The sequence below is a fragment of the Tursiops truncatus genome, chromosome 6 (assembly GCF_011762595.2).
Source record: "Tursiops truncatus isolate mTurTru1 chromosome 6, mTurTru1.mat.Y, whole genome shotgun sequence".
Lineage (NCBI taxonomy): Eukaryota > Metazoa > Chordata > Mammalia > Artiodactyla > Delphinidae > Tursiops > Tursiops truncatus.
Window position 1 is genome coordinate 33,841,936 of NC_047039.1, and position 123,021 is coordinate 33,964,956.

The window sequence follows — 123,021 nt, forward strand, 5'->3', positions numbered from 1 at the left end:
CTTTGCAGATGCTTTTAAAATAAGGATCTCAAGACGAGATTATCTTGGATTAGGGTGGGCCCTAAATCCAATAATGAGTGTCTTTATAACAGAAAGAAAATAAGACACACAGGAGAAACACAAGGGAAAAGGCCAAGTGAATAGAGGCAGAGACTGGAATTATGCAGCTACAAGGCAAAGAAGGTGAGGAGTTGCTGGCAGCCAGCAGAACTCTCACCAGGAGAGAGGCATAGAACAGGTTCTCTCTTCAGAGCCTCCAGAAGGAACCAACACTACTGATACCTCTATTTCAGACTTCTGGCCTCCAGAACTGTACCAGAATAAACTTGTTGTTTTAAGCCACCAGGTTTGTGGTAATTTGTTATGGCAGCTCTAGGAACTAATAAAATAACATAGGCGAATATCTTCATGACCTCAGGGTATCGAAAGTACAAAAAAAGCGCTAACTATAAAGGAAAAGATTAACTATCTTAAATTAAAACTAAAAAACCTCTTTTCATGAACAGATACGATGAAAGAATAAAAAGGCTATCAACAGAGTGGGGAAAGCTACTTGCAATATATATAACTGGCAAAGTAACAGAGTCGCAAAATGGGCAAAAACCTTGAACAGATAATTCGCAAAAGAGGAAATCCAAATGGCTAGTAAACATATAAAAAGGTGATCAGCTTTATTAATAAAGGAAATAAAAATTAAAACCAAAGTGAAATACCATTACATACCCAGCAGACTGTTAAAACCAAACAGAAAAAAATATGCCCCCTGTATCAGGCTCTTTACATAAAGAGAAATCCAAATGGCCAATAAAAATAGGAAAATGTGTTCAGCTTCATTTAAATTCAAACCACAGTGAGAAACTATTTATACCTCTAACCAAAATGACAAAATTTTAAAGGTCTGATAATACCAAAAGTTTGTAAAATTTGGGGTTAATCAAAATTCTCATACAGAGCTGATGGGGGGTAAATTGTTACAACTGTTTTGGAAAATATTTTGGCATTATCTTGAAAAGCTGAAGACCCACAGACCCCATAGCCCAGCAATTCCACTCATAAGTATATATACTCTTATGCTTTATGTGTATAAGAATATTCATAAAAGCGTTGTTTGTAAAAGGGAAAAACTGGGGGAAAAAATCCATCTGAAATGGATTAAGCCCCACTCATACAAAACACCATGATGGATGGATATCCCAAATGTAATCCTAAGTGAAAGAAGGAAGACAGAAAAGGATACAAATAGTGTGATTTTATACATATGAAATTTGAAGACAGACAAAATTAACTTAATTGCATTGATTATCCTGGAAGTCATTTTATTGTTTATCTCTAGCAGATCATAGAGGATTATGATAGGAAGAGACACAGTTAGGGGGTCTACTGGGATGCTGGGAATGTTCTATTTCTTGACCCTGGATATAGTTATATCTATATATAAAAATGTTTCTTAAAATGTATATATAATGCACCTTCTATATGTAACTGTGTATTACATATCACAAAATTAACTGGTATAAAAGGGGAACTGTTTGCAAGTATCTCTTGTTTTAATATTTCCCACAGGGCAATTCCATGCTACGTTAGAAAATGAAAAGGATCCTAGGATACCAGCCACTTAAATAAAAGTAATTATTTAAATTCTTCTAGGGGGACTTCCCTGGTGCTCCAGTGGTTAAGACTCTGCGCTCCCAATGCAGGGGGCCCGGGTTCCATCCCTGGTCAGTGAAATAGATCCCCCATGCCACAACTAAAGATCCTGCATGTGGCAACGAAGATCCTGTGGGCTGCAATTAAAAGATCCCACGTGCCGCAATAAAAAAAAAAAAATCCTGCACACAGCAACGAAGATCCTGCGTGCTGCAACTAAGACCCGGCACAGCCAAATAAATATATAAATAAATATTTCAAAAATAAACAAATTAATTCTTCTAGGAAGAAACTAGGCACTTTCCTCTTAATGACTTATGTATATGTCAAGGATTCTAGAAGATTCTAAATGTCTATTTTGCATTTTTGTGATTTAAAAAATATTATCAGGGAATTTTTTAACACCATGTAAGTTTTAAAGGTGCACTTTAAAAAATATAGATACCAAAAACAAGAATACTATATGTTGGGTAGTAATCTATGACTTAAGATCTCAGTGATGTGTTGGTCATGACTTTTACTGGCTCCTGAGAGTTGACTGTGTGCATCTCTTCCAACTCTGCAATTAATGTCACTTCACATTGATAGCCTAAAATTGGTTATATTAGTGGGAATATTTACACCTTGGAAACTGGCAATGGATAAATGCTACAAATCAGCACCCCTACCTTCACCCCAACCGGTTTATCAGCACACTACTGCTTAAAGACTAAGAGTTCTGAATATAAATTTAAACTTTTCTTCATTAGCTTTCTTATCTTTAGAGAGGCTTAACATGTTTAACAAACAACTCTATCAAGACAGTGAGGTACTTCCTAAGCCTTAAATAAGAAAGCTGCGCAAACAAGAGAACTTAACTGACGTAAAACTTAGAAAATAAAAAATTGAAGAGTAGAAAAAACCGGAAGAATAGACAAAACTTGGCATGCATTAGACCGAGAACTTGACATTTTCTAATAGTGCTGTTAACAGGAAAAAGAAAAATCATTGACACAGTCCCCTGCTGTTTAGGTACTTTGCTCAACAGTTGATGTCTACTTCCAACTGCTCCATTCAGGAGAGAATAAAACTGTTTTGTTTCTTGGAAAACATGGATGCAATTTTCCTGTTTGGTATATCATTATATTTGGGGCTAATGTCTTCAGTATTTAATGTAAATCATTTCTCTTTGTCCTGGTTCCCTCGAGCTGTTTAATAAAGCCCCCTACAGTTTATTGCTCTTGTATTAATCAGAGATTGAGAAGTATCAATTATTCAGTCTTTCCACTAGATGGGAAACATAGTAACTTTTCTGAGGTGAGATGTAGATACTGGTGAAAGGCAGTACCCTTTAGTGAGCAAGGCACACTTGAGAACTCAAAACCCAAACTGCATTTCATGTGTTGACCATTTACCTGATAATAATTACTTAGATGTTCATTGCCTCAGTCTCTCCTTTCTAAGTCTTAGGTTTTAAATACTGATCATATAATTCGTAAGGGTTTGCATTTATCCTTTAGAGCATTTTGGAATAAAGGCAATGTTGAAGAATAAAGTGGTACAATAGATTTAATCCTCCAACTGTAAACAAAAAAAAAATACCTTTTGTATTTCAGTGAAGCCTATATTCTCTTCCCATTTACTGCAATGTGACCCGTTTCTTATGTGTGGTTAGTACACTAAATCCAATAGATTCAGTTACTACCTTGGAGAGAAGTTACTCCTTTTGAAATACTTGGTTTTTCCCCAAGTGACCAGCAGCCTACAAAGCATGATTCCCCTCCTCCTCCCCCATCTCTCTTTCTCCTTCCATCTCCATCTCTTCCTCTCCCTTTACCTCTCCTTCTTCCTCTTCCTCTCGCTCTCTGTAATCCTTCCTCCTTCCTTGTACTTGCTTGTTTAGGTGATTTTACTTTATTTTTTCATTCTTTCACATTTTGATTTTTTTAACATCTTCATTGGAGTATAACTGCTTTACAATGTTGTGTTAGTTTCTGCTGTATAACAAAGTGAATCAGCTATATGTATACATATATCCCCATATCTCCTCCCTCTTGCATCTCCCTCCCTCCCACCCTCCCTATCCCACCCCTCTAGGTGGTCACAAAGCACCGAGCTGATCTCCCTGTGCTATTCAGCTGCTGCCCACTAGCTATCTATTTTACATTTGGTAGTGTATATATGTCAATGCTACTCTCTCACTTTGTCCCATCTGACCCTTCTCCCTCCCCGTGTCCTCAAGCCCATTCTTTATGTCTGCGTCTTTATTCCTTCCCCACCCCTAGGTTCACCAGAACCATTTTTTTTAGATTCCATATACATGCGTTAGCATACAGTACTTATTATTCTCTTTCCAACTTACTGCACTCTGTTTGACAGATTCTAGGTCCATCCACCTCACTGCAAATAACTCAATTTCGTTTCTTTTTATGGCTAATATTCCACTGTATATATATGCCACATCTTCTTTATCCATTCATCTGTCGATGGACACTTAGGTTGCTTCCATATCCTGGCTATTGTAAATAGTGCTGCAGTGAATATTGTGGTACATGATTCTTTTTGAATTATGGTTTTCTCAGGGTGTATGCCCAGTAGTGGGATTGCTGGGTCATATGGTAGTTCTATTTTTAGTTTTTAAAGGAACCTCCATACTGTTCTCCATAGTGGCTATATCAGTTTACATTCCCACCAACAGTGCAAGAGGGTTCCATTTTCTCCACACCCTCTCCAGCATTTATTGTTTGTAGATTTTTTGATGATGGCCATTCTGAGTGGTGTGAGGTGATACCACATTGTAGTTTTGATTTGCATCTCTCTAATGATTAGTGACGTTGAGCATCCTTTCGTGTGTTTGTTGGAAATCTGTATATCTTCTTTGGAGAAATGTCTATTTAGGTCTTCCACCCATTTTTGGATTGGGTTGTTTGTTTTTTTGATGTTGAACTGCATGAGCTGCTTGTATCATTTCCCTGTTTATAACCAATCTCCCATGGATGCTGCCATCCCCTCCATGTGGGAATGCCCTTGTCATCTTGCTCAGGCTATAATGCCTACCTACCACCTAGCATCTTCTCCCCTATTCTCGCACTCACCTAATGATTTTAGGACTCTTTCAGGAAGAGAAAGAGGAAGGAGACTACTTCGTTTTGAAGGGTTTGAAAAGAATCTCTCCAAATTAATGAGATATGTCAGAGGTACAAAAGATTAGATAAAGATGCAACAAACATTTGTGTATCGATGTGCTTAAAGAATAAAACAATAGAGATAAAACAGAGCACCTCCCCCCACACACATATCCTTCCCCAATTATCATTCCTTTCCCTCCATCCCAGAGGTAATTACTATCCTGATGTTTTTGTTGTCGTGCCTAGGCACGTTTTTACACTTTAATGTAACATTGTTTTGCATGTTTTAAAACTTGATATAAATGATAAACTATAGATCATGATATGCAACTTGCAGCTTTTGCTCAATGTTTTTGAGATTTTACTCAATTGATACTTTATACATTCTGGATACTAATTCTTTGTTGGTTATAAGTTTCCCACATTTATTTTTCAGCATATAGCTTGTCTTTTCATTTTGTTTTGAAGTTTTTGATGCACAGAAATTTTTCATTTTAATGTAATTAACTACGTCAGTGTTTTCTTTATGATTTGTGCTTTTTGTGTTTTATTTAAGAAATCCTTTTCTAGCTGCTAAAAGCTATTAAGTTTTGCTTTTCACATTTAGATTACCAATTCCACACTACTCCCTCCCTACCCAACTCAGGCTATGATACCATCTGCTGACATGTATATTAATACAGTCATACTCTTTAGGGATTATACCTTGGTTATCCACAATTGAAACTGAGTGTTTAATCTTCCAAGAAAGCAAAAACTTTATCTTGTAAACAACTAAGCATTTCCCCTTAAACTTAGTTGAAGAATATTAGGAAGGCCTTATGTATTAACTAAGATAGTCATATTAATACATGGTCGAGTCTGTTTTCCAGAAAAATGAATATAAATATAAACAAATATATATATATAATATATATAATATATATATGTATTATATATTATATATATTATATATATATATAAAATCAGCTCATGCAATTACAGAGGCTGAGAAGTTCCACAATCCTCCATCTGCAAGCTGGGAACCCAGGAAAGCCAATGGTGTAGTTCTGAGAACTAGAGTGTCAATGGTGTAAGTCCTAGTTGAGAACAGTCTACCTGACTGTTTGAGCTGGTGTCTCAATTTGAAGTCAGGCAGGGGAGAGAATTCAACCTTCTTCTGCCCTTCCATTCTATTCAGACCCTCAAAGGATTGGATGATGCCCATCCACATTGGGGAAGGCCATCTGCTTTATTTATTTATTTTAAAAAATGTATTTATTTAATTTTTTAAATTTTTGGCTGCGTTGGTCTTCATTGCTGCGCACGCGGGCTTTCTCTAGTTGCGGTGAGCGGGGGCTACTCTTCGTTGCGGTGCATGGGCCCCTCATTGCGGTGGCTTCTCTTGTTGCGGAGCACGGGCTCTACGCGCACGGGCTTCAGTAGTTGCAGCACGCGGGCTCAGTAGTTGTGGCTCGCGGGCTCTAGAGTGCAGGCTCAACAGCTGTGGCACATGGGCTCAGTTGCTCCACGGCATGTGGGATCTTCCCGGACTAGGGATCGAACCCGTGTCCCCTGCATTGGCAGGCGGATTCTTAACCACTGAGCCATCAGGGAAGTCCCCATCTGAGGACTTGAGTCTACTGATTCAAATGCTAATCTCATCCAGAAACGTCCTCATAGATACACCCAGAAATAATGTTTAATCTGGGCACCATATGTCCCAGTCAAGTTGACACAGAAATTTAACCATCACATCCTACAATTAGCATTTTTGTAAGCCTCGGTACTTAAGTGGTTTTATTTTTCTGCAACTGTAAATTCCCCCAACTTGGGGAATAGGTACTTAGAAAGAAACAGATGAAAAATGTTGCCATCTCCTAATTGAATTCATGTCAATTTATGAGAATCTTATTCTTTTAAGCAGCATGGACCAAATCTGGCCTGCTGCTCATTTTTCTACCTATTTTTCTACAGCCTGAGAATTAATAACTTTTTACATTTTTAATGGTTAAAAATCAAAAGGGGAATAATATTTAATGACCCATAAAATTACATAAAGTTAAAATTTCAGTGTCTGTAAATGAAGTTGTAACACTTGATTGATTATTGTCTATGGCTGCTTAGTGCTACAACAGCAGTGTAGCTGCAACAGAGATTCCATGGCATGCAAAGTTTATCATCTTTACTACCTGGCCCTTTATAGAAAAAGTTTTTTGACATCTGTCTAATAGTCTTTTCTCAGATATGTCTCTAAGGATGGAGAGGGCTAGAATAAATATAGTCTCAAGAACTTTCCAACGCTAGAGAGTTTCAGGCAAATATAAATTGTTATGAGACTATGTTGGAAGACAATTCTCCATTGGTCTGTTGCATTTCTGCATGTCTGGTGAGAAGAGGCACTGACCCCTTTTATCTTTTCAATGATGCTTATACAGTGAACAGCAGCCTTGGAAGATATTGTGTCTGGCTCCTTCTGGATCAAAGGGCAGGTGTGCTTACAGCCTTGGACCATAGTGCTCCCCTCCAGGGCAAAGACCAGCTCAGTTTACTGCCTATTACAAAAGATTTGGGTTCTCTAAGCTCAGAGAACCCTGTCATGTAACACAACCCAGAGCAAGTACAGATGACACTGGTCCTCTTTGCCTTGCTGTGTGGGGACTGGGCCCTGGGGAAATGGTGCATGACAATGCTGCTCCTCTGCCTACTGCTGTTGCTGCAAGTAATAAAGTCCTTTGCCTATGACATAGGAGCCTTGTGTCTTCTGTCCACATCCACAAAACTGTGGCAGACTAATCCATTAGCTTGCAAGTAGGGCAAGTAGAGGCTGATACTAGATCAGCCTCAGGTTTACCCCACCATAACAAATAGTACTAAGTTTTGCCCTCTTTTAGACAACAGTGACAGAGACATGCACTACATTGAACATAAGAGGGAAATTTGCAACTGCTATGGCAGAAACCAGGCAAATTTTTAGAACTCTGGCTGGTTGGCTAGGGAGTGGGCATACAATGTTTGTTAAGAATGGCAACAGTTAAGTCGTTCTTTAGCTCATCCCTTCCTTGAAGTCTATCATGCTAATCTTAGATCTATCCAGAGATGACAGTAAAGGTTTTTTTTGTTTTTGTTTTTTTTTAACAGCACATCCAAACTGCTAAAAGAAGCTTTGGCCCTCTCAGAGAGATTTTCCTCAGGCAGACTAATTCCTGTGGGAAACCATAAATGAGGCATTTAGATTAAGGCTCTTACTGCCCCAGATTGGTTTACAACGCTGATGAAGTAACCAAATGAAGATTGAGAAACAGACCCAAAGAAATATAGATAACTTCTTGCAATCAGCCCTGATATCATGGAAAACTCCCCCTAGGACTTACATTTAATTTAAGATATCTTATTTTGATAATGGGGCAACAGATGGCTCAGATTAAGGTGGACTCCTCCAAGAAGGTTGTCAGCTGAAGGACACAAACTCTTGCCATAGCTGGAAACCGTGGCTGCAGCTGCCACAGAGCCTAAGGCTGAAATAATGTGGGCAAATAATGACTTTGGGTGGACTGAAACACTGGAAGTTTGCTTGGTTAAGCTGAGGTCAGCCACTGCACTGCTTAAAACAAAGTCAATGCACCTTGTTTTCCACACACGGTCACTCTCTCCTTCCATGCCTCTTACTCCCTCCCTTCTCCTCTACCCCAGTCTCAGCTACTTTAAGGGAAAGATGATTAGGGGAGGGGCCAAGGTTTCTATGTCAACATGGGGCACTGGAGGTCTATGCACCTGGCAAGTATGCTGGGAAACTTCGAGGAGGGGAAGAAGTCAAACTTGTATGGCTCTGCTGGATACAGGCGCCCAAGTCACCATTCTACCAGACCCACAGGGGAACTGGCTCCTGGATTCAGCTTAATGGGGTTCAGGCAGGGTTCACCTGGGGAAGGAGAGCTGACATGACCTTGTGGGTGGGGCCCTCCAAGCCAATTCAACTACCGTTGCTGTTACTTTTACATCTAAATGTACAGTAGGAATCAACGCGTTACATACTTGTGTTTCCTCATACCATAAATGCCAGAGGAGATTCTCCTGATTGGGAAGAGCTGCACGTAGAGAAATGTTAGTACTTTTTTTTTTTTATGGTACGCGGGCCTCTCACTGTTGTGGCCTCTCCCGTTGCGGAGCACAGGCTCCAGACGCGCAGGCTCAGCGGCCATGGCTCATGGTCGCAGCCGCTCCGCGGCATGTGGGATCTTCCCAGACCGGGGCACAAACCTGTGTCCCCTGCATCGGCAGGCGGACTCTCAACCACTGCGCCACCAGGGAAGCCCCAGTACGTTTTTTTTAAAGTAAGAAAACAATTTTATTTACAATAGCGTCAAAAAGCATAAAATACTTAGGAATAAATTTAATCAAGGAGGCGAAAGACATACACTGAAAACTACACAATGTTGTTGAAGGAAATTAAAGAAGACACAAACGGGAAGACATCTTGTGTTCACAAATTGAAGACTCAATATTGTCAAGATGTCAACACCACCGAAAGCAATCCACAGATTCAACGCAACCCCCACCAAAAGGCCAGGGACACTTTTTGCAGAAATAGAAAAATTTATCCCACAATGTATTATGGAATTTCAAAGAATCCCGAATAGCCAAAACAATCCCGAAAAAGAAAAGCAAAGTTGGAGGTCTCGCACTTCCTGAGAAATGTTAGTACTTTTGAGGCTCCACGATTTCAGCTGCAAGTCTACAGGACTGATGATTTTGCCCACTGGAGCCTCTGACAATGGCAACCTCCATTTGTAGGTGCTCCTTGGGTCAACTTGGACTGAAAGACACCAAGGAGAGAAGGGATCAGTCAGTCTCGCTTGTCAATGGAAATATGTTCAAGAATACCACTGTTCTGGCCCCAGTGGCATCTTGGTTTTATATGAAAAAGTGGTAGCTATCCCCCAGGAGAAAAGTTATCCTTCACCTTCTCCTCCCTCTGGCTTTTCTGCTTGAAGCAAAGCCACCGGCTCAATGGGATCCTCAATTCACAGTTTCCCCTAAATGCCTGGGTCTGATTCACTGATGGTTTGGCTACACCGAGACCTGATAGGAGTTCTTGGACCTGTTGCAGCCATTCAATCTCAGTGTTAACATGTAGAACCTAAAGTGGACAAGGTCACTATACTCAGTGGGCAGAATTCAAGGCCACTCTCTTATCGCTTACCAACAGTCCTCTTGATGAACCTTGTTATATTTGTATTGACTCTTAGGCTGTTGCCAATGGCCTAGCTCTTTGGTCTGTACTTTGAAAACTACAGACTGGCAGATTAAAAACACTCATCTTCTGTGGAGATGTGAACTGTGGAAACAAACCACACCTGCTGACCCAACCACTTGGGTCTCTCATATAGATATCTATGGTGGAGCCATTCTGATGAGGCTAACTGGAGTCAAGCTGCTGACAGAGCTTTGCACTGCCTTTATTGCCACTACTGCTGCCTGTGTCCGTCATTGTACTGGACATGATCCACACTGATCAGAGTAGAAGAGTCTGTTTCTGATGCAAAGGCTACCACTGCATGTCAGACCTGGACTGCTGACAAAAGGTGACGCATTTGTCTCACAGAGAATAAGGCCACGTTGCATGAGTGTGGCCCCCACCCACTCCTGGCATTTTGAATACATTGGACGTTAGACCCTTGTCTCAGGGCTACTGGTGGTACCTCACTGCTCTTGACCTTTTTCAGCTTGGATGTTATTGGTCTAGTCCAATCAACTGACTATAACCACACCATTGTGGCCCTTGAAACTAATGTGTCATGTTTTTGGCTTTCTGGACCATTTACAGTCTGATAATCGTATACTTTTTATTGCAAAAGCCACTCAACAATGGGCTACTGGCCAAGGTACTTAGAGGACTTTCCATGCTCTCTATTATCCACAGACATCTGGTATAGTTGAGTGTTGGAACAGTCACCTCAAAAATCGACTCAAAAAGATCTCTTACTCTATATCCCTCATCCCCTCCTAGTTCACATGCTTCAGTACTAGGTATTTTGGTCACTGAATGGGGCTGTCTCCAGATAGGGATCATCTCCTCTTGCCCACTTCCTAGGTAATGATAAGGACAAAAGGGGTGGGGTAGGGGTGTATAAACCTACTTTGAAAATCCAGAATTCTGCCCTGGGCATGACACTTCTTTCTTTCCCCTACTGACAACTGCAGGCTGGCCTGGTTGGTACACCCTCTTGGTAGCAGCCCAACCAAATGGAGCCTACGGGATTTAAACATAAATCTGTTTCAGCTACTTGAATTCTATTGTGGGATGGATATAGTCCTAGCTTATAAGGATAATGACTACGTAGTTGAATACCTTGCTCCTTGAGTCCCCCTAACGTGTTGCATAAGGGCCAAAATGGGAGACATAATGGGTCCCTATATGTTTTATAAAAATGTTTTTATGCCTTTTGCACCTACCCTTCTGGATAAAAGGTCTGGGTGTGAGTAGGGGGTGACTGGGAGAAGGTGAAGTTATAGTTACTGGAATGGGACACACTGATTTTTGATGGGGGAGGTAAACAATCCCAGCACTAGGAGAAGGAACATCTTGGACCTTGGGAGGCACCGGAAAAGGAGAGACATCAATGATCTTCCGTCTTTCAGAGCTATCCCTGGGTCTTTCCTCATGAAGAAAAACACTTAGGTGAGGCTCTCCTAAACTAGAATACACTAAATTTAACTCACTGCTGGGTCTGCCATAGCTCACAGGATAGCTCTGACCACAATTGCCATTCTCCTTAACCTTAGTAAGAAGCCAATTGAAAATGACAGGGAATGGCCTGGCCCTTGCACCTCCCATGCAAAACATGTGTCAGTACCTCTGGATATCTTTCCCACTCCCATTCCTGTAGCCTTCACTAGTCACTCTGTGGGGTGGATGAATGCCACCTGGCGAGCAGCAAGAATAAACAGCACAGTTTGGACTGCCTGCCTATAGGCAGTCCCTCCATAAACAAGGACTAGACTCAATTATTCAAACTGAACTAGGAACCCTAAGGCCTACCAACTAGTTGCTGACCACATGTAGGGGGTTCCAATAATTATAAGCATTTTCTTTCCAGGGACACCATGTGCACCCCCAGGACTGTACATCTTATGTGGAAGTTAGGCATTAACTTTCCTCCTCTTAAAAACACAGTGGCTTGTGCTTTAGGGAAGGTCATATGAGACCTTTAAGAAACACCGTCAGTAGATCACAGAGCCCTCAGATTACTGGGAGGACTATCTGAAATGAAGCTGCTCTTGATAACTTGGGGGAGTTTCTCAGAGGGATTACTTACTTACTTGCTATCTATATGCAACCAGTGGGTAGTTATTCCTACAATGAGAACCACTGAATTAGAAGAGGTAGGACAAAATTTGTCCTGACTTCAGCTGAAAATGGATGACATCACATTGGCCCTAGAAGGCATTCAAGCCAGCCTCAGTTCACTGCTCAGAGCTGTTAGGATTGATATAATTGCCCTAGATTTCTTCCTTGCAGGCCATGGCAAAATACGTGCAATTGCTAAGACATCCTGCTGGAACTAGATTAATGCTTTGGGCCAAGGGGAAAAGTCAATACAGAAACAATACCTAGGAAGCAGCCAAAGTAGATTCTGATGGTTTATGGGATTTGTTCAGCTGATTGGGTCTGAAGCCCTGGGAGCACAGTAATTAATACTGCAGGTTGGCCTCATCCTGCTATTTGGAGTCTATTGATGGTACCCTTATTAAATGTTATATGAAACAAATTTAATGGATTTGGTCCCAGCCTCTGATGGTCAGATTAATCAGAATGACAAACAGAGTGGCATACTGATGGGAAAATTTGCCAGAAGCCAAGAAACTGTAGAAACAAGGAGTGGATATTATTGAGAGAAAATTTTTTATGGGTCTCTCATAATTCTGCACATCTTATAAATACAGGCACTGACTGCCTCTGGTGGGCAGAATAATGGCTCCCCAAAGATGTCCATATCCTAATCCCCAGAAACTATGACTCTGTCACCTTACATGCCAAAGGGACTCTGCAGATGTTATTAAGGATCCTAAAATGGAGAAATTATCCTGGATTATCTGGGAGGACCCAACATCATCTCTATGAGGTCTTTATAAGGGAAAGAGGGAGGCAGGGAAGTCAGAGGAAATCGACAATGAAGCAGATGTTCAAGTGATCTGGCCACATGCCAAGGAATGAGGACAGTCTTTAGAAGCTGGAAAAAGGAAGGAATGGATTCTCCCCTAGAGTCTCCAGAAAGAACACAGCCTTTCAATTTTAGCCCTTTAAGATCCATTTTGGATTTCTGACCTCCAGAGTTGTAAGAAAAATATGTGCTGATTTAAGCAACTAAATTTATGGTTGTTATAGCAGCAATAGGAAATTAACACACTGTCTTTGTTCTGGACCATTTTTTCAAGGATATTTGTACAGTGGTTTTTGAAAACCTAATATCTCCCTCCAGAGCAAAGGGCTGGAGGCTTACTGCACATTTAAAAGACATGGGCTCAGGACTTCCCTGGTGGCGCAGTGGTTAAGAAGGCACCTGCCAATGCAGGGGACAAGGGTTTGAGCCCTGGTCCGGGAAGATCCCACACACTGCGGAGCAACTAAGCCCACGCACCACAACTACTAAGCCTGCGCACCACAACTACTGAAGCCGGTGCACCTAAAGCCCGCGCTCTGCAACAAGAGAAGCCACCACAATGAGAAGCCCGCACACCGCAACGAAGAGTAGCCCCCACTGGCCGCAACTGGAGAAAGCCTGTGCGCAGCAAATAAGACCTAACGCAGCCAAAAATAAATAAATGAAATGAATTTATTAAAAATAAATAAATAAAAGACATGGGCTCCCCACGCTCTTATAATTCAACCCATTGCATGTACAGGTGTCACCTGGCCCCCTCTGCATCATTCTGCAGAAGTCAGGGATTGGGGAACCAGTGCAAGAAGATGCTGATTCACTGCCCACTGCTACCGCTGTTGTTGTTTCTAACATAAGAGTCATGTGCCTTCTGCAAGTATTCCATGAAACTGTTAGTTTATAAGTAGGAAAAAAATCTCAAACCCTTCACAATCCTTGTTAGATTATAGAACAACTCAGATAAGCTATGATGTTGTCTTCACCTTTCAACTCATTTGAGAACCAAGATTTTAAGAATTATTTGGATGAAATGAAAGGATTGGATGACTAAATTTTTTTAACACTTTTCATCTTCAAGTTGCCTTTTTTTTTTTTTGACTGCGCTGTGCAGCTTGTGGGATCTTAGTTCCCCAACCAGGGATTGAACCCAGGCCCTCAGCATTGAGAGAGTGGAGTCCTAACCACCTGACTGCCAGGGAATTCCCTTTAAGTTGCCTTCTTGAGTGCTACAAAACTCCCCAGCATCCGGAAGCATTCTTTTTTTTTCCAGAAGCATTATTATTCTCTGAAATTCCTAGATGATTTGCTTCATAGAGTTTGTACCCTTTAACTTACTTCTCTCTGCTTTCAGAGAACACCTAAAATTTCTCCATGGCTCATTTGGTTAGTTTATACAACAAGGTGGCAGACTCTTCATATAAGGTAACCTCCTAAGGTCAGGAAACACATTCCAAACACATGTGTTTGAATAAATTTGTCCTCTGAAATCATAAGGCTTGGAGTTTTACGCAGAATAAAACCAAGCTTGAGTCTAATTACAAAAATATTTATCCCTGTATTTGTATGTTTCCAGGAGAACCAGTCTTACCACTTCTGTAAGATATTCAAGGCTTGCCCTAGGAACTGTGTCTCAGGTTATCAGTAGTATCCTATTTATAAGAGAGGTCAAAAGAGAATAGTCTATGAATATTTTGAGGCATTTTCAGAAGGCCTGAATAAATTCAGACTCCTAATAAGAGATCAGTAGGTGAAATGTAATAACACTAAAAGCAAGTTTATAACAGAATCCTGGCAATACTTACCAATATTGGGGAAAATCCAAAGTAAGGTTTATCACGAGTAATATAATCAATAAAGAGACTGTAGTGAAATATGATTTTTTGATATTTGATAACATTTGCTATTCTACTTTGTGACAGAGGACTAGGAAAAATGTAGATAGTAGGGATGATCCCACCAGCTCTCTGTACAGCTTGGTTCCCAAGGGACATTTGGCAATGTCTAGAAACAGTTTTGATTGTCATAATAGTGGTGGGGTGGTAGTACTACTGGCATCTACTGAGTAAAGGTCAGGGATGCTGCTAAACATCTTACAATGCACAGGACCACACCCCACCACCTGCAAACAAAGAATGATCTGGTCTCAAATTTCAGTAGTGTCAAGGTTGAGAAACCCTGCTGTGTAGGAACAATAAAAAACAGTGAGACCAGTGATGGAATAGTTCTGTATCCTGGCACCTAGTTATGGTTACATGCATCTATACATAGGATAAAATTGCATAGAACCACATACACACATGCACAAATCAATGAAGATTTAAAAATATGGTGAAAACTGAATATGGTCTGTAGTCTAGTTTACATATCAATTCCCTAGTTTGATATTATGCAGCAAAAATTTAAGATGTCACCATTGGGGGAAGCTGGGTGAAGGGTACAAGAGACTCTTTGGAGTACTATTTTTGCTACTTCCATCGGAGTCTATAATTATTTCAAAATAAAAGTTAAAAAGAAATGGTGAGGGGGCTTCCCTGGTGGTGCAGTGGTTGAGAATCTGCCTGCCAATGCAGGGGACACGGGTTCGAGCCCTGGTCTGGGAAGATCCCACATGCCACGGAGCAACTGGGCCCGTGAGCCACAACTACTGAGCCTGCGCGTCTGGAGCCTGTACTCTGCAACAAGAGAGGCCACGACAGTGAGAGGCCCGTGCACCGCGATGAAGAGTGGCCCCTGCTCGCCGCAACTAGAGAAAGCCCTCGCACAGAAACGAAGACCCAACACAGCCAACAATAAATAAATAAATAAATAAACAAATAAAAAGAAATGGTGAGTGACTTCCCTGGTGGTCCAGTGGGTAAGACTCCATGCTCCCAATGCAGGGGGCCCAGGTTTGATCCCTGGTCAGGGAACTAGATCCTGTATGCTGCAACTAAGAGTCCTCATGCTGCAACTAAGAGTCCGCATGCCACAACGAAGAAGCCCGCATGCCGCAACTATGAGCCTGCATGCCACAACTAAAAAAAAAAGATCCGCATGCTGTAATGAAGATTCCACGTGCTGCAACCAAGACCCAGCACAGCCAAAATAAATAAATTAATTAATAAATTAAAAAACAAAAAAGAAATGGTGAGACTGGAGCAAAATAAGAACCACAGGTGTGTTCTTCAGAGAAGTTTCTCTTCCCTTGTGCCTCTGCTGGCCCCCTCGTTGCTTCTGTGTGTTATGCAGTGGCTGGCACAGCTGTGAGATCCTACTTAGCAGCTTGTATTCAAAGCTTGTGGTGGCTGTAGATGTATTTGTACATTCTACCCAGTGGTCTAAAGTTTTAGTTGACAAATTAATAAACAACCATCCTCACCACCTCTTCCGCAGTCCTAAGGCTCAGAAACTTATTGAACATTTTACCCTACTCCCTTTGATTTGGAAGTAGCCCTAGAGATATTTGTGGACTGTTCCTAGGCTGTGGACCACAGTTTAAGATCAGTGTCCTAGCAAAGTTTCTATTTCTCACCACTGCATCTTTCTCATGAAGTTGCCCCTTTCAACATACTTAACCAAATCATATCCATTCCTCAAGGTCTGGCTCAAATCATTTCCTTTAAAATCCTTCTCTGACTCTCTTTCCTTCCCTGGCACCAAGCAGGGAGTGAATAATGTTTCTTTCCTCTGAAACTATTGCAAAGCAAATAAGGCTCAGGTTATGTATGGTATGTATTATCTATCTATCATCTACCTATCACTGCACTATAAACCTTGGAGGAGACAAAGGAGTATAAAATATGATTTTTTTTTTTTTTTTTTTGCGGTACGCGGGCCTCTCACTGTTGTGGCCTCTCCCGTTGTGGAGCACAGGCTCCGGATGTGCAGGCTCAGTGGCCATGGCCCACGGGCCCAGCCGCTCTGTGGCATGTGGGATCTTCCCGGACCGGGGCACAAACCCGCGTCCCCTACATCGGCAGGCGGACTCTCAACCACTGCGCCACCAGGGAAGCCCTATAAAATATGATTTACTGATCTAAATGAATTTCTTCTCTAGTGGTAAAAATGACAGTTCAACAATTCATGTTAGCAGTAAATGCTCTCTTGCCAAGAAATTAGCTTAGGCGTTGTGTGGTACTAATGATGATTAAGACTTGATCCCTGTATTCAAGGACCTTGTCTAATAAAAGAAATATGCACATAATTTAAGTGTAACACAAGGCGGAATGTGATAAGTGACAGCAGAAAGGTAATAGTCATATGGGAATATATTTAGAGAATATGTCTGATCAAAAAATGTAATCAGGGAAAAATTGTTAGGGAATATCACATTTCAGGTAAGTCTTGAAGGATGGGTAAAACAAGTCAAAATGGGAGGGAAGAATTTCTACTTGCAGTGAAAATGTTGTGTTGAAACCTACAGGCAGGAAAGCACGAGGCAAGCTTGGAATGCTTAGTGGACTCACTTGGTTGAGGGTAAGATATGAATGAGGAGCAAGGTTTTTTGGTCACAGAGGGCCCTGGACGCTATGCCACAAGTTTAGATATTATTCTGAAAGTTTGGTGAGAGTTAATGACAATTTTCTGGGTGTCACAATGGAAGCTTAGTTCTGGAAGGATAACATATGGCACCAATAGAAAATAGTTTTGAGGATGGTGACTTTAGACTGAGGCAAAGGAATCTGTAGGAGGTTATTGTTGCAATCTAGGCCAGAATTAATGAGGGTGTGAACTAGACTGGTAGCAGGAGAAACAGTTTTAGATAATAGAAGGTATGTTACAAGTGATGAATTGTCAGGTGAAGTGTACAAATGATTATGATGGTCAGAGGAAAAAATTATTCTGCTTGGGTGTTTTCTAAGAGAGAAAGCAGCAATAATGGACACAAACTCAGGGGGTGTAGTGACTTGAAGGAATGATCATAGGTGAGAAAACTACAATGTACATGTGCTTCTAGAGATGAGAGTAAATATGTTTGACTGCAGCAGATTGTATCTATAAAGTAATGGGAGTGAAGCTTGAAAGACCAGGAGTTAGTTGTAGAAGGCCTTGCATCCAGTTAAGAAGCTTGGGCTTCAGTTTTGAGACAATGGGAGTTTAGAATGGATCTCGAGTAGGGGAGTAACATGATGAAGGCGTGTTATTTACACCACTTATTTGACATATGTACCATCTTGTGTTATTATGTAAGTTTAATCCTGGACACAGGATTAAAGTTTGCTCAATAAATTCTTGTTGATTGACTGAATCGATTGACTCATTTTGTCAAGGAAGAATTCTTCTACCACGTGAATAATAATCTCATTAATATACTTTAATTTTGAATATTGAGACTTATAAAAAGGGATCTATCCAGTTAGATCTGGCTCATATTGGCTTGTGAAAACTGAATGATAAATTTCAGGAATTTTGTGAGCAAGAACCACAAGTTGGTAGCTTGAGATTGGCCATTTTGCAAGTATTTACATCAAGGAGATTGGGAAATGCTAAAAAATCAAAGCTTGTTTTCTGGAGAGTTGGTTATTAAACATATATCACCACGGCACTGCTTATCTCCACCTCCCTTCATTCTTCTAACCCCCCCCTCAAGGTTTTTGAGGGCGGAGACTGAATCTTATTTGTCTCTGTATCCTCAACACAGTATTTGGACATTAACGTGCTCAATTAATGTTTATAGAATGAATGAAATATGCTCTTGTAATTTTTTTCCAGACTATTTAATAAACAAAAATCATTCAAAAGAAATTCAAATAGAAATCTAGACCTTGTGGGCCAAATCAGATCCTATGCCTGTTTTTGTAAGTAGCTTTACTCGGACACGGCCAGGCTTAGTCATGTATGTATTGTCTATGGTTGCTTTGTGCTACAAGGGCAGAGCTGAGTATCTGAGACAGGAAATGTATGGCCCACAAAGCCCAACATATCTACTATCTAGTCCTCTCTGAAAGTTTGCTGATCCCTGATCTAGACCCACACATCCAACAGTTTCTTAAAAGGTAGGATTGTTCCTAAAAAGGGCCATAATGAATTACTATACTGTATATTCTTATAGATAAATTATATTACTTCATAAATTGTGCATAGACATCAGAATTTTGTAGAAATTAATGTAGACACAGATAATTATAGAGCAATTTCATAAGCGTAGGGTTAGATATAAATGGTTTTCCACTGGTGGAATTTTCTACCTTGAGAAGTAATGATTACCTCACATGTAAACATAAGCAAACAGTCATCCTTTAGCAGAAAGCCTTGTGTAATTTGTTCATGTTATTGAACAATGCTGCCAGAAACATAGCTGATATGAAATGATGTCTATATTGCAATTTATACTTTAAGAACTTCTCTTAGACCCAGATTCCAAAATGGCTCTGCTAAAAAGTGGTCTTCATGCAAGAGTACTTATAGCCAGAACACAGTTGTATGGTTTAAGAACAGAAATACACAGTGTATCTTTGCATACACGGTGTGGTGTCAAGAATTTACATTTGCAATACTGGTTAATAAAGTTCAGGTCCAGTGTTGTACATTCCTTGCAAGTCATCTTTAAAGGCAAATGACGAGGTCATTTAAAATTTAGAATTCTCTACGGGAAAATTAACTTCTTGTTTCTTATTTGTACCCACACTACATCGATAATTTTTGAACAACTACCTTTAATGCCACCTAAAGTCTGAAATGGAGCAGTAACTTAATTTGATAGAATGTAAAATGAACACCTCAGCTACGTTAAACTGCCCCAGTTGGGTGGACACTCCTTGGGTACCCTGTTTGGGTACCCAAACATCCTGGGGAACCGCATTCACAGAGAATTCAGGGGTGGGCTAGCAGGGCTGTCGGCGCGGGAGCGAAGGCCATTGTCAACACAGGTGGCCTGATCACCTGACCAAATCGGGCTGACCCGAGGGTGGGAAGCTCTGGTCGTGGAGCAATGACTCCGCGGAACTGCGCAGGGTAGCTACAGGCGCGTACACCATTTTCCCTTCGTTATGATGAGGATTTTTTTTTTCCTCCATTAACCTTTCACCTCCGGCGCACCGGACTGTAAGAGCAAGCGTTTAAAATTTTTCAAGTATGCAAAACTTAAGCACATTTAAAAATGAACCACATAAAAAAAAAATGAACCACAAAAAACCCTCGCAGGCGTGTTTCAGACCCTCCTCCCAGTGGGGGTATGCGAAGCCAGCACAGGCGCGGAGTGGGTGCGCACCGTAACCGCGGGGTGTGAGATGACTGGGTGGAAGAAACTACCTAGCCCGCCAGCGCGCAGGCGTATTTCCGACCTCAGCGCCCAGTGGTCGAGCCCCCTTTCCAGTAATTTCGCTAGCCGTGACGTCATCCCTATGCGCCCTTACGGTGCCTCCCAGAAGCCGTAAATTCATTTTTTGGTAAAGGGGTAAAAAGGAATGAACTGACCTCTTCCGCCCCACTTTGTTTTTAGTCCTTCTCTCTGAACGCGCCTACGCTTTGCAATGGAACGGGAGAGGGAAAGAAAACCGGCCACAGCTCCAAGCGGCAGCAGGCAGGCATGACTCGGCGACGTCGCCAGCCACGTTACCCGGCGTGCCCCGCGCGGCGCCGGCGGAGGGACGTGGGGGGAGGGGCGGGGAGGAGGAAGCGGCGGCGGCTGCGGATGTCGCTGCGACCGAGTGGCGTCTGAGCACACGGCGGCTGCTGAGCGCCCGACCCGGGCCTGCGCCGGAGCCCACGCCAAGCTCCGCGGCTCCTCGCCCGTTACGGCGGCCTTGCGCCCGTTGTCACTGAGGCGACGTGCCCCACATTCTCCGCTGCTCGGGCTGGCCGGCTCTGGCGTCCCCTGGCTCCCCCTCGCTCGCCCGCTCCCTTCTGCGCGCCTGAGTCACCGCCGCCGCCATGGCCGAGAATGGTGAAAGCGGCGGCCCTCCGAGCTCCCAGGACAGCGCCGCCGCTGCCGAAGGTGCCGGCGCCCCCGCCGCCGCCGCTGCTGCTGCCTCCACGGAACCCAAGATCATGAAAGTCACCGTGAAGACCCCGAAGGAGAAGGAGGAGTTCGCAGTGCCCGAGAATAGCTCCGTCCAGCAGGTGAGGGCCGCCCGAGGCTCGGGCGGGGTGTGGATGGCGGCAGGACCTCCTCCCGCGGCGGGAGAAGCTTTTGCAAGGGCCTGGGAGGAGGGGGTCGTCCCCGGAGCTGCCCTCGGCTTTTCTCCCGGGCCTCCTTCCAAGTTAGATCACACCCAGGTTCGTGGGTTTGCACCTGGGGACGCCGCAGAGGTTTGTGGCGGGGCCGCGCGGCCTGTTTGCGGGACGTGCCGACGCCGCTTTCCACAGCGCCTTCCTCCTGCTCGGGCGGCCGCAGACCCCCAGCCGCCTCCCCCAGCTCCCCGCCCCCAGCCGCCTCCCTCCGGCTCCTCACAAAGGAAAGGGACCCGCCGCCTGGCTCCAGGCGGGGTGGAGGCTGGGCGAGGGTTTGCCTTAGCCTAGTCCGCGGTTTTGTCTCATGAAGGAAAAAAAAGAGGGGGTGCTCATTGTTTTACCTGCTTGCGGGTTAAGGTGGATTTTGGGGGGTGAGGATCACGTGTACCTTTAGTTCTGCTGAAATCTTTCCCACCTTCCAGTCTTTAAAGAAAAAATTAACTATAATGTAGAAATTGCTTTCAGCCGCATCTTAATAGTACAAGGCTTAAGGAGAAAGGTGGATGACTTTCAGTTACGACTTGCTGGATTTCTTTTTAAAGTATATTTGTTATCCCTTAGATGCTAATCGTTGGGGAGGATTTTGTTTCATTTTAGAGGGATAGCTATGTTCTTCAGATACTAGCGCTTGCAATCTGATAAAAGAGAACGAAATTGGAGTTACTGGAGAAAAATAAAAAATAACTCACGGCTTAAAATCTGTTCAGGAATATAAATTTTGTAGTTAATAATCTTGAGGAATTTAACAAATCGTTTTAGTTTGTTGTTGAATATACGTCCCAGGATATTGCCCTAATTATTGAATTGATTTCAGGCAATGTGAACAGTTTATGAAGAAGCAAAAATTCCTGAAATGTACCTACAGATTTCCCTAGGAGTAATAAATGATTGGGGTATTTTTTTATGTAATTCTGAAAGGTGGTGTGTAGTGAGAAACTTTGACTACCTATTGAATCACTTCTTTTGGTCTCTCAATTCTCCTATAAAAATTTTCCTTAACATTTTAATATTTTGCGGCCTACAGGAAAATTGAAATGTGCAGTGAACACCCATGTGTCCCTCACCTAAATTAGAGTTTTGCTTTATTTGCTGTATGGCACAATTAATCATTTATCAGTCAATTTTATTTTTTGGGTGCATTTCAAAGTAAGTTGCAAGTATTAGTACATGTTACCCTTAAAAAGCACTTAAGCAATGTGCATATCATTAACCTGAGTTCAATTTTTAACTTAAAATTTTTTTTTACGTAAGTTTGACTTGCAGTGAATTGCGCACGGTTGCCATTCCACGAGTTTACACAAATACATACACCTGTTTAATCCGAAGCCTAATGGAGTTGTAGAACTTCGTAATTAACTAGAAAGTTCCCTCTTGCCCTTTTCCAGTCAGTTCAGTCACGTCCCTCTGTCAACCAGTGTTTTGATATTTTTCCTCCATGGACTTGTTTTGCTTATTCTAGAATTTCACATAAGTGGGATTATATGGTATGTACTCTTGGGAAAGGCTTTTTCATTCAGCTTAGTGTTTTTAAGTCTCGTGTATCCTCAGTAGTTCTTTCCTTTTCATTGCTGTGTTGTCTTCTGTTGTATGAATATACCACCACTAACTGGGCTCTTTCCAGTTAGTTGCTATGAGTACTCTTATACAAATCTGTATTGTTGGACAAATGCGTTTATCTCTCCTGTTAGAAGTGCTTAAAAGTGGAATGACTGGGTCATAGCGTAGCTGTAGGTTTAGTTTCATAAGGAACTATGTTTTTTAAAAGTGCTTGTACCATTTTACAGTCACACTGACAGTACATGGGAATTCCCGTTGCTCCACATTCCTACTAACATTTGATAGTATCAGTCTTTTTTTAGTGGGTGTGTAGCCATATTAACTTTTGAAGCCCATAGTTCTATCTAGGATTCCTGGTTCAGGTCTTCACCATCCTGGCTGCTTTCAGTATTTTACTGTAAAAGATTAGAAATAAAGTCAATATTTTGTAAATAGAAGAATTCATTTAGTTCAGTTTATTATGCTTTTTATCTGTGAGGATTTTTTAACTTTTTGTGATGGTGAAACTAGAATTTCAAATTCTGTGGAAGTTTTAGTTTTACTCCTCTGTAACCAAAGTAAAATTTTAATAGATAAAACTAAAGTCTCTCTGTAGCAACTTTTTGTCATGGCAGTTGAATTTTTGTTTTGACGAATACTTTCTGTTGAAGCAGAAAACGTGATAAAAATTGAAGCTCATCACTGCGCCAAGAACCAGAAGACAAACTGAACTACTATGGGCTCTGTTAGGGGAAGTACATACAGAAAAATGTACAAGAATAAGAAAAGTAGTTTTCACATCGTTTGTAAAATTCTACCTGAAGCACACAAAAAAAGCATCTGTCATTTTATAATTTTAAATTTTTCTAAGGGTTTCACAGATTTAAACTATTTGCTACAGATTAAAATTTGTCATTAAAATAAACTTAATGACATTGAGATTTCACTAAAAATGTTTAGTAAAAAATTGGGAAGTATTTGGTTCGGAAAATTCTTATCTAATCTTAGAGGTAAAGAGGGTAAGCAAAAGACCTACAAAAGGATAATATTGAAAGCTTAGGCTTTCTATCAGGCAAATCCCATTTTCTGCAATTTAAAATTTCTTTCACTGTTTCTATATAACGTAAATTCTCAATACATTATGCTGAAGTAGTATTTATATGAACATGTTCTAATAATTGATGAAACTATATTAAATCTCTTAGGTATAAAAAAGTTGTAAGGTGGTTATTAATTTTCTTGTTTTTCCCTCAATTTCTGTTTGTGTATAACAGGCAGAAACAAGATACTTTAATACAGTTTGTATTTAACACTTTTAACTTGTTCAATTGATAATAAAGGTTATACTTTTTTAAAATTAAAGTGAAATTTATTTTTCATTGCGTACTCAGAATCAGTTGAGTAATGTTTAAATTTCTAACTAAAGGTGGTTAGAATATAAACTTCACTATGTTCCAAGATGATTTCATTAATAAGGGTTTTCATAATATAAGTAGATAGATTTTTAAAAATGTGTAATGGCAAAAAGTCCCTGTGTATGAGATTATGTTTTCTATTAATCATTATTTTCTATTGGAAACAGTTTGAGGATTTCTAAGTGTTAAACAAGATGAAGTCCAGAGGAATGTTGTCTGTGTGTGAGTGGTTAAAATTAGTGCAGAGAATGGGAAGGGCAGTTTTGTATACTGGCTCCTAACTAGCTTGTTCTGGGATTTTTGTGGCTCTCTAGATTATAGTGTAAGATTTTGAAATGCAGTCACCTGAAGTATTCAGGCAGTGTATATTGTAGTTTTAGAAAATACCTTTGTCACTTGAATCTTTTAGAAAAATACTAACATACTTAGACATAACGTAAATATTATGTATTGAATAGAAGTGAACCTTTCCTTGATAAGAGAAATTATATTGCGTCAGTGTCATCATCACAAACATCATTTAAAATTATACTTTATAGGGTAGATCTAGAACTCTTGTCCACAGTGGTGCCACCAGCCACATCTGACTGTTGAACACTTAAAATGTGGCTAGGGCTTCCCTGGTGGCGCAGTGGTTGGGAGTCCGCCTGCCGACTCAGGGCACGCGGGTTCACATCCCGGTCTGGGGGGATCCCGCGGGCCGCGGAGCGGCTGGGCCGGTGAGCCATGGCTGCTGGGCCTGCGCGTCCGGATCCTGTGCTCCGCAACGTGAGAGACCGCAGGGGTGAGAGGCCCACGTACCACCAAAAAAAAAAAAAAAAAAAAAATGTGGCTAGATGTGATTTGAAATGTGCTGTAGGGGTAAAATACACACCAGATTTTGAAAACTTTTGGCTTGTTTCTTTGGATAATGTTTTCAATATTTATCCATGTTGTAGCATGTATCAGTACTTCGTTTTTATTGCTGAATAATATTCCCATGTATGGATATGTATGTTACATTTTATTTTTCAATTAGTTGAGGGACATTTGGGTTGTTTCTACTTCTTGACCATTATGAATAACGCCTATGTGAATACTTATACAAGTTTTTTGTGGCCATATGTTTTCATATTTCTTGAGCATATGCCTGTGAGTTGAATTACTGGGTCATGTGATAGCTCTGTGTTTACCTTTTTGAGGGACTGCCAAACTATTTTCCAAAGTGGCTGTACCAATTTTTATTCCCACCAGAAGTGCATGAGGATTCCAATCACTTTCCATTGTGTATAACACTTGTTATTGATCTGTCTTTGATCCTAGTCTTCCTAATTGCTGTGAAGTACCTTACTGTGATTGCTTGGCTTCCTGTTGCTCAAGCAGCAGTTCTTAATATGGTCTGGGGGGTCACCAGGGCCCTTCTCGGAGGATCATAAGATCAAAATTAGTTTCATGATAGTTCTGAGAGGTTATTTGTGTTTTTCACTCTAATTTTATCACAAGCAGCGTACTTTTTCAGAATCTTTTAGATGTGAAAATCCAATTGTCTTCTATTATGAGACTAAAGTGATGTGCAAAAATTTAAAACAGTGCTATTCTTCAAACTAGGAAAATAGCTATTTTTCATAAAAAAGGTATTTAATGTAATGAGTTTGTTATCTTGAATGAATTTTTAAAAGATTTCTCAGTTTTAATTTCTAGTATATCAATAGATATAACCTACATAAACAAAAACTCTGGGGTTTCAAATTTGTAAGAGTTGTGTCCTGAGGTCAAAAATTGCTGCAATGGAGTATTTAATAGATTACGTAGATACTTACAAGATTGAGGATTGGGCTTCCCTAATGGTGCAGTGGTTGTTGGGAGTCCACCTGCCAATGTAGGGGATGCGGGTTCGAGCCCTGGTCTGGGAAGGTCCCACATGCCATGGAGCAGCTAAGCCCGTGAGCCACAACTGCTGAGACTGGCGTGCCACAACTACTGAAGCCCACGCGCCTGGAGCTGTGCTCCATAACAAGAGGAGCCAACTCAATGAGAAGCCCACGCACCGCAACGAAGAGTAGCCCCTGCTCGCTGCAACTAGAGAAAGCCCGCGCGCAGCAGTGAAGACCAAGGCGCCACAAATAAATACATAAATTAATTAAAAAGATTGAGGATTGACTGCAATAAATTACTGTTATTTCTTGCCTAGAAACTGTGGTAGCCTACTGGTCAGTCTCCCCCATTAATTCCTAGAGCAATCTCTGAAAAATAGTAATCAGATCATTTTATTCTCTACATAAAACTAACAGCTCCCCATTGATCTTGGACTTATGTAATGTGGCCATGAGGCCCTGTGAGATAAGATTCTATCCTGTGTCTCCATTCTGACACCATCTTTCCTCCTTGGCTCTTGCTTTATTGACTTCTTAGTTCCTTGACCTGTTAATCACATTTTTTTTCCTGCCTCAGGAGTTTTGTGCAGTTTGTTTTTGCTACCTGGAACGCCTCCTACTCTTTGCCCGTTCTCAGTGCAAAGGTCACTTTCTCAAAGAAGTATCCCTGATTTTCCAGAGTTGGTTGGGATTCCCCATTGTACTTTCTCACAGCACCCTGTTTTTGGTCGTAATTTATTACAATTTAAAGTCTATATGTGATTATTTGATTAGTGCTTTTTTTTTGCTAGAGAGGATCTGTGATTGTTCACTATTGTGTTACCAGAGCTTAGCACATAGTATGTGTTCAGTAAATATTTGTTTACAAATGAATCTGTCATATGCATGATAATGTGTAATTAATAATTACTACCAGTTGTTCAGTCATTACTGAATGCAGTACAGTTGTCCCTCGCTACCTGCCAGGGATTGGTTCCAGGACCCACTGTGGATACCAAAACCCACAAATGCTCAAGTTCCACAGTCGCCCTCTGCATTTGTGGATTTGGATGGCTGAGTGTGTACATAATCTCATTGGTTTCTAGCCCTCCTCTCACGGCTTCGTTTTAAACTGCTCTCCCCTTAGCTCACCACTCTTGACTGCCGCAGGGTGTTCACTCTCGCTTCTGGTTACTGGAACAATTCTTCTAGAATAGCCTTTCTTTTTTTTTCTTTTTTTTTTTTTTTTTTTTTTGCGGTACGCGGGCCTCTCACTGTTGTGGCCTCTCCTGTTGCGGAGCACAGTCTCCGGACGTGCAGGCTCAGCAGCCATGGCTCACGGGCCCAGCCGCTCCGCGGCATGTGGGATCCTCCCGCACCGGGGCACGAACCCATGTCCCCTGCATCGGCAGGCGGACTCTCAACCACTGTGACACCAGGGAAGCCCTAAAATAGCCTTTCTTAACAGAGGATCTTCATCTGAACCACAGAGCACAGCAGGGATTTGAATGACTGTCACTTTTTCCAGCTAATATACTTTTAAATGCATAGGAGAGAAGTTAATTTTTTTTTTTTGCGGTATGCAGGCCTGTCACTGTTGTGGCCTCTCCGGTTGCGGAGCACAGGCTATGGACGTGCAGGCTCAGTGGCCATGGCTCACGGGCCCAGCCTCTCCGCAGCATGTGGGATCTTCCCGGACGGGACACGAACTCGTGTCCCCTGCATTGGCAGGCAGACTCTCATCCACTGCGCCACCAGGGAAGCCCGAGAAGTTAATTCTTTACATAAAGTAGGGTGTGCTGCTAAATGTTTTATCAACTAGTTCTTTGGGAAAAAACAGCACTGATTTACTGTAGTGTTTGCTGATTTCCATTTGTAAATACCTCTCACCATGGAAGATTTTAGGCTACTGATTCTAAACTGGCTTACACAATTCCTGAAAATTCAGCAGTCTAGCTGGTAGGAGCCATTGCTTACAGTGGGTGTCTTAAGGCAGGTGTCAGCAAACTAGAGTGGGCCAAATCCACCATGCCCATGCACGTCTCTATTATCTTTGCTTTCAGGACAGACCATGTGGCCCACAGAGCTGAAAGCATTACTATCTGTCCCTTTACAGAAAGTTTGCTGACCCCTGCCTTTAGGGCATTAGGGCTTACTGGATCTCGATTTTGTCACACTTCCTCAAAACCCTTCTCATTGGAAAATTTACCATGACTTAAGTTTAACAGTGTGACCAATAGAGATAATGCAAGCTACATATGTAATTTAAGTTCTCTCAGCCACTTCAAAAATAAAATTAATTTTTATTAGAATATTTAGAACATAAAATTTACCATCTTAACCATTTTTGAGTGTACAGTTCAGTGACATTAAATACATTCATATTCTTGTGCAACCATCACCACCATCCATCTCCAGAACTCTGTTCACCTTGAAAAACTGAAACCCTGTACCTGTTAAACAATAGTTCCCCATTATCTCCTCCTGCCAGCCTCTGGCAACAACCATTCTACTTTTGGTCTCTATGAATTTGACTACTATAGGTTTCTCATAAGAGTGGAATCATAGTATTTGTCCTTTTGTGACTGACTTTCACTTAGCGTAGTGTCCTCAAGTTTCACCCATGTTGTAGCATGTGACAGAATATCCTTCCTCTTTAAGGTTGAATGATGCTCCATTGTATGTGTATACCATTGTATGTATATACCCACTTTGTGTATCCATTCAGCTGTCAGTGTCACTGGGTTGTTTCTATCATTTGGGTATAGTAATGTTAAATGTTTTATTTAACCTAGTATATCTTAAGTATCATTTCAACATGTAATTGATATTTTAAAAATTGAGATATTTTACTTTTTTTTTCATACTAGGCATTCAAGATCTGGTGTGTATTTTACACACACAGCACATCTCAATTTGGACTAGCCACATTTCAAATGCTCAATAACCACATTTGGTTAGAGACTTCCGAATTAGATAGCATAGCTAATAAAGTCTTCATGCTTCATTCCCTACTTACCTCTCCCCCTTTATTCACTGCATTTCAGCCATTTTTAAGTCTTTCCCTCCAACTATCACTAGCTCTTTCCCTTTCTGAGCTTTTGCCAATGCTGCTAATGACAGTAACATAACAGTACTTATTCCAGGCTTATCAAGGCATACTGCATTATTGTTATTTTTTTTAAGTTTCACTTTATGATGAAAGTACTATTGTTTCCTCTTTTTTAAAGTGAAGAAACCGGAACTCAGATTAGTAATGTGATTAAATTTATACGCCTGTTAAATAGTGCAGCCTAGATTGAAATCCAGTGACTAACTTTGGAGCCCACACCTAACCACTGCTCCAAGCTGCCTTGACTTTCCTCTGGTTGGCTTTTCAGCCTTTGGGTTTATTTAAATGTCAGTTCATTAAAGGTTGATTGGACTCACCAATCTAAATTAGATCAATGACTATAATCTCTTGATACCATTTTGTGATTATATGGACTTTCTCCTCTCCACCCCATACTGTCAGAATTTACAAAGGTAGGGGTGTTTTGCTTACCTCTTAATCCCATTGTACCTACCTAGTATTGCACTTGGCACACATTGAGTAATGCAAATATTTATTGAGTGAATGAACAAATAGTGTTTTAAAGATTTATTTGCAGTATTTTGTACTTAGTTGGGACTATTTTAACAATGTGATTTACTTAGAAAAATGCGACGTTTATTCGTGGTTTAATCAAATGTCTAAAGGCATTATTTTAGTTGTTTTTGTATCTGAGCAGCTTAAAAAGAAAATCCCATTAAAATTAGGATTGGGAATTTATTAAGAGACTAAAGTTGCTATCTTCAAATCTGTTTGATGCAAATATTACTGAGTTAACATACCGAACAAATTCCATTTATTATAAGCATAAATAAAATGTATATATATGCGCCTCTATTTTGCAAATACTTTCATTATAAGAAGATATGAACTCTGGTTTGTTCCAGGTAAGTTCATGCCATTCTGAGTTAGTTTGATGTTCTGTAAATATGACAACACAGACTGCTTGGTTTATTGATTAAGCAGCTTCTATACAGATTTCTAGACTAGTAAAATGTTTTTGATAAATTTTGTATAGCCTTTAAAGCTCTCTCCAGTTTTTATAAAGGATATGGCTTTATTTGTTTTTAAAATACAGACTGCAAAGAAAATGAAATACATTATGCATGCTGTTACTTTAGGAAGTTCAAATGATGTAGAAAAGTATGAAATAAGGGGACCCGTTCAAAAAAAGTTACTCTAAATGTGTATCTATCTATCTGATTCGGTCCGGAGAAGTGTTTCTCTATTTACCCATATATAATTTTCTGTTTATTCCTGTTAAGCAGATGGATTATTACCCACACTTTTTCCTTACTCTTTTTATTTGTATCTTTGCAGTCTTTCCATATTGGCATGTGTAGAGCTAACTCATTCCACTATTTATGATTATTTGTGTTTTTATATTAATATTTTGAGAAGTGGGGAAAGGGTGTTGTCATTATTAACATTGAAATGTGGTCTGCATTTTGGAGAGAGCATGAACCTTGGAATTTGAGAGATCTGACTTTGGGCAAGGCGCTTGACACCTCTGAGCCTCACATTGTTTTTTTTTTCTTAACATCTTTATTGGGATATAATTGCTTTACAATGGTGTGTTAGTTTCTGCTTTATAACAAAGTGAATCAGTTATACATATATTCCCATATCTCTTCCCTCTTGCGTCTCCCTCCCTATCCCACCCCTCCAGGCGGTCACAAAGCACTGAGCTGATATCCCTGTGCTATGCGGCTGCTTCCCACTAGCTATCTACCTTACGTTTCCTAGTGTATATATATCCATGCCTCTCTCTCGCTTTGTCACAGCTCACCCTTCCCCCTCCCCATATCTTCAAGTCCATTCTGCAGTAGGTCTGTGTCTTTATTCCTGTCTTACCCCTAGTTTCTTCATGACATTTTTTTTTTCTTAAATTCCATATATATATGTTAGCATACGGCATTTGTCTTTCTTTCTGACTTACTTCACTCTGTATGACAGACTCTAGGTCTATCCACCTCATTACAAATAGCTCAATTTCGTTTCTTTTTATGGCTGAGTAATATTCCATTGTATATATGTGCCACATCTTCTTTATCCATTCATCCCATGATGGGCAGTTAGGTTGTCTCCATCTCCGGGCTATCGTAAATAGAGCTGCAATGAACATTTTGGTACATGACTCTTTTTGAATTATGGTTTTCTCAGGGTATATGCCCAGTAGTGGGATTGCTGAGTTATATGGTAGTTCTATTTGTAGTTTTTAAAGAAAACTCCATACTGTTCTCCATAGTGGCTGTACCAATTCACATTCCCACCAGCAGTGCAAGAGTGTTCCCTTTTCTCCACACCTTCTCCAGCATTTATTGTTTCTAGATTTTTTGATGATGGCCATTCTGACCAGTGTGAGATGATATCTCATTGTAGTTTTGATTTGCATTTCTCTAATGATTAGTGATGTTGAGCATTCTTTCATGTGTTTGTTGGCAATCTCTATATCTTCTTTGGAGAAATGACTACTTAGGTCTTCTGCCCATTTTTGGATTGGGTTGTTTGTTTCTTTGTTATTCAGCTGCATGAGCTGCTTGTAAATTTTGGAGATTAATCCTTTGTCAGTTGCTTCATTTGCAAATATTTTCTCCCATTCTGAGTGTTGTCTTTTGGTCTTGTTTATGGTTTCCTTTGCTGTGCAAAAGCTTTTAAGTTTCATTAGGTCCCATTTGTTTATTTTTATTTCCATTTCTCTAGGAGGTGGGTCAAAAAGGATCTTGCTGTGATTTATGTCATAGAGTGTTCTGCCTATGTTTTCCTCTAAGAGTTTGATAGTTTCTGGCCTTACATTTAGGTCTTTAATCCATTTTGAGTTTATTTTTGTGTATGGTGTTAGGGAGTGATCTAATCTCATACTTTTACATGTACCTGTCCAATTTTCCCAGCACCACTTATCGAAGAGGCTGTCCTTTCTCCACTGTACATTCCTGCCTCCTTTATCAAAGATAAGGTGACCATATGTGCGTGGGTTTATCTCTGGGCTTTCTATCCTGTTCCATTGATCTATCTTTCTGTTTTTCTGCCAGTACCATACTACCTTGATTACTGTAGCTTTGTAGTATAGTCTGAAGTCAGGGAGCCTGATTCCTCCAGCTCCGTTTCTCGTTCTCAAGATTGCTTTGGCTATTTGGGGTCTTTTGTGTTTCCATACAAATGGTGAAATTTTTTGTTCTAGTTCTGTGAAAAATGCCAGTGGTAGTTTGATAGGGATTGCATTGAATCTATAGATTGCTTTGGGTAGTAGAGTCATTTTCACAATGTTGATTCTTCCAATCCAAGAACATGGTATATCTCTCCATCTATTTGTATCATCTTTAGTTTCTTTCATCAGTGTCTTATAATTTTCTGCATACAGGTCTTTTGTCTCCTTAGGTAGGTTTATTCCTAGATATTTTATTCTTTTTGTTGCAGTGGTAAATGGGAATGTTTTCTTGATTTCACTTTCAGATTTTTCATCATTAGTGTATAGGAATGCAAGAGACTTCTGTGCATTAATTTTGTATCCTGCTACTTTACCAAATTCATTGATTAGCTTTAGTAGTTTTCTGGTAGCATCTTTAGGATTCTCTATGTATAGTATCATGTCATCTGCAAACAGTGACAGCTTTACTTCTCTTCCGATTTCGATTCCTTTTATTTCCTTTTCTTCTCTGATTGCTGTGGCTAAAACTTCCAAAACTATATTGAATAAGACTGGTGAGAGTGGGCATCCTTGTCTTGTTCCTGATCTTAGTGGAAATGCTTTCAGTTTTTCACCATTGAGGACGATGTTGGCTGTGGGTTTGTCATATATGGCCTTTATTATGTTGAGGAAAGTTCCCTCTATGCCTACTTTCTGCAGGGTTTTTATCATAAATGGTTGTTGAATTTTGTCAAAAGCTTTCTCTGCATCTATTGAGATGATCATATGGTTTTTCTCCTTCAATTTGTTAATATGGTGTATCACGTTGATTGATTTGCGTATACTGAAGAATCCTTGCATTCCTGGAATAAACCCTACTTGATCATGGTGTATGATTCTTTTAATGTGCTCTTGGATTCTGTTTGCTAGTATTCTGTTGAGGATTTTTGCATCTATGTTCATCAGTGATATTGGCCTGTATTTTTCTTTCTTTGTGACATCCTTGTCTGGTTTTGGTATCAAGGTGATGGTGGCCTCGTAGAGTGAATTTGGGAGTGTTCCTCCCTCTGCTCTATTTTGGAAGAGTTTGAGAAGGATAGGTGTTAGCTCTTCTCTACATGTTTGATAGAATTTGCCTGTGAAGCCATCTGGTCCTGGGCTTTTGTTTGTTGGAAGATTTTTAATCACAGTTTCAATTTCAGTGCTTGTGATTGGTCTGTTCATATTTTCAATTTCTTCCTGGTTCAGTCTTGGCAGGTTGTGCATTTCTAAGAATTTGTCCATTTCTTCCAGGTTGTCCATTTTGTTGGCATAGAGTTGCTTGTAGTAATCTCTCATGATGTTTTGTATTTCTGCAGTGTCAGTTGTTACTTCTCCTTTTTCATTTCTAATTCTATTGATTTGAGTCTTCTCCCTTTTTTTCTTGATGAGTCTGGCTGATGGTTTATCTATTTTGTTTATCTTGTTAAAGAACCAGCTTTTAGTTTTATTGATCTTTGCCCTTGTTTCCTTCATTTCTTTTCCATTTATTTCTGATCTGATTTTTATGATAACTTTCCTTCTGCTAACTTTGTTCTTCTTTCTCTAATTGCTTTAGGTGCAAGGTTAGGTTGTTTATTTGAGATGTTTCCTGTTTCTTAAGGTGGGCTTGTATTGCTATAAACTACTCTCTTAGAACTGCTTTTGCTGCATCCCATAGGTTTTGGGTCGTCGTGTCTCCATTGTCATTTGTTTCTAGGTATTTTTTGATTTCCTCTTTGATTTCTTCAGTGATCACTTCGTTATTAAGTAGTGTATTGTTTAGCCTCCATGTGTTTGTATTTTTTATAGATCTTTTCCTGTAATTGATAACTAGTCTCATGGCGTTGTGGTTGGAAAAGATACTTGATACAATTTCAATTTTCTTAAATTTACCAAGGCTTGATTTGTGACCCAATATGATCTATCCTGGAAAATGTTCCATGAGCACTTGAGACACATGTGTATTCTGTTGTTTTTGGATAGAGTGTCCTATAAATATCAATTATGTCCATCTTGTTTAATGTATCATTTAAAGCTTGTGTTTCCTTATTTATTTTCATTTTGGATGATCTGTCCATTGGTGAAAGTGGGGTGTTAAAGTCCCCTACTATGAATGTGTTACTGTCGATTTCCCCTTTTATGGCTGTTAGTATTTGCCTTATGTATTGAGGTGCTCCTATATTGGGTGCATAAATATTTACAATTGTTATATCTTCTTGGATCGATCCCTTGATCATTATGTAGTGTCTTTCTTTGTCTCTTCTAATAGTCTTTATTTTAAAGTCTATTTTGTCTGATATGAGAATTGCTACTCCAGCTTTCTTTTGGTTTCCATTTGCATGGAATATCTTTTTCCATCCCCTACTTTCAGTCTGTATGTGTCTCTAGGTCTGAAGTGGATCTCTTGTAGACAGCATATATTTGGGTCTTGTTTTTGTATCCATTCAGCCAATCTGTGTCTTTTGGTGGGAGCATTTAGTCCATTTACATGTAAGGTAATTATTGATATGTATGTTCCTATTCCCATTTTCTAAATTGTTTTGGGTTCGTTATTATAGGTCTTTTCCTTCTCTTGTGTTTCCTGCCTGGAGAAGTTCCTTTAGCATTTGTTGTAAAGCTGTATTGGTGGTGCTGAACTCTCTCAGCTTTTGCTTGTCTGTAAAGGTTTTAATTTCTCCATCAAATCTGAATGAGATCCTTGCTGGGTAGAGTAATCTTGGTTGCAGGTTTTTCTCCTTCATCACTTTCAGTATGTCCTGCCACTTCCTTCTGGCTTGCAGAGTTTCTGCTGAAAGATCAGCTGTTAACCTTATGGGGATTCCCTTGTGTGTTATTTGTTGTTTTTCCCTTGCTGCTTTTAATATGCTTTCTTTGTATTTAATTTTTGACAGTTTGATTAATATGTGTCTTGGCGTATTTCTCCTTGGATTTATCCTGTATGGGACTCCCTGTGCTTCCTGGACTTGATTAACTGTTTCCTTTCCCACATTAGGGAAGTTTTCAGCTATAGTCTCTTCAAATATTTTCTTAGTCCCTTTTTCTCTTCTTCTTTTGGAAACCCTATAATTCGAATGTTGGTGCGTTTAATGTTGTCCCAGAGGTCTCTGAGACTGTCCTCAGTTCTTTTCATACTTTTTGCTTCATTCTGCTCTGCAGTAGTTATTTCCACTATTTTATCTTCCAGGTCACTTATCCGTTCTTCTGCCTCAGTTATTCTGCTATTGATCCCATCTAGAGTATTTTTCATTTCATTTATTGTGTTGTTCATCATTGTTTGTTTCATCTTTAGTTCTTCTAGGTCCTTGTTAAATGTTTCTTGTATTTTGTCTATTCTATTTCCAAGATTTTGGATCATCTTTACTATCATTATTCTGAATTCTTTTCCAGGTAGACTGCCTATTTCCTCTTCATTTGTTAGGTCTGGTGCGTTTTTATCTTTCTCCTTCATCTGCTGTGTGTTTTTCTGTCTTCTCATTTTGCTTATCTTACTGTGTTTGGGGTCTCCTTTTTGTAGGCTGCAGGTTCGTAGTTCCCGTTGTTTTTAATGTCTGTCCCCAGTGACTATGGTTGGCTCAGTGGGTTGTGTAGGCTTCCTGGTGGAGGGGACTAGTGCACAGGCCACATTTTTAACATGTGATGTAATATCTGCTTCACTAGATTGTTTGGAGGATTTCGTGAGATAATATGTAAAAGTACCTGGCTCAGAGTTTATATACTTTACTTTTATTGGTTTCTTTCCTCCTGTACGCTTTTGTTTGCCAGTGAATTGAGTCTTAATTTTTTTGTAGTAGAAGGAAGAATGCGAGCTTGGGTAAGTGAAGCATTTAGTTTGTGGATGTTATATTTAGGTCATAGAAACTCCTAGAAATTACATTTTTATTGATAATTCACTATAACATTTTTGACTGAGTGTTCAGTTTTATATTTATAAGAGGTGCCCTTTTCTCATATAGCTGCTTATGTCTCTAGTTTATCTTATACCCAACATCTTCGTGTAAGATTTATGCAATGGTTTTTTTTTTTAATATATATTTTTAAAATTTATTTTTGGCTGCGTTGGGTCTTTGTTGCCGTGTGCGGGCCTTTCTTTAGTTGTGGTGAGCGGGGGCTACTCTTCATTGGGGTGCGTGGGCTTCTCATTGCGGTGGCTTCTCTTGTTGCAGAGCATGGGCTCTAGGCTTGTGAGCTTCAGTAGTTGTGGCTCATGGGCTCTAGAGCACAGGCTCAGTAGTTGTGGCACACAGGCTTCGTTGCTCCGTGGCATGTAGGGTCTTCGCTGACCAGGGCTCGAACCCGTGTGCCCTGCATTGGCAGGCAGATTCTTAACCACTGCGCCACCAGGGAAGCCCCTATGCAATGTTTTTTAATGAGGGTACTTTAAGGTTACTCAGACTCAGGCATTTGTTGCAATAAGTTTTATGTTTCTGCAGACGAATAGTGTTTGTGGACTGCCTCTGTCTAAAGCTGCTTTGAGAAGTTTTAAGATTGCTAATTGTTTTTTTTCCTAAGTCAATATTACTTAGTTTCTGATTTTTTGTTGTAGTATTCAATAAAAGTGTAGTAGGTAAAACAGACATAGAAGTAAAGTTCAAATGTTAGAGATCAAATTTTGGAAAATTTGAAGCCACTGTAAGCTATTTCCTCTGCCTTTTTTTAGAGTGCAGAATAGAAGTTTAAGGATATATGAAGTATGTGCAGGATTTTTGGCTCTTCTACAAACACATAACATTGTTTAAGTTGATCATATTTGGATTAAAATTTTATAAAATACAGCTTATTTGGAAAAGTATAGCATATCTCTTTGATATGGTACAGTTAAAAACTAAGATTTATTCATTTTTGTTTCTAGTGGAGTGGCAGGCAGCTGAGCGTCATAATCCTTGGGTTTTGTAAGTTTGTTCCAAGCTTTGGATAACTTACTCAGAGTAAATGAATATTACATTAGTCTATTTGGGAGTAGTTCTAATACCTAAATTGTTTGACATCGGTTGTTTGAAATGTAAAACTTATTTGTATAACAATTAGATTATAATAAGTAGTCAGATTATACAGTTTCCCTTTGTATGGTACTAGAAGTATAGCTGTACCCTATCTGTCATAATGCTCTCCAACTTTCACCATGAAGTGCTATAAACTCATACTTTTGAATTGCCTTAGGTGCCCCTCAGAACCAAGAGTTCCATGAGGCTAGAGGATCCTAGTATCAGTGATGCTAATTTTCAACAATGCTGTGATTCTGTAGGAGGAAATTATTTCTTATGGGTCTTGTTAAGGACTTTGGTTTCTTGAGATTTTGTTGTGAGGATTGAATGAGATGATGTGGGGGTGTGGTTCCAGGCACAGTGTAGCTGCTAAGTTAGCAATGAATGTAAATGCTTTTTGAACTGTGTGCCTTAGGATTTTACTCTTTTGCATCTAGGATACCATAGAGAAGCCCCTAGTCTGTCCAGAAAGCCCACCTATCCTTCCTAACACTGACAACTCATGGCTAGTAGGATTCCAGCCCTTAAATATTACTAAGGGCTCAACTAAACTATTCACAACTGTTCTATAAGCATTTGATGCTAGATAATGATGTTCATGGATGACCGTCTCTTACTCTTGGGTGATCATCCCTGCTGTGATTTACACCTTATAGCCACTCTGGTCTGCTACCTAAAACTAAGGTATCTTTTCCCCCCCACCAAGACAAATTTTATTTATTTATTTTTAAATTTTTATTGGAGTATAGTTGATTTCCAGCAAAGTGAATCAGTTATACATATACGTATATCCACTCTTTTTTTACATTCTTTTCCCATATAGGTCATTACAGAGTATTGAGTAGAGTTACCTGTGCTATACAGTAGGTTCTTATTGGCTATCTATTTCATTTATAGTAGTGTGTATATGTCAATCTCAATGTCTCAATTTATCCCTCCCCCTTTACCCCCTGGAAACCATAAGTTTGTTTTCTACATCTGTGACTCTTAAAACTAGGGTATCTTCATCCCAATTTGCTTCTGATGACCTACCCAAGACAAGGTATATGATAGCTTTCTGGCTAGTTGAGTCACTTGAAATTGGATGCTCAGGAAAGTTGGTCATTTACGTTTCGACTTTCTGCTGTTTCTTATGTGTAGGGCATTCACAATCAACTTTTAAACCTATTTTAAGTATAGTACAGAAGAATGCACACATAAATGTACAGCTTCATTTATTAGCACAAAAGTTAGAAGCAGAATATTATCAACTTCCCAGATGTCACTTGTGATCCCTTACAATCATCACCTCCTCTTAACTACAACTTTTCTCACTTTTGACACTATGGTTTTTGCCCCTTTCCTCTCTTTTAACTTATGTTAATGATAACTTATGTTAATGAAATAACGTAGTTTATTGTCATTTGTGATTGGCTGCTTTTGCTCTACATTGATCCATGGTGACATATGGTTGCAGTTCATGTGTTGTCATCATGTGTAACAGTCTATTGAATATATCACAATTTGTTCTACAGTTGAAGGTTTGGGTTGTTTTAAGTTTTGGGGTAATAAAGTTTGAACTTCCTTGAACTTGTCTTTTGGTGTACCTGTGAACACATAATTCGTTAGATAAAATCCCAGAAGTGGAATCGTTGAGTCATACAATAAGCATAAATTCAGCTTCTGCTGTGAAATGTTTTTCTGAAATATGTGAATTTATACTTCTGTTTGCAATATATGTGGATTCCAGTTGCTCCAAATCCTCTGCAACAGTCTGTAACAGTCTTTTTAAATAGTACAACCACTTTATTTATTTATTTAGGCTGCATCAGGTCTTCGTTGCAGCACATGGGATCTTTTGTTGCGGCACCTGGGCTTCTCTAGTTGTGGCCAACGGGCTCCAGAGCGTGTGGGCTCTGTAGTTATGGCATGCGGGCTTAGTTGCCCTGCGGCATGTGGGATCTTAGTTCCCCCACCAGGGATCGAACCCTTATCCCCTGCATTGGAAAGTGGATTTTTAACCACTGGACCACCAGGGAAGTCCCTGTAACAGTCTTTATACTGGACTGTTCGGTGGGTGTGTCACTGGTTTTAAAGTTACCTGATGTTGTTAATTAGGATGAGTCCCCTTTGTTTGTATTATTGGCCATTTAGATTTCATTTTTGTGAAGTTCCTATTTCAGTCTATTGACTAGTTTTCAGTTGGGTTGTGTCTTGCTGATTTTCATGCTTTATGTATAAAATCTGGATTCAAGCTCTCTGTTGGTTTTTGGTATTGTAGATATTTTTTCTCTGTTGCTTATCTTTTTACTCTATTAATGATAGTTTATTGTGCCTTTTTTATGGCTAAATCTTTTTGTGTCCTGTTTAGGAAATCTTTTCCGATTGAACTAATATTTTATTGATTCATCTTTTTGGTACTGTTTAATTGCAAGGTACTGTTTAATTTGCATGTAGTTAAAGTACATACTCCATATGATTTAAAATTTTTGAAATATGTCGACTTACTTTATGGCCCAGTATATAAGTTTGTAAATGTATTTAAAAAGAACACTTATTCTGTAGTTGTTGGGTACAGTGTTCTATACATGCCAGTTGGGTCATCAGTTAATTTTGTTGTTCAAAGCTTTTATATCTTTTTTTTTTTGCCCTATTTTATTCTATCAGTTACTGAGGTAAATATGCTAAAATATCTTACTGTACTTTTGGATTAGTCTGTTTTTCTCTGTAGTTCAATTTGATTTTTGCTTTATGTATTTTGAAGCTATATTATGTACATATACACTTAAAGTTTTATCTTCTTGTGAGTTGAACACTTTATAATGTTGAAATGTCCTAGTTGCTTTTCTATTAAAGTTTGCTTTTTCCAGGGAACTATATTCAATATCGTGTGATAAACCATAATGGAAAAGAATATGAAAAAGAATGTATATATATGTATAACTGAGTCACTTTGTTGTACAGCAGTAATTAACACAACACTGTAAATAAACTACACTTCAGTGTAAGAAAAAAGTTTGCTTTGTCAATTAGAGTAGCCTCATTAACTTTATTTGGTTAATTTTTACATGGACTATCTTTATTCATTCTTTTTATTTTCAGTATTTCTTTTCCTTAGTAGTTTATGTGTATATCTTTTTTAAGCAGCATGAAGTTGGGTTTTTAAATCCAGTTCGGCAATTTTATCTTTTTAACACATAGTCTCTTATGTAATCACTGATACATTTGGTTTACGTTTACCATTATACTATTTGATTTCTGTTTTTCCTGTCTCCTATGTTGCTTTTTTCTCTTTGTTTTGTATTGTTCTGTATTATTCCAATTGTTCCCCCCCTTTTTCCCAGTTGCCCCTTTTATTAGGTTGGTAGATGCATGCTGCTTAAACTATTCTTTTAGTAGTTATCCTAGAGATTACTATATGCATCTTATAAAATGTCTAAATCAGTAAGTACTTGTACTTTCCAGTTAATTCAAGAACCTTAGAACAGTTGAACACTGTTCACCTGCCTGTGGACTACACTTGATCTTCCTTCCTTCCTTCTTTCCTCTCTTCTTTTCTTCCTTCCAACACAAGACATTGTTACTAATGCTTTATAAAGTTGGTTTTTATTTCAATTTATTCTTTCTATTTTTTTATTCCTTCATCTAGGAGAGGATCGTTTTCTTCTGTCTGAGGAACATTTCCTGTAGTCTGTATATGCTGGGTAACAAATGCTCTGTTTTTGTGCGTCTGAAAATGTCTATTTTGATTTCATTTTGAGGGATTTTGCACTGGGTATAAAATTTTAGTTTGGCAGTTAATCTTCCCTCTTTATAATTTTTTTCTTAATTGTTTTTTTCTTGTGTGTGTGTGGTACTCGGGCCTCTCATTGTTGTGGCCTCTCCCGTTGTGGAGCACAGGCTCTGGACGCGCAGGCTCAGCGGCCATGGCTCACGGGCCCAGCCGCTCCGCGGCATGTGGGATCTTCCCGGACCGGGGCACAAACCCGTGTCCCCTGCATCGGCAGGCGGACTCTCAACCACTGCGCCACCAGGGAAGCCCTTCTCTTAATTTTTAAATCATGGATAATTTCAAATATACAGAAGTAGAGATAATCGTAAGTTAGCTCCATCATGAATCCTTCACCCAGCTTTGACAATTAATTTTGGAGCCAGTCTTGTTTCAGGTGTACTTTCCCTTAAGGCCCCTCTACATAACGCATTATTTTGATGCATCTTTCATGCCTTATATCACTTCATCCTTTAATATTTCAGCATGTATCTCTAAAAGCTAAGGATCTCTTTAAAAAATGCAATATATTATCCTGCTTTACCAATTAATAATGTCTTAATTTCACCAGTCCAGAATTTCCCCATTGTTTCAAAATGATTTTTTAAGTGTAATGTTGGCATGGATTTATTATTATGTAGTTTTAACTTTTAAAAAATACTTTACTTTTTTGAGCAGTTTTAGATTTACAGCCAATTGAGCAGAAAGTACAGAGTTCCCATACTCCCTGCTCCCCCTACTTTAACCTCCCTCACCATCGACATCCTGCTCCAGAGTGGTACATTTGTTACAATTAATGGACCTCTATTGACACATCATTATCACTCAAAGTTCATAGTTTAAGATTCACTCTTGGTGTTTTGACAAATGTATAGTGTATGTGCTCTACCTTTAACCTAACTCCTGGCAACCACTGATCCATTTACTGTCTCTATAGTTTTGTTCTTTCCAGAATGTCGTCTAGTTGGAATTATACAGTACGTAACCTTTTAGATTGGCTTATTTGACTTAGTAGTATGCATTTAAGGTTCCTCTATGGTTCTTTTCATGGTTTGACAGCTCATTTCTTTTTATTGCTGAATAATATCCCATTGTCTGGATGTACCAAGGTTTATTTATCCATTCACCTGTAGAAGAATTTCTTGGTTGCTTCCAAGTTTTAACATTAATGAATAAAGCTGCTATATACATCTGTGTGCAGGTTTTGTCTGGACATAAGTTCTCAATTCCTTTGGGTAAATACCAAGGAGAGGGTGATTGCTGGATCGAATGGTAAGAGTATGTTTAGTTTTGTAAGAAATTGCTAAACTGTCTTCCAGAGTGACTATACCATTTTGTATTCCTATCAGCAGTGAATGAGAGTTCCTGTTGTTCTATATCATTGCAGCATTTGGTAGTGTTACCTGTTTTGGTTTGGCCATCCTAGTAGTTGTATAGCGCAGTCTCCTTATTTTAATTGGCAATTCCCCTAATGGCCTATGATGCAGAGCATCTTTACAGATATGCTTATTTGCCATCTGTATATCTTCTTTGATGAGGTGTCTGTTAAAATTTTTTGCCCATTTTTTAATTCAGTTGTTCAGTTTCTTGTTGAGTTTTAAGAGTTCTTTGTATACTTTGGGTAACAGTCTTTTATCAGATGTGTCATTTCCAAATATTTTCTCCCAGTCTGGCTTGTCTTCTCATTCTCTCGCAAAAGATTTTTTTTCAAGTGGGATCCAAATAAAGCTCACACATTGCAAGGGACTGATAAGTTTCCTATTTTTCCTTTTCTGGCAAGTATGCTTTTATTTCTTTTTCCTGCCTTGTTGCATTGGCTGATATTTTTAATATGCTGTTGAATAGAGTGAATAAAAAGCAGACATCCTTGTTTTGTTACTGATCTTAGAGGGAAAGCATTCAGCTGTTCACCATTACTACACCAAATTGTAGATATTTTGTAGATGCGCTTTATCAGATCTGGGTAGTTACCTTTTATTCCTGATTCCCTGGGACTTTTGTCATGAATGAATAGTTTCAAATGCTTTTTTACTATCGATTGATAAGACGGTGTGGATTTTCTTTTGTCAGTGTGGTGAATTATTGATTTTTCAAATGTTGACTTACTTAGCGGCACATTTCTAGGATAAACCTAACTTGGTAATGAAGAATTACTCTTGTTCTATATTGCTGGATTTGTTTGCTAGTATTTTACAGAGGATTTCTTCATCTGTGTTCATGAAGGATATTGGTCCCTAGTTTTCTTTTCTGGTTTTGGTATCGGTAATATTGGCCTCACAAAGTAAATTGAGCAGTGTTTCCTCTTCTGTTTTCAGAAGAGAGTGAATGAGTTCTGGCAGCTTGAATCTTTCAAGAAATTGGTCCGTTTCATCCAAGTTGTCAAATACTTGCATGTAGTTTTCCTTATTCTGTTAATAAAATCTGTGAGGTCTGTAGTCATTTCCTTCTGTTGTTCCTGATATTGCTAGTCTATGTCTTCTCTGTTTTTTTCTTGGCCATTCTATCTAGAGGTTAATCAATTTTACTAATATTTTAAAAGATTTTTCTCTTATTTTTCTGTTTTTATTTTGATTTCTGCTCTTATTTTTATTTTTTGTTGGGTTTCATTTGCTTTGTGTCCAATTTCTAAAGGTTGAAACTTAGATTACTGATTTGTGATCGTTCTTAAATTTAAGCCTTTAATACTATAAATTTTCCTAGGCATTGCTTTAGCTGCATCTCAGAAATTTTGACATATTGTAACTTCATTTTTGTTCAGTTGAAAATATTTTCTAATTGCTCCTCAAGACTTTCTTTTTGACCCATGAATTATTTAGAAGTATTTTGTTTAATTTGGGAGTTTTCCAGATATCTTTCTGTTATTGATTTCTAGTGTAATTCCATTATTGTCAAGGAATATACTTACATGGCTCAATTATTTAAAATTTCCAAGGTTTGTTTTTATGGCCCAGTTTATGGTCTTACCTTGGCTGAGTGTCCCTTGTGTACTTAAAAGTATCATTTCATCTATAGGTTCCCCTCTGCTTTTTCCCCATAGCAATTTATTTGTTAAGGACACCTTTTTTGTTGGCTTTAGTAGCTGTATCCTTTTAATGTCTCTTAACGTATTCCTTTGTTGCCTACAAATCTGGGGGAAATTTATTAGACCTAGAGCAGGCAGTGGTTCTTAGTAGTGTCCATCAGAATCACCTGGGAAGCTTGTTAAGCCATAGATTACTGGGCCCTATCCTCAGAGTTTCTGATTTGGTTGGGGCCTGAGAATTTGCATTTCTACCAAGTTAACCTGAGAATGGTGAATGTTGCTCACCTGGGGACAACACTTTGAGAAGTACAGCAGTTTCTCAATCTTGTTATTGATTACATTTTGAGTTGGAAAATTCTTTGTTGTTGGGGCTGTCCTGTGCATTGTAGGATGTTCAGCATCTTCAGTCTCTACCCACCAGTGGTACTTAAGCCCTGTTGTGACAACCAGAAATGTCCTTAGACATTGCCAAATGCTTCCCAGGGCAGATAGAGACCTCCATTCACTTTAGGAACCGCTGCTTTAGGGTGACTAACTGGGGAAAACTCTTAGATCTTTATCTCTAAGTTCTTTTATTTTAGCCTGTTTAGATTCTCCTTGGAGACACTATATATTACAGTCTTTCTGCTTGGATGTTGAAGGTCCAGATGCCAGCATTCTGTTTGATAGGTGTGAGGTGAAGGGGGAAAGGCTCAGTATCTGGTATGTCTCTGTTTACTTAATCTTCTGTTTTTAGTGTTTTATGTCTGTTCTTAATGTGTCTGGTGTGTTCTTTAGTTCAGAGACCCTCCGTTCCCCTTCCAGAGAGGAAAAAAAAATCTAGTCTTTTGTTGGGTTTGGGGAGGGACAGTTGCTTACTTAGTGTGCAATGAAGATGTGTCTGCTTCTTAGACTTTCAAATCCCGTTATTTTAGCCCTTAGGCACCTCTCACCTTATACCTTATTCTCAGCCTCTGGTGGTACCATGTCGAGTCTTCCAGGAATTCCGTAGATTGTGGGGATTGAATTAGCTTTTAGCTTGGCTTTCTGTATTGCCAGTTCAGGATTCAGTTCTCTTGGGTCCACTGGGTCCAAAGTCTGGGTTGAAAACTTTGTTCCAGTTAAGACCAAAAGGTCTCAATTTGTTCTGTTGTATGAGTTTCTGCTTTAAAAATTTCTTTGTGCAGATCGTATGTCTGATAAGACTTGTACGTAGAATATATAAGGAATTTTTACAACTCAATAATAGGAAGGCAAATAACCCAATTAAAAAATGACAAAGGATGTTAATAAAGTTCTCCAAAGAAGATATATAAATAAGCACATGAAAAGATGCTCAACATTGTTAGCCATCAGGGGAATGCAAATCAAAACTACTGCACATCTACTAGGATGGCTATTAAAAATACCAGTCAGGTAATAAATATTGGTGAAGGCATGGAGAGATTAGAACCCTTATACATTGCTGGTAGGATTGTACAATGGTATAGCCATTAGCCACTTTGGATAACACTTTGGTGGTTCCTCAAATGATTAAATCAAGAGTTACCATATGACCCAGTAATTTAATTCCACATCTAGGTATATACCCAAGAGAAATGAAAACATATGTCCACAGAAAAACTTGTACATGAATGTTTATAGCAACATTATTCATAGTAGCCCAAAGGTGGAAACAGCCCCCATGCCCATCAGTTGATGAATGAATAAACAAAATGTTGTATATTCATACAACAGAATGTTGTTTGGCCATAAAAAGGGATGAAGTATTGATATATACCATGACATGGACGTGCCTTGCAAACATTGCATATTATATGATTTCACTTATTGTGAAATGTCCAGAATAGGCAAATCTATTTGACAGAAAGTAGATCAGTGAGCGGTTTCTTTTTTTGTTAAATTGGTATCTGTGGAGTCACTTTTTTTTTTTTTTTTTTTGGCCGTGCCACGCGGCTTGCAGAATCTTAGTTCCCCAACCAGGGATTGAACCTGGGGCCCTGGCAGTGAAAGTGCCTAGCCCTAACCACTGGACCACCAGGGAACTCCCTGATTAGTGGTTTCTTATGGTTTGGAGTGATGGGAGAATAGGGAGATGATAGCTAAAGGGTACTGGTTTCTTTTTGAGAAGATGAAAATTTCAAAATTGACTGTGGTGATGGTTGCACGTATCTGTGAATATACTAAAAACCATTGTACACCTTAAATGGGTGAATTGTATATGTGAGTTAGTTATATCTCTATAAAGCATGAAGAAATCTTTCATTGTTGTTTCAGTGGGCATTTGAAAGGATGTAAGAGATGTGTGTCATCAATCTGGCATCTTACCTTCAAGTCCCAAAATATGCTAAAATGCTATATAATTGTATGTTAAACAATTAAATTATATATTTTGGAATGACATGAGGTGTATCAAGGATTCTGAAAAGGATTTCTTAGTTTAAGGTTAAGAAACACAAACTTAGATTAACCTCATTTTACATATGAAAATGTTTTGATGTTCTTGAAGTCAGACCTAGATTTCAAGCTTAACCTAGCAGTTTATTAGCTGTGTCACTGTGAGGGGAGGGGGACATATTGAACCTCTCTGTTTCTATATCTGAAATAGGATTAAAAGTCATCTTCTTCAGGGCTTCCCTGATGGCGCAGTGGTTGAGAGTCCGCCTGCCGATGCAGGGGACGCGGGTTCGTGCCCCGGTCCGGGAGGATCCCACATGCCGTGGAGCGGCTGCGCCCGTGAGCCATGGCCGCTGAGCCTGCGCGTCCGGAGCCTGTGCTCCGCAACGGGAGAGGCCACAACAGTGAGAGGCCTACATACCGCAAAAAAAAAAAAAAAAAAAAAATCATCTTCTTCAGTTACTGAGGATTAAAAGAGCTGGCATTGTAGTAGCTACTATTTATTGACCACCATGTATGTGACTGATGCTTGAATTTTACCTACATTCTCATTCAATCCTTATAAAAACATGTGTTCTGCTCGTTACCTTATGACTATTTCTAATAGCTGCCAAAGGGAGAATGAGATGTTTAATAATAGGAGAATGGTTAAATCATGGTTTGACTTACTTCTTTATATAGAATATTGTGCTAATGGTACTTTAAAAATATTTTTCTTGTTGGAAGTTGCTTACCTTAGGTAAAAGGGTTATATTTATTTCCTTTCTTTTTAAATTAGTTTTTATTGGAGTATGGTTGCTTTATAATGTGTTAGCCTCCACTGCACAACAAATTAATCAGCTATACACATAAAGATATCCCCTCCCTTTTGTACTTCCCTCCCATTTAGGTTACCACAGTGCATTAGGTAGAGTTCCCTGTGCTGTACAGTATGTTCTTATCAATTGTCTATTTTATACATAGTATCAATAATGTATATGTGTCAATCCGTCTCCCAGTTCCTCCCACCCCACCCCTTTCCCCCATACATTTGTTCTCTATGTCTGTGTCTCTATTTCTGCTTTGCAAATAAGATCATCTGTACCATTTTTCTAGATTCCATGTATATGTGTCATTATATTTGCTTTTCTTTTTCTGACTTACTTCACTCTATATGATGCTTTTTAGGTCTGTCCATGTCTCTATAAATGACCCAATTTCATTCCTCTTTATAGTTGAGTAATATTTTGTTGTATATATGTACCAGATCTTCTTTATCCATTCCTCTGTTGATGGACATTTAGGTTGCTTCCATGTCCTGGCTGTTGTAAATAGTGCTGCTGTGAACATTGGGATGCATGTGTTTTTTTTTGAATTATGGTTTTCGATCGTATATTTTCAAATGAAGGAAAGTCATATGGAAAAGGTCCAGAATATTTACTGCAGTATAATTTCGCAGTATCTGTATGATTTTTTAAAAAACCAGTTGGTTACATTGAATGTTGTAACTTGATTATGGAAAATTTCATTTATACACAAAGGTAGAATGTGATGAACTTTTGTGTACCTCTCATTTTCAACCGTGATTGACATATGGCCTGTCTTGCTTTATATTTGTATTCCTCTTCATCTCCCCTCCTGCCCCTGCAAGAAAATGTTAGATATCATTTACTGTGTCTTTCCACTTACTGTGACAACCAAAAATATCCCCTTTTATTTCCAAAACATTGTCTTGGTGATAATGCTATCATCTATTGAGAGCCACTTCTGTAGGGCATTGGGGTAAGATGTGATTCTTTGAATTTCTTTACCACCCTGAGGTTTCCTGACTTTGACAGTGGAGTAAAAAAACCTAAGTATACAGGTGATTTTGATGAAGGTTTGAGAAACTGATCTAGTGTAGAATAAGTAAGCCTTTCTTATAGTATGACACTCTTTTCTATTCTCTGTTTTTGCATTTTATTCTTGTCCCTGGGAAGCCTTTCTTCAGGTTTTCCTGGCTACTTTCTAATTAGTTTTCACTGGAAAACTTTCTCTAACTACCCTTTGTGCTTCCTCTGTACTTTGTGGTTTACTGACTGCTCGCCTTCAGGGAAAGATTTTTGCTTTCTGTCTTTGCATCTGCATGATACTGCTTGTTAATAAATGTTCAATGAAAGAGGTGGGGCATAAAGTCAGTATAATTGGCTTTCTTTATATTGAACTAGAAAGGAGCAGGATTTGAGATGGAAATCTGAGGAAAAGATTATTGTAAACTTGGTAAGAGCTATGTGTGGCTTGAACTACGTTTAGCACCATTGATATTAAAAGAATAAGGCTATGACAAAGAAGTGAATTATTGGATCTTAGCAGAAGATTGAATATAGGATATGTACACCTGTAATAAAATGTTTGCATTAGAGATGAGTGAGGTGGTAACACTCATTTCCCACTAAGATCAAGATACGGACACAGAAAGACTATGTCTTTATATTTGAATTGTTGCAGTATCTGTAGTGGGGGCTTCTTTTGAGGTACTTTTCTAGAAACTAGACTAGATGATGTTACGCAAACATCCGTAATACATATTTATTTTATCTTATTTAGTTCAAGGAAGAAATCTCTAAACGTTTTAAATCCCATACCGACCAACTTGTGTTGATATTTGCTGGAAAAATTTTAAAAGATCAAGATACTTTGAGTCAGCATGGAATTCACGATGGACTTACTGTTCACCTTGTCATCAAAACGCAAAACAGGTATGTTTTTAGAAGACATTCAACTTTAAACCATGAATAAATGTTTACATTTCTCTCTTAAAAATAACCAGTCTTGGCTTTAAATGGCTTTCTGTCATTAATATGTAAATGGATTAAAGTTCATTTATTTGCTGCTCACGTAGATAGCAAATGTTTTAATGATTCAGTAATGCTAATGCTTACACATCTGATATTTTAGAAGGTTTATCATTATTGAGTTATTATTTGAATTACAAAACAAGCAAATTAATGTTTTTAGCTATGTTTTTTGTTTAGAGAGATTTTTGGACAGAGATCAGGGGTGACTCATCTTCTTGGCAAACCACAAATTAGTAACCATGTTTCATTAAATCTAAGGCACCATTCAGTTTTTAAGAGATACCTTTATTTGTGTACCACTAAGTAAAAATATCTCCAATCAAATTGGTATATTTTCTTTTCACTTAAAATTATTTTATACTTAGTGAAAGAGCTCCTAGAGCTCCCTTAGACTTATTTAGATATGGTATTTTATCATCATTCAGATGAAATGAGGTTCAGAACTCTTAACTGGTGTCACATGGAATGGGTTTCCAATAAACTCTCCTTATTTTTTACTTAAGGATATTAAGTAATAATCAGTTATTACTTGTATTGATTTCTCAGCCTTCTTTTGGTGAAGTCTCTCTTTATTTTTTACTTTTAACTTTTTTAGTTTCTGAGTAAAAGTGCCCCCCCCAACCCTCAAGAACTTAGAAAGGAGTAGATAAAAAGTAGCTTATATAGTCAAGCTTTGTGATTGTGACCAGTCATTGATTCTCTTCTGTGAGGTGACCTGTCTCCCTCTCTTACATAATCAGTATGATTGAAAGTAATAAAATATTTATGACAGTATACTTCAGGAAGGGCAGTTGAAATATAATTTGGATTTTGTGGGGTTTCACTATGTTTCTTTATATTTGTGTTCCTAGTGCTTAGTTATTTCAGGGTATTTACTCTACGATAATTTGAGTTGTTCTGAAAACTTAAACTTTATTTCTGCATATTGGAGTTCCAGAGGTTCTTTTGAAATAATTAGCTCCGGTGTTTATACCATGATATAATTATTTTTCCTAGGCCTCAGGATCATTCAGCTCAGCAAACAAACACCAGTGGAAGCAATGCTACTGCATCATCAGCTCCTAATAGTAACTCCACATCTGGTTCTGCCACTAGCAACCCTTTTGGTTTAGGTAAGTATCTTTAGTCATTTTTTTTTAAGGATTTTTTAAAAACTTCCTTCCCCCCAGGGTAGTTTTAAATAAAATGATAGAATTAAACATTAAGTCACTTTAACAATGAAAACAAAAACTTGTATAGCTTATTTCTGTAGTTGCAGGTATTAAGGGAGTAGTAGTTGGAAATACAGATGTACTTGTTTAGCTTACATTTACATATAATAAGTGGTCAGTAAGTGACACATTTCTTTTCAATAATGAAAGAAATGTATTGTATGTATACCTGATCCGACCACCACATAATTGACTCTGGAGAGGATTAGCTAGTTGTTGATCATAAGCTAACCCCCTGAATACAATTTTCTTGTTTGTAAAATGAAGGGATCAGATTGCATTAGTGATTTCCTAACTGTTCTAAATGCGCACAAAAAGGCCTGGGCCTGGGAGCAAGCCCAGTGGTTAAGAATCTTCTGCATCAGCTAAAACTATCAATAGTTTTCTTATATCAGTTTTTACACTGAGGTTCTTTGGGAGGTTTTTTTTGGGAAAAGAGTAGTCTGAAGCTAACAAAAGTTGAACTAGGTAGATAAATGGCTTAATGCTCCTTTCAGTTCCGAAGTTGTATGACAAGTATAGTACCTTGAAATGACATTTAAAAAAATATGTACAGTTTTCACATATCGAGGATCAAACCTTCCACCTCTTCCAGAAAAAGTGTTTTAGTAATGGCATGGATTCACATTTGCCTTTTTTTAAATGCTTGATGCTCTTATTTTTTAAAATGATCTTGGGTTAAATGTGTCTCTTTTGGTTGAAGCAGATGAGTTTTAGATGGCAAAATTATTAACATGAACAATCTAGAGAGATTAGGATGAAATTATTTAGTGTTCGGACTCATGAAAGGTGTTTTTGAGGTAAATCTCTCAGTTAATTTGTCTGAGGCCATACATCTCCCTAGTCCCTCCATTTCTTATCTCCTTCCCACCCCCTCCTATCTTAGTTACTTTTCTCCATCAGTTATTCCATTTACCCTACATATTCAGCTTTTCTTTTGCTGTCTCTTTTCGTTAAGGTCTATTCCACGTTTAAAAGCCACAGAATCCCACTACCACCTTTCCTTTGCTTCCTTTGGAAAAGGAAGCTATCTTTGGAAAAGGCATTTTCTGTTTTCTGTCTATATTTCTCTTTCACTAAGTTTGCTGTGCTCCATTTCTTGTCCCCATCACTTTACTGAAAATTCCCTAGATAAAGTCGCCATTGACCTCTTAGCTTGCCAAATTTAGTGGACACTTTTTTAGATTTTTAGATACTTAGATTAAAAGAAAGTGATTTAAAATCTAATTCACTCTCTTCCAATGCATACCAGTCTTTCCTTGAAATTTTTTTTTTCTTTAATTCCTGATATTCTTTTTCCCTGGTTAATTTTCTGACCACTTTTTTTCTCTCTCATTTGTGGGTCTCTTCTTCCTATTCCTTATATTAGTATTGTTCCCCAGAGTTCTGCCTTTTCTTCTCTTCTTTTACTCTATTTTCCCCAAGTGACATTATCCTAACTATAACTTGTTGACTCTCAGATCTTTACCTCAGCCCACATCACTTCTGAACTCCTTGCCTTGTATTCAGCTCTCTTTGATATTGCCTGATGTTCTCTGAGTCTGTTAGCCTGTATGTGCCTCCTTAGAAAGCAAAGAAGAACAAAACAAATAGAAAAATTCATCATCTTGTCTCAAACTACTACCTCTCCCCAACCAAATCTCTTAGTCCATAAAATCTTCTCTATCCCACCCCATGCAATTATTCTGTTCTGTTGTTACTTCCTTTATGTAGCTCCTCAACTTTTAAAAATGTTTGCTCTGTGTCATTTCCACACTGTTATTAGAATATCTTAAGTGACTGTCTTGCTTTTAAAATCTTTCAAGACTTTGTGATGTAGTCCCCGTCTACCTCTCCATCCCCATTTCTTACCGTATCTCAACAGTTATACTAGTTAGGATAGGCAATCCTGTGGTAATAGATAACCCCAAACTCAGTGGCTTATTACCACAAGCTTAATTTCTTGCTCTAAAGCTTTTCTTCATTCTTCATTTTTAAAAAAAATTTATTTAATTGAAGTAGAGTTGATTTACAGTGCTGTGCCAATCTCTGCTGTACAGCAAAGTGACTCAGTTATACACAGAGACATTGTTTTTTTATATTCTTTTCCATATGGTTTATCACAGGATATTCAGTATGGTTCCCTGTGCTATACTGTAGGACCTTGTTGTTTATTCATGCTAAATATAATAGTTTGCTTGTGCTTCATGTTCTTCACTGGTCAGTGAGGCCTCCATCTACATAGTTCTCAGGGACTCAAGCTAATGGAATTCTGCCATCTTACAGCTGCACCATTTGGAATGTGGCAGAATAGACAGCTAAAGTGTCCCAAGCTGGACCTTGTATTCTGTACTTGGGCCAGAAGTGACACACATCATTTCTTGCAATCCTTTGGCCATAACTAGTCACATGGGCCTGTCCAACTGCAAAAGAAATAGAATGCTGCACGTGAGATGTTTGGTGAGCACTGCTGTCTGCCCTTTTGGTCATACTGAATTGTTTGTGGTTTCAAGAATACAGCAATTCTCACATTTATATCTGTGTTTTTGTATATAATGTTTGTTGTGCCTAGTATTAAATCTTCCAGCACTCCCTACTTCTTGCAACTTACTCATTTTCCAAGTTCATTAAATGTCATCTTGTGGGAAAGCAGCCATTTCACTTAGGTACTATATTACCGTGATATCCTGTGAATGTCTCTTTTGAAGTACTTATTCTGCATTTGTTTTCTTTGTCAGTCTTTCCCACCAGATTGAGTTCTGAGGGTATACTTGTGTCTTTCTTGTCACCTTATTCCCAACATGTAGCACAGTGCTCAGTAAGTGAGGAATGAATGCATTTGGCTGGTTATATAATTTTACAAAGTTTTACAATAAGCACTTAATCATCCTCTTGGATCTATTAGGTTTCTCCATGATTTAATTCCTCCAGAGAGACATCTATTTTCATGCATTGGCAGCAGCTCTGTTCCAACCAGTCATAGGTGAATTCTACTTGCTAAACTTAAAGTAGTCTTCTGGAAAGAGATTATTAGAAGTATAATCTACTGTATATTTTTCATTTCTTCCTTTGCGGACATATTCCGGGGTGTCTTTCTGACACCGGCCAGTTCTCCAACGCTGCCTGGGCGGGTATCCAGTAGTTCAATTCGGACACTACCTACTTGGCGTTAGTGTCAGATCCCACAAGTTAAAGGACTTAGTCCCCCATGACTGCTCCTACTTCAGATACCAGTCCAGGTCTCAGGCTACCAGTACTTCTGACTGGCAGGCTGTAAATCAGGTGTTCCCACAACCCCCTTATCAGGTTTGGTAATTTGCTAGAATGGCTCACAGAACTCAGGAAAACACTTTACTTAAATGTACCAGTTTATTATAAAGGATACATCTCAGAAATAGCTAAGTGGAAGAGAAGCATAGGGCAAGGCATGGGGGGTGGGGGAAGAGTGCGGAGCTTCTATGCCCTCTCTGGGCATGTCCTCCGAATAGCACCTAGATGTGTTCACCAACCCAGAAGCTTCTGAACCTCATTGCACAAGAGTTTCACAGAACTCCATCTCTATATCCTCTTCTAGTCCTGGATGGGGCTGAAAGTTCCAACTCTCAAATCACTTGGTCTTTGTGGTGACCACCCCATCCTGAGGCTGTCTAGGGGCTCCACCCTAAGAAACATCATTAGCATAAATGAAGTATGATCCAAAGGGGCTTGTTACAAATAACAAAAGACATTCCCTTCAGTCAGGAAATTCTGAGGGTTTTAGGAGGTCTGTGCCTAGAACCAGGGACAAAGACCAAATATATTTTTGTATTATACTACACATAGGATATATATATTTATTTGGTTTTATTACTTATACTTAAATATCAAAGTGAATGCATTTTTTACAAGTCTGAATTATAGAAATTAAACATGTACTTATGAAAGTAATAGGAATTCTATTTTTGCTTTAAACTGAATGGTTTTCTGTTAATAGGCTGTTGATTCAGTTAATATTTTTGCATCTTCATATTTTAGCCTAGTCGTATTAATGATAAAACTTCTGAATTTCATTTATGTGTGTTTTTCTCTTTGTCTTCTTAGGTGGGCTTGGAGGACTTGCAGGTCTGAGTAGCTTGGGTTTGAATACTACCAACTTCTCTGAACTACAGAGCCAGATGCAGCGGCAACTTATGTCCAATCCTGAAATGATGGTCCAGATCATGGAGAATCCCTTTGTCCAGAGCATGCTTTCAAATCCTGACCTGATGAGGCAGTTAATTATGGCCAATCCACAAATGCAGCAGTTGATACAGAGAAATCCAGAAATTAGTCATATGCTGAATAATCCAGATATTATGAGACAGGTATGTGGAAAGTTTCATTTAGCTAAGAAATTATATACTTACTTCTTCTATTTAATTTTCTGTATTTAAAGAGCTTGCCATATTTATAAGTAAAAAAAAAAATTCCTAATCCTTGTTCAGGAAAACTCAACAAAGCTGTAATTCGAACTATTTGAACTTTGAATTTTATGCTGTATTTTAAAGATTTTTGTAAATAGTTATTTTGCAGATTTAAGAAATAAAAAGAGTCCAATTCAAGAGATGGACAGTCATGCATAACAAAGTGCTTCTCTTTTGATGTTATTTGAATGTTAGCTTGCTTTTTGAGGTGATTTCCAACAGGAATTATTCAGAATAATTTTCTGATTTAAATATTGAAGATTGCTAATTCATAGAATTGGAAAACTTATGAAATTAACTGTGGCAGTTAATAGCTAAAATAGTTCATGTGTATTTCAGCGCCTTTTTCCCCCCCCGGAAATCTTTTTCTTAGACATTGGAACTTGCTAGGAATCCAGCAATGATGCAGGAAATGATGAGAAACCAGGACCGAGCTTTGAGCAACCTTGAAAGCATCCCGGGGGGATATAATGCTTTACGGCGCATGTACACAGATATTCAGGAACCAATGCTGAGTGCTGCACAAGAACAGGTAATAACACAGGCTCTGAGGCTCAGGCCAAGGCTCCTGTTTTAACATAAATATGTGTGTGGTTGAGTGTTGCCTTTATATGCAGAAATGTAATTTTCATTAACAAAGAGTTCCATATCTGTTATTTAAAACAAAAGCTTATTCTTTATAATTTTTGTGTCTTTTATTACAGTTTGGTGGCAATCCGTTTGCTTCCTTAGTGAGCAATACATCCTCAGGTGAAGGTAGTCAACCTTCCCGTACAGAAAATAGAGATCCATTACCCAATCCATGGGCTCCACAGGCTTCCCAGAGTTCATCAGCTTCCAGTGGCACCACCAGTGCCGTGGGGGGCACTAGTAGTGGTGCTGCCAGTGGCACTGCCGGGCAGAGTTCTACTGTGCCAAATTTGGGGCCTGGAGTAGGAGGTATGCTCATAACAACTGATACTTTTTCCCTTTGTTCTCACTTATTTGGACAATAAAAAACATTTCTTATACTGTTATCCTTAGTGCTTTTGTGTGTGTATGAGGAACAACTTTTGTGAACTATCTTTTCATGTTGCAAGGTGCTGTTTTTGTTTTTTAAGGATGCCTTAAATACATAAGAATTAGTATTAATCACTTGTGTGCATTTTAGTGCAAGAGGTTACTTGAAGGTTTCCAGAGGCAGTTTTGTGGTTTTCTCTTCTTATAAGATGGTTTGGGAGAAGTGGGTTGTCTTCTCCTTTCAACAGCATAGGAAATATGAAGTGTAGGGGTAACACAGTTACCTGTGTACTTAATCACTGGGACACATTTTCCTTGGCTTTAGTCCAGTTTTGTGTTCTTTTATAGAAGACAGTGGGTATCCACTCCTGACACCAGGACTAAACTAGCTGCATCAGAGTACCTGCCAGATTTGTTTAAAAATCAGATTTCGAAGTCTTAACCTCAGACCTTAAGGATCAGAATCTGCCACAGTGGAGTTTAAGATCTGTGGTTGTGTAAAGTTACTAGAGATTCTGATGTGTGAGCAGGTTAGGAATTTACTTTTGGTCACTTTTCTGTAGACCAGACTCAGTAAGTGGATATCCTTTTCAACTATTCAGATGTTTAACATGCTAAGAATTAGGTCCAAAATCAGTAGCCAGAATGATGATTTTAGTCCTAAAAGTTAGCATTTAAATGAGAAGAAATGAAAGCACGGAGCCATGTCCCTAAGGTGAGAGTGATTAGGTATGTTTAAAAAGATACCTATGTTGGGCTTTCCTGGTGGCGCAGTGGTTGAGAATCTGCCTGCTAATGCAGGGGACACGGGTTCGATCCCTGGTCTGGGAAGATCCCACATGCCGCGGAGCAACTGGGCCCGTGAGCCACAACTACTGAGCCTGCGCGTCTGGAGCCTGTGCTCCACAACAAGAGAGGCCATGACAGTGAGAGGCCTGCGCACCGCGATGAAGAGTGGCCCCCGCTTGCCACAACTAGAGAAAGCCCTCGCACAGAAACGAAGACCCAACACAGCCAAAAATAAATAAATAAATTAAAGTATCCTTAATTAAAAAAAAAAAAATTTAAAAAAAAAAAAAGATACCTATGTTTTGGCAGAGGAAATAGAAAAATGAGATGCTGGATGAGGAATTTTTAAAAATTCACTACTGAGAGGAAATAATCAGAATGGTCACCGTAGTATATATTCCTTTATAGAATACAGTGGATATCATCAGGTTTTTGGATAAAATATACTAAATGTTTTTATAAAAATTTAATACCATTTTTAAAAATTAAGGTATGATTGACATATAACGTATTAGCTTCAGGTGTCAGGTGTAAAATGTGATGATACAATATTTGTATAGATTACAAAATGATCACTGCGATAAGTCTAAACATCCAGATAATACCATGTTTAAAACAAGGAAAAGAATTATCCTGTTCTGATTCTACTTAATGCTTATTTGATTCTTACTGACAGACTTTTGAGAGAGATGCTTTATTCACATTTTAGAGGTCTAAGAGCAGAGACAGCAAAGGTTTAATTGGGTTTCCCCACTGATAGGCGAATTGTTTTTTTACTGTAGCGTGGTGTCTGTAGTAACAACTTTGTCTTACAAACAAAAAATGGTTTTGCAACTTCTTACTCAGATTTTTTATTTAATGGCTTAATACAGTATTTAAGATTTCATGTTAATATTTCCATCAAAGGAAAATAAGAAACAACAAAAACGAATGTACCCTGATGGCTTAACATTCTTATTATATTTTTTTTACTATTATAATGTTTACTCAACTCTTCATAGTTAGTTAGGTATGCATATATATTCATAAGTACACCTCATATACCTGAAAGGTGAAATTCGTGACTCTTCTTTTGCCCTGTAAGTGCTCACTCTGGAAGGTGAGGAAATCTTAGAGCAGGGGTCAGCAAATTTTTTCTGCAAAGGGATATAATACTTTAGGCTTTGCAGGCCAAGAGGCAAAATCAAGAATATCACATTATGAAGGGAATTCCCCAGTGGTCCAATGGTTAGGACTCCATGTTTTTTTTTGTGTGTGTGTGGTACGCAGGCCTCTCACTGTTGTGGCCTCTCGCGTTGCGGAGCACAGGCTCCGGACGCGCAGGCCCAGCGGCCATGGCTCACGGGCCCAGCCGCTCCGCGGCATGTGGGATCTTCCTGCACCGGGGCACGAACCTGTGTCCCCTGCATTGGAAGGCGGACTCTCAACCACTGCACCACCAGGGAAGCCCAGGACTCCATGTTTTCACTGCCTAGAGCGTGGGTTTGATCCCTGGTCAGGGAACGAGGATCCCACAAGCCATGCGGCGTGGCCAAAAAAAAAAAAAAGTATTACATTACGAGAGAAAACAAAGTTCCACAAGTTCTTTTATTGATGGAATTAAAAATGTAATAATAATTGGGTATAACATTTTCTTACACATATCAACTAATGATAAGAATGGAATTCTTTTTAGGGATAACATTTTGCTTAATTGATGTTCACAGTGTTTCCTTTTGTCAGTTGCAAATCATTTGCAAATGTTCATCTGGTAATACTGATAGGTAATGAGATTTTACTTATTTCATTCAAATGTGTGTTCATTCCCAAAATATATTATTATAGTAGCATATTCATCAGTTGGAAAGCATTTATAGGATTCTGTTAGATTCTTTTTGGCTTTTAGCATGTCATGACAGATTAATCACTTCCAATTGAAGATTAGGTGGTAGTGCCTCAATTATACAATTAAATGAATTTTAAAATGTGGATATTTCTTTGCACTTGCACTGAGGTCCAAAAAATGCTGTTGGAACAATACTGTGAGCTCAAAACTATCTTTACTGCACATTTGTGGGAATGGAGAACTTGCTGCTTGTTTTAACTTGACAGCACGAGAATGTATAAAGCAGCCTGACATTGCCTGTGATTCAAACAATTTCATTTGTTGTCAGAATGACTTAACCACAGTATGAGTTTGGCGTATAAATGCTGTTTTGCCTTGTAATTTTGGGAATTCATTGAGAAACATTACCAAGTCTTTAGCAAAAGGGAATTTCCAAAGTCATTTATTTATTGTTTGATAATGGTGGTCGAGTGGTTCAGAAGAATTTCAGTCTTAGCTCTGAGCTAAAAAAATTGCAGTAAAACTTTACCTCTTTAAACACAAACAAACAAAACCAGAAAACTTGACCTCTGTTAAGCCGTCAAACTGCTGTGTGTTTGGGCAAGTCAGCATATTTCTGACAAAAGTTCATGATACTGACTAGTTCACCGGAGTGAAGTGAAGTTCATCATTGATACTCTTATCAGTTGAATAACGTGAAAGTTCAAAATATGTTCCAGAGTACCTGCTGATGAATAAGACAGTGATTAACTATAGTCTTCAAATACCTTATAAGCATTTAAATACTTATAAGCATTAAAAATACTTTATAAGCATTATATCTTTGTCCAAGTAATTCTTTTAATACTCCACATGTGTTTTTATCATCATCAGATGTAGCACATCTTAGCAGATTCTACCTCAGGTTGTACCAAATGAGTGTTCTCTCAACTCTGAAAATAGTTTTGCCTGTTAGTCCATGCAGACTGTTTATAAAAACTAATTTTTCAGTTACTTCAAACTTGACATTGACTCCTCAAATACAGGAATTGAGCAGTATCAGTAACATTTGTCAAGAAGCAAGGAATACTACTGAAAATAATTTTCATTTTAAAAAAATAACATAGTTTCATATTCTGTATAATTTTTAAAAATATATTTAGTTATTTGGCTGCGCCAGGTCTTAGTTGTGGCACGTGGGATCTTCATTGCCACTTGTGGGATCTTTGTTGCAGCATGCGGGATCTAGTTCCCTGAGCAGGGATCGAACCCAGGCCCCCTGCATTGGGAGCACAGAGTCTTAACCACTGGACCACCAGGGAAGTCCCTGCATTGTTTTTTAATTGATTATTGATGTAGAGCCCAATGTCCTTTAACTCTTGAGAAACTGTTTTCCTTGAAATGCTAATGGTCTTAAGTTTATTTTCTCTGGACACATTTATTTGGCTGCGCAGTCAAGATTTAAATAATCATGCTAATTAATCACCACTAGTGTACTGCTTTCCTTGCTTGGCTAACAAAAGAACCATTTGGGAACCTAACTTTGGTTGCAGCCTTATTTTCATTTCTTATTTTTGTGAAGCAGTTTGGCTATGATGAGATAATTGTATTTTAGATTTTGTATTTTTCTGACTTTACTGTGAGTTGGGAATACTGTGATAAGTGTTGTAGCAGTGTTGAAGTGTATTGTATTCTTTTAGTGTCATTGCATAGTAAATACGGTTTTGCCATCTCATTTGATAAAGTAATCCATATTCTTCTGTGCCTTAAAAGCAGGGCATTCATAATCCAATTCTCCCTTTTCTTCTTGTTCTGACATAATTGGTATGCAGTGGTAATGAAAAAAGAAATAACAGCATGCTACAGTGATTCGTATGGCATGAGGTATAACTGACTCACTGATTTGTGGTATGCTGAACAGCAGTATAGAGCAGTATGATAGTGCCACGTGGAGCCTCTGTCGAAACGACTCTGCTTTTGTAGTGCAGAGCTATAGATAATAAATGAGGGAGCATGACTATGTTCCAATAAAATGTTACTTATGGATCTTGAAGTTTGAATTTCATACAGTTTTCAGATTTTATTATTATTATTTTTTTCAACCATTTAAAAATGTTAAAACCATTTTTAGCTCATGGGCTGTACAAAAACAGGTCATGGGCCATATTTGCCCTGCAGGCTGTGTTTATCAGCTATCTTTGAATATCCTTGGACTCTAGGATGTGGGGGGAAGAAACCTAAATTGAAATAACATGAGAGAATAGGAAAAGCAAAAATTATTACAGAAAAAGAGCAGAATTATAATAAACTAGAAAGGTAAGCTGGAAGAGTCACATGTTTTGAGCCCATTAAACTACACTGGGTGGAATAAGAACAGAAGGGAAATGAAAAAGCTAATCAGTTGTAAGTTTACTTGAGTTTGAGTATATCTAGCCAGCGGGTGAAAATCTGGATATATGTGGAACAAATTAATTAGTTTTCAAAGAATGTTGAATTCACGTAAATTTAGCTATAGCTCTCTACAAAAAAGAATAATAGTAACAAGCATCTACACATTAATTTAATTGTAAAAACCACTCTATCAGGTAGATACTGTTTACCCCATTTTACAGATGGGGAAACTGAAGTAAGAAGAAGCTCCCTTAATTTGGGGTTGAATTCATTGAGTGCCAGGAGTTAGTGAAAATGGGGTGGAGGCCTGGGCGAGAAGGCTTCCTTCTTAAGTGGGAACATATATTGAGTGCTGAATATGATTCTAATTAAGCGATCCTGGAGGAAAAGTTGGCTCAGACTTCTTCACTTAATGAGGTTTTTTCAGTAGTAATTTTTACCATATCAAATTTTTGCCTTAAATTGATTTTTTAGAACCTAGCCTTTCCATAAGATGTGATTTTCCTATAAATGCAACCAGAATGTTTAAAGTCCATAAACCCTCCTTTATTGGTATATGTTGGGCGTGTAGTTTTGGAGATCTTAGTTTTAAAATTCTTTCTTAGTTCAATTGATAAGTAATATGTGTATTTATCTGCAGTTGCTAAAATTATGCACAGTATATGTGTTTTAAAACTTTCTTTTGTGTATCTTTTCCTTGATAAAATGTCTTTTTTTTTTTTTAAACAAACTTTCAGCTAGTATGTTCAACACACCAGGAATGCAGAGCTTGTTGCAACAAATAACTGAAAACCCACAACTTATGCAAAACATGTTGTCTGCCCCCTACATGAGAAGCATGATGCAGTCACTAAGCCAGAACCCTGACCTTGCTGCACAGGTGAGTTTATAATTGTATTATAAAGGACTGAGCACTGTGTATTGAAGTGGCCTAATCAAATAATTGTGATTTTGGCACATTTGTGTGTGCTGCCTTAACACACTAGAAAAGTAGGCAAACTGCATCTCGAATTTTTTGGACAGTTTGTTTCTTTACAGTAAATTAATACTTCACAATATAATTAAAACAGCTTCATTTCTGCTGTTCACTCCCTTCAGAAAGAAGTGCAGGTTTAGTTTGTATCTACATATGTTGATATAGGAGATGAATACAAAAGTTTTGAATTGGTCTCCCTTTTGAAGCCTATTCTTTAGTGTAAGGTAAATCTTGAAGGTGATTTAGAAGTGTTAATACATTTGATACTTTTATTTATTAGATCACACAGATTCTGAATAATAGTCATGTTCAAAATGGCAGTTATAAAATAGCCTGAAATTGTTTACTATTGGTGAAGAGAGATTTGTGGGAACAGTATTCTCATTCTTTCCGTTACAGATCTCCACCCAAAGTTAGTATACTGGTCCTTTATTAAATAATTCATTTTCTAACTTGTTTCTGAACAGACTATAACTAAAAAAATGAGTGGATCTCAACCCTAGCTTGACATTTAGAATGACCTTGGGAACTTTAAAATTAAAATTCTTAGCCCTGTCCTGAGAGATTTTCGTATAACTGTATTGAATTTTTTTTTCCCCCAAGTTCCCTAGGTGATTCTGATATACCCATAGAGTTAAGAACCATTGGGCTTGAAAAACCTTGGAGAATGTGAACTAAACCTTGATCATCTGTGATTTGTATTTGCTATTTATTAAGAATGGCTTCCCTTCTGTGGAATGTTGGGAATTTGAAATAGTTTCCTTTATAGTCGCTTTCCATTTCCAGAATTTTAAAAGCTTTTAAAGTTAATCACTTTCTTCATTATGTCAAATGAAACAGTTTTTATACTTCTAAAATTTGGAACCATGTTGATTCAGGTATATAGCAGATACCTTTGAGTTGCAATCCTCAGCAACAGCTTCTGTCCTCTTAAAATTTGTAAAATAGGAAGTAAAGATTTTTTAGATAAATTTTTTGTATACTTTAAATTTTGTATATTGTAGGTACGTTTTATGAAATACTGTTTTATTCATAAGAAAATTGTTAGACTGAGTTATTACTATTAAATGCTTGAACTTACTGTGATAGTACTTTTGTTTAAAATAAATGGAAAATATGTATGCAGAGTGATCCTATTTGTATGATTTTAAATGTATATTTAGCTAATTAATAATAAGCATTAAATGTGCATCTTGCTTTAAATTTTGACTTTAACAAGCACATTCCCGGCCATTTAAACTAACAATTTTACATTTATAAAGTGACTTGAGCACTTTTGTATGCTGCTTTTTTACTCTAAAACAAAATGTTGACAAAAGAAAGCTAGATATGAATCGTCCTTTATTATAGACAGTTGTTAGAAATGCTTACAATGTACTTTGGTTACCAGCAATTAAAGTTTGTAGTTTCTCTATTCTGATTTTGATTTTTAGATATTCAAAAAAGTCTGATTGTAAAAACTGTTGTTATATACAGTCAGGTACGTTAGGAGAAATATCCTAATCAAATGAGATACAATTTTCTGAGAAGGAATGAATCAGTTTAAGATGACACACTTGTTCAAATAACATGAATCCTGAAAGATAAATGTGATAACTTTATTGATATATGTTCATAATAAAAAATATTTGACTGGAGCCGTTAAAGAAGCAGGTTTGTTGGTCTCAAGTAGGTTTTACTTTATTTACTGTGAACTTATTGGTCACTTTGAAATAAATGCTGTATATCCATAAAACATTGTCTGACTTCTTCCTACTTTATTTTGTTGAAATTAATCTACTTTGCAACAATTGATAAACTAAAGGAGGGAGGGAAGAATTCTCTCTACTTCTAGTAGTTAACACATAATTTCTCTCAAATATAGTTAATTACTTGAGGGCAAGGATCATCCCCCACCCCCCCCAGACTTTGGATGTGGACTGGTAAATAGGCTATCAGTAAATCATTGTTAGTTGACTTTTCACTCCATCTGGGGAAACTGATATAAAAATTTGTCTTTTTTGAAGCTATGAGAATTTACTAGTTTCTGGTTATGCTGATCGTGTATTGTAATCTTATTTTCAGGTATACAACATCATGTTAATATTGACCCTGACTTTTTAACTCTTAACACCCCTTTGAAGGTTAGGAGGCATGCCATTTTTCTCATCTGTGGTGGTAGTGAGGTGAAATCCAGAGGCTAATCTTCATGTTCTCAAATGGATTTACATCTTTTAAGGTCTTTTTAAAGCATTTTAATACTTTATCCCCAGAGATCTATCGGTGCTAGTCCTAGGCTTATATTTACCTAGCAGCTCCATTTCTCTGGCAAGTTGGTTGCTGTTCTGCGGTGTTATTTTTCTGGACCTAATATTATCTGTTTTGCAGTAGGCAGGTAGATACAGCAGTTCCAGATGTGGATTTTCTCTGTGCTTGCCACTTGTGTGTTGAGGTGTCTGTGCAAGCCATGTATAGTTTCATGTATTGATGCTTATGTTTATTCTGTCAGTGTAGCAGAAAATATATCTTCATGAATGCCAGTTACTCCCATTTTTCTTTCAAGGGCAAATACCTTTACTCAAGGAAAAGTCAAAGAAATGGTTGCTTTTATTTTTTAGGATATTGCATGTCATTATCATAATCACCATTCCCATTGAGAGAGAAGATGCCTCGTTTTTGTTTTGTTTTGGCAATCCCTTTTGTGGACAGTATCTTCCCTTTTTTATTCATATTCTACCTTCCTCCCTGTTAAGTGCCAGATTAGGCACTTGGGGGAAGATAGACTATTAAGCAAGGTACATTACTTGTTTCAGATATTTCCAGTTAAAATTGTTTGAACACTTGCCCCATAGATGATGCTGAATAATCCCCTATTTGCTGGAAATCCTCAGCTTCAAGAACAAATGAGACAACAGCTCCCAACTTTCCTCCAACAAGTGAGTAAGAAAAGATGCTAGCTATCTTCGGTAATGATTTGCTTGAAAAAGTTTGGTGATAAACATTTTCCTTGCTTTTCTCTGGCTGATAGCAAAATGTAGAATACAGTCTGCTGTCAATTTGCAGAGAATTCAGCTTGATCTTAATTGAGCCCCATTTCACTGCTGAACTTTTGCTTATATTTTTTAAATATAAATTCTGAGGAAAGGACCATTTGGTTTTTGCTTTTGAGGATTTAGGATTTTGAATGCTTCGTTAATACCATAAACCATTTCCTTTCACTTTACTAACTTTGAAGTGCTTCATTGTCATGTTACACTTTATGGTTTAACTAATCTCTAGTAACAGGAAAGAGCTACCCTATCCTATTTTACATGTTTGATTTCTTTGTAATGTTTCAGGTACTCCAAATTAATAGAATGCCTGTTTTCCAAGGGGTAGATCTCATTCCTCAAACTCGAATTAGCAAGATTAAAATTGTCGGTGTTGTCATATAAAGAAGGTTTTATTATTAGAAAAGTACTTGAGATGGCCATGGTAATTTTATTATTTAAAAAGAAGAGAAGTCAGTCTTGGCATTTTGAAACTGGTAGTTCTAGGGAGGGATTTTAAATATTATGCAAATGATCCTCAGGCCTGTAAACCATAATCCAAGGTTAGTGTCCTTGATCTATTGTAATGATGGAAGCCTATCTTTTTTGGTTAGTCATGTGGTGTATATTTGGAAGTAGGGAAGCTGAACCGGACACATGTATTAACTTCACCTTTGGAACTATTGTTTTAGAGTGTATCTGGTAAAATTGTTACATCAGCAACGGATAACACTTGGTCAGGAGGAATATGTGGCTTTCACCATTATTACCATGTTATATAAACTGTGCTTTTGGAGGTTGTCTCTCAGAAATAATACTTTTATCTGTTGGAAAATGGGGAACAGCTGCGGCTTCCAGAGGAGCTCCTGATTGTCTTTCATTATGAAAAGTGGCTTTCATGATGGACTTGGGAGGAGGTCAAGTAACGATTTGCACACTAGGTTGCTGTCAAAGAGGAGGTGCTTGTGTTTATTTTGGTAAAGAAATAATGGATTCACAGTGTCTAGGAGTAAGGTATTAGATTTTCTCAAGAAGCGTAGCAAAGAAAACATTTAAATTTTACCTTCACTGACTTTACCTTGTAACCACTGGTTTTCTTTCTTCCTTAGATGCAGAATCCTGATACGTTATCAGCAATGTCAAACCCTAGAGCAATGCAGGCCTTGTTACAGATTCAGCAGGGTTTACAGACCTTAGCGACTGAAGCCCCCGGCCTCATCCCCGGGTAGGTTTGGGGAAGATTATGAAAGTGCACAATGTTTTTTTTTCCTCTGAGAATTTCAGACTTAATGCCATCGTGCCTTTTTTTGGTTGAGATTGTTTTATTTAAGACAGAGTTTTCAAAGTTAAAAATGGTTATTTTAAGAAGATAACTTGGCTAATACTGTGTTGAAATGTAACTGATTTACCATCAGCTGGCCTGGTCTGGCCTCTTGTTTTGCAGGAGTTTAGGTTTACTAACAATTTACGCTTTTTCTAGGTTTACTCCTGGCCTGGGGGCATTAGGAAGCACTGGAGGCTCTTCAGGAACCAGTGGCTCTAATTCTGCATCTGGTGAAAACCCAAGTCCCACAGCAGGAACCACCGAATCTGGACACCAGCAGTTTATCCAACAAATGCTACAGGCTCTTGCTGGAGTGAATCCTCAGGTAATGATTCTTTTCTGCTCTTCTTAATGTTAGAAATTTAGAAATTTCAAGAAAAGAAGGTGGCCATCTTTTTGGTTTAGCCTGTAATGAAAAGTGCATTCTTAATTGATTCTAAAAAACAGGCATTACAAAAATGGTTAACTTTGGTACTATATTGGACACTAAAGGAAACGTTACAGTTGAAGGGAAGAAATGCTTTGCCTTAATTTTTGAAAGTTGCCTTTAAAAATGCATTCTTTTTTGCAGTCCCTGTTTGAAAATTATTTGAAATAGGTTATATTTTATAAGTTTGTCAGGGAGGAATAGAAACTTGGTTATTCTCAGTATCTCCTGAATTCTATCTAATCTTTGTACTTTGATGTAAAAGAATTCCTAACTACCTCACCCCACCCACTACTGCCTCCTGTGGTAACTTTTGCTACATATATACACCTCACAGATATGGCTAAAAAATGTGAATGCCTAATATTCTTGCATCTGGAATCATTTATTTACTAAGAATATGCCATTATGATTCCCAGTTCAAACCTATTACAGTAGATTGTCCTTAAACTTCTTTGTGGTGAAAATACAGCATAGTTTTTTTATTTTAAGCCTTATTAAATACAATAAAAACAGGTCAGAGTTTTATCTTATAAAGAATTTGTATTCCCGATACCTAGCATAACTTCTGGCTCAGTAAATATTCTTGGAATTAATAAGAAAAAACGATTTCATGTATTAGGCCAAATTGTTATCTAAGTTGAACAATCTACAGGCCTCGCCATTATCAGGTTGCCCAGAATTGAGTGATCATTTATGTATTTTTGTCTTATATCATTTCTGAAAAGGAGGTGGAGCTGAACAGTCAGAAGTGTAGTCTGTGCATGTGAAACTGGGACTGTTTTCTCAAGACTTGATTGGCTGATACAGAAATGAATTCTACATTCTAAGTCTCCTTAGAACTTTAGAATTTTATACATGAGGACACTGGCTTTTATAATTACCCAATTGGTCAGTAGCTACAAAATAAATAATCTAATTCTAAACTATTTGCATACATACTTTTTAAAGTTTGCCTATATGTTCATGAGCTTCTTAAGTAATGGTTGAGGTCTATTAAGCTTTTTTTTTTTTTTTAAAGCAGAGTTATATGATCTTTGACATCATTGTTTAGGTATAAATTAGATTGTTTAAAATAAAGTGCTAATTGAACTTTTAAATATGTTGAATATGTTTCTAGAGAGGCCAGTTCTTTTATAGCTCAGTAGTCTAGCATATGTTATTTTAAAAAGCAATTAAAATTTTTAAGATTATTTAGGTGTGACATGGACTGATTTTCCTTAGAGTTTTTGTTTGTTTGTTTTTCTTTAACAGCTACAGAATCCAGAAGTCAGATTTCAGCAGCAACTAGAACAGCTCAGTGCAATGGGATTTTTGAACCGTGAAGCAAACTTGCAAGCGCTAATAGCCACAGGAGGTGATATCAATGCGGCTATTGAAAGGTTACTGGGCTCTCAACCATCATAGCAGCATTTCTGTATCTTGAAAAAAATGTAATTTATTTTTGATAACGGCTCTTAAATCTTTAAAAAATACCCGCTTTATTTCATTTTGACTCCTGGAATTCTGTGCTGTTATAAACAAACGCAATATGATGCATTTTAAGGTGGAGTGCAGTAAGATGTGTGGGTTTCTCTGTGTTTTTGTTTGTTTTTTGTTTTTTCCTGGAACAGTGGGAATCAATGCTTTTTCATTTAAGGCTACTGCATGCATCAACCACTTCTGCATTTATTGTAATTTTTAAAAAACATATCACCTTTTATAGTTGGGTGAACAGATTTTTGTCCTGCATATGTCCAGTTTATTTGCTTTTTAAACATTAGCCTATGGTAGTAATTTATGTAGAATAAAAGCATTAAAAAGAAGCAAATCATTTGCGCTTTGTAATTTGTGGTACAATATTGCTTATTGTGACTTTGGCATGTAGTTTTGCAAAAATGCTGTAAGATTTATACTACTGACAGTTTTTGCTTTATTTGTATACAGAATGTGTATGCACATTTGGGACTGCATTTCTAGAAACATATTGCAATAGATCATCTGAGCAAAAACATCTGTAACCAAAAAAGTGAAGATAAGGAAATACTTTAAAGCTGAGTATTTCCTAATTGTGTAGAATCTTACAGCATCTTTGATACACATCTCAGCAAAAGTACCGGTTAGTCAGGTTTGTTGAAAATATAGTAGAAAAGCTGATGCTGGTTATCTCTTTAAGGACATTTAATTGTACAGACAAGATGATGTAACATTGTCTCAACATTCACAGATTGACTGTAAATTACCTTAATCTTTGTGCATACTGAAGGAGCACTGTAGTATAACCCAAAAGTGCATTTGCCTAGGACTTTTCAGCTTCGCCCATAGGTAGTTTAACAGGCATTACAATTTGTAATTGAAATGTTGCTTTCACTGAAAGTGTCTTGATGTTTCAGTTATTTTTAATTGCCATATAAAAATAGAACTGTCTTCTGGGTTTATCATTTTTCTTATGCACAGGCAATACATGAATTTAAAATGATTTGTGAGCCACTTGTTTCTGAAGTGTTTTGGTAGTTCTATTAAGAAATAGTTAAATATTGTGCTTTTCAGAGCCTGAGAGAGGGGAATTTTGGGGGTGGGGTGGGGATCTATCCTGGATTGGGCCAGCCTGAATAATACTGGCAACCAAGATTCTGTTAGGATTTCTGTGCATATAGTGTAGTAAAGAAGTATCTTTCAGGGGTGAAAACAAAGAGCCGTTTTAACAATGTTGAGTACATTTGGCTGTTCCACAGCTTTTTTCTTCCCTCCCCAAAGAAATTCTGTTTGCCTAACTCTCAAACTGTTGGGGTGGTACATTCCTTTAGGACCAATTAAAACATAACTTTGGGGTCAGTAATGTATTTGGCTGACCCTGGTTCAGTATTCTCTTAGGTCATTATATTCTCTCATGTACAGTTAAAGGATGTTAAAGTAACCTAAAGTGAATTCAGACCAGTAAAATCAAGGGGAAATACAAGTTGAATTCCATTACTTCTGTAAGTTTGCTTGCTATTAAAAAAGGTAAAGAGGCAGGTTGCCCACCATTTCATGCACTGTTCTGACACTTTCCCCTGGAAAAAAACATGTACAAAGGTCAAGATGGAGGCATGGCTAAGAGGAAGTTGTTAAGGATGATATTCATGTGTCTGCTGTCTCTGCCTTATGCCTCAGTATGGTTTAAAAACTTTTGTACTGGTGAATATGGTGGTATACAGTGTGGGATAGTGTCATAACCAATTTGACAATTTATTAATCACAAAATAACAATAAATCTCTAGCTTTTACACTTGTTTGTCTTGCCTTTTTTGTAGAAAGAAAAAGGTGTCTTCAGTTTACTTTCTCTAACCATGTCTTTTAAAGACTATTGGAGTTGGTTTACCTGATTTTATTACACTTGAGATTATTTTTCATTAACTTCTTGTTTCCTCAATCAAAATATGTGCATATATACTATGTTGTGTGTTAAAAAGAGAGCCAGCTGGGAAGTCAGGTGGCCTGGGCTTTGCTTGCTCTTTTTGGTACTTGACTAGTTATTTTTGAGTCAGGACATCATGATTTCTTCACTGAAAGTGGTGGTAAGGCCTGTGCGGCACACCCAACTGGGTGATCTCTTAAGTACCTTTTAGTTGTTGTTCTGGTGTGATTTTTGTTGTTGTTTGTTTGTTTCTAATATGTTTATCTTAGTTCAGGAGTTCAAAATACTTAAAATTCTCAAAAGCATTAAAAAAACTCTTGAAATAATACAGACTTAAATTGTTCTTATATTGGGTTATTACAAAGTGAATAAAGAATAGAGTGGTGAAAATAACATTTCAGGATTTTATTTCCCAAGTGGAATATTTGTGATCCTAAACAAAGTGCAGCAAATCAGATAAATGACAGCTGGCCTCTGTGTATTCAGAATTGGAGTTTCAGACTTGGCTTAAATATAGTAATGAAAGGAGTTTTTTGTTTGGGGAGACATTATTACTATGTTAATTTAATAGGCAAGTTACAACAAATTAGGACAGATAAGAATGTCACTAACATTAGTGATAAAAGTGAAGCTAGGGCGCATGTCTGTGTCCTTGTGCAAAACAAAAAAAGGTTATGTTGTTAAGGCAGGGAAATATTGCATACTCTATTAACATTAAACACGTTAAGTCAATAAGAAGTCCTGCATTAAAGAAACCTGTTTAATACAGCTTTGTCCTATCCTCTGCTGTCCTTTTTACTTAACTATTTTTTAAGGTAATGCTATATCCAGTGAACACACTTGGGGAAAACTATACTTAGTAAATGCACATGGTATTCTCTTCTCTGGAATTTCATCTGTCTTCTTTGGCTTATATAAAGCCTACCGTGCCCTCTGGGATCAGTTTTGTAGTCTTCCTAAACTTTGCTAACCAGTTGATATACTCTGAACTGTCAACTGCTGCATTCTGTCCCTCTCATTCATTTACAGTTTGGGGGATTTTTGTTTGGTTTTCTGCTCTGAAATTTTCTTGGCAGTTACTTAGGTAACAAGTGTTTCTCTTCAACTTCTTTATATCTTTCCTCTCATCAACCATAGGCAACCATTGACTCAAAGTAAATATTGAACATCTGTTGAGTAACAGGTTCTTTTCTAGTTGCTCAAAGTGTATAGCAGTAAATAAAGTCTGTCCATATGGGGTTTAGATAGTAGAATGTAGCGAGACAGTAAACAAAACACATATATGGCCCTGTTAGGTGGTGGCAAGTGCTTTGGTGAAAAATTAAGCAGAGTGTTAGTTCAGGACGAAGGGATTTTATTTGTTGTATAGGGTAGTCAGAGAAGGCCTCATTGAGAAGGTGACATTAAAGTAGAGACTTGAGAAATATGTGGGAGGGTGAACAGCTTTTCAGGAAGAGGGGCAACTAATGAGAATACCCTGTAATGTGAATGTTCTGAGTGTGTTTGTAGAATACAGGGAGTTTGGTGTGACTGGCAAGTGAGCTAGGGAGAAAGTGGTGAAGGGACTGTGGCGAGATGGGGACAGGTAAGTGGTGCAGGTGTTTGATGTGGAGGGCTTAATACTGCAATTTTTGTGTCCCATCCCCAGAGTTTCTGATTTACTAGTCTTAGGGTTGGAGGAGAATTTGCATTTCTAACAAGTTCCCAGGTGAAAACCATTGGACTAGGGGAACCAGGGTGGAAGCTGAGAGACTGTTAAGAGGTAGTATCTCAGAGATAATACCAACTTGGGCTGGATTGGTAGCAATGGAGGTAGTAAGAAGTAGTAGTCAGATTTGGGGTATGTTTTGAAGGCAGAGCCAGTAGGTTTTACTGATGGATAAAAGTGTGAGGTTAAGAACAAGAGAGATGTCAAGCAAGGTGAGTAAGGTACATATGGGGAGGAGTGTAATCTAGTTTTGATGTGTTAAGTGAGATGTACTTGATTAGATATATAACTGGAGATAATGAGAAGGCAGTTGGAGGAGAGGTTCAGGCTATAGACAGGTTATACAGCTGCCAGTGTGTATATAGATAGTATTTAAAGCCAAGGAACTAGATCAGTGGTTCTCACCAGAAGGGACTTTGCCCCCCAGGGGGGCTTTTGGCAATGTCTGGAGACACCTTTTTGACATCATGATTGAGGCTGCTGTTGGCTCTAGTGAGTAGAGGTCAAGGATGCCACTGAACATTCTCTGGTGCACAGAGCAGCCTTCCACAACAAACATAAATATCTGGTCCAAAAATGTTAATAGTGCGAAGGCTGAGAAATCCTGACTAGATGAATTTCAGAGATTGTTTATAAACATACTTCGGGAAGATTTGAGTCCTGTTTACTCCCAGTTCAGAGAGATGATAGGAAACCAGAAAAAGACATGAACAGGCGGGTAGGCTGAAAGCAAGTGGAGAAACTTTTTCACGAGGAGAAGGATGGTAAATGAAGTGTGTTAAATGCTGTTGCTTCAGGTACTCATCATGCATTGAATATTAACCTATGGATTTAGTAAAGGGAAGGACCTTTATGACTATGACAGGGGTTTTAAGGGTGATTAGCGTAAAATTCTGGTTAGAGTGAACCTAGAAAGTATCAGGAGACACAGAATTTTGAAGTAAAGAGAATCAGAGAAATGGGGGCAGTAGCTGTGGTGAGGCGAGTGGTGGTGGTATAGAGGAAGTTTGCCCTTTGTGTTCTTTTAAGATGGGAAGTACTGCTGCGTGCGCGCGTGTGTGTGCGCGCGTGCGCGCGCTTGTTTTTGGAGGACAGTATGGAATAATGGTTTTCTACCAAAAACTACAAACAGAAAGGAGTTACCACCACCTTTGATCCCCAGAATAGGTTTGATAGATAGATCCAGATAAGCAGGCAGACACATTTGTTACATGGGCTAAAGTGTGAGGGAGAGGGTTTCTTTGTCTTTCAAGCCATCATCTTCCTCAGCTAGGTAGCCAGCTGCCTTTCCTTTTCAGTAGGAGTGGTACCTTCCAGGCCCATCTGAACTTTTTGTGGTCAAGGAAATGGAGGAAAAGCAGCCCTCTCCCAAGATCTTTGCTTTGGTGAGACTGAATAGAAATAAGGTTGAGGTTTTTTCCAGAGCTGAGATGGTGATGAAGCACATTCTCAGTTTGTAATTCCAGTTTATACATGTTACCATTTGTGCCTCAGACTCCTTAATTATAATGTAACCTGTCCCAGATTCACAACCCAGTCTCTTGCTTACCACTCTATGCTTAGAACAGAACTAGGCACATATAGGAGCTCCCAGTATAGTTTCCCTCAAAAGACCGAAGCTGAATGTGGGGTCTGATTCTTTAGTGGGATGTATAGTAGTTGCTGTATATTCAAGCTAGATGTTTTTAAAGCTATTCATAGACCCATTCTCCACTCCTTATACTTTCTAGAGAGGGAAGGAAATTTCCACTGTGTTGTGGTTATCTAATGCTTCATAACAAACTACCCCACAGCTTAGGGGCTTAGAACAAAAATCAGTCACTAATTCTATCATGAATGAGCAGTTTGGCAAGGATTGGTGAATACTGCTGGAGCAACTTGACTGGGTCTGGAGAATTTATTTTCAAGAAGGCTTATTCACATAGCTGTTTAATTACTACTTTCATCTGGGAGTACAGTTGGGGTGTCAGTTCCTCTCCACCTGGGCCTTTCTACAAGGGCTGCTTCTGCTTCCTCACAACATGGTGGATAGGTTTCAAGAGCAAGTATTTCAAGAAAAATGAAAGTTGTCAGTTTTTTAAGGTCTGGCCCAATGTCATTTCTCCTGTCTTCTACTGGCCAAGCAGTCTTAACTTGCCCAGATTTAAGGTTCATAAGGCCCAACTGCTTGATGGGTAGAATGTCACAGAATTTGTGATCATCTTAATCTAACATACACTGTGATCCCAGAAGGGGAAGACTGTTGGAGGAACACATTTTTGTTCTTCAGTATTCACTCTTTTCCAAGGGAGAAGTAGTGACTTAACTGCTTATTGAATACTGTAGAAGAAACGAGGTACACTTGACCAAGCCCCTGTTCTTTGGGAAAGTCTGTCCAAAGGAAGCATGCATTCTAGTCGGCTGTCTTAGCACATATGATAATAAGGTTAGTGAGAAAGTTCTTCTTGTGGGGGAAGACCTGTGGTTTTCATTTTTGCTAAAAAATACAACAAAATTGACTATTATAACCATTTAAAAATGTATAGTTCAGTGGTATTTAAATACATTCACAGTGTTGTGTAACTGTCACAATCATCCAGAACTTCTTCATCACCCCAAGAGGAAACCCTATAGCCATTAAGCAGTCACTCACCATTCCCCCCTTACCCCAGCCCCGGGCAACCACTAGTCTGCTTTCTGTCGTCTGTGCGTTTACCTGTTTTGGATGTTTCATATAAATGTAATTATATAATACAGGCATACTTATATAATACTGGAGATAGTGTGGGTTCAGTTCCAGACCACTTTAGTAAAGCTAATATCACGATAAAGCGAGTCACACAGTGTTTGGTTTTCTGGTGCATATAAAAGTCATGCTTACACTATACTGTAGTCTATTAGTGTGCACTAGTATTATGTCTAAAAAACAATGTATATACCTTAATTAAAATATTGCTAAAAATGCTAATCATCATCTGCACCTTCAGTGAGTCGTAATCTTTTTTTATGGTGGAGGGTCTTGTCTCAATGTTTGTGGCTGTTGACTGAATAGGGTGGTGGCTGCTGAAGGTTGTGGGGTGGCTGTGGAAGTTTCTTAAAATAAGACAGCAATAAAGTTTGCCCCATTGATTGACTCTTCCTTTCACAAGTGCTTTTTTGGTAGCATGCAGTGCTGTTTGATAGCATTTTACCCACAGTCGAACTTCTTTCAAAATTGGAATCAGTCCTCTCAAACCCTGCCACTGCTTTATATTAGTTAATATGTGATATTCTAAACCCTTTATTGTCATTTCAACAATCTTCACAGCTTCTTTACCAAGACTATATAGATTTCATCTCAAGAAATCACTTTCTTTGCTTATCCATAAAAAGCAACTACTTATTTGTTAAAGTTTTATTAGGAGTTTGTAGCCATTCAGTCACATCTTCAGACTCCACTTCTAATTCTAGTACTCTTGCTATTTCCACCACATCTGTAGTTATAAGAGTAACATCAAAGACCACTGATCACAGATCACCATACAAATATAGTAATACTGAAAAAATTTGAAATATTTCAAGAATTAACCAAAATGTGACACAGAGATATGAAGTGAACAAATGCTTTTGGAAAAATGGCCCTGGAAGACTTGCTCAACACAGGGTTGCCACCAAGTCTTCATTTTGTAAAAGTATTTTCGAAGTGCAGTAAAGCACGATAAAACGAGGTGTCCCTCTATGTGGCCTTTTGTGTCAGGCTTCTTACCATGTTTTCAGGGTTCATTTAATGTTGTGGCATGTATCAACACTTCGTTCCCTTTCATGGCTGAATAATATTCCATTGTATGGACATACCACATTTTATTCACTTACGTGTTGATGGACACTTAACATCATTTAGATATTATGAATAATGCTATAATATTAGTATTTGAGTCTGTTTTTAATTCATTTGGATATATACCTAGAGTGGAATTGTTGGGTCATATGGTAATTATAAATATTTTTAACTTTTTGATGAACTGCCTGTTTTCCACAACAGCTGAACCATTTTACATTCCCATCAGCAAGGTACGGGTTCCAATTTTTTCTGTCTCCTTGGTAGCACTTCTCATTTTCTGCTTTTCTTGGTTTTAAACTTCAGCCATTCTACTAAGTGTTGGATGGTTATCCAATTGTGGTTTTGATTTGCATTTCCTTAATAACTTGATGATGAGCATCTTTTTTTGTGCCTTATTGGCTGTTTGTATGTCTTCTTTGGAGAAAAGTCTTTTCAAGTCCTTTGCCTTCTGAAAATATTGTTGAGTAGTAGGAGTTCTTTATATATGCTAGATATTAAACCCTTTCAGTTGCAGGTTGTTTTTTCACTTTCTTGATAACGTTCTTTGCACAAAAGTTTTACATTTTGATGAAGTCAAATTTGTCTGTTTTTTTCTTTTGTTGCTTGTGGTTTTGGTGCCATATTTAAGAATTCATTGCCAAATCCAAGGTCATAAAGATTTTTCCCCTGTTTTCTTCCAAGAATTTTATGGATTTAGCTCTTATGTACAGGTCATTGATCCATTTGAATTGGTCCTGTGGTTCTGGATTTGCAAAGAGAATATAGGAGTGTTTCTTTAACGCATTTTCATCCCGATCTTTCAAGTAAAAAAGATGAATAATGCCTCAAAGAGAACATGATGGCTAGATGTTAAAATGTAGTCGGCTGTAGACCATACTCTTGGCCAGTCTTGGTTTTCCCAAAACAGTCTTAGAAGTTCTTCATGTCCTCTTCTCATCCCTATTTCCACTATCACCCAGTATGACCTCCATCTTGTAGTCTCTTGATCGAAGTGTGATATGTGTCATATTCAGGCACTAAACTTAGTCTCATGTACAAACTGTGAACACTGATCGCAGTCTTAATGTGGCACTGTTGTAGGTCCCAGCATCAGATGTAAAGCAGGCAGTGGGTGCAAACCAGCCTAGCAATGGCATGTGGGTGAAATCTATACAGAAAGTATGTGTTCATTAAGGATTTCTTTTCAAGTGAGAAAGACGCGAAACATTGATTTAGACGGTGAGGCGTGTGGATGGAGATAGCTTAGTGGACATCCTCAAGAAATTGAGATAGTTGAGGGATGCAGAAGATGTTAATCTGCAAAGAGGAGGTGGTAGTTCTCAACCTTGGCTTCACATCAGAGTCAACTAAAAAGATTAAGAAATAAGCCCACCTCAGACTAAGTGGAATTGTTATATCTGTAAGGCTTAGGAATTTTTAAAAGCTTCTGAAGTGATTGTAAGGCCAGGGTTGGAACCACTGATTTAAAGGAAATAAGAATTTATTAGGTGGGGGGTGGGGGTGTGATGAATTGGGCGATTGGGATTGACATGTATACACTGATGTGTATAGAACTGATGACTAGTAAGAACCTGCTGTATAAAAAAATAAAATTCAAAAAAAAATTTTAAAAACTACCATATGCTCCAGCCAAAAAAGAAAAAAAAAAGGAATTTATTATTTAAAGCAATGCTTCTCACCTTCATTGTGCATAGAGATCACCTGGGATCTTATTACATTGCATATTCTGATTGAAAAACTAACTCTGAATGTATCTAAGACATAAAAGTTAGCTAAAACTGTAAAACTCTTAGAAGCTAGAAGAAAACATAGTGTGAATCTTTGTGACCTTGGTCTAGGCAGTGGTTTCTTAGATATGACACCAAAAGTACAAGCAGCCAATGATAAATAAGTTGGACTTCATCGGACTTAAAAATTTTTGTGCTTAAAAGTTGATCAAGGGCTTCCCTGGTGGCGCAGTGGTTGAGAGTCCGCCTGCCGATGCAGGGGACACGGGTTCGTGCCCCGGTCTGGGAAGATCCCACATGCCGCGGAGCGGCTGGGCCCGTGAGCCATGGCCGCTGAGCCTGCGCGTCCGGAGCCTGTGCTCCGCAACGGGAGAGGCCACAACAGTTAGAGGCCCGCGTACCGCAAAAAAAAAAAAAAAGTTGATCGAGTCAGCTCTCTACCCACATGCTGTTATCTATCACGTCCCCATACTTTTCTCACACCCTTCATCTCCTCTGACCCACACAACCAAACCTCAGCCTCCACTCAGACCCTTCTCTGTTCCCACGCCGGTCTCCTGAGGATGCTGAAGGAAGTTTCCCAGCCTTGCTGTGTGGGGCCCCATCCTGCCTGTGGTCCCCAACCTCGCTGGGCCCCCACAGGGCGTTGGTGATCATCCTTCTCAACATGTCCCACTCCTTCCCACACAAACACTCCTTCAAACCTTGCCCATTCCCTTCAGATTCCTTTCTCACCAGCCTCTTCTCCATTCTCAATAGATCTTCACTGGAAAAATCGAAGGCAGGCAGTAAAGTAAGCCTTCCCCAACTTCCCCCACGCCACAGACAATCTACATTCAGCCTTCAGTCATCCTCCATTGACAGTGGAAAAGACCTTTCCATCCATCCCTCCTGTACCTCCTCTTTCCCCTCTTGAAACAAATCCACGCACCAACTTTCTTGTGCCTTCAGGCTCTCTCCTCCCAGGCTCCCTGGGAGATCACACACTTCTTAAAATCTTCAGTGCTTAACTCCTTCCTTTCACTGTAAGGTTCCCAGAAAGAGCATCTCTATTCCCCACTTTACCTTCCTGACGTGCCAATCAATTCCTGACCACTGCTCCTGTCCCTCAACTGAAACGGCTCTTTCCAAGGTTGCCTGGCTTTACAGCGATGGCAATATTCTCACCTTAATGTCTTAGTATCATTATTTTATTTATAACATTGTTTACAAACTTGGCATGGGATGAGGCAGACTAAGAGCCAGTAGAGAGAAAGGGATAAAGAGTATAGGGGAAAAAGAAAGGTATCTGGGCATGCCTAGGCACACAGTAGGGGATTAATACTTGGCAGCTGTGTAAGTGTGAGGGGCACCTAGAAGCTTTTTATAAGGTGAAACTCAAACACTTCTCATTGGAGTTGCCTAAAATGCACATTTGATCACATCGCTTCCCTAAGGACAATCTTTCACTCACTTCCTCTACAGGATGAAATCCAGACTTCTTGACTTGATATCCAAGTACTTCGTTAATCCCTCCCCAGCTCCCTCACTTCCCAGAAGCCCCCGCATACACGCTGTGTCGCAGGCTCATCAAACTACTTACAGGCCACTTCTTGGACACATTACGACTCTTTGTTTCCACTTGACTCTTTTGTGTCTGGCAAACTCTGACTCATTCTTTAAGAATCAGCTTCAGGGTCAGCGTCTCTGGGCAAGTTCTGTCTCTCGGGTCCCACTGCATGTTCTGTCCCTTGAGTCAGCACCTACATCCTATATAGCAACCCTGTGCCACCTCCCCCGAGAGACTTGAGAGCCAGGGATGAGCACTGTCCACATTTGGAGCTCCATTGCCTGCCACATGGTTGCTGTCCAGTGCAGGCAGACCTCGTTTTATTGTGCTTCACTTTATTGCTTTTCTTTTTTTTTTAAAACAAATCGAAGGTTGTGGCAACCCTGCATCCAGTCCATCAAGGTTGTTATTCCAACAGCGTTTGCTCCCTTCATGTCTCTGTGTCACATTTTGCTAATCCTCACAATATCTCAAACTTATTTATTATTATTGTATGTGTCCTGGTGATCAGTGATCTGTGATGTTACTACTGCAAAAAGATTACAACTTGCTGAGGGCTCAGATGATGGTTAGCATTTTTAGCAATAAAGTTTTTTTTTTTTTTTTTGCGGTATGCGGGCCTCTCACTGTTGTGGCCTCTCCCGTTGCAGAGCACAGGCTCCGGACGTGCAGGCTCAGCGGCCATGGCTCACGGGCCCAGCCGCTCCGTGGCATGCGGGATCTTCCCAGACCGAGGCACGAACCCATGTCCCCTGCATTGGCAGACGGACTCTCAACCACTGTACCACCAGGGAAGCCGTAAAGTTTGTTTTTTAGTTAAGGTTAGAAAAAGTTGATCAAGTGAAAAAGACAACCCATGGAATGGGTGAAAATATTTGCAGATCGTATATTTGATAAGAATCTGGTATCCAGGTTATAGAAAGAACTCTTAAAACTCAACGATAAAAAAGACAATCCAATTAAAAAATGGACAAAGGATTAGAATAGACATTTCTGCAAAGAAGCAAATGGCCAATAAGCACATGAAAAGATTAGTGACATGCAAATCAAAACTTTAATGAGATGCCACTTCATATCCCATTAGGATGGCTATAATCACGAAGACAGAATAACATGTGTTGACTAGGATTGCTGGTGAGAATGTAAAATGGTGCAGCTACTACTTGGAAAAGAGTTCCGCTTCTTAAAAGGTTAAACCATGGAGTTAGCATTTGACCCAAATATCTATGAACTGGTGAATGGATAAATAAAATGTGGTATATGTATACAATGAGAATACTATTTAGCAATAGAAAGGAATGAAATATTGATACATGCTAAATCAGGAACAGACATTTTTAGAGGCCCTGAGTGTTCCTTGGACAAATGTGTTTGCTAGGTGGGATGAGAGAACTTCTCAAGGTCTTCCAGCTTTGCATACCCTAACCACTAGAGCCCTAGTTACGGAAGGGGAAGGTATGTGTTCTGGGAGATTAATCCACTAGCTCCCTGTCATTCAACCCTCTGACCTCAGGGTATAACCGACTACCACAATCTTGCCCTTACTGAAGGTGGAAAACCTACCAAATTCTCATTTCCTGAGAAGGGAAATTCAAGTTAAACCCTCTGAGCTCTTTGCTTATTGTAAAGATAAATGTTATAAGTTATATGTCCTCAACTATTTCAGATCATCGCATAAAAAACCTTAATGACAAGGATCTCTGATGATGAAGGAAAAGCAGTGCCTGTCATCCAGGAGCTGGCCTAGTACTAAAAGGTAGGCCTCTCCTGCTAAAAATAGACAATTTCACAGAACACCTACAATACTGCTCCGTGACCGTGGTCAAGACAAAAGACCATTCTGTAATTCTGCCTGAACGAAGAGAAAAACATGAACATTGTCTAAACCACAAAAATGACCAAATATTGGGAATTCCTCGGCGGTCCAGTGGTTAGCGCTCCGCGCTTTTCACTGCCAAAGGCCTGGTTCATTCCCTGGCTGGGGAACTAAGATCCCACAAGCCTAATGGCATGGCCCAGAAAAAAAAAAGACTAAATATTCTGTCTCCCTGTCCTGGCTAATGTACTTCTTTAAAAATGATAGTTTTAGCCTCACTTCATGCCTCTCACATTACTGAGATAGCCAATCATCCTGCACTTCCTCACAGCATCCATTTAGAGAGAGCCCTGCTTCTTTGAACCCTCCCCCAAATCACCTAACTTGTCCAAATCGTAAGTCCTTTGTAGCATCCTACAGAGATTTCCCCTCACGATTCTAAAGGTGTGTGTTCTCCCTTATGCAGTGAGCAATGAACCCAACTTGTTTAATGCAGGTGTGTTCCTCATCGTCTGGCAATGAGTAGTGGCTGCCCTTTTTAGATAAAGCATGGATTTTCCATTTTCCATGGTTTTGGCCTCAGCACTTTGCATGTGTTATATCACATGTGTTATATCAGTTCTACAACATTATGAGGCAGGTGGTGACCCCATTTTATAGGAGAGGGAAATGTTTAACCTGAACTTCCTCCAGTGGTGGGGAATGGAGAGAGGCAAAGTGGAGGGAGTGCTGCCAGAGGGGGTGGTAAGTGGTATTTGCAGGACTGAGGAACTCTTTGGTTGGCTTCTGTTTTTGAACCACTGCAAACGTTTTCCCGCCTGCCCCTTCTTCCCAGGTCATAGTGGCTGGGCAGGGGTGTGGTCAGGGCTGGGTGAGCAGCATTCCACTGCCCCTGACCCAGGAACTGACCCTCAGTGACAGAGGGATTCTCAGGGGTGGGAGAGCAGTTTGTGCTCGCTATGTCCCCCATGGCCACCAGAGGGCAGTACTGATCCACACCTTGGCCTCCCTGCGGCCATTCTTGGGAAGATTAGAGCCCTGATTCTCAGCCCCACCAGACTCCTTTTCTTGTTTGTTTTTTAAATAAATATTTTCTAATGCTCCCTTTACCATCATGAAGTGAAATTAACTCCGAATAAAACTTGCCTAAGCAAATAATATGATACTTTAACTCTGAAAGGAGGAAAAAAAAGGAAAGTAACGTAATAAACTGATGGGTTTCAATATGTGATGCTTGGACATGGCTACACTAGAAGAGCACAATAGAGTTAGTTTGATGCTTTGCCATCGGATCACTGAGAATGAAAAATTACAAATGCAGGTGGATGTAGGTTGCTGTATTTGACAAGTTCACTGTGATTTTCTGAAATGGTAAACAATTCTTGGTAAAGTTAAAAATAACATAGAATCCAATTGTCCCTTTGTTGCATTCTTGGAAATTCCAGTGTATATTAAAACTGCAAAAAAAACCCCACAAAGCTTTTATTTATGTATAAAATAAGAGTTAGATTCAATGTCCTATAATTATAAACACTCTTTTTCATTTGGTCCTACATGGAAGTCCAGCAGGATATTTGAAAATTAATTCTTGTGAAGAACTGCCTTCACTGAGAACTCTAGCTGGTACCAGAGGATATGAGATGCCCTCTCTTTCCACCCCAATTTAGGCCCCCTGAGAGCCAGAGCTTTGTGTTGCGGGTCCTCAAACCCTCCAGAGTGCCCATCACAGTACCCAGTACTTACTGAGTACACTGAAATGATTGAGTCCTTTCTGTACACCTGGGGGACTCTCGTCCAGCCAGAGTATATTGCCTGGACAACTTAAGGGCCTAGATCCTGAATATGAATGTTGATGTAAACCCAAGCCAGGCAGGAGGTGCCCCAAATAGTCTGGCAGCGACAAAAATCCAGGGCTCCACATTTTTTTTTTTAATTGGGTATAGTTGCTTTACAATGCTGTGTTTCTGCTGTACAGTGAACTGAATCAGCTATATGTATACATATATCCCCTCTTTTTTTGGATTTCCTTCCCATTTAGGTCACCACAGAGCATTAAGTAGAGTTCCCTATGATATACGACAGGTTCTCATTAGTTATCTATTTTATACATATTAGCATATATATGTCAATCCCAATCTCCCAATTCATCCCACCCCCCCCCCCTTCCTCCCATTGGTGTCCATACGTTTGTTCTCTATGCCTGTGTCTCTATTTCTGCCTTGCAAACCGGTTCATCTGTACCGTTTTTCTAGATTTCACATATATGCATTAATATACAATATCTGTTTTTCTCTTTCTGACTTACTTCACTCTGTATGACAGTCTCTAGGTCCATCCACCTCTCTACAAATGACCCAATTTCGTTCCTTTTTATGGCTGAGTAATATTCCATCGTACATATGTACCACATCTTCTTTACCCATTCATCTGTTGATGGACATTTAGGTTGCTTCCATGACCTGGCTATTGTAAATAGTGCTGCAATGAACATTGGGGTGCATGTGTCTTTTTGAATTATAGTTTTCTCAGGTATATGCCCAGTAGTGGGATTGCTGGGTCATATGGTAATTACACTTTTAGTTTTTTAAGGAACCTCCATACTGTTCTCAGTAGTGGCTGTATCAGTTTACATTCCCACCAACAGTGCAAGAGGGTTCCCTTTTCTTCACACCCACTCCTGCATTTATTGTTTGTAGATTTTTTGAAGATGGCCATTGTGACCAGTGTGAGGTGATACCTCACTGTAGTTTTGATTTGCATTTCTCTAATAATTAGTGATGTTGAGCAGCTTTTCATGTGTTTGTTGGCCATCTGTATGTCTTCTTTGGAGAAATGTCTATTTAGGTCTTTGGCCCATTTTTTGACTGGGTTGTTTGTTTTTTTGATACTGAGCTCCGTGAGCTGTTTGTATATTTTGGAGATTAATCCCTTGTCCACTGCTTTGTTTGCAAATATTTTCTCCCATCCTGAGGGTTGACTTTTTGTCTTGTTTATGGTTTCCTTTGCTGTGCAAAAGCTTTTAAGTTTCATTAGGTCCCATGTGTTTATTTTTATTTTCATTACTCTAGAAGGTGGGTCAAGATCTTGCTGTGATTTACGTCAGAGTGTTTTTCCTGTGTTTTCCTCTAAGTGTTTTATAGTGTCCAGTCTTACATTTATGTCTTTAATCCATTTTGAGTTTATTTTTGTGTATGGTGTTAGGGAGTGTTCTAATCTCATTCTTTTACATGTAGCTGTCCAGTTTTCCCAGCACCACTTATTGAAGAGGCTGTCTTTTCTCCATTGTATAGTCTTGCCTCCTTTATCAAAGATAAGGTGACCATAGATGTGTGGGTTTAACTCTGGGCCTTCTATCCTGTACCATTGATCTGTATTTCTGTTTTTGTGCCAGTACCATACTGTCTTGATTACTGTAGCTTTGTAGTATAGTGTGAAGTCAGGGAGCCTGACTTCTTCCAGCTCCATTTTTCATTTTCAAGATTGCTTTGGCTATTCGAGGTCTTTTGTGTCTCCGTACAAATTTTAAGATTTTTTTGTTCTAGTTCTGTGAAAAATGCCAATGGTAATTTGATAGGGATTGCATTGAATCTGTAGATTGCTTTAGGTAGTATAGTCATTTTCACAATATTGATTCTTCCAATCCAAGAACATGGTATATCTCTTCATCTTTTTGTGTCATCTTTGATTTCTTTTATCGGTGTCTTGTAGATTTCTGAGTACAGGTCTTTTACCTCCTTAGGTAGGTTTATTCCTAGGTATTTTATTCTTTTTGTTGCAAAGGTGAATGGGATTGTTTCCTTAATTTCTCTTTCAGTTTTTTCATTGTTAGTGTATAGGAATGCAAGAGATTTCTGTGCATTAACTTTGTACCTTGAAACTTTATCAAATTCATTGATTTAGCTCTAGTAGTTTTCTGGTGGCATCCTTAGGATTTTTTATGTATGGTATGATGTCTACAGTGACAGTTTTACTTCTTTTCCAATGTGTATTCTTTTTATTTCTTTTTCTTCTCTGATTGCCGTGGCTAGGACTTCCAAAACTATGTTGAATAATAGTGGTGAGAGTGGACATCCTTGTCTTCTTCCTGATCTTAGAGGAAGTGCTTTCAGTTTTTCAACATTGAGAATGATGTTTGCTGTAGGTTTGTCGTGTATGGCCTTTATTATGTTGAGTTAGGTTCCTCTATGCCCATTTTCTGGAGAGCTTTTCTCATAAATGGGTGTTGAATTTTCTCAAAAGCTTTTTCTGCATCTATTGAGATGATCATATGGTTTTTTATTCTTTAATTTGTTAACATGGTGTATGACACCGATTGATTTGTGTATATTAAAGAATCCTTGCATCCCTGGGATAAATCCCACTTGATTAGTGCTGTATCATCCTTCTAATGCGTTTTTGGATTCTGTTTGCTAGTATTTTGTTGAGGATTTTTGCGTGTATGTTCATCAGTGATATTGGTCTGTAGTTTTGTTTTTTTGTGATATCTTTGTCTGGTTTTGGTATCAGGGTGATGGTGGCCTTGTGGAATGAGCTTGGTAGTGTTCCTTCCTCTGCAATTTTTTGGAAGAGTTTGAGAAGGATGGGTGTTAGCTCTTCTCTAACGTTTGATAGAATTTGCCTGTGAAGCCATCTGGTCCTGGACTTTTGTTTGTTGGAAGATTTTAAATTACAGTTTCAGTTTCATTACATGTGATTGGTAATTATATTTTCTATTTCTTCCTGGTTCAGTCTTGGAAGGTTATACGTTTCTAACAGTTTGTCCATTTCTTCCAGGTTGTCCAATTTATTGGCATATAGTTGCTTGTAGTAGTCTCTTATGATCCTTTGTATTTCTGCAGTGTCCACTGTAACTTCTCCTTTTTCATTTCTAATTTTGTTGATTTGAGTCCTCTCCCTCTTTTTCTTGAGAGTCTGGCTAAAGGTTTATCAATTTTGTTTAGCTTTTAGTTTTATTGATCTTTGCTATTGTTTTCTTTGTTTTTATTTCATTTATTTCTGCTCTGATATTTATGATTTCTTTCCTTCTGCTAACTTTGGGTTTTTGTTCTTCTTTCTCTACTTCCTTTAGGTGTAAGTTTAGATTGTTTATTTGAGATTTTTCTTGTTTCTTGAGGTAGGCTTGTATAGCTATAAACTTCCCTCTTAGAACTGCTTTTGCTGCATCCCATAGGTTTTGGATTGTTGTGTTTTCATTGTCATTTGTCTCTAGTTATTTTTTGATTTCCTCTTTGATTTCTTCAGTGATCTCTTGGTTACCTAATAGTGTATTGTTTATCCTCCATGTGTTTGTATTTTTTAGTTTTTTCCCCTGTAATTGATTTCTAATCTCATAGCATTGTGGTCGGAAAAGATGCTTGAAATGATTTCAGTTTTCTTAAATTTATTGAGGCTTGATTTGTGACCTAAGATGTGATCTATCCTGGAGAATGTCCCATGTGCCCTTGAGAAGAAAGTGTATTCTGCCACTTTTGGGTGGAATGTCCTATAAGTATCAATTAAATCTATCTGGTCTACTGTGTCATTTCAAGCTGTGTTTCCTTATTAACTTTATGTCTGGATGATCTGTCCATTGCTGTAAATGAGGTGTTAAAGTCCCCCACTATTACTGTGTTACTGTCGATTTCCCCTTTTATGGCTGTTAGCATTTGCCTTATGTATTGAGGTGCTCCTATGTTGGGTGCATATTTATAATTGTTATATCTTCTTTGATTGATCCCTTGATCATTATGTAGTGTCCTTCCTTGTCTCTCTCTTTTTTTTTAAAGACTGGGAGCATTTTATTTTTATTATTTCCTTATTTATGGCTGAGTTGGGTCTTTGTTGCTGTGCATGGGCTTTTCTCTAGTTGCGGTGAGTGGGGGCTACTCTTCGTTGCGGTGTGCGGGCTTCTCATTGCGGTGGCTTCTCTTGTTGCAGAGCACAGGCTCTAGGCCCACAGGCTTCAGTAGTTGTGGCACGTGGGCTCAGTAGTTGTGGCTCGCGGGCTCTAGAGTGCAGGCTCAGTAGTCGTGGCACACGAGCTTAGTTGCTCCGTGGCATATGGAATCCTCCTGGACCAGGGCTTGAACCTGTGTTGCCTGCATTGGCAGGCAGATTCTTAACCAGTGCGCCACCAGGGGAGTCCCCTTCTTTGTCTCTTGTAACATTCTTTATTTTAAAGTCTATTTTATCTGATAGGAGTAGTGCTACTCCAGCTTTCTTTTGATTTCCATTTTCATGGAATATCTTTTTCCATCCCCTCACTTTTAGTCTGTATGTGTCCCTAAGTCTGAAGTGGGTCTCTTGTAGACAGCATATATATGGGTCTTGTTTTTATATCCATTCAGCCAGTCTGTGTCTTTTGGTTGGAGCATTTAAATTTAAGGTAATTATTGATATGTATGTACCTATTACCATTTTCTTAATTGTTTTGGGTTTGTTTTTGTAGGTCCTTTTCTTCTCTTGTGTTTCCCAGTTAGAGAGGTTCCTTTAGCGTTTGTTGTACAGCTGGTTTTGTGGTGCTGAATTCTCTTAGCTTTTGCTTGTCTGTAAAGCTTTTGATTTCTCCGTCAAATCTGAATGAGATCCTTGCTGGGTAGAGTAATCTTGGTTGTAGGTTTTTCCCTTTCATCAATTTAAATATATCCTTCCACTGCCTTCTGGCCTGCAGAGTTTCTGTTGAATAATCAGCTCATAACCTTATGGGGATTCCCTTGTATGTTATTTGTTGCTGCTTTTAATATTTTTTCTTTGAATTTAATTTCTGTTAGTATGATTAATATGTGTCTCAGTGTGTTTCTCCTGTATGGGACTCTCTGTGCTTCCTGGACTTAATTGACTATTTCCTGTCCCATGTTAGGGAAGTTTTTGACTATAATCTCTTCAAATATTTTCTCAGACCCTTTCTCTTCTTCTTCTGGGACCCCTATAATTCTAATGTTGGTGCATTTAGTGTTGTCCCAGAGCTCTCTGAGACTGTCCTCAATTCTTTTCATTCTTTTTTCTTAATTCTGCTCTGTGGCAGTTATTTCCACCATTCTGTCTATCTTGCAGCTCACTTATCTGTTCTTCTGCCTCAGTTTTTCTGCTATTGATTCCTTCTAGAGTATTTTTAATTTGTTATTGTGTTGTTCATTACTGTTTGTTCTTTAGTCCTTCTAGGTCCTTGTTAAACGTGTTGTTTTTGTATTTTCTTCATTCTATTTCCAAGATTTTGGGTCATCTTTGCTATCATTAGTCTGAATTCTTTTTCAGTTAGATTGCCTATTTCCTCTTCATTTATTTGGTCTTGTGGGTTTTTACCTTGCTCCTTCGTCTGCAACATATTTCTCTGTCTTCTCATTTTGTTTAACTTACTTTTGGGGGGGTCTCCTTTCTGCAGGCTGCAGGGTCATAGTTCCTCTTGCTTCTGGTAAGTCCACTCACAGTGGGTGAGTATGGTCCAGTGGCTTGTGTAGGCTTCCTTGTGGAGGGGACTTGTGCTTGCATTCCGGTGGGTGGAGTTGGATCTTGTCCCTCTGATGGGCAAGGCCTCATCAGTTGGTGTGTTTTGGGGTGTCTGTGAACTTAGTATGATTTTAGGCAGCCTCTCTGCTAATGGGTGGGGTTGTGTTCCTGTCTTGCTAGTTGTTTAGTGTGAGGCGTTCAGCACTGGAGCTTGCTGGCCGTTCAGTGGAGCTAGGTCTTGGTGTTGAGATGGAGACCTCTGGGAGGGCTCTCCCCAATGGATATTCCCTGGGGCCGGGAGTTCTCTGGTGGTCCAGTGTCCTGCTCTCGGCTCTTCCCACCTCAGAAGCTCAGGCTCGACCCCTGGCCACAGAACCAAGACCCCTGTTACATGGAGACTTTCTTGCCTTTCTGGAAGTCTGAGGTCTTCTGCCAGTGTTCAGTAGGTGTTCTGTAGGTGTTCTGTAGGAGTTGTTCCACGTGTAGATGTATTTTTGATATATCTGTGAGGAGAAGGTGAGCTCCACGTCTTACTCTTCCATCACCTTCCTCATTCTCTCCACATTTTCTTAGGCAAGATCTGTCCACCCAGAAGGGCCCTTTCTTTCCATTGGCACCCCACGCACATATTGTATTTTTGGTTTCTGAGACAAGGAAATGTATATCGTTGTGAAAGAAAACAGGTAATTGGTTCCAAAACTCACTTTTTGGCCAGAACCAACCAGTGGCCCTGCAAAGTGGCTGGGTCTTGTGGCCCTAGTTAGGATAGAGGGATAAGGAAGCTTCTTCCTGGAGCCCCATCACAGGGAAGGGCTCAAAGCCAACCCATGCTGGCCAGATTGCAGCTTTCCCTGCTGGTACCTGGTAAGGTGCATGCCAGCCATGCACCAGTGCCCCTAAGCTCCCCACAGCCTCACCCAACCCTGCTGCCACTGGCATAAAGCTGCCCATTGGAAAGTTTGGTTTCAGTTTTCAGCCATAGCAGCTCCTCTGGTGTTCCTTCCTAGCCTGCCTAGTGTCCATCATTGACAGCTTTTACGGCAGGAAGGTGGGCAGGTTGATAAGAGCCTCGTTCACAGGGGTCTCTAAAATGAGGTGGGGGCAGACTGAATCAGTGAGTCACGCATTTCATTCACTCACGTTCCACCTTCGCAAATTTTTTTTTTATCTGTGAACTGCGTGTGCTTTTTATTTACCTAGAAATGACTCAGAGAGAGAAATTAGAGGTGTGTGGTGTAACATGACTTGCTGGTGAGTGGTCAATTCTGTCCGCTTTTCTGCTCCTGAGACCGATCTCCAGAGGGTGCCAAGGATAGCCAGGTTTCATTTATTTGTCCAAGTACAGGCATGATCAAAAGTGTTCTAAATAAGTCATGGTTTACAGCATAGATTATAGAATTTCCTCTGATTATTTGATTGGGTCACACGAATTTAAAGTTCAATTGAAACTTCACTTTCAAAGTTTCCTCTCCTTTTCTCTGAATATGCCAGAGCATGATGACAAGAGTATCACAGATTCCTAAAAATCCACCCAAACAAGCATATCTCAATACATTATGGTTTATTCACCTTAAGAAGAATCTAGAATACAGTGTCAACAAGGATACTGGAACATGGTTTGGGATGGGGGACAGAGTTATGCCCAGTTGTGTTCTGGACCACTGATATAGATGATTCTCACTTCATTTTAGAGTTTCTATAATTGTAGCAATTATCTCTGAAAGATTTTTGTCCACACTGATTTGAATGAAATTTTCTGGAGCTGATGGGGGCTCCAAAGTATCAAACTGGGACTGCAATAACTCAGGGGACATAAAATGCCCTTTTCTTTTGAGTAAGCGTCCAGAGATGACCTCGAACGACCCAGTCAGATGGACCACAAGGAGCTTCACTTCAGCCAGCTTTTCTTCCTTTCCTGACTCATCACACTTCAGAGGTGCACCATCTTTTCCTTGTATTAAGATGTCTCTGTATACTTTCTTCAGAGCTGAACAGGCAAGAATTACATGCTGTCCAGAGGCTACATCTCTGTTAAAAAAATAAAGTGTGTGGGGGGAAGATGAGCGCTAGAGTGAAGACATTTAAAATAATTGGTGTCAAGTTTAGGTTGAGGACTAGAGTCCCACTTCTCTGACAGTGGAAGGTGTTACAAATGGTGGCCAAGTATCAGGCAGTCCTGGCTTTGAGGTAAAGATCTTCCACTAGTGAGGCATCTTGGGTAACATATTTACCTCCCCGAGCATCAGTTCATCATCTGCTAAATGCAACTACTCAGAGTACCTGCCCATAGAACTGTAATGAGTAAGTTTATCAAGGTGCCCAGCACACAGGAAATGCTTGGTAAGTATTGGCTCTGCCCCTTGGATGTAGGATGTGACTGAGCCACCACTTGTAGACATGGGTGGCTGCCGGCAGGTACCTGTGCCCCGCACACAGCACAGCTCAGGCTCTCCTCTCAGGTATTCAGGGATTTGAATTTCACAACTGGCTTCTCTCCATTCCTACTCTACAGTATGCTGGGAGTCTGGGGAAGTTACCAGTGCAGAGCTAGAGAGAGCAGGAGAAAAGGGAGCATCAGCCCCTGTGTGGTCAAGGTGAGAAGGATGTGAGAAGTTTCCAGGGCAGTGCTAAGGAAAAAAAAAAAAAAAAACTGAGCCAGAAATAGAGGTAGAGTGACAAGGCACCAATAAGGGAAAACCAGTGTTGTTCAAGACCATACATGAGGGTGAGCCCCCTTTCCACTAAACCTACATGTACCAGCCAGAAGAGGCAGTCATCTTGGGGCCAGGAAGGAACTGTATAAAGAGGTGAAGGGTCAAAGCTGGCTTGGGTACTTAGAAATTTCAGTTCAGAACTGAGAATTCTGAAGGGGCCTGCCTTGATTCATGGCCACTGTAGACTGGAGACCCAGTGGATGGAGTGTGTCATCAGCAACAAACCTATGTACCTGAGCCTTCTGGCTCTTCCCAAGGGCCATGAGTGAGAGCTTGTTTATTCTGAGCCTGGAAGTCTGATCTCTATTCTCCTGAGGATCTTCACTTCTGCTTCCATCACAGGTCAGTATGTTAGATCTCTGACAAGTCTGTTTATGTTAGAGACCCAAGTGGGCAGGAGTTCTCAACTCCAAACCTTAAACCCCTAAGCCCATGCAAAGACAGGGCTGCCAGCCATGTCTGTGCAGTCTAAAAAAAGTAAACTGATTTTTAATCATACGTATACTCTAATTTCATATGGCCCACATGATTTTAGATTTATAAAACATGACTTCATCTGAGACAGCAAGATTTAGAACCTATTCCCTGCCACTTCTTTATCTTCCATGTCCCAACCAGGATTCCCAGGGGTCTGGCCCACAGATGGGTTGGGGAGGACCTCGTTTGCTCAGAGGCATGCTACAGAGCTGAACAATTTGAGACTTCAATCCTGGTGGCCAGTTATCTGTTGACTTATGAATGACCCCAGATCTTCCTGGTTGTCAGAGTTTGAAGTAGGAGGCAATATAAGTGGTGGCTAAGGTATAGCTATACGTCATTATTATTTTTTTAGCACTTACTATATATATTAGGTACTGTTTTAAGTGCTACCCATGCTTCATCTCACTAATTCCTCACAACAGTCTGTGAGTAGGAACTATATTTATCCCCATTTTCAGATGAAGAAACAGGTTTATGGAAGCCAAGTGGCTGACCAAGATTCCCAGCTAGTAATTGTGGAGTTGTTTAGAAGGCTAACTCCAGAACCCAACTAAACTACACATCTGTGGCTGATTAAAATCATTGTTGGTTACTTGATAGAGGTGCATTTCATTTCTGGGATGCCATATCAGCAGTCAGTTGTGATTTCAAGAGTGTATTTTTTCCCCTGTACTTTGTGATGGGTTTTCTTTACTCACTGGCTTACCTGGCGCCTGATTTTCTCTTACCTTTGTAAAATGTCATGCAAGTTGCAGAGCCATGGAATCCTGTCCTGAAATGAAGGCAGACACAAAGTGGCTTTTCCAGGTTTTGTTCGTTTTTACAGAAAGTTAATCATTTTCATCAATGTTAAGGTCCAGAGAGATCTTAGTGGTTTTGAGGAGTAGGCCATGCACAAGGCTGAGGGGTCAAGTCACTAGGCAGTTCAGCACAGAAGCATTTTCCTGGTCCAGGTGTCAGAGGCTCTTTTCATAATAATAAAAATTGCCCTAAAATACCAGTATGTAACTTCCACCATCTTTTTTTTTTTTTCTTTTTTTTTGTGGTACGCAGGCCTCTCACTGTTGTGGCCTCTCCCGTTGTGGAGCACAGGCTCTGGACGTGCAGGCTCAGCGGCCATGGCTCACGGGACCAGCTGCTCTGCGGCACGTGGGATCCTCCCGGACCGGGGCACGAACCTGCGTCCCCTGCATCGGCAGGTGGACTCTCAACCACTGCGCCACCAGGGAAGCCCAACTTCCACCATCTTAATCTTCCCATTGTAAGTATATTTTCTCTGGTTCTGATATGTATATAAATCTTTATTATACTGCATGATTCTTTAGGTGCCTCTGATCTCAAATGCAGAGCGGTATTCACAGAAACCCTATGTCAGCTGCTCTCTGGTCCTATTCTTCAAATCCTCCAAAAGCAAAGCTCTACTCAGATATAAGCAGTGTGAGAATTTTGTATTTCTCCAGAGAAGGCAGAGGAAGTTTACATAGGGCACCCTACAGTGTTTCACAAAGGAATCCTCCTAGGGTAAATACTGATTGGTCATAATGCATTTAAAGAAAAACATAATTTTTTATTATGGAAATTTTAAACACATTCAATGATTTTCAACTCACAGTCTGATTTTATATATGTCCCAGCCATATCCTTACCTGTGCCCTCATCCTTTATCATTTTGATGCATATTCAAGAAACATGATGTGTCTTTAGAAGTCCTTGCTCTTAAACATTTGATTACTACCATTTTATTTAGGATTTTTGCATTTATATAATTGAGATTGACCTGCATTTGTTTTCTTGTATAGTCCATGTTAAATTTTGGTATCAAGGTTATACTAGCCTCATAAAATAAGTAGGGCAGCTTTCCCTCTTTTTCTGTTCTTTGAAACAGCTTGTATACAATATATTATTGTTATGAACTGAATGTTTTTATTTCCCCAAAATTCATACCCCCTAATGTAATGATATTTGGAGGTAATTAGGTTTAGATGAGGTCATGAGGGTGGGGTCCTCATGATGGGATTAGTGTCCTTTTGAGAAGAGACCAGTGAGCTAGTGTGTACTTTTTCTCTCCTTCCACTGCCCTCCCCCTCAATCACCCAGTGAGGATACAGTAAGAAGGCAGCTGTCTAGAAGCCAGGAAGAGAAACTCCAGGCTCAGAATAAACAAGAACCTGACCATGCTGGCATCTTGCTCTTGGACCTTCACCCTCCAGAACTGTGAGAATAAGTGTCTATTGTTTAAGCCACTCCGTCTATGATGTTTTGTTACAGCAGCCTGAGCTAAAACTCATCTTAAAAACTCTGTGCCTGGGGCTTTTTTTGAGGAAAGATCTCTGATTACAGGTTCAATTTCTTGAATGAGCATTGTGTTATATTCAGATTTTTCTATTCTTGATTCAGTTTTGGTAACTGAAATACTTTAGAATCAGCAAGGTCACGTTTTCATTGGCAGGGGTGGGGGGGAGTAGACTGTGTCCCTGAGCACTGTCTCTGCCATCAGATCACTGTTATCCAAGCCTGTTTTCCCACAGTAATTTATATTTTACTATGAAAGTGTCCAATTTTATCTAAGTCTTAAACTTCACTGGTATCAGATTTTTCATGGCCTCTTTTCATTCCTAGTCTTAATTGTGCTTTTTTCCCCCCTTGATCAATCTTGCCAGAGATTTGTCTGTTTTTATCTTTTCAAACAATTAGTTTCACTCATCACCTATATGGCTTCTTTGTTTTATATTCCATTAATTTCAGCACTTATTTCTATATTTTTCTACATTCTTCCTTTTTATTATTTTTTTTCTACTTAAACCCTTAGATCACCATTTTCATTTTTGTTATTTTTCCAAAAGTGCATTCAGAGGCTGTAAATTTCCTTCTAAGTACTCTTTCAGCTATATCCCATAAGTTTTAGTTGATAGCACTTTTGTCATACATTTCCAAATATCTTATAATTTCCACTATGATTTTTAACTTATGAATTTATATGAATGTCAATTTTTATTTTTCAATTTTACTTATTTCTACAGTTTCCAACCATTTTATGATTTGTGAGAATTTTTATTATTGATTTCTAATTCTTGTGCATTATGATAAAAAATGTGATTGATTGGTATGATATTGACTCTTTAGAATTTGTGGCAAATTGTGCCATAGAGCACTAGTACTATGTGGTCTAGTATATGGTCAATATTTATAAATGTTCTATATGTACTTGAAAAGAATGTTTATTTTTTATTCATGCTTTTCAATATATTTGTTGTTTAAATCTTCTATATCTTTACTAATTCTTCTTGTCTGTTTTGTGTATCTTTTGTCTGTTTTGATGTTTTCAAGAGAGTTGTTTTAAATTCTCCCATAGATTAAGAATTGACAGTTTTCCCTTCTGTCTTTGTGTGTCTGAAAATGTCTTCTGCTCTTACTCTTTCTCATTTTAAATAAGATTTCAGTTGGTAAAGAATTCTTGGTTGACAGTTATTTTCCCTCAGCAGTTTAAATACTTACTCCCGTCTTAAGGGCTCTATTGTTGTTGAGAAGTATCTCTTGTTATATTGGGCAATCATTCAGAACATATATTTTCTCTTTGGTAGCTATAGGTAGAAAATAAACCTCTTTGTCCTTGATGTTTTGCAGTTTTACTATTTATCCTGTTCAGGACTCATTTTATATATTCAGTCTAAGGAAACTGTTAATATTATCTCTTTGAAAATTGCCTTTCCCCCACTTATTCTATTCTCCTTGGAATCCTTTTAGTTGTATGTGAAACATTTTATTATACCAGTCTCTTAATTTTTCTCGAATATTTTTCTAGTTATCTAGCTCTCTTATTCACTCTGGGTAATATCCTCTAGTCTGCCTTCTAATTCACTAGTTCTCTCTTCAGCTGTGTCTAGTTTATTGTTTAATCCATCTATTGATAATGAAACATTATCAATAAATTTTCTGTTTCTTTCATTTGATTCTTTTAAAAAAATTAAAGTATAGTTGGTTTGCAATATTATATTATTTCATTTGATTCTATTTCTTGGAGTATGACTTATTCCATTTGTGCTTTTTTGCTGATTCTCTCTCACAGTGGTTCATTTACCTGTATCGTTTGTACTTTTTGACTGCAGGTGCATCTTCAGATTTTTTTTCCCTTATAGGAGTGCTGAGTTTTGGAAACATTTCCATAGGTAGTTTTGCTAATTCCAGACTAGTATTACATTAATTTTTCAACTTGGTCTGTGTCACATGAAGTGAATTGGGCGTAGGAAAGTCTCTAGTTTTCCACCTGTGGTCCAGGGGAGACAGCCAGATTCTTTGCTGCTTCTTGAATCTAGTGAGTGGAGATATTCGTAATCCTCACTCAAATAAAGTCTTCCTTTAAATACTTTATGCAAGTCCTCGCACTTAGTTTCAGGTCCAGCTCCATGCATCATATAGGCCTCATCTCCCATCTCTACAGGGGCATCAGAATCTCAGTTCCCAGCCTCCTGGCTTACATGCATTTCCAAAACTTGGGGGAAGAGGTTACTTAGGTTTAATTAAATCTTGCCACTTTGATTCTGGCACCTGAGAATTTCTCATTTTGCTTCTGACCTTGGTTAAGCCCTTGGCTATGCCCCCCCAACCCACAATCTTTTCCACCAGGAGCCTTTCAAGTTCTCCAGCTCTGGGTGAGCTCCTTTAGTTCCTGAATATCTCCTCTGGGCTCAGGCTTTCCCATTTCTTATTCAGAGTAACTAAATACTCAGTAAGTGAAATGTTCATTCCACCAAGGCCTTCACTCTGTACTCAGCAAACTAAAGACCGTTACTAGGACCCACCCTTTTCAGGAAGCAGAAGATTTTACACACACACACACACACACTCTCACACAAAAAACACACACATATATTTAATTTTTTCATGTTAAATAAAATTTTTGAAAAGCATGTGTGCTAATATTGGGTTGAGGTTCCTGGAAGTTTTACTAGTGATAGAATTTTTTAAGACTTTACCTCTATGGGGACTTCCCTGATGGCGCAGTGGTTAAGAACCCACCTGCCAATGCAGGGGACACAGGTTCGATCCCTGGTCCGGGAAGATTCCACATGCCGCAGAGCAACTAAGCCTGCGCGCCACAACTACTGAGCCTGCTCTCTAGAGCCTGTGAGCCACAACTACTGAGCCCACGTGCCACAACTACTGAAGCCTGCGTGCCTGGAGCCCGTGCTCGCAATAAAGAGTAGCCCCCGCTTGCTGCAACTAGAGAAAGCCCGTGCGCAGCAATGAAGACCCAACACAGCCAAAAATAATAATAAAAAAAAAAGACTTAACCTCTATGTACACACTAGTCGACCAGAGACCACTTAGAAGTACAAATGCAACAGTTACAAAATCCACACAAGACACAGATCAAATGACAACTATCACCTAACTTACACAAATAATAAAACAACAGCTATTAATACATAATTCACAGAAATTATTACTCAAGTTACAACAGCTACTACAATGTGCACACATTGTAGCTCAAATGTATTTAATGAATGAAACATTTGTTTATGTTAGCACTTGTCTGACTGTAGTCAGTAGAACCATTGTGGTTATTTCTAAACAAAGTAACAAGATCATGAGGCTTACCAGCTCCAGATTTGCAGACCACAAAGAACTCTGTGCTTTATGAGGAGACCTATGTGCTCTTGGAAAAGAGTGTATATGTTTAAGGTTTATTATTGGCAAGGTTTTCTAAGACATCATACTCAAAAACTAAATGTTCTGGAGAAGTCTATGAGGAGAAAAAAAGTTGTAGGAGCTATACTTATGGAACTTGAAATTGCCACTGTAACACATATTTTCTGGGCTATGGCAGGGGTCCAGGAAGAAGAGTGTCAAGGATTATAGGTAGCGGGGATAATTAGATGGACTTACTGAGCTGTGCAGTATTTTATGATGGAAAATTGCCCATGGGAAAAGCTGCCAATTCAAGCACAGATTTGGGTTTCCCCTTTCCTTCATCCATTTACAAGCGTTTGTTGTGTGCTTAGGGAGATGCAGACACTGCTCTGGGTGCTTTCTTTCAGTACTCTAGACATGATCACCCTAAGTTTAACTTCTAAGATTCCATTTGCACTCAACTTTCTAAATTCCTTTCTTTCCTGTACTCTCACTGTGAATAGCTAAGCTTTTCTATTATATTCATGAACTAACAGGAATGAAAAAGAGAACACTGTTAGTTATACAATGACCTTAAAAAAAATTTTTTTAAACCTCTTTGGCTATATTTTCCAAAACAGCTCCTCTAATAGAAGGCTGTAGCAGAGCAGGGTGACTGGGCCTTAAAGACTCATGAGTCAGCAGGATGAGCAGTTTCCTACCTAGGATCCAGTCCTACAAAGATACAGTGCCTTTCAGGCCTGCAGGAAGGGCAGCACAGGCCACTTACTTGGTAAAGTGGTATACTAATCATTAAGGGGACTAACTTCATTGTGTGTTTTACATGTAAATGGGGGCATCCCATTTCAAGCTGTAGAAATGATGTCAACTTTTAAAAAGTTAAGGAGTCTGCTTATAGCATATGGGGCCCACAGTGAGGTAACTTCCTAAGCACTTGGAAAAGAAGGAAAGAAGCTTGTTCTTTAAAGCTTTAATTTAAAGAGCAACACTTAATAGAAAGGAGCGGAGATGTATAAACTCATCTGAAGGAGTAAAAAGGACCCTCAGGCTAGCAGGACATCACTATGATCCAACTACATATTTTTACACACATAAAGGAAGCACGTCTGTCCCAGCAAGGCTTGGTGGGTGTGAAAGCCCAGGGCAGGAGCACTATGGAATTAAACAGCAGAGTACTGACCAGAGGACATGTCTGGCCATTGGACTGAGTTCTGGCCACAGGACTTTGAATATCATATTCTCATTAGCAAACATCTTCCTGTAAGGGGATGGCTGGTCTCACACCACTAGAAACTTCAGCCCTAACTCTCCTACTCTTTTGATTGCATGTTCACTGAGAAACCTGATTGTATGTTGGCTTCTGAAATCAGATCCATGTGAAGTGTTACAGGCCATGTGGCACTTAAATTTCTCCTTGTAAATTAATCAACTGGCATTCTGTTTTGTTTTTTTTTTTGTGGTACGCGGGCTTCTCACTGCTGTGGCCTCTCCCGTTGCGAAGCACGGGCTCCAGATGCGCAGGCTCAGCGGCCATGGCTCACAGGCCTAGCTGCTCCGCGGCATGTGGGATCCTCCCGGACCGGGGCATGAACCCACATCCCCTGCATCGGCAGGCGGACTCTCAACCACTGTGCCACCGGGGAAGCCCCGGCATTCTGGTTTTATGTAGAAATCTTGTGAACCTGACTAGTGGGGTTCTCATATGAGACATGAATGCATGTTCAATGTGTTGACGGTGTCAGGCATTGAGCTGACAAGACAGAGCCTGACTACCCTTGTCCTATCTGGGTAGGCAGACAGCCTTTTCCACAATACATCCCTTGTCACTGTACAAGTCTCTAGGTGAAACAAAATCCTGAGACTAGTGCCGTGGGCTGCTAACCCCCATTCAGCAAGAATGTTTGGTTTAGAAGAGGTAGTTGGAAGGTTCAGAGGGCCAAATGCTAATTCACATATTCAGTATTCACATGCCTACTTAGAGTTCAAGGAGCAATTATAATGATGCATTAGGACTGATTCACAGATGCAAACACAACAAACAAATGAGTTGTTCTTCTGCATGAGTAAAATGTTCCTAGTGGGTTTGGATGAACCAAGGAGAGGGGATAATTTGTTTAATTTCTAGTACTTTAGATATCTCTTCTTTCTTCACATTAGCAGAGGAGCAAACTTGTGTTCTGTTGTTTTACTTAGATTGCACATTTCCTCCAGTCCATCGGCACAAATATCTCTTTGTACAGAGATCAATCTCTATTATTTTATGGCTTAGGAAACAAATATGTTATGGTGTTAAGTTGGGTATTGACTTTATTATTCATTACATTTTCTGCATGCCTGAAACGTTTCACAATAAAGACGGAACAAATTAAAAATAACGGAAAACATGTTTGGGTAATAAGCTTCCTATCCTATGTATAGGAAAATGGAACTTTACTTTGAATCCATACTTTTTTATTGTTTTTAATAGTGCCTCAATATGTGCCTTCGTCAAGCATTAAGCATGTTGCATCACTTAGTCATAATAAAATTCCTCAGAAGCTCAACCATGAAAACTAATATTAATACATGGAAACATTAAACTATTTAAACAAAAATGGATGCTTTCAGACATTTGCCCAATCAGAATGTATGTTGGACCAGTTTATTCACTGCACCGGTAAGGTCTGGGTCCACCAGCCATAAAAACAATGAGAGAAGGTTGGAGATAAAACAGAAGCACTTTCAACTTTATTTTACAGAAGTTTCCAAGTATTGAGTCATAATTACACAATTGGGATCCTTCCTCGGAGGATCACATGGGGCCACAAGCAGAGAGTTTTCCCAAAGCAGCTCCAAAGGCTACCTAGACTCCATGTGGAAACCAGAATTCTCAGACCTGCTGTGTAAAGCCAGTTGTCACCTGCCTCAAATACCCTTCAAGGCCTAGGCCCCTACAATGGATGTGCTCACCGGGGGCTGTGCCTCTCTCCTGCTCTCACCCTCACCCTTGCTTTCACCCTTTCTTGCTCCACTTAATCAACCCTGATTCACTTCTTGTAGATTATTTTTGTGTGTGTGTAGTATCAGGGCCTTTAACACAGTAGAAAAAGTAGAGTCTTAGAGGTTGGAGAGATCCCCCTCACTCTGTGCCTTTGCTCAAGTTACTTCTCTGTGCCTCCCTTTGTTCATCTGCAAAATGGGGGAATCATATATAATACATTGAGCTGCTTTGGGACTTAAACAGGAAAAGGAGTAGACTCCATTTTAAACATTACTTTTTGGCTGATTTAATAGCTGCAATAAACAGCATTCATTTCTGACTCTGAATTTTGAAAAGACCTTTAATAAATAAATTTAGTATGCAGTGGGCTCTAACTCCACAAACAATGAATACTTAATATGTGCAAAGCACCATATCGAGCACTGGGGATGTAAATATGAACAGTGCAGTCCCTGTCCTCGAGGGGGTCACAGCCTGAGGATGGGTATTTATCAATTAAACTACCCACAGGACAGTAATGAGGGCTCCAAGAAATATAAGAAGGACTATGATAAGACAAGGGGAGAGAGCAATTTTGATCAGGCCCTAGGAAGACTAAATCTTAAAGGGTAAAGAGGATTTTAATGGAAGCAGGGCCTGTCAAGCAGAGGGAAGGGCAAGACTTGGCATATTAAAGATGGTTTACCAAGACTCTTGTCTAAATGGATGAGGCAGGAGCTCAGCACTGGTGAACAGGAGGTGTGGGAGTTGATAGGTGAGGAAGGTCAGCAGAAACTGTCAGGACTAGAGAATCAAGACCCTGAGTGACCTGCTAAGGAGTCTGGACTTTATTGTTGTTAGGGTCTTAGGGAGGACTTGGACACATGAGCTCCAAATTTTGTGTTCATGTTTGTGAAAAAAGGGAATGATTGAGATCTCCTTTTCACAGATGCAGAAACTGGGGCAAAACAGAGGATATATTAAAGCAAATTCACTGAACTCTGTGTGTAAATAGTTACTACGGACAATATGGTAACTAAGGCAAGTCAAACACAAAAAGTCTTAGGGGAAAGAGAGGAGGAAACAACATAACCCAAATGAACATCCCTGCTTGCTGGATCTGATGTTCTAGGTCCCTTCATTCCTGATAGTCCTTACATGCAGGGATGGGCGGGGGGCAGTGTACCCTGAATCCCCAGCCCAGTGCTTAAGCACTTGGCCTATCTAGAGAAACAGTGTCTTCTGGAAGGGGATGATGGTTAAAGGGCAGGGCAGGAGCTCAGAGGAACAGATGGAAGATGAGTGTGTCCAGCATTGCTGGGGAGGTGGAGAGAGGGCAAGGAAAGTAGGAGGGGAGGACAATGGGCGATGGACTGGTTTTATCTGGTGCAAAAGTGAACTTAAGCCCATAGAGGAAAGAATGCATGTAAAAATAATATATACCCCAAAAAGGATAGGGGGAAAAACTCAAATTCAATTAGTAGGTATTTTTAGAAGATGAAACCAAGGGTGATGAAAATTCTGTGAAAGGATTTTTCGGCACTGGTTGAATTTTCTATACAGGATAAGTATTATATTTATAATCAGGGAAAAATTTTCAAAAAACCTCTTTTAAATAGACTTTGAGGTTGAAGTCTGCTCAAGTGTCACCATACGCTACCAGGACAGCATGAACCTGGCACATATGGGAGACTCACTGACTGGCAGCTTGGAAATTCTTTATTATCATCATCATCACGCTAATAATGTATTGCATCCTGGGTGGCGTATCTTTCTATACCAGCGCTGTCCAATAGAGCTTTTTGCCCTGAGGGAAATGTCCTCTATCTGTGCCACCTGGATTAGCAGCCGCCAGCCACATGTGGCTGTTGAACACTTGAAATGTGGCAGTGCAACCCAGGAACTGGAGTTTACATTTAATTTAATTGAAACAGACTTAAGGAGCCCTTGGTATATTCAACTCAGGTTCTTTCTCTTCACATCTCAGCCTTCTGAGCACAATACCCTCCCCAAACCCTCCTGAGACTCTTCCGCAAGGCCAACCGCTATGTCTGCCTCTAACACTCTAACTGATGTTCAGTACAGTATCTTTGGGGTGGGGGGCTGGTTGCCAGAGCAACCAGGAGGTCCTTGGTGCCAGCTCAGCTGTGACCCACACCTTCACTCTTAGACTCGCTGGGCTCTCATCAAAAATGTAAGCCATCTGCCATCTTACCTCTTTCTCTCTGCTTCTCTCTAAGGTCAGGCTAACTTGTACAGCTGCCTCTGAATATATTTAGTAACTTGTTGTGTTTCTTCCAGTAACTGATAACCTTTTCTTCGGTACAATAATTCCTCTTCTGAATTCTCCTCCCCAGCCCCCCATCCATACTGCCCACTTAACAAGCCTCACGTGTGAACAAGAGGAAGGCTGCTTAAATGCCATTTTAAAATCTGTCCATTTGGGTTGCTTTACTGTGTTCCTTATTTTAATTTTCATTTGTACCTGCCAAGGAGAAAAATAAAATAACCCTAGCACAGTCACATTTTACACACTCCACAGAAATGGTTTCTGTTACATGTATGTATATATAGATAAGATATTAGCAACAACAATAAGAAGTGATATTTACTGAATGCTTCAGGCACTTCTCTGTGCACATTTTTCATATTATCTCATTTAATCCTCCCAAGAACTCAATGAAATAGGTCCTGTCACCATCCCTACTTCACAGGAGGAAAATGAGGCACAGAGAGACTAAGCCATCTGCCAAGTCACACAAGCTCAGTGGTGAGGCCAGGTTATCTATATTATGTTTATTATCTCTCATATAATATCATTATTTTGTTTACATTATTACTCTGTATCCCTTTTTTGCTTCTCTCCTCCTGCCTTCTAAAGTCAGATGCTGTAAACTTGATTTTGATGGTTTAACGTTTGAACTATTACAAATGGAGGTGCACTCCCTGGGACAAAGAGAAACCCTCAGAGTGCTCTAGAATTAGACCTAACATGGGTTAATGACTCCAGTCCTTCACGGCAGGACAAAGAGAAAAAAGTGGGGCCCAACTGGGGTGAGCCAAGGTCATGAAAGTGAAAACACCAGTGTTGCTCTTTGGCCAGTTCCATACCATACCTGCCCTTTGGACACCCTTGGCACGTGGGCCCAGCTAGAGCCCCTGCTCTCAGCTGCTCTGTGGACTCAGCCCTACGCCCTGCCCTCAGTCTCTCCTGGGTTACAGCTAATCACGCCAGTGAATCCAGTTTGTGACTCTGGTTTGAGAGAGACCCTCTAGGAAAGGGCCTCATGACAGTGTATAAAGAAATGAGGTGCTAGTCATTCATTCTTACACTCATTCATTCATTCACTCACAAATCTGCCACAAATATTTTCTGACATGTACTGTGTGTCAGGCTCTGGGGATATATAATGGTTAACAGAAATGGCCATAGTGCCTGCCCTTTTGGAGGTAAAATCTAGTTGTAGAGATAAATAGTAATCAAATTCTCACACCATCAAATGCCATGTTGCAACTGGGACAAGGACGATAAGGGATACGGTGCCATGAGAGTTTATTATAGGAGGTTTTACCTAGAAGTCAGGGAGAGCTTCCCTGAAGAAGGAGCACAGGAGCTGAGATGTGAAGCATGAGCCGGGTAACTGAGAAGAGGGCAGGGAAGTGCATTATTCCTCACAGTGGGAACAACAGAGACAAAGGCCCTGCGGGGAGGAGCATGGTGGTAGAGCAACTGAAAGAGGCAAGGGTGGTTCCAGTGGATACAAGGAGGGGACGCGTGGCTCCAGAGGGCCAGATCTGAGTGTGTGAAACCCACCGGAGCAATTTTGTTTTTCTCCTTGGTGATCATAAATAGTGATGAATGAAAAAAAGAGCTGCAGCAGCCCAGGGAGCAGGATTCGTGACGCGACATCAGAGCCCTCCCCACTCCTGCACCTGGGTGGGCGGGCGGGGGGGGGTGGTTTCCTCAGGCTGCTGGTGGGGAAGCAGCCAGGGCTTTGCTAGGCAAAGATGCCAGGGCCTGGCGAGGTGGTAGGCTGATAAGTCCTGGGAAGAAAAGATGAACTTCCCCACATATGAGGCAGAGGGGAGCCTCTGCCCTCTCAGGGATTACATTCTGCAGATTAAAATCCCTCAACAAAGTGTTCCGGCAGATCCCGCCGAGCTGGGGCAGAGGGTGGCATCACTGCTGATGCCAGTTTAGAGTTTAGATGGGAATTCAGGGCCAAACCTAACATATGTGGTGGACCCGCTGTGCACCTGGCTTTTGGAGCACTGTACGTGAGTGCATGACTCAGGAACTCTACTACAACAAGCACTGCAGGAACCTTAACCTGTGTCACCCTGCATCACAGGACATCTGTGCTGGAAGTAAAAACAGACAGCAAACCTTACCTGGTCATTCAGAGGTATACCTTTTCCCATCTTCATCCGATTTTCCTCTGGGTGATAGTCATCTGCATCATAGAATTTCCACCCTAGCTTTAAGAACAAAGTGAAAGAGGGTATGTGGCAGGTAGTGTGGCCCACATTACAGCCACCGTGGGGTTACTAAAACTAACGGGCAGGTACAGAAACAACCCTGCCACCCTCTTCTCCACCAGCAGCCCGAGGAAACCACCCCCCCCCCCCCCCGCCGCCCACCCAGGTGCAGGAGTGGGGAGGGCTCTGATGTCACGCCATGAATCCCGCTCCCTGGGCCGCTGCAGCTCTTTTTTTCATTCGTCATTATTTATGATCACCAAGGAGAAAAACAAAATTGCTCCGGTGGGTTTCACAAGCTGCATGGAGGTGTCTGTGGTGAGTTTACAAACCACTCAGGCCAGAAGAAAAGGCAGGGAGGGGAAAGGGAGAGAAGCAAAGAGACAACATGATGGGACTAGCAACTGGGAGGCATTAGAACAGGTTACCTGGGATGCCAGCAGGGTGCCGACGGTGGATCTGTGGAGAGGACATAGATGTTACATGACTGCTTTTCCCAGCCTGCGCTGTGCCTCTTCCATCCGAGGAGCCCTGGGAAGCAGAGGGCTGCCCTACCGGTATTAATCGCCGACAACTTATGATACTGAAACTGAGATAGATGCTCCTGACCCTGGAGCCTAGAGCATGGCTTTAGTTTTCTCCAGGAATTTAAATGAAATAATTATCCGGTCATCACCAATTTTTCTCCCAAAAGCAATACATAAGATCTCATTAAACTCCTGAAGTTTTTTCCTTAAGTTTTTGGTCCCTGTTTTGTAGATAATTATTTTTTTGAGAAAAAATATTAAATTATTAAAGTGATAAATTCTACTGAGGATATTGGAGGGAGAAGTCTGACAGGGAATTTAACCTCTAAGCACCCACACAAGATTCAAGGAGCTCATAAAAGCATTAAAATATTGGGGCTTAAAAGGGGCACACTCTTCAAATAAAGGACATGGAGAATTACCAGCACTCATTATTAAGTCTGGGAGTTGAATGCTCTCTGTGCAATGCATCTGAGAATGATCTACCTGTTCGGACCCTAACAGGCTGCATGGTCAGTGAAGAGGGCTTGGGTCCTAGAAACTGAGGTGTGGCCACGGTCTCCATTCTGCCACTAAATGACTGTGTCCTCCTGTGTAAGTCACCTTGTCCTCTAAATCTGTTTTCTCACCTGTAAAACAAGGGAACTGAGCTACATTTATCCATTCACCTACTCATTTCACTCAGCCAATATCTACTGAGCACCTACTAGCTCCTAGGACATAATGCTCAGCCCACTGAGACTGGCCATCTTGAGGCTTACAGGCTAGCGCCGTAGGGTAGGGGTGGAGGCCTTCAGGCAATTAATTAGAAACGAAGCCCCTTCATGCTATCAGTTTCTGAAGTGTTACCCAAAATGCCAATCATTGAAGTATGAACTTCAGAAGTTTTTACTGTATCCTCCTACCATTTCACCATGCCCTCTTGCCTAAGTTTTACACACACTTTTACAATTATCTACTTGTTATTTTTGTTTAATTGGTTCACTTTTTTTTGTTGTTTTTTTGCGGTACGCGGGCCTCTCACTGTTGTGGCCTCTCCCGTTGCGGAGCACAGGCTCCCGACGCGCAGGCTCAGCGGCCATGGCTCACGGGCCCAGCCGTTCCGCGGCATGTGGGGTCTTCCCAGACCGAGGAACGAACCCGTGTCCCCTGCATCGGCAGGCAGACTCTCAACCACTACGCCACCAGGGAAGCCCCTAATTGGTTCACTCTTTAAAATTAAACAAATGTGTTAAACAAGGAAACTTTTTCCTTCTCTTATACAGGAAGCCACCCTCACTTGCCTTAAACAGGAGGCAACCAAAAAGATGTATACAGTGAAAACAAAACGTTGTGATGAAATTCTAGCTGGATACTATTCCTTACCAAGGGTCCTCTCTCTTTTGTTAAGAAGGTATCAGGGAAGTTTTAAAAAGACACACTTGTACCAAACTGAGACCTGCTCCCAAAAGTAACCAAAGGATTGAGAGAACTGGAACCTCTCCCATTATGTTCACTCCTTTGGAGGCTGCATAGGGTGACATGTTGTAGCCTACTGGTGACTAAACCGTCCCAGCCGAACTCCAGGGCTGGTGAAATCAGCGCTGTGTACGACGGAAATCACACTTAAGACCAAGTTAGATTAGCCAGGAATGAACATGTCAGCCACCAGTCATAATTTAAAAGAAAAGCTAACTAGATTGGGGTGTAGACGGGCAGGAAGGAGATAGAAGAAAATGGAAAAACCACTCTACCACTCTAACCAAACTTCCTAACCAGAGGACAGCTGGACTGTTTGAATATGGACCAGGGACCCCCAGCAGAAATATGGCAAAGTGCTCGGCTCACAGGAGACTGGTCAGGGCCGAACATTACAAACCAGTTTGGGGCCCAAATGTCTTCTGGTGGGATGGTCTAAATCAGGATCGAGGAGACTTAAAAAGACAGTAGGCAGTAGGCTGGGGCACAGAATAATGAGAAAGGTATTCAAGACGCCTGAGCTTGTTGCGACAGCAGGAAAAAGAAGGAAACATGGAAAGAAGCTGAGGGTGGCTTCACTAAGATTGTTAAAATATAAAGAAAGCTAACACTGCCACCCACTCAAATGGCTCCATTCATTCATTCATCAAGTCAATACATATTTATTAAGCACCTACTATGTGCCAGGCATTGTTCTAGACACATATGTCAATAAACAAAAAGGAAAAAGATCCCTTACATTCAGGTAGGGGAAGGAAAGGCAATAAACATAATAAACTTATTATTTGACATTACTTTAACAGTGTTTTGAATGGGATCTTTCTGGTTTGAGACTATTGTTTTCTTAAGGTATTACCCCACTGCTCCAAATGTTATGGAGTATATTTAAAAATCCTGCAGGGCCCTAAGAGGGGCTCACAAAAGTCACCAAAGAGCTCACTGTTGCTACATCCAATGATCAATGTAATCAATTCTCAGGCATTTTATCACTCAGTCCATCGACAACAGTTGACATTGACCTAAACATTAGAGGGCCCAGGGCTCAGTCCTTGGCCAGCTTATCCACACTCACTCCCTTGGTGTTCTGAATATGTATGTCTTTAAACATATCCACACACCGATGAGTCCTACATTTTCACCTAAAGTCCCTCTCTCCTGAACTCGACTTGGATATCTGATTGCCCACTTGACAGATCCACTTGGATGACCGATAGGCATGTCCAGCTCACCACATCCCACACTGAGCTCCTGAAATTTTCTGAATCAGGAGCTGCCCATGCGGTCCAGTGTATTTTAAAGACTCTTTCTTTCTCCAGGTAGGTAGGTTTAGTTTCCAAAAATTATTGTGGCATTTTTAGCCTCAAAGACAGGGAATCTTGCAGTATATACAGTAATGTCAAATAATAAGTTTATTATTAACTCCAAACCTGCTCTACCTATTGCTTCCCCATCAGTCAACAGAAACTCTTTTCTTCCAGTTACCCAGGCCAAAAATCTTGAAATCATTCATGACTCTTCTCTCCTTCATATCCCACATCCAGTCCATCAACACATCTTTTTGGCTCTACTTTCAAAATATTCCAGCATATGACCACTTCTCTTCACCTGTATTGTTTTTCTGACCTCATCTCCCAATCACTCTGCCACAATGGCCTCCCTGCTAGTCCACAAGAAAGTCAAGCCTCAGGGCCTTTGCACTTGCCATTCCCTCTGCCCATATGCCCTTTCCTGGCTATCCATGGGCTTATTTCCTCTCTTCTTGTAGGTCTTTCTCCAACACCACTTCCTCAGAGGAGCCCTCCCTCATTATCCTGCCTGGCTCTTTGTTCCACTTACCTTCCTTTATTTTCCCCTAGAGCACCTACTGCTGCCTGGTGCACTGCACAAGTATTTATTCCCTTACTGCCTCCCTCCCTTACTAGGATGTAAACTCTTTGAGGGCAGGGATGTATCTGTCTTGCTCACTACATGTCAGTGACGTTGAGGAAGGATTGAGCTCAATAAACATTTACTGAATGCATGAATATCATAACCATATGACATATGGTACAGTCTCCCCTCATCTGATCCAAGGCTTGGGTCGGGGGGCAGCACATGAACTGCCCAAGCTCACAATCAGACAGCAGTAGAACCAAGACCTAGGGCTCTGGACTTTCACTACATCACACCAGAGCAGCAGTTTTTCATTCTCTGAGTTCTTCAGTCATACACAGTGAGGGACTTTCTGGCTCTGTGTTTTATTTTAAATTTCAGTGCAAGATTCCCTGTCTTTGAGGCTAAAAATGCCACAATAATTTTTGGCAGCTAAACCTACCTACCTGGAGAAAGAAAGAGTCTTTAAAATACACTGGACCGCATGGGCAGTTCCTGATTCAGATCATTCTAGAAGGGACTGGATAAGCCTTTGGAGGTTGTGATATTTTAGTTGTCTTTTGCTGCCTCTGGTGGAATGCTGCCGTAGCTGCCTTTTCTGATAATAAAGGGCATTGTCAGACTTTGGTCTAAACAGGAAGCCAAAGGCTTCCTCAGCCCCCAAGTTGGCCAGACTGGGCTGGGCAGAGGTTTTGTGGTATGCAGTGCGCCTCCCTGCTTACAAACCTTCTTAACACCGAATCCTTACAGTTGAAGGGGGAACACAGTAAATAGGAAGGTTAAATTCACGTTCCAAAATCTAATCAGAAAAGTCCAGGGCCCGGCAGGAGGGAGCTGGCGCGGTGTCCAGCTTGACAAAAAGTCTGTAGGAGCCTGGGACGAGGCTTGGCCCTGCTCTGTGGGCCTTGCTCCCTTGCACGCTGGGCCCACACGAGGCCCCCAAACATGGGCACCTGTGATGGCCCGGGCCGCTCCAGGTGGCGCGGGGAAGTCGTTACTCTATTCGCGCCTCTGCAGGCGCCTCTTCACAAGGCGCTTTCGCTAAAGCCTCTGCCTAAATTTACAGACGGAGAGCCCGAGTCTGGGGTATGGCCCCGGGCCGGGTGCCCCCGAGGCGAGCAGGTTGGCAAGTGGGGAGAGGGAGCAGGTGCCCTGGGCCTCAGTTCCCTCACCAGCAAAGGGAAAGGACGCTCCCGTCGCCGCGGGCCCGGAACGCCGGCGGATCTGGCCTCCGCCGCCCCGCGCCGCCCCCCCACTGCGCCCCCAGCGCCCCCAGCGCCCCGGCCCTCCCGGACCTACTTCCCCGAGCCGCTCACGCCCATCACCAGCAGCGCATTGGGCGCCGTCATCGCCCGGAGTCCCGTCGCCTTCTGGGGCCGGTCTGCTCCGCCTTCCCAGCCACGGGGGGCGGAGCCGCCCGCGACCCAGCCCAGCCCAGGCGGACCCCACCCCAAAGCCCCCACCAAGACCCCGCCCCAACAGTGCCCCACCCCTCATCCGGTCCCCAGCTACCCGCCACCCACGCCGACACACCTTCCCCTCCCTCTCGCGCCCCTTCCCCGACGAGACCCGTCCCACGCCAAGACTCCGCCCCCATGCGCTCCGCCCCAGCCGCCCCGCCCCCACAGCGCCGGGCGAGACCCGCGCGCCCGGCGAGACGCGCGCACCCGGCGGCCCACCGCTTCCCTTTCCCCCCAATTCCACCCAGTTCTCGCTGCGCCCTCCGCGCCCGTTTCCCTCGTGGGGTAAGTGGAGCCTCCCGCAGGCAGGAGGGAGCCGGTCCCGAGTCCCTGCACCTGCGGTCCTCCTCTCGTAGCCCCTCTCCGCTGCAGGGGAGCCTCGCCCTTGCAGGCCGGACCCTCGGGCTCCTCCTTCACTAATGGAAAGAGCATTTATTTGTTTTTTAAATGTTGTAAAAAGAAAAAGCAGAAAATGAATTCACACTTTGCCGCACCTGCAGGCAACAAGCGTCCGTTCCCAAAATGATCTGCCATCCCGCATAGATAAATGGGTATGAATATTTTATGAAGTTGGGATCATGCTGTACACGGTGTTTTGTAACCTGGCATTTTGTCACAATAATACAATACAAGGCAGATTTCTTTTGGTGTCAAATATAGACAGGTCCATAGTGGCACATGTCATGGCTCTGCTATTTAATCTGGTTCCTGTTCTCAGGTAAATTACTTAAGGGGAAGAAGCACCCTTTGAAGGGCCATTTTGCTTTAAAACAATGTTAATTATGTACCATTTAAAATACTTGATTAAAAGTACTTCCAATGACATTCTGCCCAACCTCCTTCGTTATCCAAGATCATATTACTCTGTGTTCTTGAAAACAATAAAGCTGACATAAAAACATTTATCTAAAGAATATTTCAATTACCCCTGCACCGACTTTTTTTTTCCCGGTACGCGAGCCTCTCACTGTTGTGGCCTCTCCTGTTGCGGAGCACAGGCCCTGGACGCGCAGGCTCAGCGGCCATGGCTCACCGGCCTAGTTGCTCCGCAGCATGTGGGATCTTCCCGGACCGGGGCACGAACCCGTGTCCCCTGCATCAGCAGGTGGACTCTCAACCACTGCGCCACTAGGGAAGCCCAACTGTTTTTCTTATGTAGCTCAAGTGGGTGAAATTTCAGTGTTCCTGGATAGAGGTTATACAGATGAAGGAACAGACCTGGAGAGAGAGGTGACGCCTAAGGTCTTACAGTTCAGTTGTGCTTGATGAGCATTTCTTGAACATCTACCATCCGCAGGACTCCAAAGGTGAATACTGTTACCCTCCAGGTGCTTGCAGGCAGGTAGGGGGATAGATATATAAGCCTTGCTGTAACCTGTGCTCTGCTTTACCAGTTTGGGTAAAAAAAAATTTTAAAAACCTAGAGTTCACATTTCTTTCAAAATTCAAATGCAGAATGGTTAGCAGAAATTCTGTTTCTTCTCCCCAGATGTCCCTACCAAGATATGTCCAAGGATGTCATATTTTCTGTACTAGTCATAGTGGTGGCAAGAAACAGAACACTCAAGTTAGGTTATTTGAAAAGGGTTCAGTAAAGGGGCTATTTACAGAGATGCAGGTGGGGTCAGTTAAAGCAACACAGGGTCCTAGTCTTAGTAAGTGAGGGGAGGTGTGAGGGGCAGTGGAAGGGAGCCTTCATTGGGCTAGGGTGGGAGGGGAGAGAGAGCATGTGAGCACTGTTTGGATAGAGATGTCTGATAGGAAATGTGGCCTTAGCAAGAGAGATAGATAAGACACCCCTTATTGACCCAACAGGGAGGGAATCAGGAGCATAAATGACCTCCCCTCCCCTTCTCTTGCCCTTTGATCTCCTGCTAGTGATCAAACCCCACTGGCCAGTCCCAACTGGAAGACAGAGAGCTAGAGAGTCTGTTGAGTCCGCCAGTGCATGCCAATCTCCTGGACACAGAGGAGGGAAGAGAAGGTTGGAGGGTGTATCTGATGGGTCAAAGGAAAGCTATCCAGCACTTTTTTTCTCAAGAGTCAGTGAACAAATCCTCCTGTGCTTGCTTCCAGGACAGCAGAACTCAGAAGTGACCCTAAGAGCTGAGTTTCACATTTTTGACTACTGAGAGTGCCACCTGCTGGCCCTGGTTGTCTCAGGGCTTCTCAGCTGTTGGGCAATCTGATATTAGGTCCTATCTGTCTACTGCAGGAACTGCTGTACTAACTGAGGCACATGGTACCCTGGAAGCCTGAAGAGACCCTCAGCGAGGTACTGCTTTCTGCGTGTGTTACTATAGTGACCTGAGTCCAGATCACCCCCAGACCACGGACATCCTGCACTGTAAGTCTTATCTGGTAATAGTGGCTGTAGAAAGCCTCCTGTATGCAGCTGCTCCTTCTACAGGGGTTACATGAGGTGCAGGGGGGAGCACCTTAATGCACACAAGCACTTCCCTGGGAAGCAAAGCATCTACCAGGATGGCTGGGCAGGGCAGATATTCCCATAACAGTGGTCTCACATCTGACAAGTCTCATTAAGAAGAGGTTACATCAGCACCTCTTCCCTTCCAGATGGGTCCTTGATCTTGGTTTAATTTTGAGAATTCAAATAGATGCATGGAAGAGCTCCACAGACCAAATCCCAGGTCTTAATCAAGCCCCAAAGTAGCCTATTTTACATTCTCCTGGAAGTAATGGTTGTGAACTTGCTTCACATCTTCATAACTAAAAAGGGTCACTCAAAGGGCCCAGAACAAAGTTTGTACAAAGGTAAAATGATTTTTGCTACCTCAGTAGATGCAGAAAAAGCATTTGACAAAATTCAACATCTCTTCATGATAAAATACTCAACAAACTAGGAATACAAAATCCTCAACCTGATAAAGAGCATCTGTGGACCCCACGGCAAATGTTCTACTTAATGGTGAAAGACTGAACGTTTCCCCTATGATCAGGAACAAGCAAGCATGTCTGTTCTCATCACTTCCATTCAGCATTCTACTGGAGATTCTAGCCAGGGCAATTAGACAAGAAAAAGAAATAAAGGCATCCAGATTAGAAAGGAATAAGTAAAACTATACTTCCAGATTATATGATGTTGTATACAGAAAATTCTGAGACATCTATGATGACCCTATTAGAGCTGATAAATGAGTCCAGAAAGGTTTCAGGCTACATGATCAACATACAAAAAGCAATTGTATTTCTATACGCCAGCAGTGAACAATCTGAAAGGGAAATTAAGAAGAAAAATCCCATTTACAGCAGCATCGAAAAGAACAAAATAATTAGGAAAAAATTAATAAAAGAAATACAAAACTTATACTCTGAAGATGTATATATGGGATATTAGGAATAAGAATACTCATTCTTTGCTGGGAGAAATGTAAACTGGTGTCACCTTTCTTGAAAGGCAGTTTGGCATGATAGAATAAAACTGAATAGGCATATACCCTACAGTTCTGCAATTTTATTCCTAGGTTAACACTGGACATATGTACATAAATGTACAGGAAGTTGTGTTCATAATAGCTCCAAACTGGAAACATCCTGAATATCCATCAGCGATGAGATGGCTTAATAAATCATTGCATATTCAAACGATGAAACACGGTATAGCCAATAGTATGAATGAATTACAGCTATTGATACAAAGGCATATCAAAACCATAATGCTGATTAGAAGAATTAAATCTATGTAATTCCCATTTCTTGTTTAAAAACAAGAAAATTAAGCAATATGTTTATAGTCTAAGGATATATACATGTATAATAAAACTATGCAGAAAAGCAAGAGAATGATTAACCAAAAATTCAAGATGATGTGTGTCGGAAGAGGCACAAAACGTCTTCTGGTAAACTGGCAATATTCTATTTTTAACCTATATATTGGACAGTGTGATGGTTAATTTTACGTGTCAACTTGACTGGGCTAAGAGGTGCCCAGGTAGCTTGTAAAACATTATGGGTGTTTCTGTGGGGTGTTTCTAGAAGAGGTTAGCATTTTAATTGATAGACTGAGTAAAACATATGGCCCTCACAAATGCGGGTGGGCATCCAGTACACTGAGGGCCTGAATATAACAAAATGGCAGAGGAAGGGTGAATTTGCTGTCTCTGTTGAGCTGGGACATCTGTCTTCTTTTACGCTTGGACATTGGGCTCTTGGTTCTCAGGTCTTTGGGCTTGGACTAGAACTATGCCACTGGCTTTCCTGGGCCTCCAGCTTGCCGAAAGTAGATCATGGTAGCAGACCACAGACTCCTCATAATAAATCTTCTATATATCTATATATTTCCTATTGGTTCTGTTTTTCTGGAGAACCCTGACTAATACAGATGCACAAGTGTTTATTGTATTATTTTACCTTAAACTGTACATATGCATTTTACATACTTCTATATGTATGATATATCATGCACACACACAGTTGGGATCTTTCCTACCTAATTTACAAGTCCCAGCAGCAGTGAGGGGCTCAGGAAAGTGAGCTGGTGAAGCAGGAATGAGTAATGCCTGATATGCTAAGAATCTAAATTGACCTTGACTTTCATCTCCTCCAGCTTGGTTTACTTCTTAACTGGTTGCTAGTGTTTCTGCTGACGTTGCACCTGATGGTAACTATCACTGACACCAGTGATGTTGTAGAATACTCCTTTATTGGCGTTAGGTTGTGAATACTCCTTTTAGTTAAATTAAATCCACTTAAAACAGAACAAAAATACACTTTTGCCTACTTTTTATCATGTCTCTATCTCTTCTGTCTTCTCTATCAGTGGCCAGTTGATTCAGACAACACTTTGATGACATACATTACCTATTTTCTTTCCCTCCCTCCCTTCCTTCCTTCCATCTTTCCTCCTTCCTTCCTCCCTCCCTCCCTCCCTTTCTTTTTCATTTAAACACACTCCAGATACATTTTCTCTTACCTTTTAATCAATACAGTAATGACGATAGTTTTTACAAGTATAAATTCTCCAGGCAACTAAGTTTCTCCTCCAAATTCTCTTTGAATGGTAGATACTATTATGCTGCGTAACTCTGGTAAAGATAGCTTCTTCTTTTCTTTATCGTCTTGAAGAAAAGTTCGTTGAGTTTTCTTGGGTTAATTCAAAGTATGCCAGTCTTTCAAAACTTTTGCTCCTGTGGTATACATTTTCTAAGTTTTCTTTACAGCATTCTTTTAAATGAATGAAAATTGCTGAGTTGCTCGTTATTTGTCTCCTCTCTCTTACTCTTTCTTGGTTCTTCTCTGCAATAAATTCTTAGTTACCCTGAAGGGGCAGGGAAATATGGGTTTCAGCTTAATCAAACTTCCTTGCTGACGGAGGGTCATGATTAGTGTCACCAGGAAATTTGAATATAACTAAGCCTTCAACGGTATCAGGAGACCTTCTGCAATTGCAGCTTCTTATTGACGATTCAGAAAACATGTCAGGATATTTCAGTGCTCTGGGTCATCATTATGAATATCAATGATCATCCCATAGGGTATTATTTTATTGCTGCATTACAAATTACCCCAAAACTTAGCAGCTCTAAAACAAGTATTTATCATCTTACAGTTTCTGAAGACCAGGTTATTTGCAGGATTCAGGTCATCACCTGATGTTGACTGGAGACCACAGTTCTTTGCTGTGTCTGCCTCTCTGAAGGCTGCCTGAGGGTCTTCATAACATGGTAGCTGGTTTCCTTCAGAATGAGTGATGAGAGAGAGGGAGAGACAGCAAGAGACAGAGAGAAATGAAAGCCACAACCTTTTATAACCTAGTTGTGGAAGTGACACACGATCACTTCTGGAACAATGTGGGAGGAGACTACACAGGTGTGAACATCAGGAGGTTGGGATTTTTGGAGGCCTTCTTCGAGGCTGGCTACTACAGACAGAATCTATAATGGAATAATTTTGCTCTTTTTATTAATTTATTTTTTTGTTTTTATTTATTTAGCTGCGTCTCGCAGCTTGTGGGATCTTAGTTCCCTGACCAGAGATTGAACCTGGGCCCACGGCAGTGAAAGCCCCATGTCTTAACCACTGGACTGCCAGGGAATTCCCTAATTTTGCTCTTTTAAAAAAAAAAAATTCAATCCTGGTAAAACACGTATGTAAAATTTATCATCTTAACCGTTTTGAAGTGTGCAGTTCAGCAGTGTTAAATATATTCACATTGTTGTGCAACAGATCTCCAGAACTTTTTCGTCTTGCAGAAGGGAGTGATTTTTTAGAGCTGTATTTCTTATTGATCGAATGCTAGTGGATGGCATTACACTGTTTTTGGTGCTCTGTTTTGGTTTAGCTACTTATTCTTTCTACCTGTCTGAGGTATATGTTGACTTATTAGCCCTGTTCTTCCCATGCTATACCCACACCCGTTGCCTTTGCCATGTGACTTGGCAACTCCTCCCCCTAGAGCTGAGTGTCATTTTCTGCTTCTTGACTCTGAGCTTGGCCATCTGATTGAGTGGCTGATGGAATGTGGACAGAAGGGACAATGTGCATATTTTGAGCCTAGGCCTTAAGAAGCATCATCGTTTTCTGTTTGTCCTCGTGTGCTTCTGTCATCACCTTGAGCAGAGTTTGACCGCAGTAGCTGTTGTTCTCTGAATCAGAGCTCCAGCCTTGACACACATAGAACTGGCCTGAGCCCAACCCACTCTGAAGAGCCACACCTGGCTGGACCTGCTGCTTAGAGCCAAGCCGCCCAGCTGAGCTTAGTCTGGACCAGCGAAGTGCCGATCAACCTGCAAACGCATGGGAGGGCTTAGCTAAGATCGGCAGGGCCACCTCCAGCCACGTGAGAAATAAATGCTGAATGTTGTATGCTGCTGATGTTTTGTGGTTGTTTGTTACAAAACATTATCGTAACATTAGATAATGAATATTCTGCCCTTTTCCACTCTGGCCTCTGTGCCAGTGAGTTCCGAAATACACTACACGCACACACACTCACATAGATCACATTGATATTCCCTCTGCGCTGTCATGGCCACCTGTGTGCTGTTTGCATTGACTTCCTCAGGGTCCAGAAGTAGTCTATTCCCTGAGAATGGGCAGGAAAAGAATAAGAGTTTCTCCTGATTACAGATGTGGAAAGCACCTCAAGAGGGTTTCTACGCCGCACAGGGTTTCTGGAAAGCAGCTGATTTTGCCATGAATGTTTACCTTCCCTTGGGGGAGTAGAATCACATCTGGGGGGTACTCTGGGGCAGAGGTTTTGGTGTGGCCCTGTTCCGTGCAAGATGGGGTGTACTGATTAACTATGGGGTGGCTTGTGATTGATCATGATGGATTCAATATGGATGGATTTATCATGGATTGTAATAATTTTTGCTTTATGTGTTGATTATTATTTCATTTCTTTCATTTCAAGGGATCATTCATAACCATTTCCATAGCCTTTGTCTATCCTCCTGCACCCCTTCCCCACCCCTCCTCAAGCACTGGTGTCTTGAGAAGGTGTGTCTGTAAACATATTTCACCTTTTATAGGTCTCGTGTTCATAGCACCTAGCACACTGTTGAGTTCACAGTGGGTGCTCAAATGTCAATGACCTTACACAGTGCTTTTCATGGGAGGTGCTCAATACATATTTGAATAACTAAACGTATTGACTAAATAGAATAAAAAATGGAATCACTTCTCTTGGCCTCAATTTTTCTCATCTGTTAAATCAAGGGGAGTAGAGTGGTAAAGTAGGTGATTCCTAAGACCCCTCTTGAGGCTCAGCCAGTATTACACTTGTATGACACAGCCAGCTATTGGCCTGATCCCTGAAATCTGACCACCTGAGGAGTGGGAGAGGAAGAGGCTCACAGTGGTCAGATGCAGGGCACAGCACTTTTATACACTGTCTCGTTTACTTTTCATAATGACCTTGTGAGATTGTGATTTCTCAGATGAGAAAATGACACAGCAAGGTTAAAGAACTAGTTAATAAATGGTGAAGCAGGAACTTGAAAAAATGTTTACCTGAGTCCAAAATCCAAAATCCTTTCAGTTGTAACCATAACATCACGTGATCCAACATGATTTATATTAGCACCTTGGTTTGGATGGTGTCCTATTACACATTTGAGATGGAAAATTCTAAGCCAACTTGTTTTTACAGTATATACCTTATTATTTTTCAAGAATATGGTTAAATGAATTCAAAGTGAGAAATATTTATACAAGTGCAAGATTATAATGTTAATAAACATTTTACATTGAACACAGAGAGCCAAAGTTAGAGGTAATGACTGTGCATAGCTCTTCAGGAGAGGTGTGTTTCTGCAGTCTGCCATTCATTACTTACATGGCATTGTATTTCAATAAGTCACGCATACAGAATGGCCTCAGTCCGAATTCTTGCTCATGTTGGTGATTTCTCAGGGGGATCTCAAGAATAACTGGCTGTTAGCCAGGATCTGGGATTTGGTTAAGAAATCAGGACTCCAACAAGCAACAAAATCAAAAATCAACAAGTGAGACTGCATCAAACTAAAATGCTTCTGCACGGCAAAAGAAACAATCAACAAAATGAAATGACAGCCTATGGAGTGGGAGAAAATATTTGCAAACCATATACTGGATAAGGGGCTAATACCCAAAATATATGAAGAACACATACAACTCAAAAACAAAAAACGAAACGCAACAATCTGATTAAAAAATGGGCAGAAGAGTTTGGCACGTGGCAAGAGCTCCGTAATTGTTGGAGATCATGGTCATTATTACCAACTCCACCTATGACAGCCTGACCCTTGTTTGTAAATGTTGGGGCTCCCCAGCACTCTGTGTTGGGTCATGTTCTTTTCTCTTTCCACCAGTCCTCCAGTGCCATGCTTTTGTATACAGACAGAGACGCAGCTCCCCGGTGTCCTCACCTTGCCTATCTCCACGTCAGCCCTCTGGTCCAAGCTGCCTAGTCTCTCCCCAGTTTGCTGCAATTGTCTCCTATGGCTCATCCAGCTTCCACTCCTGAGGCACCCTGCACCTCCCCACCCTCAAATCCATTGGATACCTGGTAGCCAGAGGGTCTTTCTGAATTAGACCATCCCTTTTGGGATGGTCTTTTGGGAAGGGCTCATGGCCCTTCATTGGGGGAATCATCACACTTAGAATGAAATCCAAGCTCCTTCCGAACTCTCTGGCCTCATCCTGGGCTACGCTCCTTTTCTGTCACCATGTACTGGCCTTAGTTATACCCCTGTATCTGGTCAAGTGCATCCGCCCCTGGGCCTTTGCACTTGCTGCTCCTTCTGACTGGAACATTCCCATTGCACCCCTCCCTCCAACTTCTCTTAACTCCCACGTACTCCTCAGATCCCAGCTCACATGGGCTTCCTTCACTTCCACTTCACAGTGGAAGATTTCTCTGACTGCCTCTGGCTTCATCTCTCTCAATTGTAGAATCCACTCTCTTCCATCATAGCACTCATCACAATTTATGCTTAGACATTTATTTTGTCTTTCTTTTATTGGAGTATATTTGCTTTACAATGTTGTGTTAGTTTCTGCTGTACAATGTAGTGAATCAGCTCTATGTATAACTATATCCCCTCCCTCTTGGACCTCTCTCCCACCCCGCCCCCCATCCCATCCATCTAGGTTGTCACAGAGCACCAAGCTGAGCTTCCTGTGCTTTGTAGATTGTTCTCATTAGCTATCTATTTTATGCATGGTAGTGTACATATGTCTATCCTAATCCCCCAATTTGTCCCACCCTCTCCTTCCCCCACACCATCCACATGTCCATTCTGTACATCTATGTCTCTATTCCTGCCCTGCAAATAGGTTCATCTGTACCATTTTTCTACATTTCACATATATGCATTAATATACGATATTTGTTTTTCTCTTTCTGATTTACTTCACTTTGTATGACAGTCTCTATGTCCAACCGCATCTCTACAAATGATCCAAATTCTAACTTTTTATGGCTGAGTATTATTCCATTGTATATATGTACCACATCTTCTTTATCCACTCATCTGTCTTGGACATTTAGGTTGCTTCTATGTCCTGGCTATTGTAAATAGTGCTGCAATGAACATTGGGGTACATGTGTCCTTTGGAATTATGGTTTTCTCAGGGTATATGCCCAGTAGTGGGATTGCTGGGTCATATGGTAGTTCTAGTTTTAGTTTCTTAAGGAACCTCCATACTGTTCTCCATAGTGGCTGTATCAATTTACATTCCCACCAACAGTGCAAAAGGGTTCCCTTTTCTCCACGCCCTCTCCAGCATTTACTGTTTGTAGATTTTTTGATGATGTCCATTCTGACCAGTGTGAGGTGATAACCTCATGGTAGTTTTGATTTGCATTTCTCTAATAATTAGTGATGTTGAACATCTTTTCATGTGCCCCTTTGCCATCTGTATGTCTTCTTTGGTGAAATGTCTATTTAGGTCTCCTGCCCACTTTTTAATTGGATTGTTTGTTTTTTTGATATTGAGCTCCATGAGTTTTTATATTTTGGAGATTAATCCTTTGTCCATTGCTTTGTTTGCAAATATTTTCTCCCATTCTGAGGGTTGTCCTTTCATCTTATTTATAGTTTCCTTTGTTGTGCAAAAGCTTTTAAGTTTCATTAGGTCCCATTTGTTTATTTTTGTTTTTATTTTCATTACTCTAGGACGTGGGTCAAAAAAGATGTTGTTGTGATTTATGTCAAAGAGTGTTCTGCATATGTTTTCCTCTAAGAGTTTTACAGTGTCTATCTTACATTTAGGTCTTTAATCCATTTTGAGTTTATTTTTATTTTATTTTACTTTATTTGTTTTGTGGTACGCGGGCCTCTCACTGCTGTGTCCTCTCCCGTTGTGGAGCACAGGCTCCGGACACGCAGGCTCAGCGGCCATGGCTCATGGGCCCAGCCGCTCCGCAGCATGTGGGATCTTCCCAGACTGGGGCACGAACCTGTGTCCCCTGCATCGGCAGGCGGACTCTCAACCACTGCGCCACAAGGGAAGCCCCATTTTGAGTTTATTTTTGTGTATGGTGTTAGTGTTCTAATTTCATTCTTTTACATGTAGCTGTCTAGTTTTCCCAGCACCACTTATTGAAGAGGCTGTCTTTTCTCCATTGTATATTCTTGCTTCCTTTGTCATAAATTAGGTGACCATATGTGCGTAGGTTTATCTCTGGGCTTTCTGTCCTGTACTGTTGATCTATATTTCTTTTTTGGTGCCAGTACCATACTGTCTTGATTACTGTAGCTTTGTAGTATAGTTTGAAGTTGGGGAGCCTCATTCCTCCAGCCCTGTTTTTCTTTCTCAAGATTGCTTTGGCTATTTGAGGTCTTTTGTGTTTCTATACAATTTGTAAAATTTTTTGTTTTAATTCTGTGAAGAATGCCGTTGGTAATTTAATAGATTGCATTGAATCTGTTGATTGCTTTGGGTAATATAGTCATTTTCACAATATTGATTCTTCCAGTCCAAGAACATGGTGTATTTCTCCATCTGTTTATGTCATCTTTGATTTCTTTCATCAGTGTTTTATAGTTTTCTGAATACAGGTCTTTTGCATCCTTAGGTAGGTTTATTCCTAGGTTTTTTGTTCTTTTTGTTGCAGTGGTGAATGGGATTGTTTCCTTAATTTCTCTTTCTGATTTTTCATTGTTAGAGTACAGGAATGCAAGAGATTTCTGTGCATTAATTTTGAATCCCGCAACCTTACCAAATTCATTGATTAGTCCTAGTAGTTTTCTGGAGGCATCTTTAGGATTTTCTATGTATAGTATCATGTCATCTGCAAACAGTGACAGCTTTACTTCTTTTCCAATTTGTATTGCTTTTATTTCTTTTTCTTTTCCAATTATCATGGCAAAGACTTCCAAAACTATGTTTAATAATAGTGGTGAGAGTGGACATCCTTGTCTTGTTCCTGATCTTAGAGGGAATGCTTTCAGTTTTTCACCATTGAGAATGATGTTTGCTGTGGGTTTGTCCTGTATGGCCTTTATTATGTTGAGATAGGTTCCCTCTGTGCCCACTTTCTGGAGAGTTTTTATCACAAATGGGTGTTGAATTTTGTCAAAAGCTTTTTCTGCATCAATTGGGATGATCATATGGTCTTTATTCCTGAATTTATTAATATGGTGTATCACAATGATTGATTTGTGTATATTGAAGAATTCTTGCATTCCTCGGATAAATCCCACTTGATCATGGCATATAATCCTTTTAATGTGTTGTTGGATTCTGTTTGCTAGTATTTTGTTGAGAATTTTTGCGTCTATGTTCATAAGTGATATTTGTTTGTAGTTTTCCTTTTTTGTGATATCCTTGTCTGGTTTTGGTATCAGGGTGAAAGTGGCCTTGTAGAACGAATTTCGGAACGTTCCTCCCTCTGCAATTTTTTGGAAGAGTTCGAGAAGGATAGGTGTGAGCTCTTCTCTAAATGTTTGATATTATTCACCTGTGAAGCCATCTAGTCCTGGACTTCTAATTGTTGGAAGATTTATAATTACAGTTTCAATTTCATTATTTGTGATAGGTCTGTTTATATTTTCTAATTCTTCCTGTTTCAGTCTTGGAAGGTTATACCTTTCCAAGAATTGGTCCATTTCTTTGAGGTTGTCCATTTTTTTGGCATATAGTTGTTTGTAGTAGTCTCTTATAATCTTTTGTATTTCTGCAGTGTCAATTCTGATTTCTCCTTTTTCATTTCTAATTTTATTGATTTGCGTCCTCTCCCTTTTTTTCTTGAGTCTGGCTAAAGGTTTATCAATTTTGTTTATCTTTTCAAGGAACCAACTTTTAGTTTTATTGATCTTTGCTATTGTTTTCTTCGTTTCTATTTCATTTATTTCTGCTCTGATCTTTATGATTTCTTTCCTTCTACTGACTGGGTTTTCTTTCTTCTTCTTTCTCTAGTTGCTTTAGATGTAAGGTTAAATAGTTTATTTGAGATTTTTCTTGTTTCTTGAGGTGAGTTTGAATTGCTATAAACTTCCCTCTTAGAACTGCTTTTGCTGTGTCCCATATGTTTTGGCTCATCGTGTTTTCGTTGTCATTTGTTTCTATGTATTACTAAATTTCCTCTTTGATTTCTTCAGTGATCTCTTGGTTATTTAGTAGTGCACTGTGTAGCCTCCATGTATTTGTGTTTTTTACAGTTTTTTTTCCTGTAATTGATTTTTAATCTCATAGCATTGTGGTCAGAGAAGATACCTGATACAATTTCAGTGTTCTTAAATTTTCCGAGGCTTGATGTGTGACCCAAGATGTTATCTATCCTGGAGAATGTTCCACGTGCACTTGAGAAGAAAGTGTATTCTGCCACTTTCGGGTAGAATGTCCTATAAACATCAATTAAATCTGTTTGGTCTATTGTGTCATTTAAAGCTTGTATTTCTTTCTTTCTTTTCTGTTTGGATGATCTGTCCATTGGTGTAAGTGGGTGTTAAAGTCCCCCACTATTATTGTGTTACTGTCAGTTTCCCCTTTTACGGCTGTTAGCATTTTCCTTATGTATTGAGGTGCCCTATGTTGAGTGCATAAATGTTTATAATTGTTATATCTTCTTCTTGGATTGATCCCTTGACCATTATGTAGTGTCCTTCCTTGTCTCTTGTAACAGTCTTTATTTTAAAGTCTATTTTATCTGATACGAGTATTGCTACTCCAGCTTTCTTTTGATTTCCATTTTCATGGAATATCTTTTTCCATGCCTTCACTTTCAGTCT

General features: G+C 39.8%; 2 protein-coding genes across 9 annotated transcripts; one reads left to right on the top strand and one right to left on the bottom strand.

Moving 5' to 3' along the window:
• Positions 1-20,555: 20,555 nt before the first annotated feature.
• Positions 20,556-69,607, top strand: UBQLN1 (ubiquilin 1). 2 transcript variants are annotated; one of them, XM_019940343.3, is made up of 11 exons: positions 20,556-20,935; positions 48,762-48,913; positions 50,009-50,124; positions 54,283-54,545; positions 55,018-55,176; positions 55,349-55,583; positions 61,365-61,507; positions 64,435-64,518; positions 65,721-65,836; positions 66,092-66,260; positions 67,617-69,607. In XM_019940343.3, the coding sequence occupies exons 1-11, from the start codon at positions 20,747-20,749 to the stop codon at positions 67,767-67,769; spliced, it is 1,779 nt and encodes a 592-aa protein (XP_019795902.1). In that variant the 5' UTR covers positions 20,556-20,746; the 3' UTR covers positions 67,770-69,607. The 2 variants fall into 2 exon arrangements, with proteins under 2 accessions (XP_019795902.1, XP_019795903.1); XM_019940344.3 differs by lacking the exon at positions 64,435-64,518.
• Positions 69,608-89,306: 19,699 nt separating this feature from the next.
• On the bottom strand, positions 89,307-109,394 carry IDNK (IDNK gluconokinase). 7 transcript variants are annotated; one of them, XM_019940352.2, is made up of 5 exons: positions 109,182-109,394; positions 104,454-104,484; positions 103,939-104,021; positions 91,685-91,728; positions 89,307-89,790 (listed from the first exon to the last, which is right to left on the bottom strand). In XM_019940352.2, the coding sequence occupies exons 1-5, from the start codon at positions 109,377-109,379 to the stop codon at positions 89,445-89,447; spliced, it is 702 nt and encodes a 233-aa protein (XP_019795911.2). In that variant the 5' UTR covers positions 109,380-109,394; the 3' UTR covers positions 89,307-89,444. The 7 variants fall into 7 exon arrangements, with proteins under 7 accessions (XP_019795911.2, XP_004327760.1, XP_073662128.1 ...); XM_004327712.4 differs by having other exon boundaries at positions 103,939-104,025; positions 109,182-109,310; XM_073806027.1 differs by having other exon boundaries at positions 103,939-104,025; positions 109,178-109,251.
• Positions 109,395-123,021: the final 13,627 nt, after the last annotated feature.

Coding starts and splice junctions, on each gene's coding strand:
- UBQLN1 (XM_019940343.3), top strand. CDS start 20,747: ATGGCCGAGAATGGTGAAAGCGGCGGCCCTCCGAGCTCCCAGGACAGC. Junction 50,125..54,282: donor TAGCAACCCTTTTGGTTTAG/GTAAGTATCTTT, acceptor TTGTCTTCTTAG/GTGGGCTTGGAGGACTTGCA. Junction 65,837..66,091: donor GCCCCCGGCCTCATCCCCGG/GTAGGTTTGGGG, acceptor CGCTTTTTCTAG/GTTTACTCCTGGCCTGGGGG.
- IDNK (XM_019940352.2), bottom strand. CDS start 109,379: ATGAGGGGTGGGGCACTGTTGGGGCGGGGTCTTGGTGGGGGCTTTGGG. Junction 104,485..109,181: donor GGCGTGAGCGGCTCGGGGAA/GTAGGTCCGGGA, acceptor TCCTCTCCACAG/ATCCACCGTCGGCACCCTGC. Junction 89,791..91,684: donor TTGCATGACATTTTACAAAG/GTAAGAGAAAAT, acceptor TTTTTTTAACAG/AGATGTAGCCTCTGGACAGC.